The 106,814-nt window shown below is 40.5% G+C and overlaps 12 protein-coding genes across 12 annotated transcripts; 10 read left to right on the top strand and 2 right to left on the bottom strand.

Moving 5' to 3' along the window:
* Positions 1-5,240: 5,240 nt before the first annotated feature.
* On the top strand, positions 5,241-6,973 carry LOC143109910 (tubulin alpha-1B chain-like). Its single transcript, XM_076272711.1, has 2 exons — positions 5,241-5,385; positions 5,996-6,973. Exons 1-2 carry the CDS (start codon positions 5,383-5,385, stop codon positions 6,971-6,973), a joined length of 981 nt encoding a protein of 326 aa, XP_076128826.1. The 5' UTR covers positions 5,241-5,382.
* Positions 6,974-11,762: 4,789 nt separating this feature from the next.
* On the top strand, positions 11,763-14,144 carry LOC143109227 (tubulin alpha-4A chain-like). The gene is made up of 4 exons (XM_076271880.1): positions 11,763-11,781; positions 12,035-12,304; positions 12,401-12,549; positions 13,167-14,144. The coding sequence occupies exons 1-4, from the start codon at positions 11,763-11,765 to the stop codon at positions 14,142-14,144; spliced, it is 1,416 nt and encodes a 471-aa protein (XP_076127995.1).
* Positions 14,145-20,394: 6,250 nt separating this feature from the next.
* On the top strand, positions 20,395-22,776 carry LOC143109225 (tubulin alpha-4A chain-like). The gene is made up of 4 exons (XM_076271879.1): positions 20,395-20,413; positions 20,667-20,936; positions 21,033-21,181; positions 21,799-22,776. Exons 1-4 carry the CDS (start codon positions 20,395-20,397, stop codon positions 22,774-22,776), a joined length of 1,416 nt encoding a protein of 471 aa, XP_076127994.1.
* A 4,791-nt stretch (positions 22,777-27,567) lies between these two features.
* LOC143109224 (tubulin alpha-4A chain-like) lies at positions 27,568-29,947 on the top strand. Its single transcript, XM_076271878.1, has 4 exons — positions 27,568-27,586; positions 27,840-28,109; positions 28,206-28,354; positions 28,970-29,947. Exons 1-4 carry the CDS (start codon positions 27,568-27,570, stop codon positions 29,945-29,947), a joined length of 1,416 nt encoding a protein of 471 aa, XP_076127993.1.
* Positions 29,948-34,002: 4,055 nt separating this feature from the next.
* LOC143109223 (tubulin alpha-1C chain-like) lies at positions 34,003-39,249 on the top strand. Its single transcript, XM_076271877.1, has 4 exons — positions 34,003-34,014; positions 37,442-37,661; positions 37,758-37,906; positions 38,272-39,249. The coding sequence occupies exons 1-4, from the start codon at positions 34,003-34,005 to the stop codon at positions 39,247-39,249; spliced, it is 1,359 nt and encodes a 452-aa protein (XP_076127992.1).
* A 4,780-nt stretch (positions 39,250-44,029) lies between these two features.
* Positions 44,030-46,418, top strand: LOC143109222 (tubulin alpha-4A chain-like). Its single transcript, XM_076271876.1, has 4 exons — positions 44,030-44,048; positions 44,251-44,571; positions 44,668-44,816; positions 45,441-46,418. The coding sequence occupies exons 1-4, from the start codon at positions 44,030-44,032 to the stop codon at positions 46,416-46,418; spliced, it is 1,467 nt and encodes a 488-aa protein (XP_076127991.1).
* Positions 46,419-57,234: 10,816 nt separating this feature from the next.
* On the top strand, positions 57,235-58,965 carry LOC143109906 (tubulin alpha-1B chain-like). The gene is made up of 2 exons (XM_076272709.1): positions 57,235-57,379; positions 57,988-58,965. Exons 1-2 carry the CDS (start codon positions 57,377-57,379, stop codon positions 58,963-58,965), a joined length of 981 nt encoding a protein of 326 aa, XP_076128824.1. The 5' UTR covers positions 57,235-57,376.
* Positions 58,966-64,583: 5,618 nt separating this feature from the next.
* LOC143109221 (tubulin alpha-4A chain-like) lies at positions 64,584-66,702 on the top strand. Its single transcript, XM_076271875.1, has 4 exons — positions 64,584-64,592; positions 64,685-64,862; positions 64,959-65,107; positions 65,725-66,702. Exons 1-4 carry the CDS (start codon positions 64,584-64,586, stop codon positions 66,700-66,702), a joined length of 1,314 nt encoding a protein of 437 aa, XP_076127990.1.
* A 5,353-nt stretch (positions 66,703-72,055) lies between these two features.
* On the top strand, positions 72,056-74,437 carry LOC143109220 (tubulin alpha-4A chain-like). Its single transcript, XM_076271874.1, has 4 exons — positions 72,056-72,074; positions 72,298-72,597; positions 72,694-72,842; positions 73,460-74,437. Exons 1-4 carry the CDS (start codon positions 72,056-72,058, stop codon positions 74,435-74,437), a joined length of 1,446 nt encoding a protein of 481 aa, XP_076127989.1.
* Positions 74,438-79,204: 4,767 nt separating this feature from the next.
* LOC143109219 (tubulin alpha-4A chain-like) lies at positions 79,205-81,066 on the top strand. The gene is made up of 4 exons (XM_076271873.1): positions 79,205-79,213; positions 79,260-79,479; positions 79,578-79,726; positions 80,092-81,066. The coding sequence occupies exons 1-4, from the start codon at positions 79,205-79,207 to the stop codon at positions 81,064-81,066; spliced, it is 1,353 nt and encodes a 450-aa protein (XP_076127988.1).
* A 1,863-nt stretch (positions 81,067-82,929) lies between these two features.
* On the bottom strand, positions 82,930-90,202 carry cfap206 (cilia and flagella associated protein 206). The gene is made up of 12 exons (XM_076272005.1): positions 90,072-90,202; positions 89,860-89,943; positions 89,679-89,769; positions 89,372-89,560; positions 89,121-89,279; positions 88,612-88,826; positions 88,107-88,226; positions 85,802-86,000; positions 85,330-85,470; positions 85,052-85,245; positions 84,587-84,730; positions 82,930-83,853 (listed from the first exon to the last, which is right to left on the bottom strand). Exons 1-12 carry the CDS (start codon positions 90,177-90,179, stop codon positions 83,626-83,628), a joined length of 1,872 nt encoding a protein of 623 aa, XP_076128120.1. The 5' UTR covers positions 90,180-90,202; the 3' UTR covers positions 82,930-83,625.
* A 325-nt stretch (positions 90,203-90,527) lies between these two features.
* il20ra (interleukin 20 receptor, alpha) lies at positions 90,528-97,673 on the bottom strand. The gene is made up of 7 exons (XM_076272571.1): positions 97,485-97,673; positions 96,528-96,642; positions 95,888-96,090; positions 95,366-95,541; positions 94,571-94,715; positions 93,214-93,353; positions 90,528-92,233 (listed from the first exon to the last, which is right to left on the bottom strand). The coding sequence occupies exons 1-7, from the start codon at positions 97,534-97,536 to the stop codon at positions 91,526-91,528; spliced, it is 1,539 nt and encodes a 512-aa protein (XP_076128686.1). The 5' UTR covers positions 97,537-97,673; the 3' UTR covers positions 90,528-91,525.
* Positions 97,674-106,814: the final 9,141 nt, after the last annotated feature.

The raw sequence follows: 106,814 nt of genomic DNA, 5'->3' as shown, positions 1-106,814 counted from the left end.
TGACATTTACACAGCCAGGCAGCTACAGCACTACACTCTGTGGGCATGTCTCTGAGCTCCCATTTATATCCCCCCCAGAGTGTAGTGCTGTAGCTGCCTGGCTGGGTTAGCTGCTGAGTGTAGCAACTCGAGCTAGGTAAAACTGATTTTTTTTTTTTTTTTTTTTTTTTTTCCTTTTTCATACCAACAGTAGTCGGTGACCTCCAAATGGAGATCTGTGCGAACTCTCAGTGTTCCTCCTTTAATGCAAGACATCTGAACACACAAAACACATTTTGATCATTTTCATAATTTGGGTGTTATTTCGGTGTATAAAACTGAGTCTAGGCACATACCTACTGATGGTAATTTTGATACCATAGTTTTAATAGAGACCCAGTCAGACCATTAGTATGAAAAATCAGGAACAGAGTTTATTTACAATGATGTGCATCAAGGGAGAGACCGCATGACTTCACCTAAAGATCCATCAGCTACTCTAACTAGACAAGGAAATAGTTAAGGTTTAAGTATCCTTCCAGGCTGATGGGAGATGGTGTTGGTCATCCCATCTCACGTGGACTACAAGGAAACACTCTGATTAGTGGCAACCTGGCAATCCGGAGCAGATGGCTACTGACGCAGCCATGCAGAACAGTGAAACACTAAAGTCATAATATTCCCGCTTATCTCTAAATACAGTCACACACAGATATACACAGGGACAGTACAGATATCATAGTCATTACATAGAATCATACTTTTAGTATTAAAGTGACCCACTAATGAGAAATGCAGAACATTAAACCACATATTGGACATAATGTTCTATTCCACTTTCTCTCAGTCCCCCTTTTTCAGACTTTATGGCTGGAACATTTCATCAAATATTGCCACTATATAAAATATAAAAGATTATACAATTGTTTCATTCAAGTTAGTCAGATCCAAATAAGCAGGTACATGATTTAACTGATTTCAGTCAGTCAGTCAGTCAAGAAAAATAACTACACATGATTGGTGTACAATAACAACCACAGTAAATCAAAAACAAACTATCATGACAATCAGAACAGGAGCTAGTAAACCAAAAAGAATATATTTGGTCCATCCCGCTAAACTATTCCGAAAAAAGACCTAAATCACACGTATATAAAAATAATTTCTGAATCCAATACTCTCAAGTCCCCCTTTAAAAGACTTGAAGCCTTTGACACCACACAATAGCACACATCTGATTGAATCAGAATGAGCCTACTAATGAACTGAGAGTAATGCAGTAATTGTGTCTTTTTACCATGTGTATAATAGTTGGGCAAAGCTGAATATAAAACCAAAACACATAAGAAATGTCTCAACAATTCTCAAATAGAACCCAATAAAAGAAATGAATCAACATGGTTACATGTATAAAAGTGGCCCTGATTGTCTTGATTTCTCACAGGCTGTGCAAAAAAGTTTACATACCACAGAGTACTAGTGATAAAAACAATAACCAAACAGTTCAAGGGGAAAAAAGCAATAGACAAAAGAAAAAAGAAAAAAGTAGAGTCTGTAAGGCTCCCCCTTTTTGACCACTGATTGCACCTGAAATATAACACAGAGATATACATAATATGTATATGTAAGGCCCCGGTAGTGCTTCCTAAGTTTCAACTAACATTATTAAAAAGATTTCAATTGCAATACTGCTATGGTCAGTCACCAAATTAGTAATTAGCAATGAAATATAAATTCAAATGATCATGATCTTCATGGATACTCTTTTTTTTCTTTGTGTGCCTCATATCAAGAATTGTTTATCATACAGCAAAGCTAAATTATCTTAACCTTTTTCCACATTGTTTAAAGCAGGCCTAAAGGCATGTTTTAAAGAACTTGGTAAGACCTTTATTCTGAACATATTCTGAACGCCTGAAACAAATGCAAAGTTGTGTTTTATTTTATTGCATTACTGTAAAACAGTTGTAAAACATTTTCCATGTCAATGAAGAGAAGAAAATAATAATACCAATATAAAAACTGCAGTGGTTGTGTTGTTAATAAACATATGAACCTATTAGTTCAATACTAGTTCAGTGTAGTGAAGTCAACATCAACAACCTCTCATCCTCCATGAAAGAAAAAGCTATCTTTAATCATAACTTGATACACTGCAAGAGCTAGATGTCTATGTTATCAGACTACTCTTAATCAGACTCCCCCTTATGATCTGCAGCAAGGCTGCAAGATTATTCCCTTAGCTAAAGTGTTGTCGCCTATAACACTGTGTCCTATTAAGAGCTTAGTGCGTCATAGCATCAACAATTTGATACATTCACTGCTGTTGGTAAGATTACAACTTGCTAAACTGGCCCCCAAGTATGAATTTAACCGATATGCTTCAACTCTGTCAGTGTTGTCACTGCGAGACAACATATGGTGCATATGGTGGCCTCAAAGCAGGACCTGGCAGAGCTCAAGGCCTACACACCTAGCCAATCAACAGTCAAAACACATCTGTGTCTACCTTGAAGCAAGAACATAGCGTCCGCATGGCTTCCAGTGTTTGCGGCCTACACATGGAACAGGATAACTTGGGTCAGGTTCTATTAGCATGGGGAGCAGGGAGCTTGGAGAAACAAGTATTTAAGCAAAATGGTCATACTTTCTATGGGGCCTTTATTAAATGTACAAATGGAAAATGAAAACCAAATGTTTATGTTTCAAGGCTAAATATAGGCCAATCCAGTGACAAGGAGCACGTCTGAAGAGGGCGACAGATGTATGACACAGGAGCGATTGATCAGAAGATGTTTTTTTGGTGTTTTGTTCATTTTCAAAAACAATTAGAGACTTTGCTGCCATAACATTTTGTTTAAACAAACGCAAAAACTAAACAAATAATTGCTACAACATGGCATTTACGATTTCGTCATAGCATAAGGGCGCCTGCAGGAATAAAATTGGTGGAAACATTTAACACCTTTCTACCACCTAGGAACACTAAGGATAGCGTTATTCATATTTTTCCTTTTCCAATTTCAGGTTCGGGCATTTGGTCAGCTAGAAAGCAGCCTGCATACTTTCACGCAAATATTTGGTCAACTTCATACAGCCATAAAAAAGCTATTGCCCTCCATTTTGCAAATCATTATCAGCTTGGTGCATGTGTTTTTCCGATTTAGGCTATTGCAAGTGCATAAACTAATGGCAATGCTTAGCCTTCATTCAGAAATCTTTAATTTTTGGATTTATTAGTTATTTTAGTTTTATGTTTGAAATGATCAAACAAAAATTAGCCTATTACACATGTTAAAATCGATTTTTCATTTTTGAAACTCATTTTACCTAGCCAAATCGATTTCAATATCGATATTCGATTTTAAAGTGACAGCCCTAGTGTGTGTGCATGCATGTATCTATGTGTGTACATGCGTGTGTGCATGAGTGCCTGTTTGTGAGCTTTGTTAAAATGAAGTAAATACATTTCAACATCATCTGTACCCTTTGCTCAACACCATCATCTACAGGCAGATGCGTGTACAGGCAGATGTAGTCTCCCCCGGGACCAAACGAAATTTCCGTAAAAGTCTACCCACAAGTGTGCCCTTGTGTTTATTGGCTGTAGCTGCTGAACACATAAACTGAACCCAACATGCATTTCCCCCCTGTGCTTGCTGTAGCTGCTGAACACAGCATCTGAACCACACACGCTTCTCATACTGCAGCTATAGAAGATGATTTATTTGATAAAGATGGATTGGAAAGATGGAAAAGATGGATTCTCTAGTATTTTGCAAGTTTTTTTATCGCTTTCAAATACAGTATAGCTGAAATTGTAACATCCAAGCCGATAAAATAACAGCATTTAAGGTAAGAATTTATTCAACTGTTTCATAGCAATAGGTGGTGTTGCTGATGCTGTTTGTGTGTGTGGCATGTGTTTGTGCACATTTGGTTATGTGCATGTGCTCCAGCAATGGTCTGATAATGCTGATAAGTTTATTCTTGTGTGAACCACTGTCTCATGTCTTTATATAATTATATAAATGGCAATGCTTTCAACACAAAAGACTATTTATGGCATTGTAAACTGAAGCAAAGGTGAAAAGGTGGTCTGTTGTATTGTGTGAAGAATTTAAAGGGCCGTTCACACCAGAAACAATAACTATAACCCATAACGATAAAAACGTCCACACTGACTGACCAACGATAAGCAAATTATCTCCTTGTGATGGCTAAAATGTGATGGGTTCTGATTGGCTGTTAGCTTTTTATCGTTTTCAAAATCGATCTGAAAGTGATCCCCAACAATATTGTTCTTCATGTCGTTATCGTTCATAGTTTATATGTGAACGTCATCATTCATATTAACAAGAACAATATTTTTTTTTATAGTTAACGTTATAGTTATCATTCTTGGTGTGAACGGCCCTTAAGTTAGAACAAACCGTCAATTTTAGCTTAAAGACCTGTATCCTGTGCAAGGTGTCCTATTAGGCCTACTAACTAGGTGAGTGAGTCTTAAAAAGGTAAATCAATTAGCCAATCAGACATTGGACAAGAGGTGCTAATTGGAAGCCAGGCCTTATACCCAACCATCACTATATATCACACAGACCCAGAGGTCGTCTTTCATGTTTGTTTACGTAACAGGTAAGTTGTCAGAGACATTACAGTTTTAACTAATGTTCTTTTTTAACATTTAACAGTTTCTTTAGGTTCTTCGTGGAGCTTTTTTGAAATTATTATTAAAAGAAGCCTAATGCAAGTATTTATTGATTATTTGGTGAAGGTGCATTTGGAGGAGCCTGCGTTTTGGACAGACTTTTTAGATTATTATTTGAAGAATGGTGAGTGCCTCTTACTTATAAGTTAGGCTTACTGTTTGACTTGGGTGATGGGCCAGGTATTTGTCATGATGGTGGGTTTTCATATATTTTCTTGATCATTTTACAGAGGGAGTGCATTTCTGTCCATGTTGGCCAAGCTGGTGTGCAGATTGGAAACTCGTGTTGGGAATTGTACTGCTTGGAACATGGTATCTGCCCAGACGGAACAGCTGCTGATGATAGCAAAACTCTACTGGACTCCTCCTTTGGCACCTTTTTCAGTGAGACTGGTCCTGGGAAGTATGTTCCTAGGTCCATATTTGTTGACTTGGAGCCATCAGTTATAGGTGAGTAGTGTCCTATTTGAAATAGTTGTTTGGCTTTTGAGCAAATGTAAATAAAAATGTGGGTTTGTGAAGGTCTGACTTGATATTTCCTGACAGATGAGATCCGTAATGGGTCCTACCGTCAGCTGTACCATCCGGAGCAGTTGATTAGTGGTAAAGAGGATGCAGCCAACAACTACGCTCGTGGTCACTACACCATTGGAAAGGAAATTGTGGATCCGGTCCTGGACAGGATTCGTAAAATGGTAGGTGACCAGATTAACAGTTGCTTGCTCAACTTTTCAAAGATTGGTCAACATATTTCCTTGCATTCAGTATCTTTAGTATTGGTGTGCACATGTTTTTGGTGATCCCCCATTTAGTGTGATTCCTCATTTGAGGCCTCTACATCACAGGTCTCCAACAGGTAGCTTGTGAGCTACCATCCCCCCCCTTTAAGTAGCTCTCCAAAAGGTTTGAGGAAGATGTAGAACCCAGTCACTTGAGAAACATGTTAAAATTCAGTCTACAAAGAGAGAAGGTAGAGGAGTTGAAATTAACCTTTAAAAAGCATATCTTATTCAGCAGTTTTGGGTGGAGGTCAGCTATGTAAATACATGGAATGCTACTATTGATATAAAAGGCTTTCGGCCATGTTCATTTTGTCAAAGTAGCGCTCAGAGGAAAAAAGGTTGGTGACCCCTGCTCTACATTATGTCTGTAAGGGGTAGGATTGTTTGAGAATCATAACAGGGTGTGTTTGATGTTTTTCTAGTTTGTTGCAGAAAATCCACTTGGTCTTTGTTTGCATTATCTCTAGGAGTTCAGAGTTTCTAATTTATGGTGCAGAATGTGACTACTGAATTTGTGTCTCAGACCGACCAGTGCTCGGGTCTCCAGGGATTCCTCATCTTCCACAGCTTTGGAGGAGGCACTGGCTCTGGCTTCACCTCCCTGCTGATGGAGCGTCTGTCTGTGGACTACGGCAAGAAGTCCAAGCTGGAGTTCTCCGTCTACCCTGCTCCCCAGGTGTCCACTGCTGTAGTGGAGCCCTACAACTCCATCCTCACGACCCACACCACTCTAGAGCACTCTGACTGTGCCTTCATGGTGGACAACGAGGCCATTTTTGATATTTGCAAGCGCAACCTTGACATTGAGCGTCCCTCCTACACCAATCTGAATCGTCTTGTCGCCCAGATCGTCTCGTCTATCACTGCATCTCTACGCTTTGATGGGGCTCTGAATGTGGATCTTACTGAGTTCCAAACTAACCTTGTTCCCTACCCCCGTATTCACTTCCCCCTGGTCACCTACGCGCCAATAATCTCTGCGGAAAAGGCATACCATGAGCAACTCTCTGTGCCTGAGATCACAAATGCTTGTTTTGAGCCAGCAAATCAGATGGTGAAGTGTGACCCAAGGCGTGGTAAGTACATGGCCTGCTGCGTGCTGTACCGTGGGGACGTGGTACCCAAAGACGTCAACGGTGCCATTGCTGCCATCAAGGCCCGCCGATCCATCCAGTTTGTTGACTGGTGCCCCACTGGCTTCAAGGTGGGCATCAACTACCAGCCGCCAACGGTGGTGCCAGGAGGTGACTTGGCCAAGGTGCAGAGGGCCGTTTGTATGCTGAGTAACACGACTGCCATCGCTGAGGCCTGGGCTCGCCTGGACCATAAGTTTGACCTGATGTACGCCAAGAGGGCCTTTGTGCACTGGTATGTGGGTGAGGGCATGGAAGAGGGGGAGTTCAGTGAGGCCAGAGAAGACATGGCTGCACTGGAGAAGGACTATGAGGAAGTTGGGGCAGACTCAGCAGAGGATGGTGAAGAAGAGGAAGAAGAGTACTAGAGTTTCTAAGGTTATTTATTTGTATGTCAGTTTAACTAATAAATGTTGGTATTGCAAATATATATGGGTTGTCTGAATCTTTATCCCCCTGAAGTAATACAGAAGAAAATCAACTGAGGACTGCATATGATATTGTGAGTGTAATTTACTGCATTACCTGACACCCCTATGGTATATTGCAATATCAAGCACAAGAATTTCAAATGACATTTACACAGCCAGGCAGCTACAGCACTACACTCTGTGGGCATGTCTCTGAGCTCCCATTTATATCCCCCCCAGAGTGTAGTGCTGTAGCTGCCTGGCTGGGTTAGCTGCTGAGTGTAGCAACTCAAGCTAGGTAAAACTGATTTTTTTTTTTTTTTTTCCTTTTTCATACCAACAGTAGTCGGTGACCTCCAAATGGAGATCTGTGCGAACTCTCAGTGTTCCTCCTTTAATGCAAGACATCTGAACACACAAAACACATTTTGATCATTTTCATAATTTGGGTGTTATTTCGGTGTATAAAACTGAGTCTAGGCACATACCTACTGATGGTAATTTTGATACCATAGTTTTAATAGAGACCCAGTCAGACCATTAGTATGAAAAATCAGGAACAGAGTTTATTTACAATGATGTGCATCAAGGGAGAGACCACATGACTTCACCTAAAGATCCATCAGCTACTCTAACTAGACAAGGAAATAGTTAAGGTTTAAGTATCCTTCCAGGCTGATGGGAGATGGTGTTGGTCATCCCATCTCACGTGGACTACAAGGAAACACTCTGATTAGTGGCAACCTGGCAATCCGGAGCAGATGGCTACTGACGCAGCCATGCAGAACAGTGAAACACTAAAGTCATAATATTCCCGCTTATCTCTAAATACAGTCACACACAGATATACACAGGGACAGTACAGATATCATAGTCATTACATAGAATCATACTTTTAGTATTAAAGTGACCCACTAATGAGAAATGCAGAACATTAAACCACATATTGGACATAAAGTTCTATTCCACTTTCTCTCAGTCCCCCTTTTTCAGACTTTATGGCTGGAACATTTCATCAAATATTGCCACTATATAAAATATAAAAGATTATACAATTGTTTCATTCAAGTTAGTCAGATCCAAATAAGCAGGTACATGATTTAACTGATTTCAGTCAGTCAGTCAAGAAAAATAACTACACATGATTGGTGTACAATAACAACCACAGTAAATCAAAAACAAACTATCATGACAATCAGAACAGGAGCTAGTAAACCAAAAAGAATATATTTGGTCCATCCCGCTAAACTATTCCGAAAAAAGACCTAAATCACACGTATATAAAAATAATTTCTGAATCCAATACTCTCAAGTCCCCCTTTAAAAGACTTGAAGCCTTTGACACCACACAATAGCACACATCTGATTGAATCAGAATGAGCCTACTAATGAACTGAGAGTAATGCAGTAATTGTGTCTTTTTACCATGTGTATAATAGTTGGGCAAAGCTGAATATAAAACCAAAACACATAAGAAATGTCTCAACAATTCTCAAATAGAACCCAATAAAATAAATGAATCAACATGGTTACATGTATAAAAGTGGCCCTGATTGTCTTGATTTCTCACAGGCTGTGCAAAAAAGTTTACATACCACAGAGTACTAGTGATAAAAACAATAACCAAACAGTTCAAGGGGAAAAAAGCAATAGACAAAAGAAAAAAGAAAAAAGTAGAGTCTGTAAGGCTCCCCCTTTTTGACCACTGATTGCACCTGAAATATAACACAGAGATATACATAATATGTATATGTAAGGCCCCGGTAGTGCTTCCTAAGTTTCAACTAACATTATTAAAAAGATTTCAATTGCAATACTGCTATGGTCAGTCACCAAATTAGTAATTAGCAATGAAATATAAATTCAAATGATCATGATCTTCATGGATACTCTTTTTTTTTCTTTGTGTGCCTCATATCAAGAATTGTTTATCATACAGCAAAGCTAAATTATCTTAACCTTTTTCCACATTGTTTAAAGCAGGCCTAAAGGCATGTTTTAAAGAACTTGGTAAGACCTTTATTCTGAACATATTCTGAACGCCTGAAACAAATGCAAAGTTGTGTTTTATTTTATTGCATTACTGTAAAACAGTTGTAAAACATTTTCCATGTCAATGAAGAGAAGAAAATAATAATACCAATATAAAAACTGCAGTGGTTGTGTTGTTAATAAACATATGAACCTATTAGTTCAATACTAGTTCAGTGTAGTGAAGTCAACATCAACAACCTCTCATCCTCCATGAAAGAAAAAGCTATCTTTAATCATAACTTGATACACTGCAAGAGCTAGATGTCTATGTTATCAGACTACTCTTAATCAGACTCCCCCTTATGATCTGCAGCAAGGCTGCAAGATTATTCCCTTAGCTAAAGTGTTGTCGCCTATAACACTGTGTCCTATTAAGAGCTTAGTGCGTCATAGCATCAACAATTTGATACATTCACTGCTGTTGGTAAGATTACAACTTGCTAAACTGGCCCCCAAGTATGAATTTAACCGATATGCTTCAACTCTGTCAGTGTTGTCACTGCGAGACAACATATGGTGCATATGGTGGCCTCAAAGCAGGACCTGGCAGAGCTCAAGGCCTACACACCTAGCCAATCAACAGTCAAAACACATCTGTGTCTACCTTGAAGCAAGAACATAGCGTCCGCATGGCTTCCAGTGTTTGCGGCCTACACATGGAACAGGATAACTTGGGTCAGGTTCTATTAGCATGGGGAGCAGGGAGCTTGGAGAAACAAGTATTTAAGCAAAATGGTCATACTTTCTATGGGGCCTTTATTAAATGTACAAATGGAAAATGAAAACCAAATGTTTATGTTTCAAGGCTAAATATAGGCCAATCCAGTGACAAGGAGCACGTCTGAAGAGGGCGACAGATGTATGACACAGGAGCGATTGATCAGAAGATGTTTTTTTGGTGTTTTGTTCATTTTCAAAAACAATTAGAGACTTTGCTGCCATAACATTTTGTTTAAACAAACGCAAAAACTAAACAAATAATTGCTACAACATGGCATTTACGATTTCGTCATAGCATAAGGGCGCCTGCAGGAATAAAATTGGTGGAAACATTTAACACCTTTCTACCACCTAGGAACACTAAGGATAGCGTTATTCATATTTTTCCTTTTCCAATTTCAGGTTCGGGCATTTGGTCAGCTAGAAAGCAGCCTGCATACTTTCACGCAAATATTTGGTCAACTTCATACAGCCATAAAAAAGCTATTGCCCTCCATTTTGCAAATCATTATCAGCTTGGTGCATGTGTTTTTCCGATTTAGGCTATTGCAAGTGCATAAACTAATGGCAATGCTTAGCCTTCATTCAGAAATCTTTAATTTTTGGATTTATTAGTTATTTTAGTTTTATGTTTGAAATGATCAAACAAAAATTAGCCTATTACACATGTTAAAATCGATTTTTCATTTTTGAAACTCATTTTACCTAGCCAAATCGATTTCAATATCGATATTCGATTTTAAAGTGACAGCCCTAGTGTGTGTGCATGCATGTATGTGTGTACATGCGTGTGTGCATGAGTGCCTGTTTGTGAGCTTTGTTAAAATGAAGTAAATACATTTCAACATCATCTGTACCCTTTGCTCAACACCATCATCTACAGGCAGATGCGTGTACAGGCAGATGTAGTCTCCCCCGGGACCAAACGAAATTTCCGTAAAAGTCTACCCACAAGTGTGCCCTTGTGTTTATTGGCTGTAGCTGTTGAACACATAAACTGAACCCAACATGCATTTCCCCCCTGTGCTTGCTGTAGCTGCTGAACACAGCATCTGAACCACACACGCTTCTCATACTGCAGCTATAGAAGATGATGATTTATTTGATAAAGATGGATTGGAAAGATGGAAAAGATGGATTCTCTAGTATTTTGCAAGTTTTTTTATCGCTTTCAAATACAGTATAGCTGAAATTGTAACATCCAAGCCGATAAAATAACAGCATTTAAGGTAAGAATTTATTCAACTGTTTCATAGCAATAGGTGGTGTTGCTGATGCTGTTTGTGTGTGTGGCATGTGTGTGTGCACATTTGGTTATGTGCATGTGCTCCAGCAATGATCTGATAATGCTGATAAGTTTATTCTTGTGTGAACCACTGTCTCATGTCTTTATATAATTATATAAATGGCAATGCTTTCAACACAAAAGACTATTTATGGCATTGTAAACTGAAGCAAAGGTGAAAAGGTGGTCTGTTGTATTGTGTGAAGAATTTAAAGGGCCGTTCACACCAGAAACAATAACTATAACCCATAACGATAAAAACGTCCACACTGACTGACCAACGATAAGCAAATTATCTCCTTGTGATGGCTAAAATGTGATGGGTTCTGATTGGCTGTTAGCTTTTTATCGTTTTCAAAATCGATCTGAAAGTGATCCCCAACAATATTGTTCTTCATGTCGTTATCGTTCATAGTTTATATGTGAACGTCATCATTCATATTAACAAGAACAATATTTTTTTTTATAGTTAATGTTATAGTTATCATTCTTGGTGTGAACGGCCTTTAAGTTAGAACAAACCGTCAATTTTAGCTTAAAGACCTGTATCCTGTGCACGGTGTCCTATTAGGCCTACTAACTAGGTGAGTGAGTCTTAAAAAAGTAAATCAATTAGCCAATCAGACATTGGACAAGAGGTGCTAATTGGAAGCCAGGCCTTATACCCAACCATCACTATATATCACACAGACCCAGAGGTGGTCTTTCATGTTTGTTTACGTAACAGGTAAGTTGTCAGAGACATTACAGTTTTAACTAATGTTCTTTTTTAACATTTAACAGTTTCTTTAGGTTCTTCGTGGAGCTTTTTTGAAATGATTATTAAAAGAAGCCTAATGCAAGTATTTATTGATTATTTGGTGAAGGTGCATTTGGAGGAGCCTGCGTTTTGGACAGACTTTTTAGATTATTATTTGAAGAATGGTGAGTGCCTCTTACTTATAAGTTAGGCTTACTGTTTGACTTGGGTGATGGGCCAGGTATTTGTCATGATGGTCGGTTTTCATATATTTTCTTGATCATTTTACAGAGGGAGTGCATTTCTGTCCATGTTGGCCAAGCTGGTGTGCAGATTGGAAACTCGTGTTGGGAATTGTACTGCTTGGAACATGGTATCTGCCCAGACGGAACAGCTGCTGATGATAGCAAAACTCTACTGGACTCCTCCTTTGGCACCTTTTTCAGTGAGACTGGTCATGGGAAGTATGTTCCTAGGTCCATATTTGTTGACTTGGAGCCATCAGTTATAGGTGAGTAGTGTCCTATTTGAAATAGTTGTTTGGCTTTTGAGCAAATGTGAATAAAAATGTGGGTTTGTGAAGGTCTGACTTGATATTTCCTGACAGATGAGATCCGTAATGGGTCCTACCGTCAGCTGTACCATCCGGAGCAGTTGATTAGTGGTAAAGAGGATGCAGCCAACAACTACGCTCGTGGTCACTACACCATTGGAAAAGAAATTGTGGATCCGGTCCTGGACAGGATTCGTAAAATGGTAGGTGACCAGATTAACAGTTGCTTGCTCAACTTTTCAAAGATTGGTCAACATATTTCCTTGCATTCAGTATCTTTAGTATTGGTGTGCACATGTTTTTGGTGATCCCCCATTTAGTGTGATTCCTCATTTGAGGCCTCTACATCACAGGTCTCCAACAGGTAGCTTGTGAGCTACCAGCACCCGCCCCCCCCCTTTAAGTAGCTCTCCAAAAGGTTTGAGGAAGATGTAGAACCCAGTCACTTGAGAAACATGTTAAAATTCAGTCTACAAAGAGAGAAGGTAGAGGAGTTGAAATTAACCTTTAAAAAGCATATCTTATTCAGCAGTTTTGGGTGGAGGTCAGCTATGTAAATACATGGAATGCTACTATTGACATAAAAGGCTTTCGGCCATGTTCATTTTGTCAAAGTAGCGCTCGGAGGAAAAAAGGTTGGTGACCCCTGCTCTACATTATGTCTGTAAGGGGTAGGATTGTTTGAGAATCATAACAGGGTGTGTTTGATGTTTTTCTAGTTTGTTGCAGAAAATCCACTTTGTCTTTGTTTGCATTATCTCTAGGAGTTCAGAGTTTCTAATTTATGGTGCAGAATGTGACTACTGAATTTGTGTCTCAGACCGACCAGTGCTCGGGTCTCCAGGGATTCCTCATCTTCCACAGCTTTGGAGGAGGCACTGGCTCTGGCTTCACCTCCCTGCTGATGGAGCGTCTGTCTGTGGACTACGGCAAGAAGTCCAAGCTGGAGTTCTCGGTGTACCCTGCTCCCCAGGTGTCCACTGCTGTAGTGGAGCCCTACAACTCCATCCTCACGACCCACACCACTCTAGAGCACTCTGACTGTTCCTTCATGGTGGACAACGAAGCCATTTTTGATATTTGCAAGCGCTACCTTGACATTGAGCGTCCCTCCTACACCAATCTGAATCGCCTTGTCGCCCAGATCGTCTCGTCTATCACTGCATCTCTACGCTTTGATGGGGCTCTGAATGTGGATCTCACAGAGTTCCAAACTAACCTTGTTCCCTACCCCCGCATTCACTTCCCCCTAGTCACCTACTCTCCAATAATCTCTGCGGAAAAGGCATACCATGAGCAGCTCTCTGTGCCTGAGATCACAAATGCTTGTTTTGAGCCAGCTAATCAGATGGTGAAGTGTGACCCAAGGCGTGGTAAGTACATGGCCTGCTGCGTACTGTACCGTGGGGACGTGGTACCCAAAGACGTCAACGGTGCCATTGCTGCCATCAAGGCCCGCCGATCCATTCAGTTTGTTGACTGGTGCCCCACTGGCTTCAAGGTAGGCATCAACTACCAGCCGCCAACGGTGGTACCAGGCGGTGACTTGGCCAAGGTGCAGAGGGCCGTTTGTATGCTGAGTAACACGACTGCCATCGCTGAGGCCTGGGCTCGCCTGGACCATAAGTTTGACCTGATGTACGCCAAGAGGGCCTTTGTGCACTGGTATGTGGGTGAGGGCATGGAAGAGGGGGAGTTCAGTGAGGCCAGAGAAGACATGGCTGCACTGGAGAAGGACTATGAGGAAGTTGGGGCAGACTCAGCAGAGGATGGTGAAGAAGAGGAAGAAGAGTACTAGAGTTTCTAAGGTTATTTATTTGTATGTCAGTTTAACTAATAAATGTTGGTATTGCAAATATATATGGGTTGTCTGAATCTTTATCCCCCTGAAGTAATACAGAAAAAAATCAACTGAGGACTGCATATGATATTGTGAGTGTAATTTACTGCATTACCTGACACCCCTATGGTATATTGCAATATCAAGCACAAGAATTTCAAATGACATTTACACAGCCAGGCAGCTACAGCACTACACTCTGTGGGCATGTCTCTGAGCTCCCATTTATATCCCCCCCAGAGTGTAGTGCTGTAGCTGCCTGGCTGGGTTAGCTGCTGAGTGTAGCAACTCAAGCTAGGTAAAACTGATTTTTTTTTTTTTTTTTTTTTTTTTTTTTTTCCTTTTTCATACCAACAGTAGTCGGTGACCTCCAAATGGAGATCTGTGTGAACTCTCAGTGTTCCTCCTTTAATGCAAGACATCTGAACACACAAAACACATTTTGATCATTTTCATAATTTGGGTGTTATTTCGGTGTATAAAACTGAGTCTAGGCACATACCTACTGATGGTAATTTTGATACCATAGTTTTAATAGAGACCCAGTCAGACCATTAGTATGAAAAATCAGGAACAGAGTTTATTTACAATGATGTGCATCAAGGGAGAGACCGCATGACTTCACCTAAAGATCCATCAGCTACTCTAACTAGACAAGGAAATAGTTAAGGTTTAAGTATCCTTCCAGGCTGATGGGAGATGGTGTTGGTCATCCCATCTCACGTGGACTACAAGGAAACACTCTGATTAGTGGCAACCTGGCAATCCGGAGCAGATGGCTACTGACGCAGCCATGCAGAACAGTGAAACACTAAAGTCATAATATTCCCGCTTATCTCTAAATACAGTCACACACAGATATACACAGGGACAGTACAGATATCATAGTCATTAAATAGAATCATACTTTTAGTATTAAAGTGACCCACTAATGAGAAATGCAGAACATTAAACCACATATTGGACATAAAGTTCTATTCCACTTTCTCTCAGTCCCCCTTTTTCAGACGTTATGGCTGGAACATTTCATCAAATATTGCCACTATATAAAATATAAAAGATTATACAATTGTTTCATTCAAGTTAGTCAGATCCAAATAAGCAGGTACATGATTTAACTGATTTCAGTCAGTCAGTCAGTCAAGAAAAATAACTACACATGATTGGTGTACAATAACAACCACAGTAAATCAAAAACAAACTATCATGACAATCAGAACAGGAGCTAGTAAACCAAAAAGAATATATTTGGTCCATCCCGCTAAACTATTCCGAAAAAAGACCTAAATCACACGTATATAAAAATAATTTCTGAATCCAATACTCTCAAGTCCCCCTTTAAAAGACTTGAAGCCTTTGACACCACACAATAGCACACATCTGATTGAATCAGAATGAGCCTACTAATGAACTGAGAGTAATGCAGTAATTGTGTCTTTTTACCATGTGTATAATAGTTGGGCAAAGCTGAATATAAAACCAAAACACATAAGAAATGTCTCAACAATTCTCAAATAGAACCCAATAAAAGAAATGAATCAACATGGTTACATGTATAAAAGTGGCCCTGATTGTCTTGATTTCTCACAGGCTGTGCAAAAAAGTTTACATACCACAGAGTACTAGTGATAAAAACAATAACCAAACAGTTCAAGGGGAAAAAAGCAATAGACAAAAGAAAAAAGAAAAAAGTAGAGTCTGTAAGGCTCCCCCTTTTTGACCACTGATTGCACCTGAAATATAACACAGAGAATCGTTGGATTCAACGATTATATAATAATCAACACTGGTTTTCATCTAAATTATTCATAGCTCAATGTGGCACATCAGTAGGTAAGTTATATCCATTTTTTCAGCTAGGCCAGGAATCAAAAGTAACCCTGAACCAAATTTTTCCTAATCTTTCCCCTTTTTTCAGAAACTCTTTGTCTATGTGGTTTTGCTTTCAGTTCTCTATGCCAAATAATACATTAGAGATTAAACAACAGATATTGTGGCTTAATTCTAATATCTGCATAGACAAAAAACCTGTATATTGGCAGTCATTTTTAGATAATAATGTACTTTTTGTAAATGACATATTGAATAGTAAAGGACAATTTCTTAGTTATGAATCCTTTGTGTCAATATATGGAGACTTTTGTCCAAAACTACAGTATTTCCAGTTGTTATCAGCAATCCCTTCATCTTGGAAAATAGCACTACTTGATTCAAATGCAAACCTAGGTGTCTGCCGTCCGGCTATTAACAATTATAAATGGTTGGGGCATAAAAAAGTAAATTTTGACATGTACAGCTTCTTTTTATTTTTTAAAAATACTGCAATTTCTCCATATTATTTTCAAGACTACTGGGAAAGTATTTTTGATACTCCACTTCCTTGGTTAGATGTCTTTAAGAATCTGTACAAATCATCCTGTTCAACATATGTATGGGCCTTTCAAGTTAAAATTTTCTACAAGATTCTACCAACAAAGAAAATGTTAAAGATTTGGAGAATAAATGAAGACAATATGTGTAGATACTGTGGTGAAGAAGAGGAAGACACCATGCATTTGTTTTGGTATTGTCCAGATGTCATGCTTTTCTGGCGCAAGGTGGCAGCTTGGCTGTCTGAGCAAGGACTTGACTTACCAATAACAACAATCAATATAATTTGGGGTTTGCAGGAAGAACAAAATATGCTGTTAAACATTATTGTGCTCCTTGGAAAAAATTTTATTTTAAAAAAAGAAAAATGTATTACATTGGAACCATTCATCATGTTTCTAAAACACCATTATTTAATGACTAAGAACATGATAAAAAATAAAAGAAAACCACAATTAGATGATTGGAGAAAAATAGCTATCACGAAAAAATGGGATAAAGATCAATAATTTTGTTTTTATTATTTATTTTTATTCTGATAGTTATGGATAAGAATCTATCTGTTGCCACAATGTGTCATACTCTGCTATTTTTCTGTTCATGTCATGGAGTTAATTTACAGCTTAAATATGAACATGACTGGGTTATATAGTTAAAATATGTATGCTTATTTGTTTGTTTGTGTATGATTTTGGTTAATGTTGTTTGTTTGTTTGTTTGTTTGTTTTCATTACCGTTGTTTACTTGTCTGTCCTCTATGTTGTAAACACCAATAAAAAATAAATAAATAAATAAAAAAATAAAAAAAACACAGAGATATACATAATATGTATATGTAAGGCCCCGGTAGTGCTTCCTAAGTTTCAACTAACATTATTAAAAAGATTTCAATTGCAATACTGCTATGGTCAGTCACCAAATTAGTAATTAGCAATGAAATATAAATTCAAATGATCATGATCTTCATGGATACTCTTTTTTTTTCTTTGTGTGCCTCATATCAAGAATTGTTTATCATACAGCAAAGCTAAATTATCTTAACCTTTTTCCACATTGTTTAAAGCAGGCCTAAAGGCATGTTTTAAAGAACTTGGTAAGACCTTTATTCTGAACATATTCTGAACGCCTGAAACAAATGCAAAGTTGTGTTTTATTTTATTGCATTACTGTAAAACAGTTGTAAAACATTTTCCATGTCAATGAAGAGAAGAAAATAATAATACCAATATAAAAACTGCAGTGGTTGTGTTGTTAATAAACATATGAACCTATTAGTTCAATACTAGTTCAGTGTAGTGAAGTCAACATCAACAACCTCTCATCCTCCATGAAAGAAAAAGCTATCTTTAATCATAACTTGATACACTGCAAGAGCTAGATGTCTATGTTATCAGACTACTCTTAATCAGACTCCCCCTTATGATCTGCAGCAAGGCTGCAAGATTATTCCCTTAGCTAAAGTGTTGTCGCCTATAACACTGTGTCCTATTAAGAGCTTAGTGCGTCATAGCATCAACAGTTTGATACATTCACTGCTGTTGGTAAGATTACAACTTGCTAAACTGGCCCCCAAGTATGAATTTAACCGATATGCTTCAACTCTGTCAGTGTTGTCACTGCGAGACAACATATGGTGCATATGGTGGCCTCAAAGCAGGACCTGGCAGAGCTCAAGGCCAACACACCTAGCCAATCAACAGTCAAAACACATCTGTGTCTACCTTGAAGCAAGAACATAGCGTCCGCATGGCTTCCAGTGTTTGCGGCCTACACATGGAACAGGATAACTTGGGTCAGGTTCTATTAGCATGGGGAGCAGGGAGCTTGGAGAAACAAGTATTTGAGCAAAATGGTCATACTTTCTATGGGGCCTTTATTAAATGTACAAATGGAAAATGAAAACCAAATGTTTATGTTTCAAGGCTAAATATAGGCCAATCCAGTGACAAGGAGCACGTCTGAAGAGGGCGACAGATGTATGACACAGGAGCGATTGATCAGAAGATGTTTTTTTGGTGTTTTGTTCATTTTCAAAAACAATTAGAGACTTTGCTGCCATAACATTTTGTTTAAACAAACGCAAAAACTAAACAAATAATTGCTACAACATGGCATTTACGATTTCGTCATAGCATAAGGGCGCCTGCAGGAATAAAATTGGTGGAAACATTTAACACCTTTCTACCACCTAGGAACACTAAGGATAGCGTTATTCATATTTTTCCTTTTCCAATTTCAGGTTCGGGCATTTGGTCAGCTAGAAAGCAGCCTGCATACTTTCACGCAAATATTTGGTCAACTTCATACAGCCATAAAAAAGCTATTGCCCTCCATTTTGCAAATCATTATCAGCTTGGTGCATGTGTTTTTCTGATTTAGGCTATTGCAAGTGCATAAACTAATGGCAATGCTTAGCCTTCATTCAGAAATCTTTAATTTTTGGATTTATTAGTTATTTTAGTTTTATGTTTGAAATGATCGATCAAACAAAAATTAGCCTATTACACATGTTAAAATCGATTTTTCATTTTTGAAACTCATTTTACCTAGCCAAATCGATTTCAATATCGATATTCGATTTTAAAGTGACAGCCCTAGTGTGTGTGCATGCATGTATCTATGTGTGTACATGCGTGTGTGCATGAGTGCCTGTTTGTGAGCTTTGTTAAAATGAAGTAAATACATTTCAACATCATCTGTACCCTTTGCTCAACACCATCATCTACAGGCAGATGCGTGTACAGGCAGATGTAGTCTCCCCCGGGACCAAAAGAAATTTCCGTAAAAGTCTACCCACAAGTGTGCCCTTGTGTTTATTGGCTGTAGCTGCTGAACACATAAACTGAACCCAACATGCATTTCCCCCCTGTGCTTGCTGTAGCTGCTGAACACAGCATCTGAACCACACACGCTTCTCATACTGCAGCTATAGAAGATGATGATTTATTTAATAAAGATGGATTGGAAAGATGGAAAAGATGGATTCTCTAGTATTTTGCAAGTTTTTTTATCGCTTTCAAATACAGTATAGCTGAAATTGTAACATCCAAGCCGATAAAATAACAGCATTTAAGGTAAGAATTTATTCAACTGTTTCATAGCAATAGGTGGTGTTGCTGATGCTGTTTGTGTGTGTGGCATGTGTTTGTGCACATTTGGTTATGTGCATGTGCTCCAGCAATGGTCTGATAATGCTGATAAGTTTATTCTTGTGTGAACCACTGTCTCATGTCTTTATATAATTATATAAATGGCAATGCTTTCAACACAAAAGACTATTTATGGCATTGTAAACTGAAGCAAAGGTGAAAAGGTGGTCTGTTGTATTGTGTGAAGAATTTAAAGGGCCGTTCACACCAGAAACAATAACTATAACCCATAACGATAAAAACGTCCACACTGACTGACCAACGATAAGCAAATTATCTCCTTGTGATGGCTAAAATGTGATGGGTTCTGATTGGCTGTTAGCTTTTTATCGTTTTCAAAATCGATCTGAAAGTGATCCCCAACAATATTGTTCTTCATGTCGTTATCGTTCATAGTTTATATGTGAACGTCATCATTCATATTAACAAGAACAATATTTTTTTTTATAGTTAACGTTATAGTTATCATTCTTGGTGTGAACGGCCCTTAAGTTAGAACAAACCGTCAATTTTAGCTTAAAGACCTGTATCCTGTGCACGGTGTCCTATTAGGCCTACTAACTAGGTGAGTGAGTCTTAAAAAAGTAAATCAATTAGCCAATCAGACATTGGACAAGAGGTGCTAATTGGAAGCCAGGCCTTATACCCAACCATCACTATATATCACACAGACCCAGAGGTGGTCTTTCATGTTTGTTTACGTAACAGGTAAGTTGTCAGAGACATTACAGTTTTAACTAATGTTCTTTTTTAACATTTAACAGTTTCTTTAGGTTCTTCGTGGAGCTTTTTTGAAATTATTATTAAAAGAAGCCTAATGCAAGTATTTATTGATTATTTGGTGAAGGTGCATTTGGAGGAGCCTGCGTTTTGGACAGACTTTTTAGATTATTATTTGAAGAATGGTGAGTGCCTCTTACTTATAAGTTAGGCTTACTGTTTGACTTGTGTGATGGGCCAGGTATTTGTCATGATGGTTGGTTTTCATATATTTTCTTGATCATTTTACAGAGGGAGTGCATTTCTGTCCATGTTGGCCAAGCTGGTGTGCAGATTGGAAACTCGTGTTGGGAATTGTACTGCTTGGAACATGGTATCTGCCCAGACGGAACAGCTGCTGATGATAGCAAAACTCTACTGGACTCCTCCTTTGGCACCTTTTTCAGTGAGACTGGTCCTGGGAAGTATGTTCCTAGGTCCATATTTGTTGACTTGGAGCCATCAGTTATAGGTGAGTAGTGTCCTATTTGAAATAGTTGTTTGGCTTTTGAGCAAATGTAAATAAAAATGTGGGTTTGTGAAGGTCTGACTTGATATTTCCTGACAGATGAGATCCGTAATGGGTCCTACCGTCAGCTGTACCATCCGGAGCAGTTGATTAGTGGTAAAGAGGATGCAGCCAACAACTACGCTCGTGGTCACTACACCATTGGAAAGGAAATTGTGGATCCGGTCCTGGACAGGATTCGTAAAATGGTAGGTGACCAGATTAACAGTTGCTTGCTCAACTTTTCAAAGATTGGTCAACATATTTCCTTGCATTCAGTATCTTTAGTATTGGTGTGCACATGTTTTTGGTGATCCCCCATTTAGTGTGATTACTCATTTGAGGCCTCTACATCACAGGTCTCCAACAGGTAGCTTGTGAGCTACCAGCCCCCCCCCCCCCCCCCTTTAAGTAGCTCTCCAAAAGGTTTGAGGAAGATGTAGAACCCAGTCACTTGAGAAACATGTTAAAATTCAGTCTACAAAGAGAAGGTAGAGGAGTTGAAATTAACCTTTAAAAAGCATATCTTATTCAGCAGTTTTGGGTGGAGGTCAGCTATGTAAATACATGGAATGCTACTATTGACATAAAAGGCTTTCGGCCATGTTCATTTTGTCAAAGTAGCGCTCGGAGGAAAAAAGGTTGGTGACCCCTGCTCTACATTATGTCTGTAAGGGGTAGGATTGTTTGAGAATCATAACAGGGTGTGTTTGATGTTTTTCTAGTTTGTTGCAGAAAATCCACTTGGTCTTTGTTTGCATTATCTCTAGGAGTTCAGAGTTTCTAATTTATGGTGCAGAATGTGACTACTGAATTTGTTTCTCAGACCGACCAGTGCTCGGGTCTCCAGGGATTCCTCATCTTCCACAGCTTTGGAGGAGGCACTGGCTCTGGCTTCACCTCCCTGCTGATGGAGCGTCTGTCTGTGGACTACGGCAAGAAGTCCAAGCTGGAGTTCTCGGTGTACCCTGCTCCCCAGGTGTCCACTGCTGTAGTGGAGCCCTACAACTCCATCCTCACGACCCACACCACTCTAGAGCACTCTGACTGTTCCTTCATGGTGGACAACGAGGCCATTTTTGATATTTGCAAGCGCAACCTTGACATTGAGCGTCCCTCTTACACCAATCTGAATCGCCTTGTCGCCCAGATCGTCTCGTCTATCACTGCATCTCTACGCTTTGATGGGGCTCTGAATGTGGATCTCACGGAGTTCCAAACTAACCTTGTTCCCTACCCCCGCATTCACTTCCCCCTGGTCACCTACTCTCCAATAATCTCTGCGGAAAAGGCATACCATGAGCAGCTCTCTGTGCCTGAGATCACAAATGCTTGTTTTGAGCCAGCTAATCAGATGGTGAAGTGTGACCCAAGGCGTGGTAAGTACATGGCCTGCTGCGTACTGTACCGTGGGGACGTGGTACCCAAAGACGTCAACGGTGCCATTGCTGCCATCAAGGCCCGCCGATCCATCCAGTTTGTTGACTGGTGCCCCACTGGCTTCAAGGTAGGCATCAACTACCAGCCGCCAACGGTGGTACCAGGCGGTGACTTGGCCAAGGTGCAGAGGGCCGTTTGTATGCTGAGTAACACGACTGCCATCGCTGAGGCCTGGGCTCGCCTGGACCATAAGTTTGACCTGATGTACGCCAAGAGGGCCTTTGTGCACTGGTATGTGGGTGAGGGCATGGAAGAGGGGGAGTTCAGTGAGGCCAGAGAAGACATGGCTGCACTGGAGAAGGACTATGAGGAAGTTGGGGCAGACTCAGCAGAGGATGGTGAAGAAGAGGAAGAAGAGTACTAGAGTTTCTAAGGTTATTTATTTGTATGTCAGTTTAACTAATAAATGTTGGTATTGCAAATATATATGGGTTGTCTGAATCTTTATCCCCCTGAAGTAATACAGAAAAAAATCAACTGAGGACTGCATATGATATTGTGAGTGTAATTTACTGCATTACCTGACACCCCTATGGTATATTGCAATATCAAGCACAAGAATTTCAAATGACATTTACACAGCCAGGCAGCTACAGCACTACACTCTGTGGGCATGTCTCTGAGCTCCCATTTATATCCCCCCCAGAGTGTAGTGCTGTAGCTGCCTGGCTGGGTTAGCTGCTGAGTGTAGCAACTCGAGCTAGGTAAAACTGATTTTTTTTTTTTTTTTTTTTTTTCCTTTTTCATACCAACAGTAGTCGGTGACCTCCAAATGGAGATCTGTGCGAACTCTCAGTGTTCCTCCTTTAATGCAAGACATCTGAACACACAAAACACATTTTGATCATTTTCATAATTTGGGTGTTATTTCGGTGTATAAAACTGAGTCTAGGCACATACCTACTGATGGTAATTTTGATACCATAGTTTTAATAGAGACCCAGTCAGACCATTAGTATGAAAAATCAGGAACAGAGTTTATTTACAATGATGTGCATCAAGGGAGAGACCGCATGACTTCACCTAAAGATCCATCAGCTACTCTAACTAGACAAGGAAATAGTTAAGGTTTAAGTATCCTTCCAGGCTGATGGGAGATGGTGTTGGTCATCCCATCTCACGTGGACTACAAGGAAACACTCTGATTAGTGGCAACCTGGCAATCCGGAGCAGATGGCTACTGACGCAGCCATGCAGAACAGTGAAACACTAAAGTCATAATATTCCCGCTTATCTCTAAATACAGTCACACACAGATATACACAGGGACAGTACAGATATCATAGTCATTACATAGAATCATACTTTTAGTATTAAAGTGACCCACTAATGAGAAATGCAGAACATTAAACCACATATTGGACATAATGTTCTATTCCACTTTCTCTCAGTCCCCCTTTTTCAGACTTTATGGCTGGAACATTTCATCAAATATTGCCACTATATAAAATATAAAAGATTATACAATTGTTTCATTCAAGTTAGTCAGATCCAAATAAGCAGGTACATGATTTAACTGATTTCAGTCAGTCAGTCAGTCAAGAAAAATAACTACACATGATTGGTGTACAATAACAACCACAGTAAATCAAAAACAAACTATCATGACAATCAGAACAGGAGCTAGTAAACCAAAAAGAATATATTTGGTCCATCCCGCTAAACTATTCCGAAAAAAGACCTAAATCACACGTATATAAAAATAATTTCTGAATCCAATACTCTCAAGTCCCCCTTTAAAAGACTTGAAGCCTTTGACACCACACAATAGCACACATCTGATTGAAATCAGAATGAGCCTACTAATGAACTGAGAGTAATGCAGTAATTGTGTCTTTTTACCATGTGTATAATAGTTGGGCAAAGCTGAATATAAAACCAAAACACATAAGAAATGTCTCAACAATTCTCAAATAGAACCCAATAAAAGAAATGAATCAACATGGTTACATGTATAAAAGTGGCCCTGATTGTCTTGATTTCTCACAGGCTGTGCAAAAAAGTTTACATACCACAGAGTACTAGTGATAAAAACAATAACCAAACAGTTCAAGGGGAAAAAAGCAATAGACAAAAGAAAAAAGTAGAGTCTGTAAGGCTCCCCCTTTTTGACCACTGATTGCACCTGAAATATAACACAGAGATATACATAATATGTATATGTAAGGCCCCGGTAGTGCTTCCTAAGTTTCAACTAACATTATTAAAAAGATTTCAATTGCAATACTGCTATGGTCAGTCACCAAATTAGTAATTAGCAATGAAATATAAATTCAAATGATCATGATCTTCATGGATACTCTTTTTTTTTCTTTGTGTGCCTCATATCAAGAATTGTTTATCATACAGCAAAGCTAAATTATCTTAACCTTTTTCCACATTGTTTAAAGCAGGCCTAAAGGCATGTTTTAAAGAACTTGGTAAGACCTTTATTCTGAACATATTCTGAACGCCTGAAACAAATGCAAAGTTGTGTTTTATTTTATTGCATTACTGTAAAACAGTTGTAAAACATTTTCCATGTCAATGAAGAGAAGAAAATAATAATACCAATATAAAAACTGCAGTGGTTGTGTTGTTAATAAACATATGAACCTATTAGTTCAATACTAGTTCAGTGTAGTGAAGTCAACATCAACAACCTCTCATCCTCCATGAAAGAAAAAGCTATCTTTAATCATAACTTGATACACTGCAAGAGCTAGATGTCTATGTTATCAGACTACTCTTAATCAGACTCCCCCTTATGATCTGCAGCAAGGCTGCAAGATTATTCCCTTAGCTAAAGTGTTGTCGCCTATAACACTGTGTCCTATTAAGAGCTTAGTGCGTCATAGCATCAACAATTTGATACATTCACTGCTGTTGGTAAGATTACAACTTGCTAAACTGGCCCCCAAGTATGAATTTAACCGATATGCTTCAACTCTGTCAGTGTTGTCACTGCGAGACAACATATGGTGCATATGGTGGCCTCAAAGCAGGACCTGGCAGAGCTCAAGGCCTACACACCTAGCCAATCAACAGTCAAAACACATCTGTGTCTACCTTGAAGCAAGAACATAGCGTCCGCATGGCTTCCAGTGTTTGCGGCCTACACATGGAACAGGATAACTTGGGTCAGGTTCTATTAGCATGGGGAGCAGGGAGCTTGGAGAAACAAGTATTTAAGCAAAATGGTCATACTTTCTATGGGGCCTTTATTAAATGTACAAATGGAAAATGTAAACCAAATGTTTATGTTTCAAGGCTAAATATAGGCTAATCCAGTGACAAGGAGCACGTCTGAAGAGGGCGATAGATGTATGAAACAGGAGCGATTGATCAGAAGATGTTTTTTTGGTGTTTTGTTCATTTTCAAAAACAATTAGAGACTTTGCTGCCATAACATTTTGTTTAAACAAACGCAAAAACTAAACAAATAATTGCTAAAACATGGCATTTACGATTTCGTCATAGCATAAGGGCGCCTGCAGGAATAAAATTGGTGGAAACATTTAACACCTTTCTACCACCTAGGAACACTAAGGATAGCGTTATTCATATTTTTCCTTTTCCAATTTCAGGTTCGGGCATTTGGTCAGCTAGAAAGCAGCCTGCATACTTTCACGCAAATATTTGGTCAACTTCATACAGCCATAAAAAAGCTATTGCCCTCCATTTTGCAAATCATTATCAGCTTGGTGCTTTTCCGATTTAGGCTATTGCAAGTGCATAAACTAATGGCAATGCTTAGCCTTCATTCAGAAATCTTTAATTTTTGGATTTATTAGTTATTTTAGTTTTATGTTTGAAATGATCAAACAAAAATTAGCCTATTACACATGTTAAAATCGATTTTTCATTTTTGAATCTCATTTTACCTAGCCAAATCGATTTCAATATCGATATTCGATTTTAAAGTGACAGCCCTAGTGTGTGTGCATGCATGTATCTATGTGTGTACATGCGTGTGTGTATGAGTGCCTGTTTGTGAGCTTTGTTAAAATGAAGTAAATGCATTTCAACATCATCTGTACCCTTTGCTCAACACCATCATCTACAGGCAGATGCGTGTACAGGCAGATGTAGTCTCCCCCGGGACCAAACGAAATTTCCGTAAAAGTCTACCCACAAGTGTGCCCTGGTGTTTATTGGCTGTAGCTGCTGAACACATAAACTGAACCCAACATGCATTTCCCCCCTGTGCTTGCTGTAGCTGCTGAACACAGCATCTGAACCACACACGCTTCTCATACTGCAGCTATAGAAGATGATGATTTATTTGATAAAGATGGATTGGAAAGATGGAAAAGATGGATTCTCTAGTATTTTGCAAGTTTTTTTATCGCTTTCAAATACAGTATAGCTGAAATTGTAACATCCAAGCCGATAAAATAACAGCATTTAAGGTAAGAATTTATTCAACTGTTTCATAGCAATAGGTGGTGTTGCTGATGCTGTTTGTGTGTGTGGCATGTGTTTGTGCACATTTGGTTATGTGCATGTGCTCCAGCAATGGTCTGATAATGCTGATAAGTTTATTCTTGTGTGAACCACTGTCTCATGTCTTTATATAATTATATAAATGGCAATGCTTTCAACACAAAAGACTATTTATGGCATTGTAAACTGAAGCAAAGGTGAAAAGGTGGTCTGTTGTATTGTGTGAAGAATTTAAAGGGCCGTTCACACCAGAAACAATAACTATAACCCATAACGATAAAAACGTCCACACTGACTGACCAACGATAAGCAAATTATCTCCTTGTGATGGCTAAAATGTGATGGGTTCTGATTGGCTGTTAGCTTTTTATCGTTTTCAAAATCGATCTGAAAGTGATCCCCAACAATATTGTTCTTCATGTCGTTATCGTTCATAGTTTATATGTGAACGTCATCATTCATATTAACAAGAACAATATTTTTTTTTATAGTTAACGTTATAGTTATCATTCTTGGTGTGAACGGCCCTTAAGTTAGAACAAACCGTCAATTTTAGCTTAAAGACCTGTATCCTGTGCACGGTGTCCTATTAGGCCTACTAACTAGGTGAGTGAGTCTTAAAAAAGTAAATCAATTAGCCAATCAGACATTGGACAAGAGGTGCTAATTGGAAGCCAGGCCTTATACCCAACCATCACTATATATCACACAGACCCAGAGGTGGTCTTTCATGTTTGTTTACGTAACAGGTAAGTTGTCAGAGACATTACAGTTTTAACTAATGTTCTTTTTTAACATTTAACAGTTTCTTTAGGTTCTTCGTGGAGCTTTTTTGAAATTATTATTAAAAGAAGCCTAATGCAAATATTTATTGATTATTTGGTGAAGGTGCATTTGGAGGAGCCTGCGTTTTGGACAGACTTTTTAGATTATTAGTTGAAGAATGGTGAGTGCCTCTTACTTATAAGTTAGGCTTACTGTTTGACTTGGGTGATGGGCCAGGTATTTGTCATGATGGTGGGTTTTCATATATTTTCTTGATCATTTTACAGAGGGAGTGCATTTCTGTCCATGTTGGCCAAGCTGGTGTGCAGATTGGAAACTCGTGTTGGGAATTGTACTGCTTGGAACATGGTATCTGCCCAGACGGAACAGCTGCTGATGATAGCAAAACTCTACTGGACTCCTCCTTTGGCACCTTTTTCAGTGAGACTGGTCATGGGAAGTATGTTCCTAGGTCCATATTTGTTGACTTGGAGCCATCAGTTATAGGTGAGTAGTGTCCTATTTGAAATAGTTGTTTGGCTTTTGAGCAAATGTAAATAAAAATGTGGGTTTGTGAAGGTCTGACTTGATATTTCCTGACAGATGAGATCCGTAATGGGTCCTACCGTCAGCTGTACCATCCGGAGCAGTTGATTAGTGGTAAAGAGGATGCAGCCAACAACTACGCTCGTGGTCACTACACCATTGGAAAGGAAATTGTGGATCCGGTCCTGGACAGGATTCGTAAAATGGTAGGTGACCAGATTAACAGTTGCTTGCTCAACTTTTCAAAGATTGGTCAACATATTTCCTTGCATTCAGTATCTTTAGTATTGGTGTGCACATGTTTTTGGTGATCCCCCATTTAGTGTGATTCCTCATTTGAGGCCTCTACATCACAGGTCTCCAACAGGTAGCTTGTGAGCTACCAGCCCCCCCCCCCCCTTTAAGTAGCTCTCCAAAAGGTTTGAGGAAGATGTAGAACCCAGTCACTTGAGAAACATGTTAAAATTCAGTCTACAAAGAGAGAAGGTAGAGGAGTTGAAATTAACCTTTAAAAAGCATATCTTATTCAGCAGTTTTGGGTGGAGGTCAGCTATGTAAATACATGGAATGCTACTATTGACATAAAAGGCTTTCGGCCATGTTCATTTTGTCAAAGTAGCGCTCGGAGGAAAAAAGGTTGGTGACCCCTGCTCTACATTATGTCTGTAAGGGGTAGGATTGTTTGAGAATCATAACAGGGTGTGTTTGATGTTTTTCTAGTTTGTTGCAGAAAATCCACTTGGTCTTTGTTTGCATTTTCTCTAGGAGTTCAGAGTTTCTAATTTATGGTGCAGAATGTGACTACTGAATTTGTGTTTCAGACCGACCAGTGCTCGGGTCTCCAGGGATTCCTCATCTTCCACAGCTTTGGAGGAGGCACTGGCTCTGGCTTCACCTCCCTGCTGATGGAGCGTCTGTCTGTGGACTACGGCAAGAAGTCCAAGCTGGAGTTCTCGGTGTACCCTGCTCCCCAGGTGTCCACTGCTGTAGTGGAGCCCTACAACTCCATCCTCACGACCCACACCACTCTAGAGCACTCTGACTGTTCCTTCATGGTGGACAACGAGGCCATTTTTGATATTTGCAAGCGCAACCTTGACATTGAGCGTCCCTCCTACACCAATCTGAATCGTCTTGTCGCCCAGATCGTCTCGTCTATCACTGCATCTCTACGCTTTGATGGGGCTCTGAATGTGGATCTTACTGAGTTCCAAACTAACCTTGTTCCCTACCCCCGTATTCACTTCCCCCTGGTCACCTACGCGCCAATAATCTCTGCGGAAAAGGCATACCATGAGCAACTCTCTGTGCCTGAGATCACAAATGCTTGTTTTGAGCCAGCAAATCAGATGGTGAAGTGTGACCCAAGGCGTGGTAAGTACATGGCCTGCTGCGTGCTGTACCGTGGGGACGTGGTACCCAAAGACGTCAACGGTGCCATTGCTGCCATCAAGGCCCGCCGATCCATCCAGTTTGTTGACTGGTGCCCCACTGGCTTCAAGGTGGGCATCAACTACCAGCCGCCAACGGTGGTGCCAGGAGGTGACTTGGCCAAGGTGCAGAGGGCAGTGTGTATGCTGAGCAACACGACTGCCATCGCTGAGGCCTGGGCTCGCCTGGACCATAAGTTTGACCTGATGTACGCCAAAAGGGCCTTTGTGCACTGGTATGTGGGTGAGGGCATGGAAGAGGGGGAGTTCAGTGAGGCCAGAGAAGACATGGCTGCACTGGAGAAGGACTATGAGGAAGTTGGGGCAGACTCAGCAGAGGATGGTGAAGAGGAGGAAGAAGAGTACTAGAGTTTCTAAGATATGTAGTTGTGTGTCAGTTTAACTAATAAATGTTTTGTATTGCAAATATATATGGGTTGTCTGAATCTTTATCCCCCTGAAGTAATACAGAAAAAAATCCACTGAGGACTACAGATTAATTTTGTGAGTAATTTACTGCATTACCTGACACCCCTATGGTATATTGCAAAATCAAGCACAAAGAATTTCTGAGCTTCCATTTACATGCCCCTAGCAGGGGCGGAGCTACGTGGTGGCCAGGGGGGGCCACGGCCACCACTGGTCAAAGCTTGGCCACCCTGCTGGCCCCCCCAGCTCCGTTCAGTGAAAAGTTAAAAAAAAAGATTGCTGCCGTTTTCAACGGTACTTTGAAAGGAAGTGTAGCCTACGGTTCTAATCAAATCGTGAGTAGGCCTAGTGCAGCAGCAGCAGGGGACAATTCAAGTCATCTGTTAAACACTTGACAGTAGACTACTACTTACTTAACCTCAGTGACAACAGGTGAGTTGATGATGATTTGGAACATCAATGTTAATAAAATGTTAAAATGTGACACGAATCATAGCAAAGTGATCTGCTTTGGGCTGTTCTTGTTAGGTAGGCTCTGACATTGACGTGTGAGGCTGATCAAAAATAAGCGGATGCCCGTGGTACAGTAACGCTGTTACAAAAATATTTTGATAATATTCGGGTGAAATGCAAGCATATTAGGCACATATCTCCGGATGGCTCCAATAAAAGTAGGCTAACAGTGTCTAGCCTAGGCTACTTTATAAAAACATAATTTGCTGACTGCGTGTGGTTCTTGCCAGCTGGTCAGGCAGAGGCAGGCTGCTGCGTTGTCTGAGTTCTTTGTTACATTGCTCCAGTAATTGCAACGAGATGAAACCTTAACTGCGTGACAGAGTAGAAGTGGGGCTTTCCAACGAGACTAAACACTTGTCTGTGCCATCAAGTATGAAAATACAAAAAATCATGAAATTAAATCAAATTGCATCATATTTAGTTCACCTGCACACCCACACTCTCATTTGAATTAGGCTACTCGCGAACCCGTGATCGCATAGATATATCATATCAGAAGAAAGAGGAGGGGCTATCCATTGGTACCAAGTATATCAATCCTTCTGGGCTATAAAAACAGACAACGTGACTGCAAAATAACATCATGTACAAAAACCAACGCTGCACAGCCATTACTCTCGTTTGAATTAGGCCCTACTCACGAACCCGTGATCGGATAGATATGCCACGCATGTCAGATGAAAGAGGAGACACAGAGCTATCATTTGATACCAAGTACATCCTTCTGGGTTATAAAACAGACGAAGTGACATCAAAATAATAACTTCATATATGTTGTGTGTTGTTGTGGTGGCAAAGCATGTTCATAATCCAACGCTATAATGTGTTTCTCTATGGCATAGCATGTTCATAATCCGGTTTTGAGATCCTAGCAAATTCCTACATGGCATCCAATTCAAGACTCACATTGCATCCCAATTTATTCGACAAAGAAACACCTTTTTCCCTTCACTTTGTTCATGGCTCATTGTTCTTGTTTGTGTATGGCACTTACAATGACCAGGATAAATGCTTCTAACTAAAGGTAGTGAAAAAGCCCTTAAAACAGTCTAGGGTTCTAAGGGTTAATGTCTTAATTCAGAGCCATGTTACTTACAGCCAAGTACTTGGAGTGGATAACAGAAAGAAATATAGTTTTGCCATCAGTATAAGATTAAATATCTGCATACCATATTTGTAGTATTTATTATTATGACCGCCGCGCAGCGAAGCGGCGGTCATATAGGTTTAGTCAGATTTTTTTTTTTTTTTTTTTTCTTTTTCGCATGCCCAAATTTCTGTCAATGATTCCCGGGACACTGAAAGACCGGGGTACACGAAACTTGGTGGGCATGTAACCCCACATGGATAGCATGGAACCATCGTTTTTCGTTTTGATCTGTAGCCCCCCCGCTGGACTGGACCCCCGAAAGGAGGGTAGAGCAGACACAGTTTTCTGTGAATATCTCGAAAACCGTAGGGTTTAGAAGGACCATTTTTTTTTTGTATGTTGATCTCAAGGGGCCATGTCAACCCATTCCATAACCACTCATTTCATGTATAGCGCCACCTAGTTAAACACAAAAAAGTAAAAATGAGGTGTTGTAATTGAAGGTATCTGTGACCTAACAAAGTCAAAACTGTACAAAATTGGAAGTGTAGGATCATTATTTCGTGGAATTCCGTTCATGGGGGGCCACACAATAAATTAATTTATGTTACTATACACCAACTGGCCTGTAGGTGGCCGGAGACAGTTTTCTGTGAATATCTCGATAACCGTAGGGCCTAGGAGGTCCACCTTTTTTATGTATGTTGGTCTTAAGGGGGCATGTCAACCCATTCCATTACCACTTATTTTATGTATAGCGCCACCTAGTTAAAAATGAAAAAGCAAAAAATGAGGTGTTTTCATCACAATATCTCTGGCTGACAAGGTCAAAACTGCACGAAATTAAAAGTGTAGGATCATTATGACACCCTCCGAATGCATGCCAAGTTTTGTGTACTTTCGTGCATGGGGGGCCTTACAATAAAATAATTTATGTGTACATTTAGTGACGTACACCAACAAGGATTCCCGGGACACTGAAAGACTGGGGTACACAAAACTTGGTGGCCATGTACCCCCACATGGATAGCATGGAACCGTCATTTTTCGTTTTGATCTGTAGCCCCCCCGCTGGACTGGACCCCCCGAAAGGAGGGTAGGGCAGACACAGTTCTCTGTGAATATCTTGAGAACTGTAGGGCCTAGGATGACCATTTTTTTCTGTATGTTTGCCTCCAGGGGTCATGTTAACCCATTTCATGTGCACACATGTGCACAGATACACACACACACACACACATACATTCACAGTAATCATACGTATGACACATACTCACACAGTAGACATATGTACGCTTGCATGCACAGGCACATACGCAGGCACAAACACAAGCACGCACGCACACACACACACACACACACACTCACACACACACACACACACATAACATAAACATAACACAAACAATCAAGAATTTCTCAGAATTATAAACAGGCAAGATGGAGGTGGGGTTGTATAAAATGAATTTTACATGTGAAATCTATGAACTAATCATGTTTTGGTACTTGTTGTCTAGCAGATACCAGTGAGAATTGAGTGTGGATAATGCAATTTAGTTAGAATCATATAGGCCTTTCAGCGTGATTTCTTTTTGTGGAAAAAATGTGCTGGACTGGGCGGCGGTCATATTTTGTACCGCTCTGCGGTACATCTAGTTGTTCTTTGAGTTAACATCATTTCAATATGACTGATTAAGTAAGGTGCATTATCATAATGTACTTTTTATAGCATTGGCCTATTTATGGAAAATGTGTTGGAGTGGACAACAAACTGTTCAGGTTGTCTGTGAATGGACCTGTGTCAGTGTTGACTTTACACAATTTATTGCCATTATTAAAACAGGGTATCCTAATCTTCAAAACTTTTTGAGTAGTTTTCATATTGTAGTTTTGATTCCCAAGTGCCACCCCAATAAAAAGTCTGGACCTAGCTGGCCCCCCCTATAAAATAATCCTGGCTACGCCCCTGGCCCCTAGAGAGTAACACTTTAGCTGCCTGGCTGCGTTAGCTGCTGACTGTAGCAACTCAAGCTAGGTAAAACTGATTTTTTTTTTTTTTTTTTTCCCGCAACAACGTTCTATGTGAGCACTCGCTGGAGCTGAAGGCATCTGAACACACAACACATTTTGATATTTTTTCTTAATTTGGGTGTTTTATTTAAGTGTATTAAGATTCCAGGCACATATCTTAATCACATGGACTGTATCTGTGCTTCTGTACATTCAGACACAAACGCCTTCACTGCCCCTCTTTGCTTCTATGCCAGATGCCACTGGCATATTTCCCCAATATAATCTAACGCTTTCTGACTTGCAGGAGCTCAGCTCAATGGGACCTGCCATAATTTTCTGTGTCTGTTTCACGTTTCAACCAGGAACGTGTCTGAAGATGGCGTCAGACGTATGACACATGAGCGATTGAGCAGAAGATGCATTTATTGAAGTTTTGTTCAGCTTGCTGCGTGCGTGATTTGATTGAGCTCAATAAGCTCAATGCCAATCAAACCAGCTAATAGGCTAACTGAAATAACACCATGCCAATCTCTATCTATGGTGAAGGGTATGTGGTGATGTGTGGCTATTTCAATTCCAAAGGCCAAGGCAACTTTATGATGCATAGTATCCTGGATCCATTAACTAACTGGCCTTTAAAAATAAAAATCTGCTTGACATAGTTGCTTGAACAATGGTCATTCTGTTTTCTAAAGAGAAGCAAGACCTAATCCTGTGAAGTGCACCTAATTTAATTTTTACCTTTTTTGTGACCAAGCACATGTGTTCTAAATGATTGTTTGTTATCTAACCAAATGCCCAGATATTTGGATTGAGAAACTTATTCAGTTTGTGTCACACTTTTTCGATCTAGTAAAGATCATACATTTAGTTTTTGCTTCATTCAGAACCAGTTTAAGTTCTTTTAAGGATTTCTGCGCACAATCAAATGCATATTGAAGATGATACTACTTGCTCTACAGATGGTGCATAGGCATAAAGGAATGTCATCTGCATAGAAATGCACTTTACAATTTTCTATTGAAGGACAGATATCATTGATGTACAACGTAAACAACAGTGGCCCCAAAATTGAGCCCTGTGGAATACCATTATTTAGTCTCAATGGCTCTGAGGTTGATCCTGTCACATCTAGCCATTGTGTTCTATTAGAGAGGTAGTCTTGAAACCATTTAAAGGAAACTTCATCTAGACTAAAAGAGGTCAGTTTTTCAAGAAGTAACCTGTGATGAACAGTGACAAAAACCTTAGACAAATCAATAAACAAAGCTGCACAATGTTGTTTCTTACTGTCAACAACAGTAGCTATATCATTTACTACAGCAGTTGCTGCTGTAATCGTGCTGTGGCCAGCTCTGAACCGAGATTGATAAGGACTTAATATAGAATATGATGACAAGGCCCCGGCCGTGGCGCAACTGGCTGGGGCACCTGCAATGTACACCGACGACCCGGGTTCGATTCCCGCCCTGTGGTCCTTTCTGGATCCTACCCTGATTCTCACTCCCACTCACTCCCTGTCATTCTCCACTATCCTATCCTATCTGATTAAAGGGATAAAAGGCCAATAAAAATATACATATATATATAAAAAAGAATATGATTACAAAAAGGAACGATGCTGTTCATTTACAAAGGAATCTAACATCTTTGCTAAACATGGGAGCTTGGAGATTGGCTATAGTTAATTCAAATCACTTGGGTTTCCTCCTTTATGTAAATCATATGTAATTTTTATGCTTCTAAATTGCTGTTCATTATAAAGGTTAAAAACAAGATCTTAAAATCTATACAACCAAAGCGTTATGCAAACACTGACTTGTCTGACTTTAAAAATGTGATATAATTGATTTCAAAACCTGTGTGCATAATTAAGGGATTAGCCAAAACCACATTAACAAAGATGTGTTAATAATTTTTGAAAATCTTTGCTGTGCTGAGATCTGGTTCAATGTGAGGAATCGAGGAGAGTGGATGTGAAGACCTCTGGATATCAGTGCAGAGAGGGACAGCAGAGTGGAGATGAAGACCTCAACGATGATGTGGAGATGGCTGAAGACAGCATCTGAACCAGAGACTTTCTAATGAGGAGACACAGCACTCAAAAAATCCTCCATAGAAATGCATGGGGTTAGTTTGTAATGCCAATATGGCCGTTGTCTACACATATCACACCCCTTCCTCGACAAAACGTCGACATGTGAATACACTGAGCCAATATGTTGTGTTGTGAAGACATCTTCCCAATCATGTGTTGTGAATTCGCTGCTGGAGCAAGATTGGTGTCGTGAAGCCTTGCGCACGCGCATTTCTGCTGAATAGGATGCCCGATGAGTGCCCAAAAAGCGTTGCTATATGGCCGCCGAGTGGATGGACTTGCCTAAAAGGACTTTGTCTGAACTCAATACTCTTTTCACCTTTATTGGCTGTAGCGGCTGAACACATAAACTGAACCCAACATGTTTCCCCTGTGCTTGCTCTAGCTGCTGAACACAGAATCTGAACCATTACTATCTATACTGCAGCTATAGATAATGATTTATTTGATAAAAATGGATTCTCTAGTATTTTTTAGTAAATACTAAGTATTTAGTAGTATTTTCTCTAGTATTTTTAGTATAAGTATATATACTCTTTTGATCCCGTGAGGGAAATTTGGTCTCTGCATTTATCCCAATTCGTGAATTAGTGAAACACACACAGCACACACACAGTGAGGTAAAGCACACACTAATCCCAACTAATCACAACTAATCCCAACGCAGTGAGCTGCCTGCTACAGCAGCGCTTGGGAAGCAGTGAGGGGTTAGGTGCCTTGCTCAAGGGCACTTCAGCCATTCCTACTGGTCGGGGTTCGAACCGGCAACCCTCCGGTTACAAGTCCAAAGCGCTAACCAGCAGGCCACAGCTGCCCACATGTAGTATGTAAGTATGTATGTATGTATGTATGTAGTATGTTTTTTTTATCACTTTCAAATACAGTATAGCTGAAATTGTAACATCCAAGCCGATAAAATAACAGCATTTAAGGTGAGAATTTATTCAACTGTATCATAGCAATAAGTATGGTGTTGCTGATGCTGTTTGTGTGTGTGTGGCGTGTGTGTGTGCACATTTGGTTATGAGCATGTAGTTGCTCCAGCAATGGTCTGATAATACTGATAATCCTATTCTTGTTCTCTGCATTCCCTACAAATAACAAAATCAAAGTGAACCACTGTCTCGTGTCTTTATATAATTATATAAATGACAATGCTTTTAACACAAAAGACTATTTTTGGCATTGTAAACTGAAGTGAAACAAACAAAATAGTGAAAAAGTGGTCTGTGTTGTATTGTGTCAACAGTTTAAGTCAGAACAAACGGACAAATCCTGTGTGCATGGTGGCCTTATATTACTAACTGGGTGAGTGAGTCTTGAAAAGGTAAATCAATTAGCCAATCAGACATTGGACAAGAGGTGCTAATTGGAAGCCACGCCTTATTCCCAACCATCACTATATATCACACTGACCCAGAGGGGGTCTTTTTTGTGCTTGTTCATTTAACAGGTAAGTTAAGGCTTTAACTAGTGTCCTTAATATTTCAGTTTCTTTAGGTCCTTCGTGGAACTTCTTGTTAAAAGAAGCCTAATGCAATGTATTATTTGGTCAAGGTGTATTTGGAGAAGCTTGCAGTTTGGACAGACTTTTTAGATTATTATTTGAAGAATGGTGAGTGCCTCTTACTTATAAGTTAGGCTTACTGTTTGACTTGGGTGATGGGCCAGGTATTTGTCACAATGGGTTTTTTAAATATTTTCTTGATCATTTTAGAGGGAATGCATTTCTATCCATGTTGGCCAAGCTGGTGTGCAGATTGGAAACTCGTGTTGGGAATTGTACTGCTTGGAACATGGTATCTGCCCAGATGGAACAGCTGTTGGAAATGGCACAACTCTACTGGACTCCTCCTTTGGCACCTTTTTCAGTGAGACTGGTCATGGGAAGTATGTTCCTAGGTCCATATTTGTTGACTTGGAGCCATCAGTTATAGGTGAGTAGTGTCCTATTTGAAATAGTTGTTTGGCTTTTGAGCAAATGTAAATAAAAATGTGGGTTTGTGAAGGTCTGACTTGATATTTCCTGACAGATGAGATCCGTAATGGGTCCTACCGTCAGCTGTACCATCCGGAGCAGTTGATTAGTGGTAAAGAGGATGCAGCCAACAACTACGCTCGTGGTCACTACACGATTGGAAAGGAAATTGTGGATCCAGTCCTGGACAGGATTCGTAAAATGGTAGGAGACTAGATTAACAGTTGCCTGCTTAGCTTTTCAAAGATTGGTGAAATGTATTTCCAAAATTTCCCTCGGCATGAATAAAGTATCTATCTATTTGTTGCATTTAGTATCTTCAGTATTGGCGTGCCCATGTGTTTTTGGTGATTCTGTGCCCCCATTTAGTGACATGTTTGATCCCTCAGTTGAGGCCTCTACATTATGTCTGTAAGGGATAGGATTGTTTGAGAATCATAACATGGTGTGTTTGATTGCTTTCAAGTTTGTTGCAGAAAACCTGCTGCTACATTTGCCCTTTGTTTGTATTCTCTTGAAATACCAATTTATGGTGCAGAATGTGACTACTGAATTTGTTTTTGTCTCAGACCGACCAGTGCTCGGGTCTCCAGGGATTCCTAATCTTCCACAGCTATGGAGGAGGCACTGGCTCTGGCTTCACCTCCCTGCTGATGGAGCGTCTGTCTGTGGACTACGGGAAGAAGTCCAAGCTGGAGTTCTCGGTGTACCCTGCTCCCCAGGTGTCCACTGCTGTAGTGGAGCCCTACAACTCCATCCTCACGACTCACACCACTCTAGAGCACTCTGACTGTGCCTTCATGGTGGACAACGAAGCCATTTTTGATATTTGCAAGCGCAACCTTGACATTGAGCGTCCCTCCTACACCAATCTGAATCGCCTTGTCGCCCAGATCGTCTCGTCTATCACTGCATCTCTACGCTTTGATGGGGCTCTGAATGTGGATCTTACTGAGTTCCAAACTAACCTTGTTCCCTACCCCCGTATTCACTTCCCCCTGGTCACCTACGCGCCAATAATCTCTGCGGAAAAGGCATACCATGAGCAACTCTCTGTGCCTGAGATCACAAATGCTTGTTTTGAGCCAGCAAATCAGATGGTGAAGTGTGACCCAAGGCGTGGAAAGTACATGGCCTGCTGCGTGCTGTACCGTGGGGACGTGGTACCCAAAGACGTCAACGGTGCCATTGCTGCCATCAAGGCCCGCCGATCCATCCAGTTTGTTGACTGGTGCCCCACTGGCTTCAAGGTGGGCATCAACTACCAGCCGCCAACGGTGGTGCCAGGAGGTGACTTGGCCAAGGTGCAGAGGGCAGTGTGTATGCTGAGCAACACGACTGCCATCGCTGAGGCCTGGGCTCGCCTGGACCATAAGTTTGACCTGATGTACGCCAAAAGGGCCTTTGTGCACTGGTATGTGGGTGAGGGCATGGAAGAGGGGGAGTTCAGTGAGGCCAGAGAAGACATGGCTGCACTGGAGAAGGACTATGAGGAAGTTGGGGCAGACTCAGCAGAGGATGGTGAAGAAGAGGAAGAAGAGTACTAGAGTTTCTAAGGTTATTTATTTGTATGTCAGTTTAACTAATAAATGTTGGTATTGCAAATATATATGGGTTGTCTGAATCTTTATCCCCCTGAAGTAATACAGAAAAAAATCAACTGAGGACTGCATATGATATTGTGAGTGTAATTTACTGCATTACCTGACACCCCTATGGTATATTGCAATATCAAGCACAAGAATTTCAAATGACATTTACACAGCCAGGCAGCTACAGCACTACACTCTGTGGGCATGTCTCTGAGCTCCCATTTATATCCCCCCCAGAGTGTAGTGCTGTAGCTGCCTGGCTGGGTTAGCTGCTGAGTGTAGCAACTCAAGCTAGGTAAAACTGATTTTTTTTTTTTCCTTTTTCATACCAACAATAGTCGGTGACCTCCAAATGGAGATCTGTGCGAACTCTCAGTGTTCCTCCTTTAATGCAAGACATCTGAACACACAAAACACATTTTGATCATTTTCATAATTTGGGTGTTATTTCGGTGTATAAAACTGAGTCTAGGCACATACCTACTGATGGTAATTTTGATACCATAGTTTTAATAGAGACCCAGTCAGACCATTAGTATGAAAAATCAGGAACAGAGTTTATTTACAATGATGTGCATCAAGGGAGAGACCGCATGACTTCACCTAAAGATCCATCAGCTACTCTAACTAGACAAGGAAATAGTTAAGGTTTAAGTATCCTTCCAGGCTGATGGGAGATGGTGTTGGTCATCCCATCTCACGTGGACTACAAGGAAACACTCTGATTAGTGGCAACCTGGCAATCCGGAGCAGATGGCTACTGACGCAGCCATGCAGAACAGTGAAACACTAAAGTCATAATATTCCCGCTTATCTCTAAATACAGTCACACACAGATATACACAGGGACAGTACAGATATCATAGTCATTACATAGAATCATACTTTTAGTATTAAAGTGACCCACTAATGAGAAATGCAGAACATTAAACCACATATTGGACATAAAGTTCTATTCCACTTTCTCTCAGTCCCCCTTTTTCAGACTTTATGGCTGGAACATTTCATCAAATATTGCCACTATATAAAATATAAAAGATTATACAATTGTTTCATTCAAGTTAGTCAGATCCAAATAAGCAGGTACATGATTTAACTGATTTCAGTCAGTCAGTCAGTCAAGAAAAATAACTACACATGATTGGTGTACAATAACAACCACAGTAAATCAAAAACAAACTATCATGACAATCAGAACAGGAGCTAGTAAACCAAAAAGAATATATTTGGTCCATCCCGCTAAACTATTCCGAAAAAAGACCTAAATCACACGTATATAAAAATAATTTCTGAATCCAATACTCTCAAGTCCCCCTTTAAAAGACTTGAAGCCTTTGACACCACACAATAGCACACATCTGATTGAATCAGAATGAGCCTACTAATGAACTGAGAGTAATGCAGTAATTGTGTCTTTTTACCATGTGTATAATAGTTGGGCAAAGCTGAATATAAAACCAAAACACATAAGAAATGTCTCAACAATTCTCAAATAGAACCCAATAAAATAAATGAATCAACATGGTTACATGTATAAAAGTGGCCCTGATTGTCTTGATTTCTCACAGGCTGTGCAAAAAAGTTTACATACCACAGAGTACTAGTGATAAAAACAATAACCAAACAGTTCAAGGGGAAAAAAGCAATAGACAAAAGAAAAAAGAAAAAAGTAGAGTCTGTAAGGCTCCCCCTTTTTGACCACTGATTGCACCTGAAATATAACACAGAGATATACATAATATGTATATGTAAGGCCCCGGTAGTGCTTCCTAAGTTTCAACTAACATTATTAAAAAGATTTCAATTGCAATACTGCTATGGTCAGTCACCAAATTAGTAATTAGCAATGAAATATAAATTCAAATGATCATGATCTTCATGGATACTCTTTTTTTTTCTTTGTGTGCCTCATATCAAGAATTGTTTATCATACAGCAAAGCTAAATTATCTTAACCTTTTTCCACATTGTTTAAAGCAGGCCTAAAGGCATGTTTTAAAGAACTTGGTAAGACCTTTATTCTGAACATATTCTGAACGCCTGAAACAAATGCAAAGTTGTGTTTTATTTTATTGCATTACTGTAAAACAGTTGTAAAACATTTTCCATGTCAATGAAGAGAAGAAAATAATAATACCAATATAAAAACTGCAGTGGTTGTGTTGTTAATAAACATATGAACCTATTAGTTCAATACTAGTTCAGTGTAGTGAAGTCAACATCAACAACCTCTCATCCTCCATGAAAGAAAAAGCTATCTTTAATCATAACTTGATACACTGCAAGAGCTAGATGTCTATGTTATCAGACTACTCTTAATCAGACTCCCCCTTATGATCTGCAGCAAGGCTGCAAGATTATTCCCTTAGCTAAAGTGTTGTCGCCTATAACACTGTGTCCTATTAAGAGCTTAGTGCGTCATAGCATCAACAGTTTGATACATTCACTGCTGTTGGTAAGATTACAACTTGCTAAACTGGCCCCCAAGTATGAATTTAACCGATATGCTTCAACTCTGTCAGTGTTGTCACTGCGAGACAACATATGGTGCATATGGTGGCCTCAAAGCAGGACCTGGCAGAGCTCAAGGCCTACACACCTAGCCAATCAACAGTCAAAACACATCTGTGTCTACCTTGAAGCAAGAACATAGCGTCCGCATGGCTTCCAGTGTTTGCGGCCTACACATGGAACAGGATAACTTGGGTCAGGTTCTATTAGCATGGGGAGCAGGGAGCTTGGAGAAACAAGTATTTGAGCAAAATGGTCATACTTTCTATGGGGCCTTTATTAAATGTACAAATGGAAAATGAAAACCAAATGTTTATGTTTCAAGGCTAAATATAGGCCAATCCAGTGACAAGGAGCACGTCTGAAGAGGGCGACAGATGTATGACACAGGAGCGATTGATCAGAAGATGTTTTTTTGGTGTTTTGTTCATTTTCAAAAACAATTAGAGACTTTGCTGCCATAACATTTTGTTTAAACAAACGCAAAAACTAAACAAATAATTGCTACAACATGGCATTTACGATTTCGTCATAGCATAAGGGCGCCTGCAGGAACAAAATTGGTGGAAACATTTAACACCTTTCTACCACCTAGGAAGACTAAGGATAGCGTTATTCATATTTTTCCTTTTCCAATTTCAGGTTCGGGCATTTGGTCAGCTAGAAAGCAGCCTGCATACTTTCACGCAAATATTTGGTCAACTTCATACAGCCATAAAAAAGCTATTGCCCTCCATTTTGCAAATCATTATCAGCTTGGTGCATGTGTTTTTCCGATTTAGGCTATTGCAAGTGCATAAACTAATGGCAATGCTTAGCCTTCATTCAGAAATCTTTAATTTTTGGATTTATTAGTTATTTTAGTTTTATGTTTGAAATGATCAAACAAAAATTAGCCTATTACACATGTTAAAATCGATTTTTCATTTTTGAAACTCATTTTACCTAGCCAAATCGATTTCAATATCGATATTCGATTTTAAAGTGACAGCCCTAGTGTGTGTGCATGCATGTATCTATGTGTGTACATGCGTGTGTGCATGAGTGCCTGTTTGTGAGCTTTGTTAAAATGAAGTAAATACATTTCAACATCATCTGTACCCTTTGCTCAACACCATCATCTACAGGCAGATGCGTGTACAGGCAGATGTAGTCTCCCCCGGGACCAAACGAAATTTCCGTAATAGTGTGCCCTTGTGTTTATTGGCTGTAGCTGCTGAACACATAAACTGAACCCAACATGCATTTCCCCCCTGTGCTTGCTGTAGCTGCTGAACACAGCATCTGAACCACACACGCTTCTCATACTGCAGCTATAGAAGATGATGATTTATTTGATAAAGATGGATTGGAAAGATGGAAAAGATGGATTCTCTAGTATTTTGCAAGTTTTTTTATCGCTTTCAAATACAGTATAGCTGAAATTGTAACATCCAAGCCGATAAAATAACAGCATTTAAGGTAAGAATTTATTCAACTGTTTCATAGCAATAGGTGGTGTTGCTGATGCTGTTTGTGTGTGTGGCATGTGTGTGTGCACATTTGGTTATGTGCATGTGCTCCAGCAATGGTCTGATAATGCTGATAAGTTTATTCTTGTGTGAACCACTGTCTCATGTCTTTATATAATTATATAAATGGCAATGCTTTCAACACAAAAGACTATTTATGGCATTGTAAACTGAAGCAAAGGTGAAAAGGTGGTCTGTTGTATTGTGTGAAGAATTTAAAGGGCCGTTCACACCAGAAACAATAACTATAACCCATAACGATAAAAACGTCCACACTGACTGACCAACGATAAGCAAATTATCTCCTTGTGATGGCTAAAATGTGATGGGTTCTGATTGGCTGTTAGCTTTTTATCGTTTTCAAAATCGATCTGAAAGTGATCCCCAACAATATTGTTCTTCATGTCGTTATCGTTCATAGTTTATATGTGAACGTCATCATTCATATTAACAAGAACAATATTTTTTTTTATAGTTAACGTTATAGTTATCATTCTTGGTGTGAACGGCCCTTAAGTTAGAACAAACCGTCAATTTTAGCTTAAAGACCTGTATCCTGTGCACGGTGTCCTATTAGGCCTACTAACTAGGTGAGTGAGTCTTAAAAAAGTAAATCAATTAGCCAATCAGACATTGGACAAGAGGTGCTAATTGGAAGCCAGGCCTTATACCCAACCATCACTATATATCACACAGACCCAGAGGTGGTCTTTCATGTTTGTTTACGTAACAGGTAAGTTGTCAGAGACATTACAGTTTTAACTAATGTTCTTTTTTAACATTTAACAGTTTCTTTAGGTTCTTCGTGGAGCTTTTTTGAAATTATTATTAAAAGAAGCCTAATGCAAGTATTTATTGATTATTTGGTGAAGGTGCATTTGGAGGAGCCTGCGTTTTGGACAGACTTTTTAGATTATTATTTGAAGAATGGTGAGTGCCTCTTACTTATAAGTTAGGCTTACTGTTTGACTTGGGTGATGGGCCAGGTATTTGTCATGATGGTGGGTTTTCATATATTTTCTTGATCATTTTACAGAGGGAGTGCATTTCTGTCCATGTTGGCCAAGCTGGTGTGCAGATTGGAAACTCGTGTTGGGAATTGTACTGCTTGGAACATGGTATCTGCCCAGACGGAACAGCTGCTGATGATAGCAAAACTCTACTGGACTCCTCCTTTGGCACCTTTTTCAGTGAGACTGGTCCTGGGAAGTATGTTCCTAGGTCCATATTTGTTGACTTGGAGCCATCAGTTATAGGTGAGTAGTGTCCTATTTGAAATAGTTGTTTGGCTTTTGAGCAAATGTAAATAAAAATGTGGGTTTGTGAAGGTCTGACTTGATATTTCCTGACAGATGAGATCCGTAATGGGTCCTACCGTCAGCTGTACCATCCGGAGCAGTTGATTAGTGGTAAAGAGGATGCAGCCAACAACTACGCTCGTGGTCACTACACCATTGGAAAGGAAATTGTGGATCCGGTCCTGGACAGGATTCGTAAAATGGTAGGTGACCAGATTAACAGTTGCTTGCTCAACTTTTCAAAGATTGGTCAACATATTTCCTTGCATTCAGTGTCTTTAGTATTGGTGTGCACATGTTTTTGGTGATCCCCCATTTAGTGTGATTCCTCATTTGAGGCCTCTACATCACAGGTCTCCAACAGGTAGCTTGTGAGCTACCAGCCCCCCCCCCCCCCCCCCCCCCCCTTTAAGTAGCTCTCCAAAAGGTTTGAGGAAGATGTAGAACCCAGTCACTTGAGAAACATGTTAAAATTCAGTCTACAAAGAGAAGGTAGAGGAGTTGAAATTAACCTTTAAAAAGCATATCTTATTCAGCAGTTTTGGGTGGAGGTCAGCTATGTAAATACATGGAATGCTACTATTGACATAAAAGGCTTTCGGCCATGTTCATTTTGTCAAAGTAGCGCTCGGAGGAAAAAAGGTTGGTGACCCCTGCTCTACATTATGTCTGTAAGGGGTAGGATTGTTTGAGAATCATAACAGGGTGTGTTTGATGTTTTTCTAGTTTGTTGCAGAAAATCCACTTGGTCTTTGTTTGCATTATCTCTAGGAGTTCAGAATTTCTAATTTATGGTGCAGAATGTGACTACTGAATTTGTTTCTCAGACCGACCAGTGCTCGGGTCTCCAGGGATTCCTCATCTTCCACAGCTTTGGAGGAGGCACTGGCTCTGGCTTCACCTCCCTGCTGATGGAGCGTCTGTCTGTGGACTACGGCAAGAAGTCCAAGCTGGAGTTCTCGGTGTACCCTGCTCCCCAGGTGTCCACTGCTGTAGTGGAGCCCTACAACTCCATCCTCACGACCCACACCACTCTAGAGCACTCTGACTGTTCCTTCATGGTGGACAACGAGGCCATTTTTGATATTTGCAAGCGCAACCTTGACATTGAGCGTCCCTCTTACACCAATCTGAATCGCCTTGTCGCCCAGATCGTCTCGTCTATCACTGCATCTCTACGCTTTGATGGGGCTCTGAATGTGGATCTCACGGAGTTCCAAACTAACCTTGTTCCCTACCCCCGCATTCACTTCCCCCTGGTCACCTACTCTCCAATAATCTCTGCGGAAAAGGCATACCATGAGCAGCTCTCTGTGCCTGAGATCACAAATGCTTGTTTTGAGCCAGCTAATCAGATGGTGAAGTGTGACCCAAGGCGTGGTAAGTACATGGCCTGCTGCGTACTGTACCGTGGGGACGTGGTACCCAAAGACGTCAACGGTGCCATTGCTGCCATCAAGGCCCGCCGATCCATCCAGTTTGTTGACTGGTGCCCCACTGGCTTCAAGGTAGGCATCAACTACCAGCCGCCAACGGTGGTACCAGGCGGTGACTTGGCCAAGGTGCAGAGGGCCGTTTGTATGCTGAGTAACACGACTGCCATCGCTGAGGCCTGGGCTCGCCTGGACCATAAGTTTGACCTGATGTACGCCAAGAGGGCCTTTGTGCACTGGTATGTGGGTGAGGGCATGGAAGAGGGGGAGTTCAGTGAGGCCAGAGAAGACATGGCTGCACTGGAGAAGGACTATGAGGAAGTTGGGGCAGACTCAGCAGAGGATGGTGAAGAAGAGGAAGAAGAGTACTAGAGTTTCTAAGATATGTAGTTGTGTGTCAGTGTCACAGGGTGACTAAGTGGGAAAGGAACAGTGCGGGAGGAATTAAGTATGGGTTGGCACTGAGCTTCCGTGGGGGACACTTTTGGGGGAACACAAAGATGGCCGCTCCCTAGCTGGGTGATTGTTTTTAATGACGTACAGGTGTGTAGCAGGCAAATGTGGTGGTGGTGATTGGTGCATGGGTTTTGGGCTTGGGTTTTTAAACCATAGGCTTTCAGTGCACGACAGGTCTGGAAGGGGACAAGACGTGTCGCCCACAGCGGCTAAGCCGCGGACCGTGGAAACGGATCTTTTGGAGGCTAGTGTGAAGGGTTGCTGCCTGGGCTCTACGAGCTACGACCACTACGAGCCACGACTACTACGAGCCACGAACGCTACGAAGCCTGGGATAATCCCCTTGTGACCACGGCTCTAAGAGATGATAGAGGGGTGAAATCGTTCACCCCTCGCCGAGTTAAGTAGCCCTTCTGTACCTCAGGGTTTTCCTGAATGTTGACTGTATTACCTGAGAAGAGAACACTTTTAATTGATTGAGTCGTCCCTGTGGCGTCCATTGTGTTTGCCCTCCCTTCCATTGCTTCTCCTCCCCGCTCTCGTGGCAGCCCACTCGCGCCACACCTCTGGACTAAATTGGACTAAACTGTTTAATGTGTTCCTCCAATACTGTGTAGCGACTTCCCTGCATGTTCCGCCTTAACGAGTAACAGCTGATTGGTAGCCTTTTTCTTGAAGTGATTATATTGGTTGCTGTGAATGAAGTTTACTTTCCACACTGGTGCTTGATCCAAGTTTCGCTACCTTCAGTGGCCATTTAGTGGGGGTAGTGGGCATTAGATGTTGTGCTTTTCACGTATGCTGTGATTGTGATTATAAGAAACTTCTGTTATCTCAAATGGGCCTAAGCAGCGGGAGGATTGCTGAGCATAGCATAATCGACGCTCAAACACTTTTGCCCCTGCCTGTTTTCTAGCCTACCACAGCGGACTGAGATGCAGACCATGGGCCAGGATTCCACACGGGGCACCCTTCCATTCTCCAGCTTCGTCCAATTAATCCCCAGGGAGGACTGAGGTGGGGTCAGGAGCTCTAGACTTGTGTGCTGCCATCTTGGGACTGACCTGGACTGCCATGTGGACATGGACTCTATTACATTTTTAGTCTGAAACAAATAAATATATTTTTGTACTAATGTTTAGTCTCTGGCTTCATTGAAGGGTACAGCACGCTCCCCAGTGGTGGTTTAAAGAATAAAAGGGTGTGGCTCTAGCGCCTCCTACCTGTGACATCAGTTTAACTAATAAATGTTTGTATTGCAAATATATATGGGTTGTCTGAATCTTTATCCCCCTGAAGTAATACAGAAAAAAATCCACTGAGGACTACAGATTAATTTTGTGAGTAATTTACTGCATTACCTGACACCCCTATGGTATATTGCAAAATCAAGCACAAAGAATTTCTGAGCTTCCATTTACATGCCCCTAGAGCAGTGTTTCCCAAACTTTTTTTCTGCGGACCCACTTTTTAAAAATGACAGACCATCGCGACCCATTTCACTTCAAATACCCTGCAACCACCAATATTGTTTTAGGCCACAGGTTCTCCAACTTTTCTATGCTTTCCCCAACCATACATTGCTATAGGATCTAGATAGATAGATCCTGCTTTGAACACGGTTGTGTTGCATTTTGAGCACCATCAGCGTGAAAAGTTGGAAATGACTACTGAAAAGTTATGTTTTACATGTAATTGATGAGCTTTTATGACAAAACTGTGACTGTGGTAGTTAACAAACTACATCCTAATAGAAAACTGTTAGCTTTCCTGGTATCAAATGACAAATGGTATCACAACATAAATTGTGCTGGCGACCCAAATAAAATCTCCTGCGACCCACCCGTGGGTCGCGACCCAGACTTTGGGAAACACTGCCCTAGAGAGTAACACTTTAGCTGCCTGGCTGCGTTAGCTGCTGACTGTAGCAACTCAAGCTAGGTAAAACTGATTTTTTTTTTTTTTTTTTTCCCGCAACAACGTTCTATGTGAGCACTCGCTGGAGCTGAAGGCATCTGAACACACAACACATTTTGATATTTTTTCTTAACTTGGGTGTTTTATTTAAGTGTATTAAGATTCCAGGCACATATCTTAATCACATGGACTGTATCTGTGCTTCTGTACATTCAGACACAAACGCCTTCACTGCCCCTCTTTGCTTCTATGCCAGATGCCACTGGCATATTTCCCCAATATAATCTAACGCTTTCTGACTTGCAGGAGCTCAGCTCAATGGGACCTGCCATAATTTTCTGTGTCTGTTTCACGTTTCAACCAGGAACGTGTCTGAAGATGGCGTCAGACGTATGACACATGAGCGATTGAGCAGAAGATGCATTTATTGAAGTTTGGTTCAGCTTGCTGCGTGCGTGATTTGATTGAGCTCAATAAGCTCAATGCCAATCAAACCAGCTAATAGGCTAACTGAAATAACACCATGCCAATCTCTATCTATGGTGAAGGGTATGTGGTGATGTGTGGCTATTTCAATTCCAAAGGCCAAGGCAACTTTATGATGCATAGTATCCTGGATCCAGGCCTTTAAAAATAAAAATCTGCTTGACATAGTTGCTTGAACAATGGCCATTCTGTTTTCTAAAGAGAAGCAAGACCTAATCCTGTGAAGTGCACCTAATTTAATTTTTACCTTTTTTGTGACCAAGCACATGTGTTCTAAATGATAGTTTGTTATCTAACCAAATGCCCAGATATTTGGATTGAGAAACTTATTCAGTTTGTGTCACACTTTTTCGATCTAGTAAAGATCATACATTTAGTTTTTGCTTCATTCAGAACCAGTTTAAGTTCTTTTAAGGATTTCTGCGCACAATCAAATGCATATTGAAGATGATACTACTTGCTCTACAGATGGTGCATAGGCATAAAGGAATGTCATCTGCATAGAAATGCACTTTACAATTTTCTATTGAAGGACAGATATCATTGATGTACAACGTAAACAACAGTGGCCCCAAAATTGAGCCCTGTGGAATACCATTATTTAGTCTCAATGGCTCTGAGGATGATCCTGTCACATCTAGCCATTGTGTTCTATTAGAGAGGTAGTCTTGAAACCATTTAAAGGAAACTTCATCTAGACTAAAAGAGGTCAGTTTTTCAAGAAGTAACCTGTGATGAACAGTGACAAAAACCTTAGACAAATCAATAAACAAAGCTGCACAATGTTGTTTCTTACTGTCAACAACAGTAGCTATATCATTTACTACAGCAGTTGCTGCTGTAATCGTGCTGTGGCCAGCTCTGAACCGAGATTGATAAGGACTTAATATAGAATATGATGACAAGGCCCCGGCCGTGGCGCAACTGGCTGGGGCACCTGCAATGTACACCGACGACCCGGGTTCGATTCCCGCCCTGTGGTCCTTTCCGGATCCTACCCTGATTCTCTCTCCCACTCACTCCCTGTCATTCTCCACTATCCTATCCTATCTGATTAAAGGGATAAAAGGCCAATAAAAATATACATATAAAAAAGAATATGATTACAAAAAGGAACGATGCTGTTCATTTACAAAGGAATCTAACATCTTTGCTAAACATGGGAGCTTGGAGATTGGCTATAGTTAATTCAAATCTCTTGGGTTTCCTCCTTTATGTAAATCATATGTAATTTTTATGCTTCTAAATTGCTGTTCATTATAAAGGTTAAAAACAAGATCTTAAAATCTATACAACCAAAGCGTTATGCAAACACTGACTTGTCTGACTTTAAAAATGTGATATAATTGATTTCAAAACCTGTGTGCATAATTAAGGGATTAGCCAAATCCACATTAACAAAGATGTGTTAATAATTTTTGAAAATCTTTGCTGTGCTGAGATCTGGTTCAATGTGAGGAATCGAGGAGAGTGGATGTGAAGACCTCTGGATATCAGTGCAGAGAGGGACAGCAGAGTGGAGATGAAGACCTCAACGATGATGTGGAGATGGCTGAAGACAGCATCTGAACCAGAGACTTTCTAATGAGGAGACACAGCACTCAAAAAAATCCTCTATAGAAATGCATGGGGTTAGTTTGTAATGCCAATATGGCCGTTGTCTACACATATCACACCCCTTCCTCGACAAAACGTCGACGCAGTGGCGTGCACAGACATTTTGGGGGGCAGGTGCTCAGAAGGGGGGGGGGGCACCTTTTAGCGCACGTGGAACACTTAATTAGGGACCGTTCGTTATTTATAAACGGGGTCACCGGAGGAAAATAGGGGAGGGTCATGTCTTTTTATTCTTTGTTGAGGGGAGGGTCACCTAACTTTTTTTTGTCTAGGAGGGAGGGTCACCCATCTTTTGTATTAATGAAAACAGCAAAAAATCAAAGTGGCTTGCTTGATTGTTGATTTCTGTCGCCATATAACGTTCTCTTTCGTTCCATAGCTCTGTCAACATTGAACAATGAAAATGAGGGAGATTTCCCGGGTTTCTCACGCAAAGTACGGAAAATGTCAACATCCGTCCCCATTAACGTTGGAAGGGTTGGAGCAACAAAGTAGCCTACTTTATTCACGCCTAACAGCCTATATCCATTTGGTCAACTTTATCCAGACCTAAAAAAGCTAAATTTAACTTTGGTTTACTTGTAGTTTACCGTGTAGCCTAACTTTAAACAGTGTGCATGCTTAACACAAAGCATACTTGTGCTTCATTCATCCACACATCCAGCTCCTAACGTTTTGACAAGCATTTCTACCAATTGACCTTGTTCCTGCCCATCTCTAGCTTTGCTGTCTCCATCCTTTCTGTTTTTGTTGTTTGCAAAAATATATATAGTATTTATTGGTAACCAGCAACAAGTGCAATTTCTTAATCGCTGTCATTCTCTCTCCTGCCAACAAAAATGGGTTAGGCCTACGTTCCAAGTAGCAGTGCGTAATTCTGCTTCATAAAGTTGAACAAATACATTTGGTCATATAAATAGCCAGTTTATGGTCTACAGTGTAGTTGGTAAGTTATGGTAGGCCAACTTGGAGTGAATATACAGGGGAAATTCTTTGTCTAGCTGAGTAGCCTGGCAGGTGCGCACGTAGGCATAGCCTACGGCCGAACACCGCAAGCGCTAATGAATCTTGCTCTCACGACAACCACGTCGTTAACTAGGCCTAGGTTAACATCACTCTGAGTTCGCATTCAAGCAAGCAAAACGATGATTTGAATACATCTGTTTCACTGGAAGGGCAAGGGGTAACGACAGGACAACACAGAGACAGTGCAGAATGCAGGACTAATGTTATGAGTATTACAGTAACATGGGATATTCTACGGGAAAATATTAAAACGGCAAGACAGCAGGGAAACGTTAAAATGATAAACCGGGAAAAAGTTGGCATGTTAGGTATTTTTCGGTCCCTGTGATTATTTGTGAAATTGTGCAAACGGCCTTTTCAAGTCATTTGAGAAGGAAGGAGTGTAGCAAGCTCCCAAATTGACGCTTGTCTGAGAAATTGAGTTTTGGATAATGTTCAGCTTCGGCAGCTTTACAATGACTGAGGAAGCCTAGAGACGAGTCCATAGCAACAAGTTCATGTGTTGAATTTGTTATTACCCAGTGTGCTTTGTTGAATGGTCTCAATGCTTTATTGTTTTATTTCATGTGAATACTTACTAGAGAAGTAACTTTTCAAGTAGGCTAATGCAGTTGCAGGAAGTGTGCATTTAGTTTCCATGCTTATTGTGTTTCCACAACAATGTTAGGGAGTAAATCTACTGAAATGGCCACCATCTTGGTGAAGTGTGAAGTGTAAGATCAGAAAGCAGAGGTTGATTTTAGGACGGTAGCATATATGTTGGTGTGTTATCATAGCATAGCATAGCGCGTAAGAGCGTGGGCGGAAGACATCGACAATTGGCCCGGGAGGGTCATGTCATTTTTGAAAATGCTGCTGGAGGGTCGTTGAAAATTATATTGCAGGCAGGGGAGGGTCATGCAACTTTTGATCGAAGCACCCAAAATCCCTCCGGTGATCCCGTTTATAAATAACGAACGATCCCTTATAAAAAAAAAATTACATGCAGGGTGATATCAGCTAAATTGGGCCACTTTTTGGTAAATCAGTTGGGAAAATAATATAATACTATATATGCCTTTTCCAAGTGTTTTTATGATTACTAATGACTGTTTTTGATCATTTTGTGTTGAAATGATGTCATAAAATATAATTATTTAGGCCCTACAGTTCTTGAAACATCAACTGTGCCAACTTTTTTTGCATAAGCAGTTTCAGGTAAAATGGGCCAGCATCTAAGGTAAAATGGGCCAGCTGTTTTAGGTAAGCATTCGGCCAGTCAAAATGCAAAGGGAATGGTAATTTATCATCAATTTTTATTTCAAAACACAATATTTATATGTGCCATTAAAAAAAAACACATTTTGGGTGCAAACTCACATATTCAAATGTGCAATTAAAAAAGACCATTTTGGAACAGCACAGATCAGTGAATAGATCGATCAGTGTGTGTGTGTGTGTGTGTGTGTGTGTGTGTGTGTGTGTGTGTGAACAACACATTTTGAACGAAATGCGCAAATTACAAAAATTCATACAAAACTGGTAACTGATATATTAAAAATTAAAACATTGATATCATTATTCTCCTCTCTGCTTGTCTCCTCTCTCATCTTTCCTCCTCTCATTTCCTCTCTCTTTCCTTCTCCCTCTCTCCTCTCACTTCATTCGCATTTGCCATACTCACTGTAAATAAAATATCAACCACCATTATTACTGGGGGGGCGGGGGTCATGGTGCAACCTAGTGTGTGTGTGTGTGTGTGTGTGTACGTGTGTTTGTGTCCGTGCATGTGTGCGCGTTGGTTGGTGTGCGAGTGTGTGGGTGAATGCATATGTGCATGGGTGTGTACACACACACACACACACACACACACACCCTCACACACATGTGTATGTGTGTTTGTGAGTGACACAGAGGATGGCCCATTTTAGCTGAAACCATGTGGCCCATTTTACCTCAGTGGGTTAAGGTAAATTGGGCTGCTAAGAAAAACATCACTTTTACAAAAAATAAGTTCATATACCAAACTAACAGCATTATTTCTGGTGGATGCCATCAAGACAGATATTATGCACAATTTTTTTTATGTGCATGTTTGTTTTTTATAGATTTATCATCCTTATAATAGTTTAGTTAGATTTGATATGCCAGGCTACTTACCATGCAGATTTCTGGTGCAGTCTTGATTTGAACTATTGCCCCGCCCACCATAGCAACCATAAACCAATCAAATCACCTGTTACTTGTCAAGTACAGTTATGACAACAGTCTGAAATCCTTTGCAGTCATTGGCTCTAAATTCCAGAGGGGCTGGGACCCCCAAACCTTAAATGGCCCATTTTAGCTGATGGCCCATTTTACCTGATATCACCCGCACATGTTGAATTAAATTTGACTTGTGCTGCAATTAGTAAATCAATATACAATCTAGACAATAAAGACACCAAAATGTGTTAATTTATGTTGCCTAACAAAACCTATACAACAGAAAACGTTCGTCTTAACACATAGATTTGCAATTGCAAACTCTACCGAAATTATTTGTAGCCTATGTGGTCGTCGGCACGTTATCTGTCATTGACCTGGGCTACAGCGTAAAACTTTATCAGGTGACCAGTCGGCTAAAAATGCTTAGTTGTTTGATGCTGTATGAGCATTTTACTGCACAACAAAATTATTACAAGTTGGGCTTAGAGGACAAACGGTACGACTTTACTTGATCTGTAAGACAATAAAGAGACCAAACAGTACGAGAAGGAGTTATAGTGGGCTACTGATTGTTGTCATTACATGAATGCAGATGGGCATTTTTCACAGGTAATGGGGAACTTCCCGTTTCTTCTGTCACAAATGAATGTGTTAATACATGTTGCCTAACAAAACATATACAACAGAAAACGTTCTTCTTAACACATACATTTGCAAAATCTACCGAAATTATTTATATGTGGCCGTCACGTTATCTGTCATTGATTTGGGCTATAGCGTAAACCTTTATCTAGCTTTATCTAACTAGTTTATCAGGTGGCCAGTTGGCAAAAATGCTTGTTTGGTGCTGAATGAGAGATTTTACTGCACAACAAAATTATTACATGTTGGGCTTAGAGGGAAAACTAAGATTTTGCTTGATCTGTATGTTACCTGGCTGATGGGGCATGGGAGAGCAGCCTGTCAGCGACCATGCCTGCGATGCCTGCTATCTGAAGACGCTTACTGAACTGCTACGGTGCTGCGCATCTGGCGTGCCCTGCGCGCGAGTTCGCGCGAGTTCACGCGACAAAGGAAGAGAGATAGGCTGGTCGGGTGTGCGCAAGGAGGTGGCTCATTTCGGGGCATTGTTTCAGTCGTTTCTCAGTAAAATCTTAATAATATTAATAATAAAAAAAAAAAAACAAGTTTCAAAAGGGCATTTTCGTTGATAAAGGGCAAACTTCCTAGTGCTTTAGCACCACCTAGTGTCTATGTATGCACGCCTATGCATGTGAATACACTGAGCCAATATGTTGTGTTGTGAAGACATCTTCCCAATCATGTGTTGTGAACTCGCTGCTGGAGCAAGATTGGTGTCGTGAAGCCTTGCGCACGCGCATTTCTGCTGAATAGGATGCCCGATGAGTGCCCAAAAAGCGTTGCTATATGGCCGCCGAGTGGATGGACTTGCCTAAAAGGACTTTGTCTGAACTCAATACTCTTTTCACCTTTATTGGCTGTAGCGGCTGAACACATAAACTGAACCCAACATGTTTCCCCTGTGCTTGCTCTAGCTGCTGAACACAGAATCTGAACCATTACTATCTATACTGCAGCTATAGATAATGATTTATTTGATAAAAATGGATTCTCTAGTATTTTTTAGTAAATACTAAGTATTTAGTAGTATTTTCTCTAGTATTCTTAGTATAAGTATATATACTCTTTTGATCCCGTGAGGGAAATTTTTGGTCTCTGCATTTATCCCAATTCGTGAATTAGTGAAACACACACAGCACACACACAGTGAGGTAAAGCACACACTAATCCCGACGCAGTGAGCTGCCTGCTACAGCAGCGCTTGGGAAGCAGTGAGGGGTTAGGTGCCTTGCTCAAGGGCACTTCAGCCATTCCTACTGGTCGGGGTTCAAACCGGCAACCCTCCGGTTACAAGTCCAAAGCGCTAACCAACAGGCCACAGCTGCCCACATGTAGTATGTAAGTATGTATGTATGTATGTATGTAGTATGTTTTTTTTATCACTTTCAAATACAATATAGCTGAAATTGTAACATCCAAGCCGATAAAATAACAGCATTTAAGGTGAGAATTTATTCAACTGTATCATAGCAATAAGTATGGTGTTGCTGATGCTGTTTGTGTGTGTGTGGCGTGTGTGTGTGCACATTTGGTTATGAGCATGTAGTTGCTCCAGCAATGGTCTGATAATGCTGATAAGTTTATTCTTGTGTGAACCACTGTCTCATGTCTTTATATAATTATATAAATGGCAATGCTTTCAACACAAAAGACTATTTATGGCATTGTAAACTGAAGCAAAGGTGAAAAGGTGGTCTGTTGTATTGTGTGAAGAATTTAAAGGGCCGTTCACACCAGAAACAATAACTATAACCCATAACGATAAAAACGTCCACACTGACTGACCAACGATAAGCAAATTATCTCCTTGTGATGGCTAAAATGTGATGGGTTCTGATTGGCTGTTAGCTTTTTATCGTTTTCAAAATCGATCTGAAAGTGATCCCCAACAATATTGTTCTTCATGTCGTTATCGTTCATAGTTTATATGTGAACGTCATCATTCATATTAACAAGAACAATATTTTTTTTTATAGTTAACGTTATAGTTATCATTCTTGGTGTGAACGGCCCTTAAGTTAGAACAAACCGTCAATTTTAGCTTAAAGACCTGTATCCTGTGCACGGTGTCCTATTAGGCCTACTAACTAGGTGAGTGAGTCTTAAAAAAGTAAATCAATTAGCCAATCAGACATTGGACAAGAGGTGCTAATTGGAAGCCAGGCCTTATACCCAACCATCACTATATATCACACAGACCCAGAGGTGGTCTTTCATGTTTGTTTACGTAACAGGTAAGTTGTCAGAGACATTACAGTTTTAATTAATGTTCTTTTTTAACATTTAACAGTTTCTTTAGGTTCTTCGTGGAGCTTTTTTGAAATTATTATTAAAAGAAGCCTAATGCAAGTATTTATTGATTATTTGGTGAAGGTGCATTTGGAGGAGCCTGCGTTTTGGACAGACTTTTTAGATTATTATTTGAAGAATGGTGAGTGCCTCTTACTTATAAGTTAGGCTTACTGTTTGACTTGGGTGATGGGCCAGGTATTTGTCATGATGGTGGGTTTTCATATATTTTCTTGATCATTTTACAGAGGGAGTGCATTTCTGTCCATGTTGGCCAAGCTGGTGTGCAGATTGGAAACTCGTGTTGGGAATTGTACTGCTTGGAACATGGTATCTGCCCAGACGGAACAGCTGCTGATGATAGCAAAACTCTACTGGACTCCTCCTTTGGCACCTTTTTCAGTGAGACTGGTCCTGGGAAGTATGTTCCTAGGTCCATATTTGTTGACTTGGAGCCATCAGTTATAGGTGAGTAGTGTCCTATTTCAAATAGTTGTTTGGCTTTTGAGCAAATGTAAATAAAAATGTGGGTTTGTGAAGGTCTGACTTGATATTTCCTGACAGATGAGATCCGTAATGGGTCCTACCGTCAGCTGTACCATCCGGAGCAGTTGATTAGTGGTAAAGAGGATGCAGCCAACAACTACGCTCGTGGTCACTACACCATTGGAAAGGAAATTGTGGATCCGGTCCTGGACAGGATTCGTAAAATGGTAGGTGACCAGATTAACAGTTGCTTGCTCAACTTTTCAAAGATTGGTCAACATATTTCCTTGCATTCAGTATCTTTAGTATTGGTGTGCACATGTTTTTGGTGATCCCCCATTTAGTGTGATTCCTCATTTGAGGCCTCTACATCACAGGTCTCCAACAGGTAGCTTGTGAGCTACCATCCCCCCCCTTTAAGTAGCTCTCCAAAAGGTTTGAGGAAGATGTAGAACCCAGTCACTTGAGAAACATGTTAAAATTCAGTCTACAAAGAGAGAAGGTAGAGGAGTTGAAATTAACCTTTAAAAAGCATATCTTATTCAGCAGTTTTGGGTGGAGGTCAGCTATGTAAATACATGGAATGCTACTATTGACATAAAAGGCTTTCGGCCATGTTCATTTTGTCAAAGTAGCGCTCGGAGGAAAGGGTTGGTGACCCCTGCTCTACATTATGTCTGTAAGGGGTAGGATTGTTTGAGAATCATAACAGGGTGTGTTTGATGTTTTTCTAGTTTGTTGCAGAAAATCCACTTGGTCTTTGTTTGCATTATCTCTAGGAGTTCAGAGTTTCTAATTTATGGTGCAGAATGTGACTACTGAATTTGTGTCTCAGACCGACCAGTGCTCGGGTCTCCAGGGATTCCTCATCTTCCACAGCTTTGGAGGAGGCACTGGCTCTGGCTTCACCTCCCTGCTGATGGAGCGTCTGTCTGTGGACTACGGCAAGAAGTCCAAGCTGGAGTTCTCCGTCTACCCTGCTCCCCAGGTGTCCACTGCTGTAGTGGAGCCCTACAACTCCATCCTCACGACCCACACCACTCTAGAGCACTCTGACTGTGCCTTCATGGTGGACAACGAGGCCATTTTTGATATTTGCAAGCGCAACCTTGACATTGAGCGTCCCTCCTACACCAATCTGAATCGTCTTGTCGCCCAGATCGTCTCGTCTATCACTGCATCTCTACGCTTTGATGGGGCTCTGAATGTGGATCTTACTGAGTTCCAAACTAACCTTGTTCCCTACCCCCGTATTCACTTCCCCCTGGTCACCTACGCGCCAATAATCTCTGCGGAAAAGGCATACCATGAGCAACTCTCTGTGCCTGAGATCACAAATGCTTGTTTTGAGCCAGCAAATCAGATGGTGAAGTGTGACCCAAGGCGTGGTAAGTACATGGCCTGCTGCGTGCTGTACCGTGGGGACGTGGTACCCAAAGACGTCAACGGTGCCATTGCTGCCATCAAGGCCCGCCGATCCATCCAGTTTGTTGACTGGTGCCCCACTGGCTTCAAGGTGGGCATCAACTACCAGCCGCCAACGGTGGTGCCAGGAGGTGACTTGGCCAAGGTGCAGAGGGCAGTGTGTATGCTGAGCAACACGACTGCCATCGCTGAGGCCTGGGCTCGCCTGGACCATAAGTTTGACCTGATGTACGCCAAGAGGGCCTTTGTGCACTGGTATGTGGGTGAGGGCATGGAAGAGGGGGAGTTCAGTGAGGCCAGAGAAGACATGGCTGCACTGGAGAAGGACTATGAGGAAGTTGGGGCAGACTCAGCAGAGGATGGTGAAGAAGAGGAAGAAGAGTACTAGAGTTTCTAAGGTTATTTATTTGTATGTCAGTTTAACTAATAAATGTTGGTATTGCAAATATATATGGGTTGTCTGAATCTTTATCCCCCTGAAGTAATAGAGAAAAAAATCAACTGAGGACTGCATATGATATTGTGAGTGTAATTTACTGCATTACCTGACACCCCTATGGTATATTGCAATATCAAGCACAAGAATTTCAAATGACATTTACACAGCCAGGCAGCTACAGCACTACACTCTGTGGGCATGTCTCTGAGCTCCCATTTATATCCCCCCCAGAGTGTAGTGCTGTAGCTGCCTGGCTGGGTTAGCTGCTAAGTGTAGCAACTCAAGCTAGGTAAAACTGATTTTTTTTTTTTTTTTTTTTTTTCTTTTCCTTTTTCATACCAACAGTAGTCGGTGACCTCCAAATGGAGATCTGTGCGAACTCTCAGTGTTCCTCCTTTAATGCAAGACATCTGAACACACAAAACACATTTTGATCATTTTCATAATTTGGGTGTTATTTCGGTGTATAAAACTGAGTCTAGGCACATACCTACTGATGGTAATTTTGATACCATAGTTTTAATAGAGACCCAGTCAGACCATTAGTATGAAAAATCAGGAACAGAGTTTATTTACAATGATGTGCATCAAGGGAGAGACCGCATGACTTCACCTAAAGATCCATCAGCTACTCTAACTAGACAAGGAAATAGTTAAGGTTTAAGTATCCTTCCAGGCTGATGGGAGATGGTGTTGGTCATCCCATCTCACGTGGACTACAAGGAAACACTCTGATTAGTGGCAACCTGGCAATCCGGAGCAGATGGCTACTGACGCAGCCATGCAGAACAGTGAAACACTAAAGTCATAATATTCCCGCTTATCTCTAAATACAGTCACACACAGATATACACAGGGACAGTACAGATATAGTCATTACATAGAATCATACTTTTAGTATTAAAGTGACCCACTAATGAGAAATGCAGAACATTAAACCACATATTGGACATAAAGTTCTATTCCACTTTCTCTCAGTCCCCCTTTTTCAGACTTTATGGCTGGAACATTTCATCAAATATTGCCACTATATAAAATATAAAAGATTATACAATTGTTTCATTCAAGTTAGTCAGATCCAAATAAGCAGGTACATGATTTAACTGATTTCAGTCAGTCAGTCAGTCAAGAAAAATAACTACACATGATTGGTGTACAATAACAACCACAGTAAATCAAAAACAAACTATCATGACAATCAGAACAGGAGCTAGTAAACCAAAAAGAATATATTTGGTCCATCCCGCTAAACTATTCCGAAAAAAGACCTAAATCACACGTATATAAAAATAATTTCTGAATCCAATACTCTCAAGTCCCCCTTTAAAAGACTTGAAGCCTTTGACACCACACAATAGCACACATCTGATTGAATCAGAATGAGCCTACTAATGAACTGAGAGTAATGCAGTAATTGTGTCTTTTTACCATGTGTATAATAGTTGGGCAAAGCTGAATATAAAACCAAAACACATAAGAAATGTCTCAACAATTCTCAAATAGAACCCAATAAAATAAATGAATCAACATGGTTACATGTATAAAAGTGGCCCTGATTGTCTTGATTTCTCACAGGCTGTGCAAAAAAGTTTACATACCACAGAGTACTAGTGATAAAAACAATAACCAAACAGTTCAAGGGGAAAAAAGCAATAGACAAAAGAAAAAAGAAAAAAGTAGAGTCTGTAAGGCTCCCCCTTTTTGACCACTGATTGCACCTGAAATATAACACAGAGATATACATAATATGTATATCTGGGCCCAAGGCCCCGGTAGTGCTTCCTAAGTTTCAACTAACATTATTAAAAAGATTTCAATTGCAATACTGCTATGGTCAGTCACCAAATTAGTAATTAGCAATGAAATATAAATTCAAATGATCATGATCTTCATGGATACTCTTTTTTTTTCTTTGTGTGCCTCATATCAAGAATTGTTTATCATACAGCAAAGCTAAATTATCTTAACCTTTTTCCACATTGTTTAAAGCAGGCCTAAAGGCATGTTTTAAAGAACTTGGTAAGACCTTTATTCTGAACATATTCTGAACGCCTGAAACAAATGCAAAGTTGTGTTTTATTTTATTGCATTACTGTAAAACAGTTGTAAAACATTTTCCATGTCAATGAAGAGAAGAAAATAATAATACCAATATAAAAACTGCAGTGGTTGTGTTGTTAATAAACATATGAACCTATTAGTTCAATACTAGTTCAGTGTAGTGAAGTCAACATCAACAACCTCTCATCCTCCATGAAAGAAAAAGCTATCTTTAATCATAACTTGATACACTGCAAGAGCTAGATGTCTATGTTATCAGACTACTCTTAATCAGACTCCCCCTTATGATCTGCAGCAAGGCTGCAAGATTATTCCCTTAGCTAAAGTGTTGTCGCCTATAACACTGTGTCCTATTAAGAGCTTAGTGCGTCATAGCATCAACAATTTGATACATTCACTGCTGTTGGTAAGATTACAACTTGCTAAACTGGCCCCCAAGTATGAATTTAACCGATATGCTTCAACTCTGTCAGTGTTGTCACTGCGAGACAACATATGGTGCATATGGTGGCCTCAAAGCAGGACCTGGCAGAGCTCAAGGCCTACACACCTAGCCAATCAACAGTCAAAACACATCTGTGTCTACCTTGAAGCAAGAACATAGCGTCCGCATGGCTTCCAGTGTTTGCGGCCTACACATGGAACAGGATAACTTGGGTCAGGTTCTATTAGCATGGGGAGCAGGGAGCTTGGAGAAACAAGTATTTAAGCAAAATGGTCATACTTTCTATGGGGCCTTTATTAAATGTACAAATGGAAAATGAAAACCAAATGTTTATGTTTCAAGGCTAAATATAGGCCAATCCAGTGACAAGGAGCACGTCTGAAGAGGGCGACAGATGTATGACACAGGAGCGATTGATCAGAAGATGTTTTTTTGGTGTTTTGTTCATTTTCAAAAACAATTAGAGACTTTGCTGCCATAACATTTTGTTTAAACAAACGCAAAAACTAAACAAATAATTGCTACAACATGGCATTTACGATTTCGTAATGCATAGCATAAGGGCGCCTGCAGGAATAAAATTGGTGGAAACATTTAACACCTTTCTACCACCTAGGAACACTAAGGATAGCGTTATTCATATTTTTCCTTTTCCAATTTCAGGTTCGGGCATTTGGTCAGCTAGAAAGCAGCCTGCATACTTTCACGCAAATATTTGGTCCATCCCGCTAAACTATTCCGAAAAAAGACCTAAATCACACGTATATAAAAATAATTTCTGAATCCAATACTCTCAAGTCCCCCTTTAAAAGACTTGAAGCCTTTGACACCACACAATAGCACACATCTGATTGAATCAGAATGAGCCTACTAATGAACTGAGAGTAATGCAGTAATTGTGTCTTTTTACCATGTGTATAATAGTTGGGCAAAGCTGAATATAAAACCAAAACACAAAAGAAATGTCTCAACAATTCTCAAATAGAACCCAATAAAAGAAATGAATCAACATGGTTACATGTATAAAAGTGGCCCTGATTGTCTTGATTTCTCACAGGCTGTGCAAAAAAGTTTACATACCACAGAGTACTAGTGATAAAAACAATACAATACCAAATGTTTATGTTTCAAGGCTAAATATAGGCCAATCCAGTGACAAGGAGCACGTCTGAAGAGGGCGACAGATGTATGACACAGGAGCGACTGATCAGAAGATGTTTTTTTGGTGTTTTGTTCATTTTCAAAAACAATTAGAGACTTTGCTGCCATAACATTTTGTTTAAACAAACGCAAAAACTAAACAAATAATTGCTACAACATGGCATTTACGATTTCGTAATGCATAGCATAAGGGCGCCTGCAGGAATAAAATTGGTGGAAACATTTAACACCTTTCTACCACCTAGGAACACTAAGGATAGCGTTATTCATATTTTTCCTTTTCCAATTTCAGGTTCGGGCATTTGGTCAGCTAGAAAGCAGCCTGCATACTTTCACGCAAATATTTGGTCCAACTTCATACAGCCATAAAAAAGCTATTGCCCTCCATTTTGCAAATCATTATCAGCTTGGTGCATGTGTTTTTCCGATTTAGGCTATTGCAAGTGCATAAAGTAATGGCAATGCTTAGCCTTCATTCAGAAATCTTTAATTTTTGGATTTATTAGTTATTTTAGTTTTATGTTTGAAATGATCAAACAAAAATTAGCCTATTACACATGTTAAAATCGATTTTTCACTTTTAAAAGTCTACCCACAAGTGTGCCCTGGTGTTTATTGGCTGTAGCTGCTGAACACATAAACTGAACCCAACATGCATTTCCCCCCTGTGCTTGCTGTAGCTGCTGAACACAGCATCTGAACCACACACGCTTCTCATACTGCAGCTATAGAAGATGATGATTTATTTGATAAAGAGGGATTGGAAAGATGGAAAAGATGGATTCTCTAGTATTTTGCAAGTTTTTTTATCGCTTTCAAATACAGTATAGCTGAAATTGTAACATCCAAGCCGATAAAATAACAGCATTTAAGGTAAGAATTTATTCAACTGTTTCATAGCAATAGGTGGTGTTGCTGATGCTGTTTGTGTGTGTGGCATGTGTGTGTGCACATTTGGTTATGTGCATGTGCTCCAGCAATGATCTGATAATGCTGATAAGTTTATTCTTGTGTGAACCACTGTCTCATGTCTTTATATAATTATATAAATGGCAATGCTTTCAACACAAAAGACTATTTATGGCATTGTAAACTGAAGCAAAGGTGAAAAGGTGGTCTGTTGTATTGTGTGAAGAATTTAAAGGGCCGTTCACACCAGAAACAATAACTATAACCCATAACGATAAAAACGTCCACACTGACTGACCAACGATAAGCAAATTATCTCCTTGTGATGGCTAAAATGTGATGGGTTCTGATTGGCTGTTAGCTTTTTATCGTTTTCAAAATCGATCTGAAAGTGATCCCCAACAATATTGTTCTTCATGTCGTTATCGTTCATAGTTTATATGTGAACGTCATCATTCATATTAACAAGAACAATATTTTTTTTTATAGTTAACGTTATAGTTATCATTCTTGGTGTGAACGGCCCTTAAGTTAGAACAAACCGTCAATTTTAGCTTAAAGACCTGTATCCTGTGCACGGTGTCCTATTAGGCCTACTAACTAGGTGAGTGAGTCTTAAAAAAGTAAATCAATTAGCCAATCAGACATTGGACAAGAGGTGCTAATTGGAAGCCAGGCCTTATACCCAACCATCACTATATATCACACAGACCCAGAGGTGGTCTTTCATGTTTGTTTACGTAACAGGTAAGTTGTCAGAGACATTACAGTTTTAACTAATGTTCTTTTTTAACATTTAACAGTTTCTTTAGGTTCTTCGTGGAGCTTTTTTGAAATGATTATTAAAAGAAGCCTAATGCAAGTATTTATTGATTATTTGGTGAAGGTGCATTTGGAGGAGCCTGCGTTTTGGACAGACTTTTTAGATTATTATTTGAAGAATGGTGAGTGCCTCTTACTTATAAGTTAGGCTTACTGTTTGACTTGGGTGATGGGCCAGGTATTTGTCATGATGGTCGGTTTTCATATATTTTCTTGATCATTTTACAGAGGGAGTGCATTTCTGTCCATGTTGGCCAAGCTGGTGTGCAGATTGGAAACTCGTGTTGGGAATTGTACTGCTTGGAACATGGTATCTGCCCAGACGGAACAGCTGCTGATGATAGCAAAACTCTACTGGACTCCTCCTTTGGCACCTTTTTCAGTGAGACTGGTCATGGGAAGTATGTTCCTAGGTCCATATTTGTTGACTTGGAGCCATCAGTTATAGGTGAGTAGTGTCCTATTTGAAATAGTTGTTTGGCTTTTGAGCAAATGTAAATAAAAATGTGGGTTTGTGAAGGTCTGACTTGATATTTCCTGACAGATGAGATCCGTAATGGGTCCTACCGTCAGCTGTACCATCCGGAGCAGTTGATTAGTGGTAAAGAGGATGCAGCCAACAACTACGCTCGTGGTCACTACACCATTGGAAAAGAAATTGTGGATCCGGTCCTGGACAGGATTCGTAAAATGGTAGGTGACCAGATTAACAGTTGCTTGCTCAACTTTTCAAAGATTGGTCAACATATTTCCTTGCATTCAGTATCTTTAGTATTGGTGTGCACATGTTTTTGGTGATCCCCCATTTAGTGTGATTCCTCATTTGAGGCCTCTACATCACAGGTCTCCAACAGGTAGCTTGTGAGCTACCAGCACCCGCCCCCCCCCTTTAAGTAGCTCTCCAAAAGGTTTGAGGAAGATGTAGAACCCAGTCACTTGAGAAACATGTTAAAATTCAGTCTACAAAGAGAGAAGGTAGAGGAGTTGAAATTAACCTTTAAAAAGCATATCTTATTCAGCAGTTTTGGGTGGAGGTCAGCTATGTAAATACATGGAATGCTACTATTGACATAAAAGGCTTTCGGCCATGTTCATTTTGTCAAAGTAGCGCTCGGAGGAAAAAAGGTTGGTGACCCCTGCTCTACATTATGTCTGTAAGGGGTAGGATTGTTTGAGAATCATAACAGGGTGTGTTTGATGTTTTTCTAGTTTGTTGCAGAAAATCCACTTGGTCTTTGTTTGCATTATCTCTAGGAGTTCAGAGTTTCTAATTTATGGTGCAGAATGTGACTACTGAATTTGTTTCTCAGACCGACCAGTGCTCGGGTCTCCAGGGATTCCTCATCTTCCACAGCTTTGGAGGAGGCACTGGCTCTGGCTTCACCTCCCTGCTGATGGAGCGTCTGTCTGTGGACTACGGCAAGAAGTCCAAGCTGGAGTTCTCCGTCTACCCTGCTCCCCAGGTGTCCACTGCTGTAGTGGAGCCCTACAACTCCATCCTCACGACCCACACCACTCTAGAGCACTCTGACTGTGCCTTCATGGTGGACAACGAGGCCATTTTTGATATTTGCAAGCGCAACCTTGACATTGAGCGTCCCTCCTACACCAATCTGAATCGTCTTGTCGCCCAGATCGTCTCGTCTATCACTGCATCTCTACGCTTTGATGGGGCTCTGAATGTGGATCTTACTGAGTTCCAAACTAACCTTGTTCCCTACCCCCGTATTCACTTCCCCCTGGTCACCTACGCGCCAATAATCTCTGCGGAAAAGGCATACCATGAGCAACTCTCTGTGCCTGAGATCACAAATGCTTGTTTTGAGCCAGCAAATCAGATGGTGAAGTGTGACCCAAGGCGTGGTAAGTACATGGCCTGCTGCGTGCTGTACCGTGGGGACGTGGTACCCAAAGACGTCAACGGTGCCATTGCTGCCATCAAGGCCCGCCGATCCATCCAGTTTGTTGACTGGTGCCCCACTGGCTTCAAGGTGGGCATCAACTACCAGCCGCCAACGGTGGTGCCAGGAGGTGACTTGGCCAAGGTGCAGAGGGCAGTGTGTATGCTGAGCAACACGACTGCCATCGCTGAGGCCTGGGCTCGCCTGGACCATAAGTTTGACCTGATGTACGCCAAGAGGGCCTTTGTGCACTGGTATGTGGGTGAGGGCATGGAAGAGGGGGAGTTCAGTGAGGCCAGAGAAGACATGGCTGCACTGGAGAAGGACTATGAGGAAGTTGGGGCAGACTCAGCAGAGGATGGTGAAGAAGAGGAAGAAGAGTACTAGAGTTTCTAAGGTTATTTATTTGTATGTCAGTTTAACTAATAAATGTTGGTATTGCAAATATATATGGGTTGTCTGAATCTTTATCCCCCTGAAGTAATAGAGAAAAAAATCAACTGAGGACTGCATATGATATTGTGAGTGTAATTTACTGCATTACCTGACACCCCTATGGTATATTGCAATATCAAGCACAAGAATTTCAAATGACATTTACACAGCCAGGCAGCTACAGCACTACACTCTGTGGGCATGTCTCTGAGCTCCCATTTATATCCCCCCCAGAGTGTAGTGCTGTAGCTGCCTGGCTGGGTTAGCTGCTAAGTGTAGCAACTCAAGCTAGGTAAAACTGATTTTTTTTTTTTTTTTTTTTTCTTTTCCTTTTTCATACCAACAGTAGTCGGTGACCTCCAAATGGAGATCTGTGCGAACTCTCAGTGTTCCTCCTTTAATGCAAGACATCTGAACACACAAAACACATTTTGATCATTTTCATAATTTGGGTGTTATTTCGGTGTATAAAACTGAGTCTAGGCACATACCTACTGATGGTAATTTTGATACCATAGTTTTAATAGAGACCCAGTCAGACCATTAGTATGAAAAATCAGGAACAGAGTTTATTTACAATGATGTGCATCAAGGGAGAGACCGCATGACTTCACCTAAAGATCCATCAGCTACTCTAACTAGACAAGGAAATAGTTAAGGTTTAAGTATCCTTCCAGGCTGATGGGAGATGGTGTTGGTCATCCCATCTCACGTGGACTACAAGGAAACACTCTGATTAGTGGCAACCTGGCAATCCGGAGCAGATGGCTACTGACGCAGCCATGCAGAACAGTGAAACACTAAAGTCATAATATTCCCGCTTATCTCTAAATACAGTCACACACAGATATACACAGGGACAGTACAGATATAGTCATTACATAGAATCATACTTTTAGTATTAAAGTGACCCACTAATGAGAAATGCAGAACATTAAACCACATATTGGACATAAAGTTCTATTCCACTTTCTCTCAGTCCCCCTTTTTCAGACTTTATGGCTGGAACATTTCATCAAATATTGCCACTATATAAAATATAAAAGATTATACAATTGTTTCATTCAAGTTAGTCAGATCCAAATAAGCAGGTACATGATTTAACTGATTTCAGTCAGTCAGTCAGTCAAGAAAAATAACTACACATGATTGGTGTACAATAACAACCACAGTAAATCAAAAACAAACTATCATGACAATCAGAACAGGAGCTAGTAAACCAAAAAGAATATATTTGGTCCATCCCGCTAAACTATTCCGAAAAAAGACCTAAATCACACGTATATAAAAATAATTTCTGAATCCAATACTCTCAAGTCCCCCTTTAAAAGACTTGAAGCCTTTGACACCACACAATAGCACACATCTGATTGAATCAGAATGAGCCTACTAATGAACTGAGAGTAATGCAGTAATTGTGTCTTTTTACCATGTGTATAATAGTTGGGCAAAGCTGAATATAAAACCAAAACACATAAGAAATGTCTCAACAATTCTCAAATAGAACCCAATAAAATAAATGAATCAACATGGTTACATGTATAAAAGTGGCCCTGATTGTCTTGATTTCTCACAGGCTGTGCAAAAAAGTTTACATACCACAGAGTACTAGTGATAAAAACAATAACCAAACAGTTCAAGGGGAAAAAAGCAATAGACAAAAGAAAAAAGAAAAAAGTAGAGTCTGTAAGGCTCCCCCTTTTTGACCACTGATTGCACCTGAAATATAACACAGAGATATACATAATATGTATATCTGGGCCCAAGGCCCCGGTAGTGCTTCCTAAGTTTCAACTAACATTATTAAAAAGATTTCAATTGCAATACTGCTATGGTCAGTCACCAAATTAGTAATTAGCAATGAAATATAAATTCAAATGATCATGATCTTCATGGATACTCTTTTTTTTTCTTTGTGTGCCTCATATCAAGAATTGTTTATCATACAGCAAAGCTAAATTATCTTAACCTTTTTCCACATTGTTTAAAGCAGGCCTAAAGGCATGTTTTAAAGAACTTGGTAAGACCTTTATTCTGAACATATTCTGAACGCCTGAAACAAATGCAAAGTTGTGTTTTATTTTATTGCATTACTGTAAAACAGTTGTAAAACATTTTCCATGTCAATGAAGAGAAGAAAATAATAATACCAATATAAAAACTGCAGTGGTTGTGTTGTTAATAAACATATGAACCTATTAGTTCAATACTAGTTCAGTGTAGTGAAGTCAACATCAACAACCTCTCATCCTCCATGAAAGAAAAAGCTATCTTTAATCATAACTTGATACACTGCAAGAGCTAGATGTCTATGTTATCAGACTACTCTTAATCAGACTCCCCCTTATGATCTGCAGCAAGGCTGCAAGATTATTCCCTTAGCTAAAGTGTTGTCGCCTATAACACTGTGTCCTATTAAGAGCTTAGTGCGTCATAGCATCAACAATTTGATACATTCACTGCTGTTGGTAAGATTACAACTTGCTAAACTGGCCCCCAAGTATGAATTTAACCGATATGCTTCAACTCTGTCAGTGTTGTCACTGCGAGACAACATATGGTGCATATGGTGGCCTCAAAGCAGGACCTGGCAGAGCTCAAGGCCTACACACCTAGCCAATCAACAGTCAAAACACATCTGTGTCTACCTTGAAGCAAGAACATAGCGTCCGCATGGCTTCCAGTGTTTGCGGCCTACACATGGAACAGGATAACTTGGGTCAGGTTCTATTAGCATGGGGAGCAGGGAGCTTGGAGAAACAAGTATTTAAGCAAAATGGTCATACTTTCTATGGGGCCTTTATTAAATGTACAAATGGAAAATGAAAACCAAATGTTTATGTTTCAAGGCTAAATATAGGCCAATCCAGTGACAAGGAGCACGTCTGAAGAGGGCGACAGATGTATGACACAGGAGCGATTGATCAGAAGATGTTTTTTTGGTGTTTTGTTCATTTTCAAAAACAATTAGAGACTTTGCTGCCATAACATTTTGTTTAAACAAACGCAAAAACTAAACAAATAATTGCTACAACATGGCATTTACGATTTCGTAATGCATAGCATAAGGGCGCCTGCAGGAATAAAATTGGTGGAAACATTTAACACCTTTCTACCACCTAGGAACACTAAGGATAGCGTTATTCATATTTTTCCTTTTCCAATTTCAGGTTCGGGCATTTGGTCAGCTAGAAAGCAGCCTGCATACTTTCACGCAAATATTTGGTCCATCCCGCTAAACTATTCCGAAAAAAGACCTAAATCACACGTATATAAAAATAATTTCTGAATCCAATACTCTCAAGTCCCCCTTTAAAAGACTTGAAGCCTTTGACACCACACAATAGCACACATCTGATTGAATCAGAATGAGCCTACTAATGAACTGAGAGTAATGCAGTAATTGTGTCTTTTTACCATGTGTATAATAGTTGGGCAAAGCTGAATATAAAACCAAAACACAAAAGAAATGTCTCAACAATTCTCAAATAGAACCCAATAAAAGAAATGAATCAACATGGTTACATGTATAAAAGTGGCCCTGATTGTCTTGATTTCTCACAGGCTGTGCAAAAAAGTTTACATACCACAGAGTACTAGTGATAAAAACAATACAATACCAAATGTTTATGTTTCAAGGCTAAATATAGGCCAATCCAGTGACAAGGAGCACGTCTGAAGAGGGCGACAGATGTATGACACAGGAGCGACTGATCAGAAGATGTTTTTTTGGTGTTTTGTTCATTTTCAAAAACAATTAGAGACTTTGCTGCCATAACATTTTGTTTAAACAAACGCAAAAACTAAACAAATAATTGCTACAACATGGCATTTACGATTTCGTAATGCATAGCATAAGGGCGCCTGCAGGAATAAAATTGGTGGAAACATTTAACACCTTTCTACCACCTAGGAACACTAAGGATAGCGTTATTCATATTTTTCCTTTTCCAATTTCAGGTTCGGGCATTTGGTCAGCTAGAAAGCAGCCTGCATACTTTCACGCAAATATTTGGTCCAACTTCATACAGCCATAAAAAAGCTATTGCCCTCCATTTTGCAAATCATTATCAGCTTGGTGCATGTGTTTTTCCGATTTAGGCTATTGCAAGTGCATAAAGTAATGGCAATGCTTAGCCTTCATTCAGAAATCTTTAATTTTTGGATTTATTAGTTATTTTAGTTTTATGTTTGAAATGATCAAACAAAAATTAGCCTATTACACATGTTAAAATCGATTTTTCACTTTTAAAAGTCTACCCACAAGTGTGCCCTGGTGTTTATTGGCTGTAGCTGCTGAACACATAAACTGAACCCAACATGCATTTCCCCCCTGTGCTTGCTGTAGCTGCTGAACACAGCATCTGAACCACACACGCTTCTCATACTGCAGCTATAGAAGATGATGATTTATTTGATAAAGAGGGATTGGAAAGATGGAAAAGATGGATTCTCTAGTATTTTGCAAGTTTTTTTATCGCTTTCAAATACAGTATAGCTGAAATTGTAACATCCAAGCCGATAAAATAACAGCATTTAAGGTAAGAATTTATTCAACTGTTTCATAGCAATAGGTGGTGTTGCTGATGCTGTTTGTGTGTGTGGCATGTGTGTGTGCACATTTGGTTATGTGCATGTGCTCCAGCAATGATCTGATAATGCTGATAAGTTTATTCTTGTGTGAACCACTGTCTCATGTCTTTATATAATTATATAAATGGCAATGCTTTCAACACAAAAGACTATTTATGGCATTGTAAACTGAAGCAAAGGTGAAAAGGTGGTCTGTTGTATTGTGTGAAGAATTTAAAGGGCCGTTCACACCAGAAACAATAACTATAACCCATAACGATAAAAACGTCCACACTGACTGACCAACGATAAGCAAATTATCTCCTTGTGATGGCTAAAATGTGATGGGTTCTGATTGGCTGTTAGCTTTTTATCGTTTTCAAAATCGATCTGAAAGTGATCCCCAACAATATTGTTCTTCATGTCGTTATCGTTCATAGTTTATATGTGAACGTCATCATTCATATTAACAAGAACAATATTTTTTTTTATAGTTAACGTTATAGTTATCATTCTTGGTGTGAACGGCCCTTAAGTTAGAACAAACCGTCAATTTTAGCTTAAAGACCTGTATCCTGTGCACGGTGTCCTATTAGGCCTACTAACTAGGTGAGTGAGTCTTAAAAAAGTAAATCAATTAGCCAATCAGACATTGGACAAGAGGTGCTAATTGGAAGCCAGGCCTTATACCCAACCATCACTATATATCACACAGACCCAGAGGTGGTCTTTCATGTTTGTTTACGTAACAGGTAAGTTGTCAGAGACATTACAGTTTTAACTAATGTTCTTTTTTAACATTTAACAGTTTCTTTAGGTTCTTCGTGGAGCTTTTTTGAAATGATTATTAAAAGAAGCCTAATGCAAGTATTTATTGATTATTTGGTGAAGGTGCATTTGGAGGAGCCTGCGTTTTGGACAGACTTTTTAGATTATTATTTGAAGAATGGTGAGTGCCTCTTACTTATAAGTTAGGCTTACTGTTTGACTTGGGTGATGGGCCAGGTATTTGTCATGATGGTCGGTTTTCATATATTTTCTTGATCATTTTACAGAGGGAGTGCATTTCTGTCCATGTTGGCCAAGCTGGTGTGCAGATTGGAAACTCGTGTTGGGAATTGTACTGCTTGGAACATGGTATCTGCCCAGACGGAACAGCTGCTGATGATAGCAAAACTCTACTGGACTCCTCCTTTGGCACCTTTTTCAGTGAGACTGGTCATGGGAAGTATGTTCCTAGGTCCATATTTGTTGACTTGGAGCCATCAGTTATAGGTGAGTAGTGTCCTATTTGAAATAGTTGTTTGGCTTTTGAGCAAATGTAAATAAAAATGTGGGTTTGTGAAGGTCTGACTTGATATTTCCTGACAGATGAGATCCGTAATGGGTCCTACCGTCAGCTGTACCATCCGGAGCAGTTGATTAGTGGTAAAGAGGATGCAGCCAACAACTACGCTCGTGGTCACTACACCATTGGAAAAGAAATTGTGGATCCGGTCCTGGACAGGATTCGTAAAATGGTAGGTGACCAGATTAACAGTTGCTTGCTCAACTTTTCAAAGATTGGTCAACATATTTCCTTGCATTCAGTATCTTTAGTATTGGTGTGCACATGTTTTTGGTGATCCCCCATTTAGTGTGATTCCTCATTTGAGGCCTCTACATCACAGGTCTCCAACAGGTAGCTTGTGAGCTACCAGCACCCGCCCCCCCCCTTTAAGTAGCTCTCCAAAAGGTTTGAGGAAGATGTAGAACCCAGTCACTTGAGAAACATGTTAAAATTCAGTCTACAAAGAGAGAAGGTAGAGGAGTTGAAATTAACCTTTAAAAAGCATATCTTATTCAGCAGTTTTGGGTGGAGGTCAGCTATGTAAATACATGGAATGCTACTATTGACATAAAAGGCTTTCGGCCATGTTCATTTTGTCAAAGTAGCGCTCGGAGGAAAAAAGGTTGGTGACCCCTGCTCTACATTATGTCTGTAAGGGGTAGGATTGTTTGAGAATCATAACAGGGTGTGTTTGATGTTTTTCTAGTTTGTTGCAGAAAATCCACTTGGTCTTTGTTTGCATTATCTCTAGGAGTTCAGAGTTTCTAATTTATGGTGCAGAATGTGACTACTGAATTTGTTTCTCAGACCGACCAGTGCTCGGGTCTCCAGGGATTCCTCATCTTCCACAGCTTTGGAGGAGGCACTGGCTCTGGCTTCACCTCCCTGCTGATGGAGCGTCTGTCTGTGGACTACGGCAAGAAGTCCAAGCTGGAGTTCTCGGTGTACCCTGCTCCCCAGGTGTCCACTGCTGTAGTGGAGCCCTACAACTCCATCCTCACGACCCACACCACTCTAGAGCACTCTGACTGTTCCTTCATGGTGGACAACGAGGCCATTTTTGATATTTGCAAGCGCAACCTTGACATTGAGCGTCCCTCTTACACCAATCTGAATCGCCTTGTCGCCCAGATCGTCTCGTCTATCACTGCATCTCTACGCTTTGATGGGGCTCTGAATGTGGATCTCACGGAGTTCCAAACTAACCTTGTTCCCTACCCCCGCATTCACTTCCCCCTGGTCACCTACTCTCCAATAATCTCTGCGGAAAAGGCATACCATGAGCAGCTCTCTGTGCCTGAGATCACAAATGCTTGTTTTGAGCCAGCTAATCAGATGGTGAAGTGTGACCCAAGGCGTGGTAAGTACATGGCCTGCTGCGTACTGTACCGTGGGGACGTGGTACCCAAAGACGTCAACGGTGCCATTGCTGCCATCAAGGCCCGCCGATCCATCCAGTTTGTTGACTGGTGCCCCACTGGCTTCAAGGTAGGCATCAACTACCAGCCGCCAACGGTGGTACCAGGCGGTGACTTGGCCAAGGTGCAGAGGGCCGTTTGTATGCTGAGTAACACGACTGCCATCGCTGAGGCCTGGGCTCGCCTGGACCATAAGTTTGACCTGATGTACGCCAAGAGGGCCTTTGTGCACTGGTATGTGGGTGAGGGCATGGAAGAGGGCGAGTTCAGTGAGGCCAGAGAAGACATGGCTGCACTGGAGAAGGACTATGAGGAAGTTGGGGCAGACTCAGCAGAGGATGGTGAAGAAGAGGAAGAAGAGTACTAGAGTTTCTAAGGTTATTTATTTGTATGTCAGTTTAACTAATAAATGTTGGTATTGCAAATATATATGGGTTGTCTGAATCTTTATCCCCCTGAAGTAATACAGAAAAAAATCAACTGAGGACTGCATATGATATTGTGAGTGTAATTTACTGCATTACCTGACACCCCTATGGTATATTGCAATATCAAGCACAAGAATTTCAAATGACATTTACACAGCCAGGCAGCTACAGCACTACACTCTGTGGGCATGTCTCTGAGCTCCCATTTATATCCCCCCCAGAGTGTAGTGCTGTAGCTGCCTGGCTGGGTTAGCTGCTGAGTGTAGCAACTCGAGCTAGGTAAAACTGATTTTTTTTTTTTTTTTTTTTTTTCCTTTTTCATACCAACAGTAGTCGGTGACCTCCAAATGGAGATCTGTGCGAACTCTCAGTGTTCCTCCTTTAATGCAAGACATCTGAACACACAAAACACATTTTGATCATTTTCATAATTTGGGTGTTATTTCGGTGTATAAAACTGAGTCTAGGCACATACCTACTGATGGTAATTTTGATACCATAGTTTTAATAGAGACCCAGTCAGACCATTAGTAGGAAAAATCAGGAACAGAGTTTATTTACAATGATGTGCATCAAGGGAGAGACCGCATGACTTCACCTAAAGATCCATCAGCTACTCTAACTAGACAAGGAAATAGTTAAGGTTTAAGTATCCTTCCAGGCTGATGGGAGATGGTGTTGGTCATCCCATCTCACGTGGACTACAAGGAAACACTCTGATTAGTGGCAACCTGGCAATCCGGAGCAGATGGCTACTGACGCAGCCATGCAGAACAGTGAAACACTAAAGTCATAATATTCCCGCTTATCTCTAAATACAGTCACACACAGATATACACAGGGACAGTACAGATATCATAGTCATTACATAAAATCATACTTTTAGTATTAAAGTTACCCACTAATGAGAAATGCAGAACATTAAACCACATATTGGACATAATGTTCTATTCCACTTTCTCTCAGTCCCCCTTTTTCAGACTTTATGGCTGGAACATTTCATCAAATATTGCCACTATATAAAATATAAAAGATTATACAATTGTTTCATTCAAGTTAGTCAGATCCAAATAAGCAGGTACATGATTTAACTGATTTCAGTCAGTCAGTCAAGAAAAATAACTACACATGATTGGTGTACAATAACAACCACAGTAAATCAAAAACAAACTATCATGACAATCAGAACAGGAGCTAGTAAACCAAAAAGAATATATTTGGTCCATCCCGCTAAACTATTCCGAAAAAAGACCTAAATCACACGTATATAAAAATAATTTCTGAATCCAATACTCTCAAGTCCCCCTTTAAAAGACTTGAAGCCTTTGACACCACACAATAGCACACATCTGATTGAATCAGAATGAGCCTACTAATGAACTGAGAGTAATGCAGTAATTGTGTCTTTTTACCATGTGTATAATAGTTGGGCAAAGCTGAATATAAAACCAAAACACATAAGAAATGTCTCAACAATTCTCAAATAGAACCCAATAAAAGAAATGAATCAACATGGTTACATGTATAAAAGTGGCCCTGATTGTCTTGATTTCTCACAGGCTGTGCAAAAAAGTTTACATACCACAGAGTACTAGTGAAAAAAACAATAACCAAACAGTTCAAGGGGAAAAAAGCAATAGACAAAAGAAAAAAGAAAAAAGTAGAGTCTGTAAGGCTCCCCCTTTTTGACCACTGATTGCACCTGAAATATAACACAGAGATATACATAATATGTATATCTGGGCCCAAGGCCCCGGTAGTGCTTCCTAAGTTTCAACTAACATTATTAAAAAGATTTCAATTGCAATACTGCTATGGTCAGTCACCAAATTAGTAATTAGCAATGAAATATAAATTCAAATGATCATGATCTTCATGGATACTCTTTTTTTTTCTTTGTGTGCCTCATATCAAGAATTGTTTATCATACAGCAAAGCTAAATTATCTTAACCTTTTTCCACATTGTTTAAAGCAGGCCTAAAGGCATGTTTTAAAGAACTTGGTAAGACCTTTATTCTGAACATATTCTGAACGCCTGAAACAAATGCAAAGTTGTGTTTTATTTTATTGCATTACTGTAAAACAGTTGTAAAACATTTTCCATGTCAATGAAGAGAAGAAAATAATAATACCAATATAAAAACTGCAGTGGTTGTGTTGTTAATAAACATATGAACCTATTAGTTCAATACTAGTTCAGTGTAGTGAAGTCAACATCAACAACCTCTCATCCTCCATGAAAGAAAAAGCTATCTTTAATCATAACTTGATACACTGCAAGAGCTAGATGTCTATGTTATCAGACTACTCTTAATCAGACTCCCCCTTATGATCTGCAGCAAGGCTGCAAGATTATTCCCTTAGCTAAAGTGTTGTCGCCTATAACACTGTGTCCTATTAAGAGCTTAGTGCGTCATAGCATCAACAATTTGATACATTCACTGCTGTTGGTAAGATTACAACTTGCTAAACTGGCCCCCAAGTATGAATTTAACCGATATGCTTCAACTCTGTCAGTGTTGTCACTGCGAGACAACATATGGTGCATATGGTGGCCTCAAAGCAGGACCTGGCAGAGCTCAAGGCCTACACACCTAGCCAATCAACAGTCAAAACACATCTGTGTCTACCTTGAAGCAAGAACATAGCGTCCGCATGGCTTCCAGTGTTTGCGGCCTACACATGGAACAGGATAACTTGGGTCAGGTTCTATTAGCATGGGGAGCAGGGAGCTTGGAGAAACAAGTATTTAAGCAAAATGGTCATACTTTCTATGGGGCCTTTATTAAATTTACAAATGGAAAATGTAAACCAAATGTTTATGTTTCAAGGCTAAATATAGGCTAATCCAGTGACAAGGAGAACGTCTGAAGAGGGCGACAGATGTATGAAACAGGAGCGATTGATCAGAAGATGTTTTTTTGGTCTTTTGTTCATTTTCAAAAACAATTAGAGACTTTGCTGCCATAACATTTTGTTTAAACAAACGCAAAAACTAAACAAATAATTGCTAAAACATGGCATTTACGATTTCGTCATAGCATAAGGGCGCCTGCAGGAATAAAATTGGTGGAAACATTTAACACCTTTCTACCACCTAGGAACACTAAGGATAGCGTTATTCATATTTTTCCTTTTCCAATTTCAGGTTCGGGCATTTGGTCAGCTAGAAAGCAGCCTGCATACTTTCACGCAAATATTTGGTCAACTTCATACAGCCATAAAAAAAGCTATTGCCCTCCATTTTGCAAATCATTATCAGCTTGGTGCATGTGTTTTTCCGATTTAGGCTATTGCAAGTGCATAAACTAATGGCAATGCTTAGCCTTCATTCAGAAATCTTTAATTTTTGGATTTATTAATTATTTTAGTTTTATGTTTGAAATGATCAAACAAAAATTTGCCTATTACACATGTTAAAATCGATTTTTCATTTTTGAAACTCATTTTACCTAGCCAAATCGATTTCAATATCGATATTCGATTTTAAAGTGACAGCCCTAGTGTGTGTGCATGCATGTATCTATGTGTGTACATGCGTGTGTGCATGAGTGCCTGTTTGTGAGCTTTGTTAAAATGAAGTAAATACATTTCAACATCATCTGTACCCTTTGCTCAACACCATCATCTACAGGCAGATGCGTGTACAGGCAGATGTAGTCTCCCCCGGGACCAAACGAAATTTCCGTAAAAGTCTACCCACAAGTGTGCCCTGGTGTTTATTGGCTGTAGCTGCTGAACACATAAACTGAACCAAACATGCATTTCCCCCCTGTGCTTGCTGTAGCTGCTGAACACAGCATCTGAACCACACACGCTTCTCATACTGCAGCTATAGAAGATGATGATTTATTTGATAAAGATGGATTGGAAAGATGGAAAAGATGAATTCTCTAGTATTTTGCAAGTTTTTTATCGCTTTCAAATACAGTATAGCTGAAATTGTAACATCCAAGCCGATAAAATAACAGCATTTAAGGTAAGAATTTATTCAACTGTTTCATAGCAATAGGTGGTGTTGCTGATGCTGTTTGTGTGTGTGGCATGTGTGTGTGCACATTTGGTTATGAGCATGTAGTTGCTCCAGCAATGGTCTGATAATACTGATAATCCTATTCTTGTTCTCTGCATTCCCTACAAATAACAAAATCAAAGTGAACCACTGTCTCGTGTCTTTATATAATTATATAAATGACAATGCTTTTAACACAAAAGACTATTTTTGGCATTGTAAACTGAAGTGAAACAAACAAAATAGTGAAAAAGTGGTCTGTGTTGTATTGTGTCAACAGTTTAAGTCAGAACAAATGGACAAATCCTGTGTGCATGGTGGCCTTATATTACTAACTGGGTGAGTGAGTCTTGAAAAGGTAAATCAATTAGCCAATCAGACATTGGACAAGAGGTGCTAATTGGAAGCCACGCCTTATTCCCAACCATCACTATATATCACACTGACCCAGAGGGGGTCTTTTTTGTGCTTGTTCATTTAACAGGTAAGTTAAGGCTTTAACTAGTGTCCTTAATATTTCAGTTTCTTTAGGTCCTTCGTGGAACTTCTTGTTAAAAGAAGCCTAATGCAATGTATTATTTGGTCAAGGTGTATTTGGAGAAGCTTGCAGTTTGGACAGACTTTTTAGATTATTATTTGAAGAATGGTGAGTGCCTCTTACTTATAAGTTAGGCTTACTGTTTGACTTGGGTGATGGGCCAGGTATTTGTCACAATGGGTTTTTTAAATATTTTCTTGATCATTTTAGAGGGAATGCATTTCTATCCATATTGGCCAAGCTGGTGTGCAGATTGGAAACTCGTGTTGGGAATTGTACTGCTTGGAACATGGTATCTGCCCAGATGGAACAGCTGTTGGAAATGGCACAACTCTACTGGACTCCTCCTTTGGCACCTTTTTCAGTGAGACTGGTGCTGGGAAGTATGTTCCTAGGTCCATATTTGTTGACTTGGAGCCATCAGTTATAGGTCAGTAGTGTCCTATATTTGAAATAGTCGTTTGGCTTTTGAGCAAATGTAAATGAAGATTTGGGTTTGTGAAAGGCTGACTTGATATTCCCTGACAGATGAGATCCGTAATGGGTCCTACCGTCAGCTGTACCACCCGGAGCAGTTGATTAGTGGTAAAGAGGATGCAGCCAACAACTACGCTCGTGGTCACTACACGATTGGAAAGGAAATTGTGGATCCAGTCCTGGACAGGATTCGTAAAATGGTAGGAGACTAGATTAACAGTTGCCTGCTTAGCTTTTCAAAGATTGGTGAAATGTATTTCCAAAATTTCCCTCGGCATGAATAAAGTATCTATCTATTTGTTGCATTTAGTATCTTCAGTATTGGCGTGCCCATGTGTTTTTGGTGATTCTGTGCCCCCATTTAGTGACATGTTTGATCCCTCAGTTGAGGCCTCTACATTATGTCTGTAAGGGATAGGATTGTTTGAGAATCATAACATGGTGTGTTTGATTGCTTTCAAGTTTGTTGCAGAAAACCTGCTGCTACATTTGCCCTTTGTTTGTATTCTCTTGAAATACCAATTTATGGTGCAGAATGTGACTACTGAATTTGTTTTTGTCTCAGACCGACCAGTGCTCGGGTCTCCAGGGATTCCTAATCTTCCACAGCTATGGAGGAGGCACTGGCTCTGGCTTCACCTCCCTGCTGATGGAGCGTCTGTCTGTGGACTACGGCAAGAAGTCCAAGCTGGAGTTCTCGGTGTACCCTGCTCCCCAGGTGTCCACTGCTGTAGTGGAGCCCTACAACTCCATCCTCACGACTCACACCACTCTAGAGCACTCTGACTGTTCCTTCATGGTGGACAACGAGGCCATTTTTGATATTTGCAAGCGCAACCTTGACATTGAGCGTCCCTCTTACACCAATCTGAATCGCCTTGTCGCCCAGATCGTCTCGTCTATCACTGCATCTCTACGCTTTGATGGGGCTCTGAATGTGGATCTCACGGAGTTCCAGACTAACCTTGTTCCCTACCCCCGTATTCACTTCCCCCTGGTCACCTACTCTCCAATAATCTCTGCGGAAAAGGCATACCATGAGCAGCTCTCTGTGCCTGAGATCACAAATGCTTGTTTTGAGCCAGCTAATCAGATGGTGAAGTGTGACCCAAGGCGTGGTAAGTACATGGCCTGCTGCTTACTGTACCGTGGGGACGTGGTACCCAAAGACGTCAACGGTGCCATTGCTGCCATCAAGGCCCGCCGATCCATTCAGTTTGTTGACTGGTGCCCCACTGGCTTCAAGGTAGGCATCAACTACCAGCCGCCAACGGTGGTACCAGGCGGTGACTTGGCCAAGGTGCAGAGGGCCGTTTGTATGCTGAGTAACACGACTGCCATCGCCGAGGCCTGGGCTCGCCTGGACCATAAGTTTGACCTGATGTACGCCAAGAGGGCCTTTGTGCACTGGTATGTGGGTGAGGGCATGGAAGAGGGGGAGTTCAGTGAGGCCAGAGAAGACATGGCTGCACTGGAGAAGGACTATGAGGAAGTTGGGGCAGACTCTGCTTACGATTGTGAAGAGGAAGAAGAGTACTAACATGTTATTGGTGTTGTGTTGTAATAAAAGTTTGCATTGGAAAGTCTTGCATGTGTCTGCATTTGTAAAGGACTGCTTTACTTCTAGAGCTGGGTCACAATTTCAATCAGCAGCTGTTGACACTATCAAAAATTGTCTGGTGTTCCTAGCATAGATGATAAAAAGCTAGAGCTAAACTACGTTGTCCGTCGAGTAGGTGGCATCGTAAATGCAGCTGCCATATTGCTAGGGGCAACACGGTTACTTTCTATGGCAACACTTGCCAGCAATCAGAGACACCTGTCTAATTTCCAGTCAGTCACATGCTTTTCCATTGGCCTCCAATTATACCCCCACCAGGATGGCGGGGCTATTTGTGCACGTTCTGGAGCCTAATGTGGCATCTAGCTTTCTAATATCTATGGTTCCTAGTAGTAGGCTAATTTGCAAAAAAACAACTGATTAGACCGCTTTTATTCACACATGTGATGTGATTTCTTACATTTTTGGAGTTTTTGACTCCCGAGTGCAAAATGTGGCAAATGATTGTGCCAGGAGTCTCTCTCTCCTTCAAATGACCAGTTATTAAAATGATGTGTGCTGAGAATTTTACAAATATGCTTTAGCATAGTAGAATGTGCAAAATGTAACTTTCATAGACTGTTCTTGGTGGATTCTGAAAATGTTTAGTTTATTTTATGCACATGTAGTTTGTCCACATACTGATGTTCACATGATTTGTGTTCTTACAAAGCTTTCATTACTTAATCTGGGCTTAAAATACTAAAATACTACTGGGCTTAAAATGATTGAATACAGAACTCATATCTGACTTTATCTAACCCATTTTTTTGTATTCAGCTATTCATAGCATATGCTGAACTGAATTAGCAAATGCAATCATTTTGGTCTTTCTAGTTATACTGTACCACTTCCCCTGGTTATTCTTTATACACTTGGGTTGGGTTTGTGTAGATATGAGCACTGTCAACAGACTGTAAACTGTCATCTTGGCCCAGTTGTTCAAAAGAAATCTGATCGGATTTTGGCTATCGGATTGGATTAAATCTGAAAAATGGGTTGTTCAAAGGGAAAAAAGGATTCTGAAATCGGAATTGGATCACGTTATCTAATCTTGGTTTTGATCTGGATAAAACCTTCACTTTGTGTTGTTCAAAGGTTTTGAGTTGGATTGGGATAAATTTGATCCAAAAAATTAGGATTACCCTGATCCCAACAGAAGGGTGGATTTCAGGCACAAAATGTTACTAAGCCCTTTCACACTGCCAAAATCCCTTACTAGGATAGGAGACAAAGTATGACTGTTTGTATTTATGTATTTGTCGTGGATAAGATGAGGGGTCTGATAATGTAAGGGGATGTTTGTATTGTTTTATTGTGGTGTTTTCGGTCTCTTTAGATAACACAATCAAAGCTACCTTAGGCCACCTATTCTAACTGTTGTTCCTTACATAGCCACTAGGCGTGATTGTGAGATTGTATAGTTCCATTTAGAAACACAGGTAATCCGGATTTCATAATCCTGAAAATTGCTTTGAAAAACAGGCATAAAACTAGAAATGCAATTCCGAAGAATTACACGAGGGGATGCAGTCTGCTGGTTAGGGTGTTGGTGGGGCTGTTGAGCTTGCTGCTAGCTGGTTGGTAGGGTAATTGTGATATCTGCTTTTGGAGAAACCAAATTTGAATCTTGTGTGACATGGCATTATTCAGATATCACACTCAAGGTGTTTTTGACCTTGACATTTGACCTTCAACCTCCAACTTCAACTCACTTCATCTTTGAGTCCATAAAAACACTCGTACCAAATTTGAAGTATATACGTCAAGCTGTTCTGGAGATATAATGCTGAATGCATGAGATATGGCTGGGACTTTTATTTTGACACACAGGAAACACTTTAACAGGATGTGTAGTTCAGGTAGAGCTAGATTGTATGCTTAGAAGCTGAGACAGTTGGAATCCTCACAGGTGACACCTGTGCCAGTGTTCTGATTAGCCTGGGAACTGCTCTGAGAACTACTTAACGAGCGCAGCTGGCTCTATTATGACATCACAGCCCCCATTCAAGTCTATGGGGGAAAAATACACTTTTAATTACAAATATCTCAAAAAGTATAAACTTATCAAAAATGAAAAACGGATAGGACGGTAAAGCCTTGGAAGATCTACGGAACGGTGTTTCAACCAAATTTGTACGTTAAGCGGTTTGGGCTGAATAGCGCGCACAAAAAGGTAAAAAGAAAAATAAGAAGAAGAAGAAGAATCCGGATTTCATTAGAGGGGATGCATCCCCTCTAATAAACATGGATTACCTCATCCTGGATTGTAAAACATGGGTTTTTCTAAATCCGGATCATTCTGATCCAGGTTAAACTTTTTGAACAACTGGGTCCTGATGCCAACCTCTGAGGTTTTAATAACCCTGCTTAATGCTCACTGCCGCTTTATTTTGATATGCAAAGCAGTAACTCCTACAGTAGAAATGGTATTCAATTTGAATTAGTTTCAGCCTATTGCTTGCAAAATTGAGAACAAAACATTTATTTCGAATAGAGCTACTCATCAACTGATCTGGTCAATATTGTTTTGGTCATGATCGTTGGTCCTGGCTTTCCACCTCGTAACCCAGCCAGGTACACCTTTGGTTTGGGGACGTTGGTCTCGGCATCTTTTTTAGTCTGGCATCCAACATCTTTTGGCTGGTATGTTTGCGTCACATTGTTCCTCCTCATGTGACTCAGGTTGGTCTGCACTGAATGTGTGACTTTGCTCCGTAGGTTAGCCTGTAACAACCATAACCCATTTACACTATTTATTTTTTATTGAAACTATTTATTTCTTGTGAATTTGTAGTTTAGAATCTCTCTCATTCAAACTGATTTGTAAGTCTGATTTCTAAAATTATTTACTAAATTCATTGATCCCTGTTGACATTCCACAAATACATATTTCTATAAGAAATAGAATATACACTTCTCACAAAATGTTAGGGATATCTGGCTATCGGGTGAAATGTAATGTTTCAGTACAGAATGTACTGAAACACTGAACTGTTGGAAAGTCTAAAAGTTTAGAGAAGGTCACATTAAGTTCACCTGTAAAGGTTATAGTGGATTTTAGTTCATCCTGAAATTTCACTCGAAAGCCGAATATCCCTAGCCTAGAAATCTAGACGCGCCCCTAGCGGCAGCAAATTATTTTGCTGCCAGGGCTAGAATATCCCTATATATACTGCTCAAAAAAATTAAGAGAAACACTTCAATCATACACTGGATCGGTACTCTGACACTGTTTGGTTCTGAGCACAAGTAAAACTTTTGAAGCTTGAAGTTTTATTTTGCAAGAACTGTCAGTCATTCTGTGAATGTAGTTTGAGAATGGAGAAAAGGGTGGAAAGTTTCAAAAAATGTGTTTTAACAATTGTGGAAAACTGTAAGTGTTCCCTTAATTTTTTTGAGCAGTGTATATATACATACACAAACACATACTGTACATCAGTACTCCTGATCTACTGACCAGCTGCATGGCTTTCCTCCGGAGCTCCCATTCATTCCACTCGTAGGTCTTAACGATATTTGTCTCCACCAAGTGGGTGTCTGTCTGAGTGCTGCTGTCACATTTGGAAATGGGTTTTACCAGTAGTCTCTGGCCTGATTGCATCTGCAGGGTTACAGTGAACTATCAAGCACTTGTGTCACTTTTGTTTGAAATGATTATTGTGCTTTTTTAATGCCACAGTGAGTGACTTGTTTAGTGTGGGATGCAAATCTTTAAAACACTGATATATGTTAAATGATAAATGTGGCATAAAATGTACAAGTTTGATCAGCCTCTCACTTAACTGTGACCAGCATTACACTGCAATATATTGCACTGCAGTGTTTAAAAAAACAGCATTTCTATGTGCTTGACGCAATTGCTGGGTATGCAAAATCGTTTTCAGAATGAAATGCCTGTTTACAGACAGGCATCGGGTCCCACCTGTGAGTATGGGGTGACACACGCAAACTGCTGATGGAGCTCCAAGAGCTGAATTAGTTCTGGACACTTCTTGGCTTTTTCTATGACGCCCTCAATGTACTCATCTGGTTTGGATGCAAAGCTACACGCTGCCTCCTTGGAGGAGAAGGCATAGTATTTCTCCTTGTGTTTCAGCACCCCTATCTGGGGATTCGCTGAGGATAGGAGAGAAAAGACACTTAGAAACGGGAGTTTAAGTTAAATATTATCTAAATGTCCACGGTGTCTTTATAATATACCTGGAATTAGAAGTCCATCTTTTTTCACCAGTGTGTAACCACAGATACCCTTGAATTGCAAGGGCAGTTGGTCAAAGTTAGCTGTGGTCTCGTGGAGGAACCAATCCTGTGCTTTGTACTCAGCTGGGTTGATCTTGTCCTCTGGGGAAGTGCAGAGAACAATAAAGAACTTGTTAAAAATAAGTGCTGAAAAGGGGAAACAATTAATGAAAATGAATGCTCTTTAGATGTTACAAAGATAATCCATGCCTGTTCTGTTTTCACATGAGCCAATGTTTCTATAGTAGCGCTCGAACAAATCCCACGCTTCAGTTACAAATTCTTTCAGCACTTATCAAATAACAGCTAATGAAACATGATAACCACAGGCAGAAAGCCACTTAATCTCCTGTGCAAACATCCTGCAGTTATGTGATTTGCAGTAGTGATTTCAGAGGCTTTACTGTACTGCACAGTACTGGACACACCCCACCTGCGCTCTCCCGCAGTCTGACGTCGTCACTCTTGACGTCCTCGCCATCCAGAAGGGCCTGCAGCTGGCCTTCTGGCAGCAGGTGGGACTGGGCGCTCAGGAAGGGCCTCAGGCTGACCACCATGTTGTTGAGGATGCTGAGCAGGAGCATCTCGTCCTGGAAGCTGGCCCAGAGCTTGGACAGGGCTGTGAAATGAGGCTGGCAGAGAGAGGAAGATGAAGGTGAGCAAAGGTGAACATGATAGATAGATAGATACTTTATTGATCCCCAAGGGGAAATTCAAGGCCCTGCTGCTGAGAAACCAATCATGACTGCTGATCTAAGATCATTTTGATGCAATGCATTGTACAGTGATGGCCAAAAGTGTTGGCATCCATGCTAAAGTTGACTGAAAAGAGGAATATAAAATCATCTTTTGGAAATTGATCTTAATGCCTTAAGTGAAAAATGAGGAAATATCTAACCTTTAAGGACACCAATTTCACTCATTGAGCTCAATGCAAATCAAACCAGCTAATAGGCTAACTGAAAAAACACCCATGCCAATCTCTAGGTATGGTGAAGGGTATGTGATGATATGGGGCTATTTTAATTCCAAAGGCCAAGGTAACTTCATCAGGATGCAAAGTATTCTGGATCCATGAAATAACTGGCCTTTAAAAATAAAAATCTGCCTGTCTCTATGGGAATTTAACATAGGGGTGTCAATACTTATGACTAGTGATGGGCAAATGAAGCTTTGGTGAACCACTGAACCACAGCAGTGTGAACCTAGCGACACTAGCTGAAAAGCAAAAAGATGGCCGCCACACATACATTTTTCAACATAAAAGTCCTTAGCAAACCAATATTTTTGATTACATATACTGGTTTGGGTAAGGACTTTTATGTTGAAAAATCTACATGTGGCAGCCATATTGGATTTTTTCATTAGTGTTGCTAGCTTCACACTGCTGTGGTTTAGTGGTTCACCAAAGCTTCATTTGCCCATCACTACTTATGACCCCTGTATTTTAAAGGAATTATCCGGAGTAAAATGCACTTTAGATCGATTTACGGATGATTGGGGGTATATACGTTGAGTTGACATCAAAATCATGTCATTCGGATGTGTTTTGAGAAAAAGTTCAATTGTACCGTTTTCAGTCACACAACTCGTAGCCTGGAAGTGAGCAGGGCATTTCAATTTCGCCGCTACAAAACGCTATTTTTATACCTCTTCTACAGTTCCAAACAACATAACACTTACGTGGTAGTGAGTAGAGTGTCCCTAAAGCCAAACCGAAGTATCCCGAAGTCTTTATGTGGTCGAATAGAGAGTCCAGAATGAATTTCATCAAGCCAGTACCTTTTCGGAAATGTTGCCATCTTTGCTGTAGGAGTCTTATTGCGTGTGTTATAACACGCTCTGGAAATTCACAATTTCGTCGCCTTTAAAAAAAAAAAAAAAACATAGTCCAGTCCATACAACTTCATTTCAATTTCGAAAGAAATACTGGACTATGTTTTTTTTTTTTTAAACGGCGACGAAATTGTGAATTTCCAGAGCGTGTTACAACACACCCAGCAATAAGACTCCTACAGCAAAGATGGCAACATTTCCGGAAAGGTACTGGCTTGATGAAATTCAATCTGGACTCTCTATTCGACCACATAAAGACCTCGGGATACTTCGGTTTGGCTTTAGGGACCCTCTACTCACTACCACGTAAGTGTTATGTTGTTTGGAACTGTAGAAGAGGTATAAAAATAGCGTTTTGTAGCGGCGAAATTGATGCCTGCTCACTTCCCTGCTCACTGCTCACTTCCAGGCTACGAGTTGTGTGACTGAAAACGGTACAATCGAACTTTCTCAAAACACATCCGAATGACATGATTTTGATGTCAACTCAACGTATGTACCCCCAATCATCCGTAAATCGATCTAAAGTGCATTTTACTCCGGATAATTCCTTTAAGAAACAACATTTATTTATTTATGATACATTATTCATTCACTAAGAAAATTGGTGTCCTTAAAGGTTAGTTATTTCCTCATTTTTCACTTAAGGCATTAAGATCAATTTCCAAAAGATGATTTTATATTCCTCTTTTCAGTCAACTTTAGCATGGGTGCCAACACTTTTGGCCATCACTGTATCATTGTGCAAGAGAATATGGACAAAAACCATCTGACCCTGTGTGCCTTGCTCAAGGACACAACGGTGGCAGCCAGGGACTGAACCCACAACCTCTGGCTACTGCATGTGAGCCTGGCTTCCTATCTACAACGCTAACAACCCTCCCCACTATGGCGACACTCACAAAAACCTGTGCGGTGGGCACGGCCGTCTTGGCGTGCACTGTGGCTTTCAGCAGACTCAGGCGGGTCGTGAGATCAGTCTGCAGGGCCTCCACTTGCCTGGCACAGAGGATGGCATCAGCCTGAGGGGAAGACATACAGATTATATCTATCCCTCACAAAGTTCACATAAGTCATCTTTAAGCGTACCAATTACTATACAACACTATTGTATGTACACAAAGACCCACTTAAAATGCACCTAAAATTCAAAAATGCAAATACATATTCACTTATATCAGCCTTAATACAGTAGGGTATACAGTATTTAAGTACATAGATGGCAAATTGGTGTATATTGCTGAAATATTTCACTTTATAAGTAGCTTTTACTTCATGTTTGTGACTTGAATTTTTAAAACACACTTACAATACAGAGAAAGCAAACACGTCATAAGAATTTGCTAAGACATGGTCTTGTGATCACATGATCACGTGTCACAAGACTTGTACTGTGCCTCAACTCACCAGGATGATTTTGAGGAAAGTCTCATGTTGTCGCACATTGTACAGGGCCTGCTGCAGCAGATCTGCTCTGATAGGGCAGTGCACTGGCCCAGCCTTGGGGTCAGCAAGCCTCTCCAGCAGGGAAGTGTACTGCCAGGCCAAGCCCTGGGATTCCTTTAGCTCCTTCTCAATGTCGATGATGGTGGCAGGTACGGCTTCGTTTAAAATGGAGGGTACTACATTCATAATAACAAGTTAGTAGATTTGGTAAACTACAGGAAAGTAGACCTACCAGGCAAATAAAAAACAGTAGGCCCTATAGAATGAAATAATATGCAACTTTATATTTGTCTTAGCTATTTTAGGCTACACTGATTCTAGATCTCCAAAATAATGGGATGTGGGTGACTCCAAAGGAGAGTTAACAAGAGATACTAAGGAGATGATAGAAGGGTTAAATATCTATTATTAATACATTCAATAATATGATTCACATATTAATAGGCTATATGACATTCCAGAGGTCTTACAGTCTTCAATTTCTTCTCCTCCTTTTCTACAGTCCTTGTTGAAGAGGCGAATGCCTGTTACTATCATGGTAAGCTCGGTTAGTTGCTGCTCCTTGTCTGCTTTGGTGAGAGACATGAAGGTCGCCAGCTCCGACTGAGGGAAGACACTCTGCAAAGCAGCTGCAAAAAGGTAGGCATAAATATGTTTGATTTAGATTGCAGCCACGATGCCTGTCCACTGAGGTTTCTGGAAATAACTGTCTTCAGCTCACCCGTGGCTTCCCGCACCGTGTTGATGTCCGTTGGTGAACCCAGACCAGAGCGCAGCAGCACATAGCTGACTATTTTCCGGTAGAGGCCCTCCAGGTCATCCCGAGTCCTCAATCGACTGTCAGTGATCTCGCGGCCTACAGAGGCGAGTCGTGACAGAAGGACTCTATGGTGCTCCTCCAGGAACTCACCTGAAGCCAATACACCATGACCAACAATTCATGAGTTACAAAAGCACAGACATGTACCCGTTAGACTAGTCTGTATGTGGTCATGAGGCTGCTGCTGCTGTAGGGTAACGTTACTTACGTCGAGATGTGTAATTCATGTCAAAGTACACTTGCATTTTGATGGTGTCAAGAGCAGGTTTTCTCTTGTCCATAAGCTTGTCCACGCACACCTACAGAGGCGATATTATAGGCCTGAGCTTTAATAACAATAAATGAATTGTAGGCACATGTTCTGAATGATTAAATTAGCTTAACGTTACCTCAATAAGTCTTTGGACATCCTGCTTGGTTAGGGTGCGATCAACATTAAAATGATTCCCTGGATCTAAAACAATGGCCTTGACCTTCGAAAAGGAAGAAGGCACTTATCATCCAGAAATGAAATGAATTAACGTTACATTAATAACACATTCTCTGATTTAACCTACGCGGAAACACAGGGCAATTAATGTAACGTTAGGCTATCACTTACCATAAAGGCAACTAAGGTTTCGGAAACTGTCTGTCCTTTACTTGAACATTCTTGCGTAATTTCTCGAATAATACGTCTTATAACACTTTCCGCTTGAGTACGAGCCATGGTCCGTTATCCACGGACACTCACACACACGTGTCTATTTACAAAAAAACAGATTTACTAACATTAACGTTAGCTCAACATTAACTTTTAGCTGGCTGGGTACTTCAATATTTATAAACAACGAAGTTGCCATAGTAACTTCATAAATGCAAGACCACACGCTCACCAAAGCTGTGTCCACCAGGGGGGGATCATGTCCAGCAATTTCCCCGTGGCTCTGATAACATTCTTTCCCCTCTTCCATTTGTAAGAGGTAAAAATGATCATTGGACAGGCCCAGTTTTAGCCCCACTCAGGGTTGCATATTGTGAGTCCTACATAGTAATGCTCAAGTTCAAAGGCACATGGTAGTGTAAACATAGAATTTATTTACAATATAGGCCTATGTATATTTATATATTATATATAGCCACATGTATTTACAATCAGAGTATTGGCTTATATTTAGGACAATATTAATGGTTGCAGCAGTTCAAAAGGTGAAACTGACTTCAATCGATTGGCTACTCCTTCATTTTTTTAGAGGAAACACTTATTTGGCACGTAGAGTAGGCCTAAGTAGGCTACATTTTACTATTAGGCCTATTCTTTGTGATAAGCTACTGTCAAAAATTAATTAAAATGCATTGTATAAAATATCATAGTGTTTAGGATATTACAAGAGGGTTGTAACTGACGTAACTAGGATATTTGATATTACATCATCATACCTTCCAATTAGACACATTTTATATAGGTTACAATTGAAAAGACTGTTTGTTTAATATGGTCACCACCTCAATGCCTTCACTTGACTGTCTACATTTCTTATCATCCAGTAAAGAACACTGATTGTCATGTATTTACTCTTGTGCAATGAGGTTGGCAACTCTAGCTGCCAGTGTGCTTATGCAGAGTTGAGTTACTCTTAAGCTGATGACAGACAAGTATACTTTATGAGCAATGTTCATGGGCATGGCATGCAGGGCATTTTCTTCCCTCTAAAGAACTTCAATCATCAGGCACATTTTCATGATCATCCAATCAGAACATATGGAACTGGTTATGTGGTTGCCCAGTAACATTGCTCAAAAAAGAGCCCCATGTATCATTACCTTTTCATACTGAAAACTTTCAACTGCATAAACAAACAGGTGCTTTCCTAAGGCATTTCCGGTGACACAGAAAACAACATTGAGCTTATGCTAACTTCGGGACAAACAAACAAACAAAACAAGTTTTAGAGTCAACATTTTGTAGAACATTATGCTAAAAGTCTGATTCATATTCATTTCAAAGTATCTGTGTTGATTTTGAACGTTTCAACTGGAAACCCTCTAGAAACAGATTGAGATGGTCTACATGAGTTATTCTTCCATGTTGATTTGAAGTTGCCAAACAGTCTCCATTTTACAGAGGCCATCCTCAGACTCGTAGCTCTCCTGTGACGGCTGTCTCATCACCAGGCTGGAGAAGATGCTTCTGGGCACGACCATGTCTTCTTCCAGCTCTACCTCACGTCTGGCCCCCAGCAATGGCATAGGGTTTAGCTCTGGGATATGCAGGACACCAGTGCTGGGATTCCAGTCAATCACCGTGGGACCGTCCTCGTCCTGCTCCTGGTCCTGGTCCTCATCGGTGCTGCTCTGACCTGTCGACTGACCCGGCCTGCTGTTACTCTGTGCCATGTAACTGTTGTGTCCAGTGACAGGAGGCACGGGGGGCTGTGGTGGCACGAGAGGGTCAGAGCCTCGTCCCGTCGATTCCTCTGGAGGCGAGTGGACGACAAATCCGTAGTCCGGAGGCATCTCGTCGTCAAACTCCTGCGCCTCAGCGTTCAAAGGAACATTTTCTTCACTTACCCCTCCAGAAGAGTGCCATGACTGTGGGTTATACACTGGTGGCGACGCTCGCTGGACTGCATAGCCAGGAAGGATAGCAGGCAATTGGCCAGGAAGGATAGCAGGCAGTTTCTCAAACTCATCCCCCGGGAGGCTGGGTTTGTGGATGTTGACATTGATGACATCGATAATTGCCACTTGAGGTGGAAAAGTTGGCTCCTTGGGTGATATGCTCTGGAGGATCAAGGAAAAACAGTAATAGTAAGAACATTATGACTGAATTAATAATCAATAGAAACGTAAGAAACTTCTAAAAAAACTTCTAAATAGATAGAATAGAAATAGAAACTATCAGAAACAATAGAAACTTAATAGAAACTTAATAGAAACTTAAGACAAATACTCATGTAGTAAGTTCACAGTTTTACCAGTATTGTTACTAAACAATGAAGTATTTTCTTTATCTGCTGCTTCTGCAAGTCTCACTGGCATCTCTATTTGAGATAACTGCATAACTGCAAGGTAGTATTTTGGCTTGAGATCTCCATTGCAAAAATTTGTTATTATTTAGGTGTGCTCTTTGTCCTCACCTAGTGATGGGCAAATGAAGCTTTGGTGAACCACTGAACCACAGCAGTGTGAACCTAGCGACACTAGCTGAAAAGCAAAAAGATGGCCGCCACACATACATTTTTCAACATAAAAGTCCTTAGCAAACCAATATTTTTGATTACATATACTGGTTTGGGTAAGGACTTTTATGTTGAAAAATCTACATGTGGCAGCCATATTGGATTTTTTCATTAGTGTTGCTAGCTTCACACTGCTGTGGTTTAGTGGTTCACCAAAGCTTCATTTGCCCATCACTATCCTCACCCTAAAAGACACTTAAGCTGATGGGGCAACTTTTTTAGGGCAATCTCTTGGCAGTTTCCCTTACTATTGTTGTACAGGTACATTCTGCTGCCAAACGAAATTTCATTGTATCTTGTGTGCAATGACAATAAAGCTTATCTTATTCATATTGATACTGCGCATCGATTTTTCTTCTGGAGTACTTTAATCCCCAGTAGGTAATTATTATCATGATCATCCAATCAGAACACATGGAACTTGTTATGTGGTTGCCCAGCAACATTGCTCAAAAAGTTGTCCCAATCACCTTTAAGGGCCACAGCATTTTAAAACTACTTTAAGTAATGACGCTATCTTACCGTGCAGTGTGGTGGTTTCTGCTTGTTACCAAATATATAATGGTACACAAGACAGCTGGCCAATATCAAGATGAACAAGGATACTGCTGAAGGTAGAAGACCAGCTAGAATCACCATCAACATATGCTTCTTGAAAGGATCTAAAACCACAAGAGAAGGGAATGTTTTTGAGAGAGGTGTTAATGTCAAGTTCAAGGTGTCAAGTCACACACACATTCAATCCACCTCAGTCCATCTACCTCACTTTGGCGCCCACTTCAGGCGTATTTGTTTCGCAATGTGTGTGTAAAATCATTGCGAGGTATGTACAAACAGGCCGCAATGATGTAAAAGCGCAAACTGCCTGTCGTGGGAGCTGAAAGTGGCAGATTGCGTTTGTCGTGTCATGCATATGCATTCATGGGAGGATCCAGACGAAAGTTGGAGTTTAGCATAAAAAGATGGGAGGGGAAGAGTAAAGAGCACCTAGTTATGTATTCCACGGTATGTAGGCCTACAAAGACTGCTCCTGAAAGCGCACGTCTATTCTGCGCCTAAATACTTCCGCCTTGTAAAAGCAGGTGTTAATCCAAATTGCAGTTCAATGCATCAATAAGATAACCTTTCAAAGACAACAGAATCACTATTTAGAGCACCAGTTTTTGTGGTGAAAGTATTTGTACTACCAAAAGCAACTTTAACTTTCGTTGGCCTTTCGAATGTCTTACTTTCACTTTCACGTCATTCACTTAAACATCCTACTTGCTAGATTTGACCAATCTTCCACAGCCTTCGTGCACAAGTAGTTTGAGTAGAACTACTGATCTTCATTATCTCCCTGCTTGTTTACATCTTATCATGTATGTACAGGTATGGTATTATTTCATGATCGCTAAACGTTGATTCTTTTTAATGTTGTCATCAGTTAACTTAATTCAACTGCGCTTGTATGTAGGCACTGCCATTCGGTTGTGGACGTTCGTAAATTGCGTTTATGGGCGGAGAAAGACAGAGAAAGGCGCAGTTTACACTAAGGATTAAACGATTGATAAATAAGACGGAAACTTGGGTCTGACAGCGTTCGCAATCTGCGGTGTGTCCATGACGCTGATAACACTACGTTCGCAAATGTATGTACATCTGGCCCTTTGTGTATTCACTTAAGTAAAACCACTTAAAGGCAATATATCTCATATCTTATATTTCACACTTCTCAGAAATGTTGTTTGAATTGTATGGATGCAAATCTTGCGGTAATGGATCCTAATAGTAAGTCATCTGTCCTTTTACTATATCCACTACTTCCTTGAAAAACTCATTCTTTACAATGAAACGGATGGTGTTGAATGTCGGCGTTTTTTCCCCTGAACTGTCTCACCTGTTGGTGTTTTTTCACACTGCCATTCACTTGTGTGGGATTCTTCATGAATGTTTTGTGAATAGGTCCCAGCAGACACGCAGTACATAGTATCATATTCCAGTGAGCCAAGTTGGTAGGACTGGTTCTTTGTAATAATCTGTCTCTGGAACAAATACAGTTGTATACAACACATTTGTGAGTATCGGAAAGCGCTGTATAAAATGACTGTGTTATATAGGCTAATCATACACCTCACACTACTTCACAGGGTTTGCTTGAACTGCTAATTTTGTATCTTAGTTGCATGAACTTATTTCCTTCTTGACCTCATCATTATTACCGTGTGGTTCCAAAGTCAACAAACTATAAAACCAAAACATGGGATATTTCATTTGTTCACTCACTCAGAGGCATTTAGATTAAAGTGGATATGCGACACCATTCAAACACTACATAAGCACTGCAAGGGCACTTGTTTTATGTACTGAAAATCTGAGCTTTAAAATACCTATGGCTTACCACTTGCCACAACGGTGTGCCAAAATGATTGATAAGAAGGTTTATAGCATTAAATAGCTCTGCTTTAAAAGTTATAGGCAAATACATGTAAGTGCTGCTATCAAGATATCAAGAACGTTATGGCAGTTAGGAAAGTCCATTTATGTGCTCTTGGCAACAGGCATAACACATGCTAGATCTCCCATGCAACGTTTTGAGGAAATGGTGTGTTTTAACAAACTGGACTGATGACCATTGTGCGTGAGAGAAGAAGAAAGCTAGTCTTGTTGTTTGTCATAATAATGTCACACCTACCGTGTGTCTGCTTGTGTTGTCATAGACAGAGATGTTGTACCATATCTCATTAATTATATTTTTCATAGGGCGCTCTTTCTTCATGTGTTTGTTTTTCCATCTCATTGGACCCTTCAAATAAATATCAAGGGAATTTCCGCTGGTGTGCAAGGTAAAGTGAGGTGGACCTAAGGCTGCTGTACAAACAAATAAAGAAACGATAAAATAAATGACGTTTGAGCTACTATTTCATTTCAGCGTACAGCTTGAACATCATCATCTATTATCACATACAGTAGATCTCTGTTTCTCGAGGTCACCGAGTAGGTATGTTCGTACTGTTGGTATGAAAAACAGTGCTACACTCTGGGGGCAGGAACATGGGGGCTCATAAACATGCCCCCAGAGTGTAGCACTGTAGCTGCCTGGCAGCTCTAGCTGTCGGCTGCAGCAACTTGAGCTAGGTAGAACTGAATATTATTCTATGTGAAAAATCACCAGAATTCTCCTTTAACTGGAATCCAAGTTCAGAGGCCTACTTACTGTCTGACCGAGGTTCAAACCGAGTCATTGTCCAGTTTGAGATGACTGCAGAGTCTCTCATTGCTCTCACTCTGGCGTAGTAAATCTCGTCAAGTTTATGAGTCTGGTCGGACAAGTCACAGGAATTCAGGAGGATCCACGTGCAGTGTCTCACTGGTCTCCATAGACCCTGGCCCTCTACCGTCTTGTCTTCGTCACCATAACTATTAAGGAGGAGGGAGGGAGGATTATCTTTTGTTATTATTATGTTATTATGTGTTCTTAATCTGTTACATTTCATTTGATCTATTAATCATACTTGTATTTTTTTTAATTAGGCTAGGTGTCTTTTCAAATTGGTTATTTTTTGGGCAAAAGCATCTGCTAAGGAACACAAACATAAACATTTTAGCGTTGGAGGTTACAGTGTTGACTTACTTGAGCTACTCATTTTGATCTACAGGATAAACTACTCTAAACCCCTTTTAAACTGTCAATCAAGAAAGCACGTCTCTGTATAGTAACCCCAAACACACATTCTGAATGAAGCATTGTTGCATGTTGCATGTGTGCAACTACAGTATGCGTGGTTTCTGTGGTGTTGTCAGGTGAGGGGAGAGAGACAAGGGAAGTGTTTGGGGAAGGTCCCCTGCTTTCTCACATTGCATACTCCACTGAGTAGTGGGTTCCCTCCATGCCAGGATTCCACACCACAACATTCTGCAGGTTGGTGGATTTGAAACGAACTCTTTCTGGTGGATCAATGTCAATGGAATCTGTGATGAAGAGAGAGAGAGAGAGAGAGGCCTCTTGGTTCCATTATGTTACATTGCTTCTAAACATGGGACAGAAACAAACAGGAAGTGTTTTGAGAGCAGCACAGGTGCCTCAGATGAAGAGTTTTAAAACCACGTTTGTACCACATTAATCCTGCGACTTCCTGTGTTTCTTTGAGATAAAAGCAGTGAATGATAGTGGGGAAACTGCTTGAAATGTCAGGTATATAGTTTTGACTAACAGGACTGAAAACATTTCAGATGACACCATTGAAAAAAGAAAGTATTTTACAATGCCAAAGGAATCACGTGACAATGAGTGATGAACATTTTCAACTGCATTTGCATAATTTAATTTTGTTTTAAAATAAATGTTTAAGACTTAGTTCGAATAATTTAACATGTTATACTGTACAGTGGTAGTCGCTTTCACCGACTACCTGTAGCCTACAACATGTTAAATGAATCTAACTAAGTCTTAAACATTCATTTTAAAACAATTAATAGTCGCTTTCACCTTGTAGGCCTGGCGAGAGTAAGGTTAAAACTATTAATCAATTCGGTAGATTCGGTAGATTAGTAACCTACACGTTCACACAGGATTGACCCTTTCATTTTCAGTGAAATCCTTGACTAAGCCAGTGCGTCAATAATTAACACATACAGAAGACACAGAAGATAGTGAAATAGGCTATATCACTGTAAAAAACAAACAACAGCGTCCATCTCTCCGTTTACCCTAGAACTGACATTACAGTATAGACCTATCTGTATATTTGCTATAACTGATCCTGACTTCACGTTCAATGACAACATGATGACCAAAGACCTCAGCGACTTACCTGTCCTATGTAACGCCAGGAGAGTGACCACGATCAAAAACATGTTCCACATGTTTGATTCTCTACATCGTGATATAACAGAAGTCGACTAAATTATTTAAAAAGACCAAATTCCTTTTGAACTTTTCTTTGTGGACAGGTTTGGTGAGCACATTGCAACATCGTGTCTTCTAGGAAAGTGAGTGTCAACTCAAGTCGTAGGACTTGAATGACGGCATAGCGAACTGGGCGGAGTAGCCTGTAGAAAAAGGCGTCAGGTGGAATTTGAAACACTGCGCTCACGTCTTCCTAGTCCATGAGCCAGATCGAGGCCCAAAAAGGGGCGTGTCACTACCACTTGGGGGGGCAAATTCTCACTATATTTTTCTGAAAGCTACATATCTCTGGAGTATAAAATGGTATGATAGCAAGTTGGATCTTGTAGCTTTGTGGCTGTACAGGCCTTCAAAGTTGACCTCTGATTTGAAAAAAGGAAATTCCGCCTATTGGCTTTTTTTTTTGTTAAACCACTCATAAGAGCCCAGAAAATAATCCAAACCTCATTATTACTGATGCATATGTGGTGTTTGATGTTAGCATACATATTTTGAATCATTATGTGATTTTGCCCTTCATTTTGGTTGATAAAATTCAAGATTTATGTGTAATAATGAGCAAATCTACGTTTTCAGAGACACAACGTGTTGCAGCAGTAATTGAAATGCCCACTACCTCATTAATCAATGTATTTATACCTTCCTACCTCCCAGCAGAGACTTGAAATACAAATGATTACATAGGTCTGCATTGCTATGCTATTTACTATTTGTAAATGTACTATTCGGAAACACCCCAAAATTCAGTAAATTAGTATTTAATAAGAGATATTCCAAGAGATCAAAACATCATGATTACCAATCACATATTACCTTTACATTCAAGGAATACCATATGAAAATTGTTCACATCACCACATGTACCCATGCAGCTTAACATAAATATTATAATTTTATAATGTCCAGGGCACATGAAATACATACAGTAATTTCCTGTGTATTAGCCGTATTGTGTATAAGCCACCCGACAGTGTTTTATGCAAGTTAAAAGAAACAAAACATATACCATATTAACTGCCCCCGTGTATTAACCTCATAGCTGAAGAAATTTTGCAAAATCAATGTATAAGCTGCAGCTAATAGTTGGGAAATTATGGTAATTGCATCACAGGTGCTAAGATTATCTACATTATACATTTCAGTTGTACTTTTGACTAGTAAGAATGTGGGAATGAGATGTAGATGAACTGGTTGGTGAAAATATTCATACTTTACACATTGTTATCATTATGTACAATTATTATTATTATTATTATTATCATCATCATACTTAAAATTGTCTTTCATCTGATGTTAAAATAATTTCCATTGAAAAGAAATAATAACTATTTTCCAAGATCTACAAGTACATACATTTACAACAGTTTTAAAAATTCTACACAGTTCTGATGAGATGAGACAGAAACTGAAATTGGATCAATCCATTTTCAGAGGAACATGAGTTCATTTGCATATCTACAGCAGGCAAAGCAACACAAGAGGTTAGGGATGATCTGATTCAGGCTCATACTACAGGCAAAGATCATGACATAGAGGCTGGAGTCAGATACACCTAAGCACAAATTCCATGATACATTGACAAAGCAAAAATTAAAGATATTTACGAGCATGAGTCAAAAAAGAAAACACAGGCACATGGCAAGACCATCATGCTAAAGACTGGACATGAGAGAAGTCTTTTGTCACCCTCTTGGACCTTAGCGACACCTGAGGGGACCCCAAGGAAAACCTCTAAAGCAGCACTTGCAAAGCATTTGCAGAAACTTGCATCACTATCAGATAATCTTCCAGATGAATATAATACAGCAACAATCATTGATGGAATGTCTCTGGTCCAGAAGGTCAATAACAATGTCTCAACTTATGCAGACATTGCTGCTGCTATTCATAGCATGATCCGTAAAGAGGCAAAGCAGAGGCAGATCTTTTTTTAGATTAAATTAGATTAGATTTAGCTTTATTGTCATTGTGCAGAGAACAAGTACAGAGACAACGAAATGCAGTTTGCGTCTAACCAGAAGTGCAAAAAAGCAGAAAAGTGCAATGTGATATACTGTACACAGTATAGGCAGGTGGTGCATAGACAGGACAAGAAATATAGTGCAGTGTAGACAGTAGTTGTTTTGCAGAAGGTGGTTTAGAGTAGCATAAATTAAATATAAATATATGCAGTGTATTAGCAGTTATAAGAGCAGAATAAATATGGCTATGTACTGTAATATGAACAATGTATGAACAACATGTACAGGTATGTGCAATGTAGTGGCGGTAACATTATAGTAGTAGTAAGAACAATATAGATATATGCAGTGTATTAACAGAATATATTACAGAAAAACGGAATAAATATGGATATTTATTATGAACCATATAGACAGATATGTACAGTATGTACAACTATGTGCAGTGTCAGTGTGGTAACAGTACCATTGTAGTGCAGAAACAGTAACATTACAATAGTATTAATAATAAGTGTATATGCAGGATGAAAAGCAGTGGAATATGGCTATGTACAGTATAAGTGTAATTACAGTATGTACATTTGTAAATAAATAGATGGATGGGATAGATGGGTGGGATAGGGTAGTGCAGTTGTGGGGGGGCTAGGGGATGTCCGCCTCCCTGTTGTCCCTGTCAAGGTTGCCATGGTCGTGGACACCTCAACAGGCACAGGCAAGGAGGCATCAGGCGGGGCAGGGGGTGATGGGTAGTGATGGGCAAATGAAGCTTTGGTGAACCACTGAACCACAGCAGTGTGAACCTAGCGACACTAGCTGAAAAGCAAAAAGATGGCCGCCACACATACATTTTTCAACATAAAAGTCCTTAGCAAACCAATATTTTTGATTACATATACTGGTTTGGGTAAGGACTTTTATGTTGAAAAATCTACATGTGGCAGCCATATTGGATTTTTTCATTAGTGTTGCTAGCTTCACACTGCTGTGGTTTAGTGGTTCACCCCATAGATATATACACTAGATGTCGCCTTGACTACTGCTGTTCATTGGAACGAATGCGTCAATCGAGACGCCATCTTGCTTCAGTGATCCACTCCTCTATAATGCATTAGCGTCAATCTGGGCAAAGATCTAGCGAAAATAAAATCACCATAAATCGTCAAAATCTCAAGCAATTATCTAGTTTTTTGGGTCGTTCCAACTGACAGGCATGTATTTATGGTTGAGTCTAGAGAAAACTAAGCTTAAGACGATAATAAAGATACATTTTACCCGTCTAGCCCCATAGACTCCCATTCATTCTGCACTAGCTAGCGGCGGCCCCTAGAGGAACAATGAGTAAACTGCAACCAGGTTCGATACAATGAACGGAAACAGGCTCTTCGTAGACAGGCTCTGGTTGAGGCCACATACCCCTCGTCTCGTTTACTCATGTAAGTTGTAATCTCACCAGAAGTTGCTGTATATCTGTAGAACATTTACCTCTGCTACTACATAGGCTACGCCAGTCGTTACTTTTATATGCATGGGTCAGTGCCATGGGCAAACGAGATGTAGCTGAATTCATAAATGACAAAGCCATGAGAAAGGTGATTTTCTTACGTTTCAACAACAAAGAAGCCGATCTGCCATCATTGTGAGAAGTTCCCAAATTTGTCGCTAATCGCTAAAAAGGTTTTCTATCACTGGGGATGGCCAAACGTCGCTAAATAGGTAACGCTGACAATACAGGAGAACTAGTTTAGCGCTTCAGATCCCTGTACCATGATGGCGGCGGTGTTGACGCATGCTGAGAAGCAGAAGGCGACATCTAGTGTATATATCTATGGGTTCACCCATGGAGGTATTATATATAACTGGAGAGAGTGACTAAGTCCCGCCCTCCATACAAATAAATGGTGGAGGCTAGGCTAGTAAATCCGGCCAATTCATAGTCAACGCCATCTTGAACACTGGGGTTCGGATCCAGCGCCAGTCGGCTCTGACCATGCGCCAAGTTACAAAGCTGGAAATGACGCATGGACCAACGTCGATTTTTATTGGATATTCTGTAAAAAGAGAGTCGTCCTCCAGTAAGAGGGTGGCGATAATGCACATAAAGTCCTTGCCTCATAACAAGAAGAAGAAAAAGTTGATCGGGAACGCGCATGGAGTCCGAGTGGAGTCGGCCTGAAGCGCAACTTAATTTCATTGGATAACACAGCGGCTCTAACTAAGAGCGGTCTGCCTCACTGATCTATTATAGATCAGTGGGTCTGCCTGCTGTCCTGCTGCAAATGTGCATTCGAACATGACGTGAAATATCCGTAGTCGAACTATAAATAAACTATTCGGTTTTTAGTGCCAAGTGTAGCGCATTTTTACAGTCTATGATTAGTTTGTTTTTTATTTTATTGTTTGCCATCTCAGCGGGTGCTCTAAACGTATTTTAGCGTTGGCCCATGACCAAATCAAGCCAATAAAAGCCAGTAGCCACAATAATGACTGGAGCCAGAGCCCTCAATAGCCACCCTGTTTTGAAAATAATATTGAAGATAGTATTGAAGATAACGCACAGAACGGTCAGCCTGAGCGGACAATTACGTCCCCAACTCATCTAAAATGTGGTGTCTTTACTTTGAGTTGTACACCGCAGATGGTAAAGTAACGGTTAAAGAGAATGTTGTCTGCGGACTCAGCAAAAAACAGTTTACTTACGCATCCACGACATCCAATCTTTGCGCTCACCTGTGGAGTTACCATCCAAATGAGGCAGCGGTGTCAGAGGCACAGTAAACGGCCAGAGCATCGCCAGGCGTCCAACATCGTATGATTGCATACTTTCCGTAAATCCTAAATTATGTCCAGGGTCTGCTATTTACTTAGGCTGCAAAGCACAGGTATTTATTTGAGGTAGGCTTATTCGAGGCAGACCTTTATTTCTTACATTGTACGTTATTGTGAGACATGCGTTTTGTTTGGAGCGGCATACCAGGCTATCAAACGCAGACGATTTTCGGTTTTGGTATGGGATTTAATTTACTTTTTGACTTTTATTATATAGCTAAATGTTGAGACTGATGTGCATTTAAATTTAGAGGGTATTTGATGATCACTGTAAAGTTTTGTGTAGTTGAAAAAGTGTTGGAATTTCCAGCTGTTTATTGCGAGACAAGGCCTTTCCTTCATTCATTGAACGTGCGCTGTGCTCTAATGGAAACCTAATTGCATAGCGAAGTAGCCTAGACTGAGTTTTTTTTTTAATTATGCATGGTTTACTTTTTATTAAATTCGTAGGCTGGAATGCCTCGCGGCAATAATTGTGTTTAAATGTAGTAGCCTAGTGCATCAGCCTCTGGCAAGCTCGGGCGGCTATAGGTTGAGAGCAACGTGTTGGAGACCCATGGTGTAACGAGACAAGGTCTTTATGCCGCTGTTGTTCAATTTATTGTCTTTAATCATGTTTAGGCTATGTTTGTTCGGGACAAACAACAACGAAACAAGATCAATACAATTTTCTTTATTTGTTTATTTGTTTATTTGTCATATGATGGATAAACAACCATAATATGCACGTCTTCTCATAGGATCCTCAAGAAATACGCACTGAATAACGTTTGGCTGTAGCCGCCGGATAGGTACCCGCCCACCAACATGTACGCGCATGAGAGCTCGTGCCCAACACGGATTTTCGTGCATGGAGCTGGTTCCAAATGCTCCATGCAGCGCCATATTTGAAAATGGCGTATGCTAACATGCCGAAGCTAATCTGCACGCTCTTGACCCCCTGGGTTCACCAAAGCTTCATTTGCCCATCACTAGTGATGGGGGCTTAGTTGGTTGGATGTCACCGGGATGCAGAGCTAGAGTTCAGTAGGGTGACAGCCGCAGGAAAGAAGCTTCCTCTGAACCTGCTGGTTCGGATGTGGAGAGACCTGTAACGCCTCCCGGAGGGAAGTGGAGTGAACAGTCTGTGGTTAGGGTGAGAACAGTCTTTGATGATGTGTGTGTAACCTGCGTTGTGTTAAACCTGCGCGATTCAGCCCTGCACACGCCCGGACTCGAACCCGCGAACAGCAGCACCTCGGATTGGGAGGCGAGCGCGCTAACAATTGAGCCAATAGCCCAGGCTACTGGCTCACATGCCAGCAGCACTCTTGAGGCGTCGGGGAGTGAGGTTTACCAACGTTCCACAAGCACAGCTAAGCTAGCTGGCATCCGTTACACTCACCCCTCTAAACCTCACTCCCGATCCAGGTCACGGCACCAATGTAACCTGCGTTGTGTTGAACCTGCGCGATTCAGCCCTGCACACGCCCGGACTCGAACCTGCGAACAGCAGCACCTCGGATCGGGAGGCGAGGCGTCGGGGAGTGAGGTTTACCAACGTTCCACAAGCACAGCTAAGCTAGCTGGCATCCGTTACACGTGCCTTACGCAAGCATCGCTTGCCCTGGATGGCCTCGATGGAGGGGAGTGAGGAACCGGTGATGTGTTGGGCAGTTTTCACCACCCTCTGCAGTGCTTTCCGGTCGTGGGCAGAGCAGTTGCCATACCAAACTATGATACAGTTGGTGAGGATGATCTTGATGTTGCAGCGGTAGAAGTTCACCAGGATCTGAGGAGACAGATGGACCTCAGAAAGAAGAGACGCTGGTGAGCCTTTTTGATCAGGGTAGAGGTATTGAGGGTCCAAGAGAGGTCCTCAGAGATGTGGACACCCAGAAACTTGAAGCTGGTGACATGCTCCACCTCAGTCCTGTTGATGAGAATGTGTGTGTGTGTGCTAGCTTTAGACTTCCTGAAGTCCACAATGAGCTCTTTGGTCTTCTTAGTGTTGAGAGCCAGGTTGTTATCAGTGCACCACGATGTTAGGTGCTGGACCTCCTCCCTGTAGGCCATCTCATCGTTATTGCTGATGAGCCCAATCACCGTAGTGTCATCTTTAAACTTGACAATGGTGTTAGAGCCATGTACAGGTGTGCAGTCGTAGGTGAAGAGGGAGTAGAGGAGAGGGCTCAGCACACATCCCTGTGGTACACTGGTGTTCGATGGCTGAGGAGGTGCGATTATCTAACCTAACAGACTGAGGTCTGTTGGTTAGGAAGTCCAGAATCCATATGTTTGGTTTTTCTTTTATCACATACACATTTATTGGTAGATGTTTTTTCTTTACCTTGACATGTTTCGACGTATACTTCCGTCTTCATCAGAAGGTCACATGGTGGAGTAGTGTGACACATTTTTATTAGCTGATGTTGTTACGGAGCTGTGATCCACCTGTCAGTTTTTTGACAGGTGGACCACACCTCCTGCATGCCAGAGTCATTAAGCAGGAGAACAACCGATACCACCGCTGGATAAAGGAGGCGATTGAAATAAGAAAGCGGAGCCCAAAGACGATGAACAGAGATGAGGGCGCATATATGCTCTCCCATACCTGGAGTGCCATCCTGGCATTCTTACATAGGTGTTGCTAGACCGAATGCGCTCGGGGTTGGCCGTAGGCTAATAGCCTACTGATTCCAGCCTAATTGTTTGCTGACGAAATGTCAAGTTTCAACTGCATATGAGATAGCCTAGTAGCCTGACGAGCCAGACAGCCTAGGCCTACTCCTCGCTGAGTTGGTGATTGTGAACATCGCATGTTTTGCCAACATGTGTCACAGGTTATGATGTCATATTTTGACCTATGTCGTATAGGTCAAAATACGACATCATTTTCACTTAGCAAGTGACTATAGAACTTAAAAAAGTCATATACCATTTGTTTTTTCATTTTCTATTTCACCTCCAAAACAGAATGAATGAATGCAAGTACACGGACCATATTGCTTTATGTTTCAATAAGAATGCTTTACCAAGAATAAACCTAAAAAACACTGACACTTCTTTATCTGAAAATGAAATGAATCTGTGCAGCACAGCCCAAATAATTCCCAAGACACACTACACCTCCTCTTATGACAGTATACCGGTCTGTTGGCATTCTGAGTTGACACAGACAGCATTCTTTCAGTGCTTATCCTAAATGATTCAGATTTTACCCATATTGAACTGGCACACAAATAGAGAACAGTTTTTAATATTTTTTGACACAGAGAGATTTGACATTTTGCCTATTTCTTTTGTTTCCTTCTTTAAAATGAATGTTTAAGCCTTAGGGAAAAGGGACTAAATTAATTGTTAGCCCATGTGTAGGTGTGGTCGGCGTGCGTGCGTGTGTGTGTGTGTGGCGTGTGTTTCAGAGAAGATCAGATTAGGTCAGGCTACTGTGAAATTTGTTTTAGGCAGTCGAGAGACAGAGAATACAGTGACTGCACCAAATAGAGACTATTTACACATTCAGTCACACATACACATTTGCATACTTGCACAGTAAACATGTATAGCCTACAGCAAGATAAAAAAAACAAATAAAAAAACACCACCGTCCTATCCCCTACTCTTTCCCAATTCATCCATCTCCCTCATAGCCTTGACTAATACGCACACATGCACACCAGGGTTTCTGTTGTCGCAGAGTAATTGACATTGAAAAATGAAATGTCCGACAAAATTAAATCTCTCCGGTCAAATTGTCATCCAGCCGTTCTCTGAGTCTGACAGTAACACTTTTAGGTCCAGCTTATTGAATCAGATTAGACCGTTAGCTTATAGGAGAGATGCTAACGGACTAATCTGATTCAATGAGCTGGAGCTAAAAGTGCTACTGTCAGACTCAGAGAACGGCTGGATGAACTGGAAAAAAAAAGATAAAACTCAATTGTTTAACTCAAGGGGAGGTGGAAAACGAGTGTATTTCCCCAAATGTTGGAATATCCCTTTAAGACACCACACACAACAACATAAACAGGATGATAAAATACTAGGGACTGACCCTGTGATTCAGTATAAGGTGCTCAGTGAGGTGTGTGTCATGGTGGTAGTGCAAATAAGTCCAACAATGCAACAGTGCAGGGTTAAAGTCTAGTGACCAGCAATAAATATGGACAATATAAGAGACCAGCATTAAATATGGAAAATATAAGAGAACAATTTCAGCATAGTATAACAGTTATAGTATAAGTATATGGACAATATAGAGAAAAATGTAAACATAGTAATATAAGAATTATAGCAGCAGTGCAAGGATAGGTAGTAATAGGGTATCAGCCACTGATCAAGTATGAAGTTATACCACAGTCCAGACTGGGGGATGGAGAGAGGGGTTGTGTTAGAAATCCCAGTACTTTCCCCCCTGCCAAATTGAGACACGCCCCCTTGCATTCCACCTGCACTAAATTAGGTAATTA

This window comes from Alosa pseudoharengus, unplaced genomic scaffold, assembly GCF_046254945.1.
Source record: "Alosa pseudoharengus isolate Yale_2024_CS ecotype anadromous, Long Island Sound unplaced genomic scaffold, YU_APseudo_1.1 YU_APseudo_1.1_scf_7, whole genome shotgun sequence".
Taxonomy (NCBI): Eukaryota; Metazoa; Chordata; class Actinopteri; order Clupeiformes; family Clupeidae; genus Alosa; species Alosa pseudoharengus.
Note: the sequence above shows the minus strand (reverse complement) of the source record. Positions and strands in the feature narration are given on the sequence as shown.

Coding starts and splice junctions, on each gene's coding strand:
- LOC143109222 (XM_076271876.1), top strand. Junction 44,572..44,667: donor CTTGGAGCCATCAGTTATAG/GTGAGTAGTGTC, acceptor ATTTCCTGACAG/ATGAGATCCGTAATGGGTCC. Junction 44,817..45,440: donor TGGACAGGATTCGTAAAATG/GTAGGTGACCAG, acceptor TTTGTTTCTCAG/ACCGACCAGTGCTCGGGTCT.
- cfap206 (XM_076272005.1), bottom strand. CDS start 90,179: ATGGCTCGTACTCAAGCGGAAAGTGTTATAAGACGTATTATTCGAGAA. Junction 89,770..89,859: donor ATGTCCAAAGACTTATTGAG/GTAACGTTAAGC, acceptor TCGCCTCTGTAG/GTGTGCGTGGACAAGCTTAT. Junction 89,280..89,371: donor CACGGTGCGGGAAGCCACGG/GTGAGCTGAAGA, acceptor ACCTTTTTGCAG/CTGCTTTGCAGAGTGTCTTC.
- il20ra (XM_076272571.1), bottom strand. CDS start 97,536: ATGTGGAACATGTTTTTGATCGTGGTCACTCTCCTGGCGTTACATAGG. Junction 93,354..94,570: donor GTGTGAAAAAACACCAACAG/GTGAGACAGTTC, acceptor TTGTGGTTTTAG/ATCCTTTCAAGAAGCATATG. Junction 92,234..93,213: donor AGAAACCACCACACTGCACG/GTAAGATAGCGT, acceptor TTGATCCTCCAG/AGCATATCACCCAAGGAGCC.
- LOC143109219 (XM_076271873.1), top strand. Junction 79,480..79,577: donor CTTGGAGCCATCAGTTATAG/GTCAGTAGTGTC, acceptor ATTCCCTGACAG/ATGAGATCCGTAATGGGTCC. Junction 79,727..80,091: donor TGGACAGGATTCGTAAAATG/GTAGGAGACTAG, acceptor TTTTTGTCTCAG/ACCGACCAGTGCTCGGGTCT.
- LOC143109220 (XM_076271874.1), top strand. Junction 72,598..72,693: donor CTTGGAGCCATCAGTTATAG/GTGAGTAGTGTC, acceptor ATTTCCTGACAG/ATGAGATCCGTAATGGGTCC. Junction 72,843..73,459: donor TGGACAGGATTCGTAAAATG/GTAGGTGACCAG, acceptor TTTGTTTCTCAG/ACCGACCAGTGCTCGGGTCT.
- LOC143109227 (XM_076271880.1), top strand. Junction 12,305..12,400: donor CTTGGAGCCATCAGTTATAG/GTGAGTAGTGTC, acceptor ATTTCCTGACAG/ATGAGATCCGTAATGGGTCC. Junction 12,550..13,166: donor TGGACAGGATTCGTAAAATG/GTAGGTGACCAG, acceptor TTTGTGTCTCAG/ACCGACCAGTGCTCGGGTCT.
- LOC143109225 (XM_076271879.1), top strand. Junction 20,937..21,032: donor CTTGGAGCCATCAGTTATAG/GTGAGTAGTGTC, acceptor ATTTCCTGACAG/ATGAGATCCGTAATGGGTCC. Junction 21,182..21,798: donor TGGACAGGATTCGTAAAATG/GTAGGTGACCAG, acceptor TTTGTTTCTCAG/ACCGACCAGTGCTCGGGTCT.
- LOC143109223 (XM_076271877.1), top strand. Junction 37,662..37,757: donor CTTGGAGCCATCAGTTATAG/GTGAGTAGTGTC, acceptor ATTTCCTGACAG/ATGAGATCCGTAATGGGTCC. Junction 37,907..38,271: donor TGGACAGGATTCGTAAAATG/GTAGGAGACTAG, acceptor TTTTTGTCTCAG/ACCGACCAGTGCTCGGGTCT.
- LOC143109224 (XM_076271878.1), top strand. Junction 28,110..28,205: donor CTTGGAGCCATCAGTTATAG/GTGAGTAGTGTC, acceptor ATTTCCTGACAG/ATGAGATCCGTAATGGGTCC. Junction 28,355..28,969: donor TGGACAGGATTCGTAAAATG/GTAGGTGACCAG, acceptor TTTGTGTTTCAG/ACCGACCAGTGCTCGGGTCT.
- LOC143109221 (XM_076271875.1), top strand. Junction 64,863..64,958: donor CTTGGAGCCATCAGTTATAG/GTGAGTAGTGTC, acceptor ATTTCCTGACAG/ATGAGATCCGTAATGGGTCC. Junction 65,108..65,724: donor TGGACAGGATTCGTAAAATG/GTAGGTGACCAG, acceptor TTTGTTTCTCAG/ACCGACCAGTGCTCGGGTCT.